The 124,485-nt window shown below is 43.4% G+C and overlaps 1 protein-coding gene and 1 long non-coding RNA gene across 2 annotated transcripts; one reads left to right on the forward strand and one right to left on the reverse strand.

The window, feature by feature from the left end:
* Positions 1–14,955: 14,955 nt before the first annotated feature.
* Aldh1a2 (aldehyde dehydrogenase 1 family member A2) lies at positions 14,956–94,474 on the reverse strand. The gene is made up of 14 exons (XM_028865615.1): positions 94,305–94,474; positions 57,920–58,024; positions 57,610–57,750; positions 55,480–55,609; positions 49,255–49,316; positions 47,129–47,257; positions 46,895–47,008; positions 29,326–29,428; positions 27,281–27,465; positions 25,885–26,049; positions 25,608–25,765; positions 24,645–24,719; positions 17,057–17,145; positions 14,956–15,612 (listed from the first exon to the last, which is right to left on the reverse strand). Exons 1-13 carry the CDS (start codon positions 94,419–94,421, stop codon positions 17,073–17,075), a joined length of 1,557 nt encoding a protein of 518 aa, XP_028721448.1. The 5' UTR covers positions 94,422–94,474; the 3' UTR covers positions 14,956–15,612; positions 17,057–17,072.
* Positions 94,475–94,821: 347 nt separating this feature from the next.
* LOC119088401 lies at positions 94,822–98,199 on the forward strand. The gene is made up of 3 exons (XR_005092072.1): positions 94,822–96,423; positions 96,827–96,966; positions 97,965–98,199. It is a non-coding gene; the product is annotated as an uncharacterized LOC119088401 (long non-coding RNA).
* Positions 98,200–124,485: the final 26,286 nt, after the last annotated feature.

A 124,485-nucleotide genomic window follows, 5' to 3' on the forward strand; every position in this document is an offset into this window, starting at 1 on the left:
ACAGGCCTGCCTGTGAGTCATCTACCTACCTGCCACTGGACCAAGAGAAAAAGCCCTGTACTCAGTGGACTGCATGGTAAATCAGTGTTCGCACTCTCTGACCTCTGACCTTCACCTATCCTTCCAAAATCCCCTTTGGGAGCAAGGAGGTATTAAATAACCCAAATGTCATCCTCCCCATAAAAATTCTCTCCAAAATGTCATCAGTTCTTTCTCCCTTATCAAAATTTATCACCGTCTTCCTCTGCCTCCCCAAGCTCTTCCCATTGCTAATGGAGGATTACCACGTAATGTTACAGAGATTTGCTATGCTTCTGGTGTCAGACCTGTGGTGTGGGGGTGTCTCAGGACTGGCACTTCTCTCATACAGCTCCCCACATCCAGCACAGGGCCAGACTCTGGGCACAGGGCATGCTATCTTTGCTGAAAGTATGGAAGAAGGCAGGAGCACAAGGAATGAGCAGCTGGACGTGGGCATGGATTGTATGGGAAGAAGTAGAGGCCATTGTGTGGAGTAGGAAGGATGCCACGTGAGTGAGGGTGGGTTGGAAGGGAGACCTCTGGAGACTGGAGAGGGGCCTGGAAGAGGTTGACGGTTAGGGCTCCATGATCTCTGCGGGTACCATGCAGGCAGGAAGAACTCTGATTTCTGGCTCCCACATCATTGTTCTGATATCCTCTCCACTCTCATTTGCTGTCAATAAAATGGGCTTACTCATAGCTCTCACCCCAGGGAGTGGTGAGATTTAGGCACAGCAATGTAATGAAGAACTCTGGTGCACCCAAGGGACATGTGGAGAAGAGAAGCAGCCCTGAGGCTACAGAGCAAGGCCAAGAGCGTGGAGTCAGCGCACAGCTGGGACCAGAACCCAGGTGCCTGGATCCTAGTAGGGGTCCCTCCCACAACATTGAGACCATTCCCGGGGCCCTCTAGATTTTCAACCATGCAAAGGGATTCTTCCTATACTCACACAGAAAGCCCGCACTCAGGCCCAGCTCTGAGGCAAGCCAACTGGCTGAGATACCGGAGGCAGCCCAGAGATGAAGTCAAGGGACCCAAGTGCTGAAAAGATAATTTGTCCAGAAACCAGACCCCTGGTGTGGCCTCACTGTGTTATTTATTGACTAAGAGCAGGAGAATGTGAAGACACAGAGTGCTAGGACCATTAACAGACAAGCCGTGAGCTGTTTCTGACGCTAGTCCCAGGAGTGAGGGGCTTTTACCCTCTAGCATCTGGGGTAGTTTTTCAGATACATAATCAGTCAGCTTTTGGAAATGATCTCTGCATTCCAATTTCCCATGTCACAAAGGACAGGAAGAGGGAAAGAGGCAGAGCTACAGAACTCCCATCTTCCCAGGGACCTGGGGAGGGCTACCTTCCGCCTTGACCAGCCGCGGTCTCAGGCAATACCTGGGGCTCTCCACAGTCATCCACCCGGACACTCCAACCCCCCTGTTGTCACTGAGGGTAGACGCCATTCCCAGCTTGGTTCCAGGTCAGAGGGAGAATTCTGCTCTCCTTTCTGAGAGGAGAGCGGCTCCGGCGGTACCCAAATGTCGCTCTCAGGTCCCTGAGCAGTGCTGACCTTCAGCAGGACATCAGCCAGTGTACACCGCACCTCCGGGGTGTGCCTGGCAGAGGACTAGGCAGAGTAGGCCCCGGGCTTGTCTCGAGAGCAGCTGCAGCGCGAATACATGGGGGTGTTTGAGACGTCAGAGAACATCTCTGGAGAGCTATCAAGAAACAAGATGGGGTTTGTCTGGGGAAAGATGGGCAGACAGGGAGGGTGTCCCATGTACCAAACATTCTTCCTTTTGAAGACTGAATCTGAAGTTTGGAATTAACTAGTAATAACAACTAAAATAATTCAAGTTTAAAATAAGACAAATACATTGCGCTCAGGACCTCCTCTCCCCGCCCCCAGTTCACTTGAGTGACTTTCTCCAGAGAGAAAATGGGGAGACATTTTTTTTTTTTTTTTTTTTTTTTTTTTTTTTTTTTTTGGTTTTTCGAGACAGGGTTTCTCTGTATAGCTTTGCGCCTTTTCCTGGAACTCACTTGGTAGCCCAGGCTGGCCTCGAACTCACAGAGATCCGCCTGGCTCTGCCTCCCGAGTGCTGGGATTAAAGGCGTGCGCCACCACCGCCCGGCTTGGGGAGACATTTTTGAGCCAGTTCACTGACAAGATTCTGCCTCTAGTTCAAGAGCCACCACCCTCAAGGACCACACTTCTCTCCCCAGCACAGGCCCCCTGTTTTTTTTTTCTTTCTTTTTTTTTTTTTTTTGGTTTTTTTCGAGACAGGGTTTCTCTGTGTAGCTTTGCGCCTTTCCTGGGACTCACTTGGTAGCCCAGGCTGGCCTCGAACTCACAGAGATCCACCTGGCTCTGCCTCCCGAGTGCTGGGATTAAAGGCGTGCGCCACCACCGCCCGGCCAGACCCCCTGTTTTTACGGATAACAAAGCTGAATTCTGAAAGGACATTGACTGGGCCATGGTGAAAAGGTGGGCCCTGATTTAAGGCCTCTCTCGGGTAGAGGACAGCAAGGAAAATCCAGGCTAGGTGATGGCTTAGTTGGTAAAAGATGAATGAGCCATTGTGCCTATCCTCAGTGCTGCACGGACTGAGACAGATGCGTCCCCGGGGCCCCCTGGACAGCTAGTCTCACTGAATGAGTGAGACTCAGATTCAATGGGAGACCCTGTCTCAAAAAAGAAGATGGAGCGTGATGAAGAAAGACGCATCGCCTGAAATCACCTGTTTCTGGCTTCTAGCCTATACGCCCATGTACATGTGCATAAACAAATGTACAAGAACCAACACACACACAGGCACACACTCCCATAAGAACATGTCCACACAACACACACACATGCATAGGTATGCACATATACAGATACACACACACACACACACACACACACGCACACGCACACGCACACGCACACGCACACGCACACGCACAAATACACATCTGTTTTTAATGCCTGGATTTTAAAAGTCACAATGGCCATCCTCTGCCCCTCACCATCTTTTTTTCTTTTTCTTTTTTTATAATTATTTTTTAATTGTAGATGTAACCAACCATCTTATTAAATAAGAAACACAGAACCAATGCAAAGAAGAAAGCCAAGAGATCAGTGCTAAGAGCCTTACCCCCCTGATGCAGCTAGCCTCTTAAGCCAAGAGACCTCTCCGAAAAAGAGCTACTTCCTGTCTGTTCATCTTTATATAGTTCTGCCTTCTCATTGGTTGTAAACCCAAACACATGACTGCCTCGTCACTGCCTGTATATACAGCCCTCCAGGTCTTCTATGGTATTGAGATTAAAGTCGTGTGCCTCCAATGTTGGCTGAATCCTTGACCACACAGAGATCTACCTAGCTTTGCCTACCAAGTGCTGGGATTAAAGGTGTGCACCACCACCACCACCACCACCACCACCACCACCACCACCACGCTCTTGCTATGGCTCTAATAGCTCTGATACCCGGACAACTTTATTTGTTAACATATAATTAGAATCACATTTCAGTACAAATAAAATACCACCATATTTAATAATTTACTTATTTGTATTTTTATGTGCGTTGGTGTTTTGCCTGTACGCATGTCTGTGTGAGGGTGTCGGATCCCCTGGGACAGGAGTTGGAGACAGTTGTGAGCTGCCACGTGGGTGCTGAGAGTTGAATGCGGGTCCTCTGGAAGAGCAGCCAATGCTCTTAACCACTGAGCTGTCTCTTCAGCCCCCATCTTCTTTTCTTGACGTTTCTTTCTGCACAAAAAGACTTTTGTTCCGGGTTTCATAGTCTGTAAAACTCTTGCTTTTTGCAAGCTAATCTTATAATCCAGGTGATCATGTATTTAAGAGCACACTAATGGGCTACAAAGATTCTTTATGGAACTTTCTGGCAGCATCTGCCATTAGCTACCTCGTCTTATTCTTCAGCAGGACACCAGCTTTTTCCAAAGGGCAGCCCAGGAGGTAGAAGAGGAAAGGCACCGTGCTGAGGCTCAGAACCCCAGACGTAAGGGTTGGTCCTGTGGGAGTCACTTCTTTTTTTGGCTGTATCTGAAAACTGAGGGCATTAGACTAAATATCCCCAATGTCTTCTTTACATCTTAAAATACCATCATATTGCTGCAATTCCTGCTGAAATTGACTTGATGTTTGAAACACAGTGAGACTTACTGTCCCTTAGGAAGCCAGCTCCTTGTACCCAACATGTCTGTATCTCTGAAAAAACGGGAGCACGAGCTGCGCCATTTCAAATCTGGGTGGGTGGCCAATTTCAGTCTCGGTCAGAAAAAAAGAAAGAGCAGCAGAAATGAGAAACAGCCTGTTGGAGTTGCAGAGGACCCAGTGTGGATAGCTGTTCTTTAGCTTGGACGTGCCTGGTCCTTCCTGGTCAGCCCTGCCTTGCAGAGAGGAAAGCAAGGTGTGTGTTGGAGAAAGGGCAAGGGCGGGGCAAGGGCGGGGCAAGGGCGGGGCAAGGGCGGGGCAAGGGCGGGGCAAGGGCGGGGCAAGGGCGGGGCAAGGGCGGGGCAAGGGCGGGGCAAGGGCGGGGCAAGGGCGGGGTGGAGCTCCAGTGTCCATTGCTTTGCAGATTCTGCGGTCCTAGTTAGGAGGAGGAGGAACCTTGATTTAAGGCCTCGTCCCTGCCAAAATACAGGTGTTATTGAGAAAGTTACACTTCCAGTCTTAACAGCCATATACCCTGAGTGTGTGTGTGTGTGTGTGTGTGTGTGCTTGGATGGACATATAAAACCTTATTATGGGCAGATTTTTAAAAAATGTATTGTAGTAACATATACAAAACATAAACTCCCCATTTTAACTACACTGACATTTAGAACATTTACCCTGTGGGCTGCCTCATCACTCTCTGTCTTGCCTACATGAAGCTCTGCACCCATGGAACACTCAGCCCGCATTCCTCGCTCCAAACCTGATGCCCACCATCTATTCATCCATCATCCATTCATCCATCCTTTGGCTGACTCCAGGAACCTCATCGAAGCAGAATGCTTTAGCATTTGTCTTATTTTACTTCATAAAATGTCTTAAAGATTTATTAAGACATTCATATTTTAGCTCATCTCAAGATTTCCTACCTCTCCAGGGCTAAGGTTAAGTAGTATATATAATAATGCATATATTGACACATCACATAATTTTTACATTGTCAGATACAATGCATAGAATAAATGTAAGCACCAAGAGCAGAGACTTAGTCACTTGGGGATGAGGTAGGCGGGGAAAACTTGCAGTACAAAAGTTTTCATTTTCAACAAGAAGAGCATGGCTGGGACTCACTATGGGGAAAGAAATATAAAAGAGAAATTCATAGCATGTTACTCATCACGTTTTGCTCATCCATCCCTCCACTCATGGATGTGGGCAGCTTTTGCCCTTAGCTCTCATAAATGCTACTGCTATGGACATGAGTGTACACACATCTACTCAAGTCTCTGTTATGTCAGGTTTTCACGGTCCTGAGAGGACCCTACCTATTTGGCACATTGTAGCCTTGAGGGCAAATGCCTCAACTCGAGGATTTTGCACAGCCTTCAGTGGAGCTGGTCCCCTGCCCTCATAGCTTTGAACTTGGTAACACCCTGGCCCTGACCCCATCAGGCTGAGTCCCGTCACCCTGTGAGGCCCCCTAGTGGGCAGCTGTAGCCACATCTACAGGTTCCCCTTTCTTTCCAGGACATCGTGGCGGCTCTATAGAGGGCTTTCTCTTTACAAGTGTCATGGCTTCCTGCCCCTCAGCTGAGGACACAGATGTGTGACTCAAACCCATGTAAACAAGCACATATCCTGGAGTCTTAATGACCTTCAAAATCAGAAAGAATTCACTTGGAGGGTATGGGAACCTCTGTCCTGGAGACAAACTTTAAAAGTTACCCAAACATCTCTAAACAATGTGTTGAATAGACAAGATTCAGACTGTGGCTTAATTTCCTGAAAAGAATTCCTGACAAGCTTATTTAGTACAAAGCTCTTCCTAAGCTGATATCTCTGAGGGCTAGAGGGGAAGAGAAAGATAAGTGCTTCCAATATGTATGTGGCTTTGGCACTCACTTCTTTGTTATCTTTGAGAAGGAAAAGAAGCCAGATCAGAATTCCTGGGTCATCACGCCCCGAGCTAAGCCTTCAAGATTGAGTGGGTTTCCCAGATGGGTTTATTTGTCCTAGGTTTATGAAGGTTATCAACCAGTCTTACAGGCGAGCCTTGATTTAGTTTGCAAGAATAACAGTTTCATGTGGGAATGAAACCACATAAGCAACAGAGGAACTGTTCTAGGCTCTTGGGAGCTTGCAATCTGTGGTCCTTCAGGCTTAGGTGATGGGGAGATGCTCCTGTCTGCAAGGACTACTTGGAGCTTCCCTAGTTGGGACCACCTCATGGCTTTGGGGAAGGAAGAGTCTACTTGTTATTTTAAAAAGGTGTGTGTGTGTGTGTGTGTGTGTGTGTGTGTGTGTGTGTGTGTGTGTATGTGCGCGCGCGCGCGCCATCTGTGTCTAGCTGTGACGGCCAGAAGAGGGTGTCAGAGCCCCTGGAGCTAGAGTTACAGTTGTTTGTGAACTGCCCAACATGGGTGCCGGGAACTGAACTCTGGTCCTCTGGAAGAGCAGCAAATGCTGTTCACTGTGAGTTATAACTCCAGCCTGGGAGAGTCTTTTTCAAAACTCTCCTCTGGGGAAGTCTGATCTCCTTCCTAACCAGGTTTATGATTTCTACCTCTAGGCTAAAAGATACTATGTTTCTCACATCAATGGGACAACATCAACAGCGTAATCTAAACAACACTAATAACCTCAATCCAGCCACCACTTACTCGGCACAGTGTGTCAAAGTCCTCTTCTAGGTTAACCACTCACCTTTGACTCCTGCTTGTTATCTGTCCTTTCAAACAGAAGGAAGCCAGAACAACTAGCTGACACTAACTTTCTAGGTGTCAGTGATTGACAGGTGGGAGGGAGCTCTGGGTGGGTTTCCAGGTTCTGGCTGTTACAAACAAAGCTGCTGTAAACATAGTTGAGCAAGCGTCTTTGTGGTATGATTGAGCATCTGTTGAGTATATGTCCAAGAGTGCTATAGCTGGGTTTTGAGGTAGATCAATTCCTAATTTTCTAAGAAACCACCATATTGATTTCCAAAGTGGCTGTGTAAGTTTGCATTCCCACCAGCAATGAAGGAGTGTTCCCCTTGCTCCACATCCTCACTAGCATGAGCTGACACTTGTGTTGTTGAACTTAGCCATTCTGACAGATGTAAGATGGAATCTCAGAGTCATTTTGATTTGCATTTCCTGGATGGCTAAGGATGTTGAGCATTTCTTTAAGTGTTTCTCAGCCATTTGAGATTCTTCTGTTGAGAATTCTCTGTTTGGGTCTGTAGCCCTTCTTTTTTTTAAACTGGATTATTTGGTATTTTGGTGTCTAGTTTCTTGAGTTCTTTATATATTTTGGAGGTCAGCCCTCCGCTGGATGTGAGGTTAGTGAAGATCTTTTCCCACTCTGTAGGCTGCTGTTTTGTCTTATTGACCTTGTCCTCTGCCCTACAAAAGCTTCTCGGTTTCAGGAGGTCCCATTTATTAATTGTCAATCTTAGTGTCTGTGCTACTGGTGTTATATTTAGGAAGTGGTCTCCTATGCCAATGCATTTAAGGCTCTTTCCCACTTCCTCTTCTATCAGGTTCAGTGTAACTGGATTTATGTTGAGGTCTTTGAACTGCTTGGACTTGAGTTTTGTGCAGGGTGATAGATATGGATCTATTTGCATTCTTCTCCATGCTGACATCCAGTTAGACCAGCACTATTTGTTGAAGATGCTTTTTTTCCATTGTATAATTTTGGCTTCTTTGGTGAAAAACAGGTGTCCATAGGTGTGTGGGTTTATGTCTGTGTCTTCAATTTGATTCAATTGATCCACCTGTCTCTTTATACCAATATCATATGGGTTTTATTACTAGGGCTCTGCAGTAAAGCTTAGAATCAGGGATGGTGATACCTCTGGAAGTTCTTTTATTGTACAGAATTGCTTTAGATATCCTGGGTTTTTTTTTTTTTTTTTTTTTTTTGCTTTTCCATATGGAGTTGAGTATTGTTCTTTCAAGGTCTATAAAGAATTGTGTTTGGATTTTAATGAGGATTACACTGAATCTGTAGATTGCTTTTGGTAAGATTGCCATTTTACTATGTTAATCCTATCAATCCATGAGCATAGGAGATCTTTCCATCTTCTGATATCTTCTCCAATTTCTTTCTTCAAAGACTTGAAGTTCTTATCATACAGGTCTTTCATTTGCTTGGTTAGAGTTACCCCAAAATATTTTATATTATTTGTGGCTGTTATGAAGAGTGTTGCTTCCCTGATTTCTCTCTCTGCTCATTTATCCTTTGTAAACACATGGTATTTATAAACAGCCATTAGCCTCTCAGCCCAGAGCTTTCCCTGTATCACTGAGCCCAAACTCACAGAGATGTCCTATTGCCTGGCTTCCACACAGCTTCACCCCAAGAAAATGTAAAATCAGCCACTTCCTCGGAACTACAGCCCCAAGGATGGAGACTTTTCATTGGTTTGTTTTTCTTGTTTGGGCACTTATGATGGGGCCAACCATTGTATGAGTGGTCTCAAACCATCACAGAGCAGTGGAACAGTGGGCCATTTCATCACCCCATTTTAGAGGTAAAGAAACTGAAGAGCTGGATGGCTAGTTTGTTGAGGGCACTTGACTAGATGCTGGTAGAAACCCTTTAGACTCATTTTCTTTTGTACATTGCTCTCCTCTGTGGAATCAGAGTGTCAAATCTGAACAACAACAAAAACTAAGCGGTGTGTGACGGCTCCGTCGCTCTTTTGCCTTCTTTAACTGACAAGCTGTCTGTCCATCATCACCTTCCCTGGACAGGCACCGGCAGCTCAGAACTAGGAGTGGACAGTGTTTCCAGTCTGAGTACAATGGACATCACACTTCCTTCAGAATCACTTGGGGACCTGAGCTAATTGTATTAGTACAACATCTGGGTTTTTATTTCATTTTATCCTGATTATCTGTTGTTCATGAGTAACCAGTGGAGACTGAGGTTTCTGATGTTCCACAAACAACTCCTCTCTCCTTCTGGCTTTTCCAAGGACTGGTTAGCTAAGCACTATGGGTTCCCACTTCTTGCTATTCACCCACCTCCAGGGAAATAATGAGAGCTGTCACTCTAAGTGACCAACACAAAGGAACTGGGGTAAATTCAGCATCTACCCAGAGGTTAGATTCCTCTGTCTGGAATCAGGGGGGGGGGTGTCTTCCAGGGGCCCCAGAAAGCTTGGCTTTGGTTGCAGGTGTGGCCATTTCTAGAGGACTCTCTGGTCCAACCAGGAGTGCTGGAGTTGGTATGTCTTTTACGGTGCTCAGAACATTGAATATGGGAGGGACCACAAGTGCTTCTCTAAACACAGAGGGAGACAGTGCTGAAAAGAAATCAGGCCATTTGGGAAGGGGAGGTCTCGGCTTAGTTGCTGAAGTGTTTGCTCTGTAAGCGTGGGGACCTGAGTTTGAGCCCGGCTCCTACGTAAAAAGCTATGAGACACATGGACCCACTGGCTAGGCAGCCTAGTGGAATCAGCGGGTTCCAGGCCAGTGCAAGAGCCTGTCTCAAAAAAGGGGCAGGCGACACCTAAGCAATGTACCAAATGCTGTCCTCTGGTCTCCACATGCACACACCCAGACACATGGGTACCTGCACACACATGAACACCCACATACACATGAACACGTGCACACACAAAAGGGAACATATAGGGTGAGATGTTCTCTTCCGGTTTCTTCAGCTACCACTTAGAAGGGGTGGGTCTTTCCATCTCCTCCCCTACGAGTTTTTGTGACCAATCCCACCCTGCCTGCTCCACAGAGGAACAAGAGGAAGAAACAACCTCAGTTGGCCCAAGACATGCAGCAGTACATGCCACTCTAAACAGCTACAGAAAGTCCAATCTGCCAGTCCATAGGACAGCAGACTCCACGGTACCTCAGCCAGCTGTGAGGACAATACCAATACCCTGGCTCTCCAAGGTCCTCTCCTCAGGGAAACCTTGGAGGAGAGAAGCTTCTGTCGGGAGGCCAGCCCTCTTCTGAGTACTTCGCCCAGGAAGAGGAAAGGGGGGGCGAGGGGGGGCGGGGGGGATGCTGGTTTGATTGTCGCACAGGTTGGAGTCCTGTGTGCTCCAAACATGGCACAGGCACGCTGGGGGGGGGGGTCATTGCAAGACCCGGAGGCCCTGACAGAGCTGTCTGCGCCCCTCTGAGTGTCCCGGATCCACTGCTCACCACTGGACAGGATGGAGGGGGACACGGGGAACACCCTGGAGTGGCACAAGGTCCCTTTCCTCCTGACCACCTCTCAGATGCTCACCTGCTTCTTGGCTAGATGGAAAGGGAGGTCAGCTCGCCCGGCAGCCTTTGATGTGAAACTGCCTGGATAAGGTTTCCTTTGCCATTTTGTGTGTGTGTGTGTGTGTGTGTGTGTGTGTGTGTGTGTGTGTGTATTAGGAATATATTAGGAATACACACACAGAAGCATACATATACATATGTGTGTATATACATGTATATGTATATGTGTATTTGTTCCTGTATATATGCACATGTGTATCATGGGTTTCTGCGTGTGTTCCAACCTGCTCAGTCTGCATAACATTACTTGTATGTATGTTTTCAGGGCCAACTACTTGGTATTTGGTAACCAATTAGCGTGCTCTTCCCTGGGAAAATCTATTTCTCCCATTCTCAGCATTCCTTAACTGCCTGATGTGTGTGTGTGTGTGTGTGTGTGTGTGTGTGTGTGTGTAAGGCTGAGGCCCTTGGACTTTCCCCATCATGTTAGCATGTCTATGGCTGTCATCCCTGCTCAGTTCTTTCAGACAGACAATTGGTGAGATTTTGTGGGTGTAGCTTCTAATACGCCTAGGAGACACAATCTTGCAGCAAACTACCTGTTCCTCTGGCTATCCCAAACTTTCAGACCCTTCTTCTGCAATGACCCCTGAGCCTTAAGGGAGGTACAGGCGTGGTGTTGTAGATGTATAGTTGGGACTGGACTCCACAACTGCCTTTCGAATGGTGGTGGTTGTCTGTAACAGTCTTTGTCTGTTGCAAAAACGTTTCCTAGAATGTAGTTAGGGATTGTGCTGGTTTTGAAAATTGATGGTTATAGGTTCTCCTCCAAGATCCATGACTTCACTATGGGCAGGACAGCTGAGGTTTTCTATGGCCTCTGCGCGTGTGTGTGTGTGTGCGCGCGCGCGCACACACACACACACACACACACACACACACACACACACTAAGCAGCTACAGCCCACTTGATAGCACCAGTGTCTTGAAGAAAGGAGGGTCAGGACTGAGTTTGAGACACAAGGGGTCCCAAAGGCCTGAGGCCGTACAGTACTCCCGCCCGGCAGCAGTGGCTCCGCCAGACCCCGCCACATAGAGAAATGGCAAAGGAAACCTTATCCAAGCAGTTTCACATCAAAGGCTGCTGGGCGAGCTGACCTCCCTCTCCATCTAGCCAAGAAGCAGGTGAGCATCTGAGAGGTGGTCAGGAGGAAAGGAGGAAAGGACCTTGGAGAGCCAGGATGTTGGTGTTGTCCTCACAGCTGGCTGAGGTACCGTGGAGTCTGCTGTCCTATGGACTGGCAGATTGGACTTTCTGTAGCTGTTTAGAGTGGCATGTACTGCTGCATGTCTTGGGCCAGCTGAAGTTGCTTCTTCTTCCTGTTCCTCTGTGGAGCAGGCAGGGTGGGCATGATCATGAAACTGGTGGGTATAGGTTCTCCTCTAAGATCCACGACCTCACTGGGATAGTTGGTTATTTTCTAGTGCCAGGCATGATTTCCCTTTTATTAGGAAGATCTTGAGTCAAATTAGAGATCTGTTTGTTATCACCACATGGCTTGATTTCTTTTCATCTTGGTCTGTTTAGTCTGTGTCTAGAGATGCACTTGTCATCTTAGATTCAGTGTTTGGAGCAGTATAAAGGGCAGACCAACCCCAGCACTCCTGGGTGGACAGTTCTCCAGACCCTGCCCCACCTGCAGCCAAAGGCAAGATTTCTGGGGCCCTGGGAGAGCACCTCCTGTGATTCTAGGGAGATGTGTCCAACTTGTGGGCTGATGATCAATTTATCCCCGTTCCTTCTTGTTGACCATTTAGTGTGGGCTACCTCTTCTGGGGCTACCTCTCTCCACACATGGCACATGCCACTGAAGAACTTGGAGCCTCGTGCTTGTAAGGCAGGCATTTCTTTTTCTTTTTGTTTTTCTTTTCTTTTCTTTCTTTCTTTTTTTTTTCTTCGAGACAGGGTTTCTCTGCATAGTTTTGCGCCTTTCCTGGAGCTCACTTGGTAGCCCAGGCTGGCCTCGAACTCACAGCGATCTGCCTGGCTCTGCCTCCCGAGTGCTGGGATTAAAGGCGTGCACCACCACCGCCCGGCTCCGAGGCCAGCGTTTCACTGAGCCACCTCTCTAGGTCCTTCTGACCCCTCTGACACAGTGCTGTCCCTACCGCCCTGGCACTCAGCTATTGCCCTGGGCAAAGCTGCGGAACTGGGATGGAGCGAAGTTAGAAGAGCTGCACCACCTTGGGAAGGGGCTCCTGAGAAGGTGAAGAAAGTCACTGCTGCCTGAGTTCCTTTATGCCATGGGATTTGCAAGGCAACAGTACCACTGGCTTCCCTGTATGCCCATGACATTTGCCAGTGTCTAGCATGGTGAAGGAGCATTTGTGGAGAGAATCACACAGAGGGGTGGGGATGCTTTCCTCACAGGCTGCTTCTCTGACTACAGCCTCAGCTGTGGCACTGGGTGCTTCCTCCCTGGCCCTTGTCTCCTTCTGTGTATACCTGGTGTCAGTCCTTCCATGTTGAGGCTATAGAAAGTCTGCCAAGCAAGTTCCAATCCCTTCTCTCCCATACCTGCTAGAAAGTTCTGTCTGGATATCTCCGGATCAACACGACATCCATGTCCAAAGCCCTAAGTCAAGATCTCACCCCACAACTTTGATCCATGCTTCAGTTTCTGGGGCAGTGGCCATCTGTCTCCCTTCTGACTTGACTTTAAACAAGTATTATTTTCTTCTTTCAGATTCATTCAAGTGCTGGAAGCTTCTTTTCTTTCCTTCCTCTCCATCCTTACGACCCATCCTAGTATTGTGTCAGACCTTTGCGACTGTCAGTTGTGGTGGTATTGTGTTCCCCAAAATATTGTGTACCTTAATAAACTTATCTGGGGTCAGAGAACAGAAAAGCCACTAGTTAGGCAGTGATAGCACACGCCTTTAATCCTAGCATTCCAGAGGCAGAAATCCATCTGGATCTCTGTGAGTTCAAGGCCACATTGGAAACAGCCAAGCATGGTGACACACGCCTTTAATCCCAGAAAGCCAGCCTTTAATCCCAGGGAGTGGTGGTAGAAAGCAGAAAGATATATAAGGCGTGAGGACCAGAAACTAGAAGCATTTGGCTGGTTAAGCTTTCAGGCTTTTGAGCAGCACAGTTGAGATTCATTCTGGATGAGGACTCAGAGGCTTCCAGTCTGAGGAAACAGGATCAGCTGAGGAACTGGTGAGGTGAGATAGCTGTGGTTTGTTCTGTCTCTCTGACCTTCCAGTATTCACCCCAATAACTGGCCTCGGGTTTGATTTTATTAATAAGAACTTTTAAGATTCCTGCTACAGTCACTCTCCAGCAAACCACTTCCAGGGCCTCTGCCTAGACCTGCCTGGCCAACCCATCTCTTAGTCTTTCTAGGCTTGCCTCACCTCTGTCTCACCAAGTCTGCTTTCTTATACTAACCTCACTCATAATATGTGTACACAACACACACACACACACACACACACACACACACACACACACACACACACACCGAGTATGATGCTCCAAAGGATTCACCACCCTAGGTCTTTCTCTTGCTTCATCTACTGGCTGTGAGGCCGTGAGGTGGATTCACAGGAGCATTGCCTTACATCTGATTCCAGCCCAAGGGGCTCCATTTTCCATATTCCATTTGTTCCTGTGAAGGACCCCAGAAAGGAATCCTACCCAGTCCAGAGCAGAGCACCTCTGCCCACTTGGGTTTGCTTCAGGCAAAGTCATTGGCTCACATTTTGTCTCCTTTGACCAGAACCTTGACAGAGATTCCAAGGGTCAGAAGTAAGGGGTGTGTAGATCCCGAGGGTGGGACCCGTTCCCTGAGAACTCCACTCTGAGGCTGAGGTAATGGCTGAGCAGGTAAAAGTGCTTGCCACATAAGCCTGACCCCGAGTTTGATCCCAGGAACTCACGGTGGAAGGGAAAAACCAACTCCAACGAGACCTCCACATGTACTCTGGCATGTGCATTCCTGCCCCCACACCCTACATCACACACACACACACGCACGCACGCACGCACGCACGCACGCACGCACGCACGCCAAATGAAATAAAAATTCGTGCCTAGTATAAGTAACAAAGTGGACTCCGGAGCACGGAGAATGTCAGTAAGCTGAGCAGTCCCGCTTACAGCCGCAGAAGTATCCCATCAGCTTGCCGCCTTTGATGATTTTATTTCCCTTTGCTAAGAGTGTAGCTACCGGGAAATGCCCCCGCAGCAGGAGCCCTGATGGTGAGCTCAGGGCTTGTGAGTTCCACGTCACAGATTCCTTTGAGCTCTGTTCCTGAAGCCTGAAGTTTACATATGCCTATATTTATGTGCCACAGAAAAACTGTAAACACACACGTTTTAAATAGTGTCAGAGCACAAGTTTGTTTGTTTAACCTTAAATGTATTCTATAAAATACCCTCCCAGACTTCTGCTCAGTCACGTAAGAGCACACCCCAGCCAAAACTCCCAGCTAAGAAGACAAAAATGAGCTCAGTGGGACAGACTCACAAACACAAACAGTCGCGAGGTGTACACAATATAAATGCTTTATTGCTAGCACAGAGGTTTCTTTTGAAGTAAATTAAAAGTCATAAATCTTCATTTTCACATTCTATACTGTGGTTTGAAGGGAACTAGCTGATTAATGTTGTGTTCACGTGGGCGTGCTGTGGGAGGAGCAGGGCGCCCACGGACGGACTCAAAGCGCATGTCGGGGCTCTGTCTGCTGAGCACGTTGTCGTTTGCCAGTAACAGGAAGGAGAGCTCGCTTGAAATTACCGTGGACAGGCAGGTTATAAATAGAAAACTGAAAACTGGTTTGGTTAGGAAGTGGAAAACCGTTAAATAGAGAAGACGATAGATAGATGTCCATATTCTACACCTAGGTTATATTTGGCATTTTTTAAATAAATGTTGTTCACCCAGGTCAGAGACTGGCTTCGATTTGGCAGCTGGGGAGGAGGGAAGGAGGGCAGAGCGGCCCACACCAGATGGGGCTCACTGGAGGCAGAGGGAGCGGTGGGGTTGGGAGGAAGGAGGGTCGGGCTTGCGTCACACCTCCCCCCTGCAGGCTGAAGCTCACTTGTTGGGAGGCAAGAGTAGTGTGTGGACGGACGAGCGGGCCACGGGGCATGACGAATGAGGCCTGGCGGGACGTGGCAGTCTTGGCACACTGGTGCTCTGCAAATAGAGAAGGGGATCGTCAAGCTGGGCCCCATTTTTCAACTGCACTGAGAGCAGATTCCAGGCAGAAGGCACAGACACAGTGGGGGCCAGGGCAGCCAGAGCATTAGAGGAGCCATAGAGGAGCCAGTGCTGGTACCGTGGGGATGGGGGTACAGAAAAGGCCGAGCTCCTGACTCCAGCAAGAACTCACTCCTCAAGACTTCAGCCAGCCTTGGAAACTCTGGCAGCTTCCTGAGTCTACCTGGACTGTCTCGGTTAGTCTTAAGATCAGCTTTGGAAAACATCTCATCCATCAGTGAAACAAGGGCTGTGGTCCGTGCTTTATGCTAGAATAACCAAGAATTTCACACACAGACACACACACACACACACACACACACACACACACACACACACACTGTCTATTTCCAAATAATGTAGTAAGCTCAGGAACCATGAACTACATGTGATGACCTGTGACCTCCATCACCATCCACAACAGTGGTTCTTAACTTTCCTAATGCTTCAAGCCTTTAACATGGTTCCTCGTGCTGTGATGACCCCTAACCATAGTTATTTTTATTGCTGCATCATATCTGTGATTTTGCTACTGTAATGAATCATAATGTAAATATCTGTACTTCCCCATGGTCTTGGGCAACCCGTGAAAGGGTCATTTGACTCCCCCCCAAGGGGTCATGACCCACAGGTTGAGAACTGCTTCTCTCTCTCTCTCTCTCTCTCTCTCTCTCTCTCTCTCTCTACACACACACACACACACACACACACACACACACACACACACAGCATTAAGCTCAGGAGCTGTGAACCATACATGATGACCTCTGACCTCATCTGCATCTTCTTTCCGCTGTGTTAATTATGGAAGTAGGAAAAGGACACACTGCATCCCTACCACCTAGAACATCTGCAGTGTACCAGCTCCTGGCATTTTCAGTCTGCCCTGGCTCTAACTAAAACCATTTCATGTTTTGCTTTGAAGAAATGGATAACATGAAATGGTAATTTGGCTGCAAAACCTTGGAAAATTGTTCCAGGCCCAAACATCTGCCCTAAATGAGCTCAGCCGAGGTCTCCTTGGAAGAGGAGGAGGAGTGAGGAGTGGGGAGGAGCTGGGAGAAGAAAATGAAGACCCCGCTGCCGAGCAGCCTTCCCTCTAGGAAAGCTCCCCGTGAGGACACACCAAATACTGCAGCTCCCTTATTCCACCCACGGTCCACACAACACCACTGTCCTCCACCTCTGCAGTCCTCCAAGTATTCGGTTTGATTAAGGTGGCTCCTTCCAGAGTGTCTGTAAACCCTGCCTTGCTGGCCTGTGTCAAAGGTGCAGTGACCTGGCTGCCATGTCATTCGGTATTTAAAGAAGGACTAGGCTCAACTCTGCACTCCTCAGAGCTGGGCTCCACAGAGAAAGTGGGGGATCAGAGGAGCTTCACCTTCCAGCTGGGCCTCTTAGGAGTTCTTCTGGGGGATCTTCACCGTCACCGTCTTCACCTCTGAGTATTCACGTAAGCCAAACTCTCCCCTGAAACACACAAATGGCAGATTCAGACACCAACGGCCCAAGGGATCATGTCTGAGCTCTGGTGGCGTCCTCAAGAAAGTGAAGCTACCATCTCTGAACAGCAGGTCACTGGGCTCTGCACACAAACTCCTAATGGACAAACAGCAAGCCTTCCTTGGCAGAGAGCTGCCCTCTCATGGGCAAACACCCTTTCTTAAGGGATCACTGGTTTTCAGAACACAGTATAGAAAGGAAGTGATTCCTTGGTACCCTGAGAGACCAGGCCTGGGCTTAGCCAAGTCAGGATGGCTCACAGCCGAGCACCATGGCCGCAGAAAGCCAGGCCCAAGGTCTGCCAATGCCTGGGCTGTGTTTCCACCGTCTGGGAGTACTGGTCCTTCAGGAATAAGTGTGCCACTCTACAGAACTCTACTCCAGCCTCTGCAGATTTCTGATGTCCCCATGACGACAGCCTACCTAGAGGGCTGCTCTCTACCTCTGAGAGGGAAGTCTTGGACTAGAATTCTTACCGAAATACACAATTCCTGTTTCTCACTCCTTACACTTCCTAAATGAAGATGGATAGGATAGGCAAAGGCCTACTGTGTGAAAACAAACTGCCGGCACCACCTTAAATATGGTCCCAACGAGTACTGCTCATGGCCCCACAAAGCTGGCGAGAAGATTGGAGAAATAATTGAGGGGACCATTAGGGAGCAGTCTCCACAAGAGTCTCCTTAGTTACGTCCCTTCTGGAATTGCGGCTGGTAACAGGTCCAGGGTTGTCAGGAAGCATTTACTGAGTTATCATTGATGGGCTCAGGGAAAGCCAAGCCAAGCAGCTGGGGGGAGCCCAAGCACCTTGCAGGTGAGTGTGGCTCAGAGCAGGGTCTGCCAGTGTTACTTCTGATAGAGCGCCTCTGCGCCCACGGAGCTCGGCTCATTCAGCTTGCTTTCTGACCTCCCTAAAACCGTGGGCTGGCTGCACTGCCCAGCACACTGAGGGCACAGAGGGAGAGTACTCAGGGGAGAGGGAGGAGGAAGGCTTCTGCTCTACAGCTGCTTCCTCAGTGCTCCCCTGTTGCCACACCATCTCCATCGGGAGATGGACCACTCAGAATTGTGTCTGCATGTGAAAAACCCGAGGAAACTGTCTTCTGCGCCAGTCAGCCCCACACAGCGCAGTTCCTACAGCTGGGCTGTACAAGCAAGACCTAGGGCAACGGCCCATCTTACTTCTTTTGGGATCCCATGGCCCTACACACAGCTCCAACAGCATTGCCAGTAGCTCCTCCGGGTACCACACCCAAGTTGACAAGGGCCCTGGGGTACTAACAGGAACCGAGAAAAGTCTGCACGTACATCACTGTCTGGACCATTCTACTTCAAGAAGAGTGAACCGGGTCTCCTCCTGACACCATACCCTCACTAACTCCATCCAGGCCCTGGGTGTCTATTACCAGCGTATTCTGGCTTTCTCTGGATGATTTTCCTGCCTTAGGGCAATTCTGAATGTGTCTCCTCATTAGGACATTATGTGCTCTCTGGTGGCAGTGAGTGACCTCACTGCCTTCTATTTCCTTAGGCATGCTCTTGGGCAGACCTTGAAGCATACTTACTTCCCACTCTGACCTCCAAGCTGTGAGAAGTATGAGGGGTATCTATGGAATCAGAAACATGTCACTATGGCTGCATTCAAGTGTCCTCATTGCTCCCGCCATGTTTGTGTGTGTGAAGCTGTGGGTGACCTTACTGGCTGGAGGGTCCCTGCCCAGTCCCAGGCATGGATGGATATACAGCCTGCTCGGAGGCAAAGGAGGTAATTCAAACCTACAGTTAAAAGGACTGCCTTGAGCCCAGAGTATCAAGAAGGCCAGTGAGATGCTGCCGAGTAGTGTATTAGAGGCACCATGGAAGAGAAACAGAGTCCCGGAGTCAGCGGACAGGGAAACCACTGAGTCTCCACTAGCTGAAGGGCTTGGGCGAGCTGCCCCTTTCCTCTTGGTGTCTAGCCACGGCCCCTGTGGCAGTTCTTGCACCCCAGCACACACAGTTATCATCCAAGGAGCATGACTGCACTGTGGGATTTTACCCTTCCCACACCCAAGTTTCCGCTTCAGTAGGTGTGAAGAGGGATAAGGGAGGGTAGAGTGGTCAATCTGCCCACTCCTTGAGGAGACTGTCCAAGGGACTCTAAAATCTTTGAAGTTTAGATTCTTCAATCTGTTGACTACAGTTAAAGTTTGTGGCACACCTAGACCCACAATTAGCAAGGAAGAATCTCAGGGCTGCTCAAGAGCCAGGCCTTTTCTTACTGAAGCACCTCCATCTCTGAGTGGATCTCCGCACACTGCCTCTCAGAGGCACAGAGACCCTGAGAAGCCCCCATGTCTGCTTCTCCGCAGACTGGGTTAAACTCTGAGAAGAAGCAAGGGGCACCCCCAGAGGTAAGGAAAACATGGTAGATTTTGGTGGAACCCAGCAAACCATCTTAGGAACCCTTGGATTTCTGTTTAGACTGTGTATTTCCCCTAGTTTCTATTTGGCTTGCTGCAGCAGTTTTCTGAATGAGGTCCCCACAGCACCTGCACCAGCACCATTCCAGAAGCTTATTACACCAGGAAGATCCTGGGCTGTAGCCCAGATCTACTCAACCAGAGTCTCTGAGGGTGGGTCCCCAGACAAGCATATTTAACAATCCCAGCCCCAAGACCACGGGTGACTTCTGTGCACACGCCTGCAATGCATTTGTGCATGCATGTATGCATGCATGGTTTGAGAAGCTGCACAGCATCCCACCACACTTCTCACTCTGGCAGTCCTGATGCTCATTGTCTGAGATGCCCACAGCTCTCTTTCCACGCCTTTGGTTGGGGTGATATTTAGCCTGTGTTTTCCCACCTTTTATCTCCGGGGACTGTGATAAGGCAGGGGCAAAGGGACAGAAAACGGATAGGACTTTATGGGCAGGCAGCACCTGACGAAGCCTCTGACGGGGGTGGGGCGCCCATCAGATAACTGGTAGAAAGCAGACCTCTTACAGCTTGGAGAAACTGAGGCTAGGTAACCAGCCTTCCTTACAGCTTGTTTATAAAAAGGGTCATTCCCCTTCTCTGCTCCACCTGGGGGTGGGCACGGAGACTGGGACGTGAGGCAAACAATTCTTCCCAGAGGGGAAGGTTAAGTGGATTTTCTGGAGCCTATCAGACTAGCTAGAAGGAAGAACAGGTTCTTTTATTTAAAGCGTTTCCTATCACTCTAGGTCATTCAGAGAGAGAACACATTTTGGGAGTAAGTGGAGACCAAGGACCAGGTAGGTCATTTACATCACAGCTTCTTAACTGTGGCCTGTAAGGGCTTGTGTCGTGAACAGGGTCATGATAAGGTGGCCAGCAGTAAGGGGTTTCTGAATACTCAATGGCCAAAACTTTAATTCAAATATAGCGTCTGAGGTTCTCCAGGCTGTGCTTGCCCCTCGCGTTCTGTGGCTTCATGTGTGCCTGCTTGGTTCAGAACACAGCACACACTTGGCACTGTGCATGCCCGCCCCGCCCCCTCCGCTCTCTACCAACCTCACCACCGCAGCTTAGACTCCACACGGCTGTTTGCTATGAGGCAGGGGATTCTGTTACAAATTACATGTTTATTGGGCATACAAAGCTTCTTCTAGAAACATAATTTTTATTATGGAAAATAAAGAAAAAGGAATAAATTTAGTATTTTCCTATCACCCTCCCTCAGCCTATAAATAGCAAATGAGTACATCTTTGGATTGTACTGTTAGAATGTTTGATTTTAAAAATTGCTAGCTGAGTTTGATAAAAGCTTGTTAAGTGAATTTTGGCTTTGGATTGGGATAGAATTTCCAACAAGTTTGGAAATGTCCCTAACATGCTTTTGCTACTCGGCAGTCCATGTTTATGTGAAGCAGTGTTCTCAGCTTTGGAAAGTGTGGAAGATGCTTTGTCCTACAGCATCAAGTAAGTATCCAGCAAATTCAGTTCTTTGTGAAAAATTAAACAAGTACATCCATCTCATAAATAGGCAAAGTTTCATTAATCCTTAACAAATAGTAAAGTGATATATATTCCAAATAATTGTTTTATAAGAAATTTCTTTATGATTATCAGGATGTTTGGGTTATATACCTATTTTGCATACCTACATACCCCGGGTCTCATAAAAATTTCTCAGACAATAAGGGGTCACAGATGGAAAAGGCTGAGAAACTCTGACTTAGGTAAGATGTAACTGGTCTCATCAAAGAGCACCATCCCCTGGCTATTTCTTAACTGGGGCAGGAAAGGCCACTTGGCCAACATGTCTGTAAGTAGACAGAGGCTGCTCTTCGGTTTTCTTGGCCATTGTTATATATGGTTTGACAAAGCCAAATTGTCCCCTGACGAGCTTTCTTGCAAAGGGACATTTCTTCTGGGAAGAGACCAGACCTACATAACATTAAAAGTCTGAATCCCTGCAGGGCCTGTCCCTGATGAGGGACAGGGGTAGCCTGGGAATTACCCAGAGGCCATTTATTACAAGTTTGTTTTATAATGGTGATTCACTACGTTAATGATCTGTAGCAAAACACTGAATGAGGACAGTGTTCCCAGGACCAGTGACTGTCCCAACACTTTAGAGAGATTAGTGAGGACAGTCACAGAGGCAGGAAATGACCGAGCAAGTGGAATGCAGTCTCAAGAGTGGGGGCAGAGAGTTAAGGCCATATGCGAGCTAAGAAGAGGTCCTGTGCACAGGAAGGTTTGGGGCAGCTGACAAAGAACAAGTCCCTGTGAGAACAGGATTCCAGGTGGGTTATAGTTCTGTGGGGAGACAAGTGTGGCCAGGAGGGGAGAAGGGCCGGTGCCACTGGCTGGAACGTAGGAAAACTGCTATACTTCAGAAGGAACACATTCCCCAAGGAAAAGAAGGACCACCATCCTAGCAGCCCGCCCTTGATCTCCACTGGCAGCTTCACTTTCTGAAGGCTTTCCAGGCACCACCTCATGTGTATCTACGTAATCCTAACACAGCCACACAGCAGCACTCCCCGGCAGCTAGCATAATTACGTTCATCTTATAGAGGACATCAAGGCTTAGGGAGATTGGAATTTTTTGCCTACAGTTACAGAGGTAGGAAACAGAAGTGCCAAGCTTTGCATCTAAGCAACATGACTTTCCAAACAGCCCTTAGCCTCAAAGCTGCTCCACCTGAACAGCCCAATGCTGAGAGGCTAGAGACTGCCAGCTCTAGTATAGGAAGTTCATAGATCCGCTCCTCATGTTTAATGGGGTCCCTGCACATCCCACGTACAGCATCCCTACCTTTCCCATAATACTTCTGCCCACACTCCTCTCTGCTTCGGCCTCCGAGCTCAAAAGAATATTCTCCATTTGCTCAACTACTCCCCTTCTTAAAAGGCCAGCTCAAACTCAAGTATAAGACCGTGCTAAAACCCTGTCCGGACGCTCTCCCTCATTTCTGAGCTTCTCTTTCACTCCCGGGTTTCTGCCCTGGGCCCTGTCGGATCCCTGCAATGTACATTTCGTTTATCCAACAACATTCTAAGTGCCTTAACTGCTGTAGTCCCTGCCCAGACCAAGTCCAGTGCTTTGCTGTCTCCATTCACTACTAGTTAGTAGATTGTGATCTAACCATTTGCTTTTAAAAGTCATTTGGTAATGGCAGAAGGAAGGGGCATGGATGATGTTCCTTCTTGTGAGCCACAGGGTTCAGAAAACAGATCAACTCCTTTCAAACTGAGAGCCAGGAGCTTTCTAAATGGGGGTGTCACACCAAAAAGTCTCTGGCCACCACTCATTCCATGAGAGCCACTAAAAGAAAAATCAATTATATTGTAGCCTGCACTGAGGAGTCTCTTGTCTACTTTACTTCTGCTATAGCCCTGTTTCCACAGGTCATCAGCATCTTTGGGCAACTGTGTTGGTTTTGAGCCCTGTTCCAGAAGAGTCCTTATGTTTGGCCCCCAAGCTTCCATGTCTGAATGTCATCAGACTATCTGAAGCCACTGAGACTTAGGTTAGAAGGTCAGACCTGACACTTACTGGTTCTGAGACTGGGACAAGCTGGTTGACCACTCTACTCCTTAGCTAGGTCTCCTGCATGTATCTACACAACTGCACAATCCAAATGGGATAATGTGAGGGAAGGAGTCAGCACAAAGCCAGACACACAACAGATACTCAGTTAAGGGCAGCTGCTGAGGTCCAGATGTTTGTGTCACCCCAAAATGTGTATGTTGGAACCTATTGCACAATGTGATAGTATTAACAAGTGGGGCCATTGGGAACTGATTAAGTCATGAGGGCTCCACCCTAACAAATGGGACCAGAGCCCTTCTAGGATAGGCTCCAGCCCACTTCCTTTCCTTGGAACTTCATGAGGACATGGTAAGTGCCAACTGTGAGAAATGAACCCCTCCCAGACACCATATCTACCAGCACCTTGACCTTGGACATAGTTCCCAGAACCATGAGCAGTAAGTTCGTAATGTTTACACTGCCAGAAGAAGGCTGTGTTGTAGTGGCCCCGGTAACTAAAATAACACCTGCTATTATTAATGCTACATTCTTCTTCTCATCTTCTCCACCAGGCTCTGCCAAGACATTCCTTATATGCCAGGCATCTTAGCCTTAAAAACTGATATCTCCCTAGTCCCCAAGCAATTTCCCTGAATTGTGTTCAATTTATATCTTCAGCAGGTCCCTTCCCCGACCCCATGTCTTAACCCCACATTCCCAACTTTAAAGGACTTATAGGGGCTGAGCAGGTGGTACAGGCAAATGACCTGGACGGGCACAAAGGAATGGAAACCAGCAGTTAGCCCCTTGAAGCTACAGGTGTCACGGGAAGGCATGAGCTGCGGAGCTCAGAGCTCTGGCGATTTTGTCGTGGACAGTGAAAGGGGACAAGCCATCCAGGCTTCACATAAAGCCTCGTGTTTTAGAGCAGCAGCTCAAGGTTTCTGCAGCTGAGAAGGCAGACTGCAATGTTCCTGTGGCAGGATGTGGTCCTTGGCTTGGCAGCTGGTGAATGCCAGGCCCGAAAACTGCAGTGGTGTGTTCTCTGTGGGGTCTTCTCTGCCTTCAGCAGACATTATGGAGCTTTTCCTCTACTGACAAGATGAAGCTGCAGAATGGATCCATGTTCTCTGTCAACTCTGAGTGTGAGGGAGCTGCATCTTGTTCACTTAGGACCATGCCATACTCAGCTTACATGCGTTTGTACTCAGTAAAATGTTGGATTAAGCTGGGTATGGTGGGTCACTCCTGTAATCTAACACTCAGGAGGCAGAGGCAGGAGGATTGCTGTAAGTTTGGGGTCAGCAGACACTACAAAGATCCAGGTAACTCTAGGCTGCAGAGTGAGACCCTATCTCCAACAACAGCACAACAAAGCTTGTGAATGGAGGCGTGCAAGTGAAGTGAGCCGTTTTGTGAGCCCCCCCTCTGTGCGGACACATTCCATCCATGTAGACACTGAAATCTTTGACACTTACATTTCTCTCCCATTTCCAGACATCTTGAACCCCCCAAAGGGGCTCTGAGCATTTAAGGCATTGTAACAGTTGATCCTGAAAGAAGAAAACAGCATTGTTAATACGAATCCCACCTCACAGAAATAATCCAATTGATGTACTTCTTTGGTGTATTTTTTTTCCAAAGTGAAAAATTCAAAAATTACTTTGATTTTCTGGTCTAGTTTATAAGAGTATTTTCTTGGGGCTGGAGAGATGGCTCAGCGGTTAAGAGCACTGACTGTTCTTTCAGAGGACCTGGGTTCAATTCCCAGCACCTACATGGTAGTTCACAACTGTCTGTAACTCCAGTTCCAGGGGATATGACACCTTCATACCAATGCACATGAAATACATTTAAATAAATAATTTAAAAAGAGTGTTTTCTAGGGTTGAGGTCTGGCTGCTTTTGTCTCTCCCATACCTCAGGGGACCTTTTTTTGTTACCCTGGCCCCTGAGAGCTACAATGCCCTGTCACAGTTTGGATGTTGTTTGTCCCTCAAGGGTTCACTTGTCAACAGCTTGGTCCCTGGGGTGTGATTTTGGAGGATGAGGAGGAACTGTTAAAGATGGAGCCTAGGGGCGGGGCTCCTTAGTCACTGGGGGAGCTACCCCAGAAGCAAGACACTAAGAGGTAGTTCCCACAAGAGCAAGCCACTCTAAGAGCAAGTCCCACCCCTGAATCTCGCTTTCTGTCTGGCCATGTGACCTCTTCATCCACCACCATCTGCCATGAGGTAACAGGCTAAAGGCCTGCAAGAATCTGACTGTGCTCACTGGACTTACAGCTAAAGGCCTGCAAGAATCTGACCGTGCTCACTGGACTTACAGCTTCCCCTGTGAGCTAAATAAAACTCTCTTTGAAATAAAGTTAGGATTTCACGATATCAATGAATGTGAACTAGCACAGGCCTCCTTATATCACTAGTGGATGTAAGCCTTACCAAACAGTCCCAGCTTGCATTGCAGAAGACACCATGAGAGCCTTGTTGATGTCATTAGTGAAGACAGCTGCTACAAGTCCAAAGTCTGAGTTATTGGCTCTTTCTATAACTTCATCCATAGTCTTAAACCTCAGAATTTCCTGAACAGGACCAAAGATCTGCAACAAAATAATGTACGTAAAGATGAAAAGTGTTAAAAGTTGATTATTGTCCAAATGCTCTGGAAATCCCAGGAAAGGTGTGGAAGGGGTGGCAATTGTAAGAATGCCCGAGATACCTCCTCCTTGGCAATCCGCATGTCATCAGTGACGTTGGAGAACACCGTGGGCTCAATGAAGAAGCCCTTCCTTCCCAGTCCTTTGCCTCCACACTCCAGCTTGGCGCCCTCAGCCACACCACTCTGGATGAGCTCCAGGATCTTGTTGTATTGCTTCTTATCAATCTGCAGGAGAAATCACTTGATGACTCTCAGAGGGCCTTCCATGAAAACAGAAACATGCACATTCTCATGAACCTCCCTCTGTATGATTTTCTTCCCCAAATGTCACTGCATTGAGTCAAATCACATGAAATTGATATTATCTACTAAATTTTGAATGATGAAAAAATGGAAATTTTTTTTTATGGTTGCACCTAACAGATAGAGGAATCCAAATAACCCTAATGACTGCCTAACCTGGAATACCAGGTCAAGATTTTTTTTAGAACTTATCAAAATGCTAGAGGCCTGTCTCAGTGATTATTCAGTTTCGATAAAGAATAGATACTTCTGCCCATATGAATAACTAAAATAATGGATTACACAGAGTCTTTTTCAATAGCGCCACCTTAAGATACTATTACTATCCTAGAGGAGTTATGTCTTTAGAGAAGGGAATTAAACTTCCCAAGAGAAAGATTCAGACTGAACACAGAAATCAACAATTAAGCTGTCATTCGGTCATTATGAATGACATAAGAAGCTGTATTCACCCAGGTTGTCTTAGCTAGAACATCAACCTTCTCACCAGAGGTTCCCAAACTGAGAGATGGTTTCCTTTACTAGAAAACCCATGCTTAGTGACACAGATGAGAACCAGTTCAGACAAACCCTTGCAAAGTTCTGACCCTGACTAGATTAAAACCACAGGGGTGGGAACCTATCATGGTAACAGCCAGGCCGAAGTGCTCAAAGTGCCCCGTGGCTGCTCAGGAGGTACATCTGTGAGGTCTCCATTGCACTACGGGTGTAACACAGAGTAAGAGACAACTCCACAGTCCAAGAGAAACTCGGCCGACCTCTCATTCCTACACGTTACAGACCATCGCAGGGAACAGAGAGCGGCTGGCAGTTGGGAAAGGGAAACTGAGTCTGAGAAGGAGATCTCCACCTTTCCTGACCTGAGCATCTGAGAAGTGGCCAGAGGCCTGGGGTGGAGCTACATTACCAAGATCCACCCTGCCATGCCCAGAAACTTCCTCACAGCTAATCACCCCGAAGTTCTTCAGTGATTCTATTTAGTAATGTAAAGAGAGGCAATACCTCAGCGCCTACATTTTCAGCTGTGAAGATAAGGTACAGGAATAAGGAGACAGCTCCAAGTGGAAGAGGTTGTTTTGTTAGGTCCCCTTAGCGCCGGTGTCTGGGCCAGTCCAGATTAATTTTCACAAGGGTAAAGCTTATGGTTTCTTACCTGAGGACCCTGTTCAGTGGTGGGGTCAAAGGGGCTCCCCACGATGCGCCTCTTGGCTCTTTCCACACTTCTCTTCACGAACTCCTCATAGATGGACTCTTCCACAAAGATTCGAGACCCTGCGGTGCAGCACTGGCCTTGGTTGAAGAACACCCCCTGGTGAGCCTGCTCCACAGCGTAGTCCACTACAAGAGGAAGAAGCATCCGGATTCTCAACACAGCCTTGCCTGTGGCCTGTCTGCGGAGACACCTTCCTTTCCACTTTCCAAAGGCCCAGGTATAATGCCCTGCTCATCACAGCCTATGCCAGTGAGGAGCTCTGGCCTGAGAACACAGACAATACTTGCTATGTGAACTTGGACAACCTTACCTCATTGAGCCTCTTTCTTTTTTTCTGCAAACAGAAGGGCCAGCCCTCATCACTCATAACAGGAGACTTAAATTTCACTATACAAAAGACCCAGGATAACTGTGACTCTTCCAGTTCAAGAAATGCAATGGAGACTAATAGAAGCCACCACAATTGACTGTTAGCATACATGAATGTAAGCCCAGAGCGTACCAAACCTTTCCAGTTTTAAGGAAAATCAGAAGTCAGAGTTTTAATGTGACTTTTTTTTTTTTTTTTTTTTGGTTTTTCGAGACAGGGTTTCTCTGTGTAGCTTTGCGCCTTTCCTGGAACTCGCTTTGGAGACCAGGCTGGCCTCGAACTCACAGAGATCCGCCTGGCTCTGCCTCCCGAGTGCTGGGATTAAAGGCGTGCGCCACCACCGCCCGGCTTAATGTGACTTTTTAAGATTAGTGTAATGGTTGGAAAAGTAAACATATATTCCATGCATTTGGCCTAAGTCCCGCCCACTTAGGACCACTGACCAACTGGATCTTGTATGTTTAATGACCATTTTGGTGATTAAACTGTAACAGGTGTGATCCTTTGCAGATACTCCATCTCTTGTTCAACGTCAGTGTGATAATTATTTCCCCCTCCTTTCTGATGGCTTACACTTCAAGGTACTATTGATAAATCTGTATGCTGGTTGCTAGATGACCGTGTCGGTGTGACAGTTGACTGCCTGGTCCTCAAGAGGAAGAGGATCAAGAGCTGACTTTTTTGAGATTGATTTTTATTATTTTTAATTCTGTGTAGGTGTTGCTGTCTACATGTAGGTGTGCGCACACAAGTGCACGTGCTCTGAAGCTTGGGTTACAGACAGCTGTAAACCACCTGTCTGTAAACCACGTGGATGCTAGGAATGGAACTCAGGTCCACTGAACAGCAGCAAGTTCTATCTCTCCAGCCCCACAGTCTCTAATCTTGACAAGGAAGCTAAAGGCACACTCTGCAAAGTCCAAGTGGTGTGGGGTTTCAGTCACTGCCTCTCTTTCCTGACTTCTCCAATGCAGAACTGAGAAAGAGTGCTGCCTGGAGGGTGTGGAGAAGAAAAGGAATGATTGAAGGGGGTTCCGGAATTTCATTCTGGAGAGTTTTTCAGGATAAGAGCACACAGACTAGGTGGTCTCTTCCTGGAAGGGTTGCCTAGGTTACCATCTATGCGTTTGGTAAGGTTTGTCCCACCCAAAGTCCTGGGAGCAAGGGGAAGGGGTCAGCATGAATAAGTAGAGAAGCTGGTATGGGTTTGGAAAAGGTAGCCAGTGCTCTGGAAGCAGCATTTCCTTTTTGATGATTGGCCATCCAGCTGAAAAGATGACAGACCCAGATAAAAAGTTTCAGATTTCTTAACTCTAAGCAGCAACTATATTTGAGGTATCAGAATCTTAGAATGTTGCTCTTTCTATTACATATTAATGACCAAACCTTCACCTTTTCTACCCTATCCTACAACACCAGAAAATCAAAATGGCCCTAGACTGGTCAATAGTTGGCTAGGTGTTCTTTCTCCTATGTGAAATGATCACCTCCTCAGAGAATTGTGATGACCTTTACTTCAGAGACCTGACCCTTGCTCTTCCATCAAGAGTAGATGTACAGCAGAGGAATGTGAAGAGTAGCATTCTGACACGTGAGAGATCTGCGGGCCACTTACAGTCAGCATCGGCAAAGATAATATTAGGGCTTTTCCCTCCGAGCTCCAGAGTCACTCTCTTCAAGTTACTTCTTCCGGCTGCTTCTTGAATCAGCTTGCCAACCTGGAAGGAAGGGAATGCAGAGGCTTGATGCACCTTGCACTGCTGCAGTCAGAGGTCGAGCCAGCTCCAGGCAACAACAGGCCATGGTAGTTAAATGATCCTAGAGGCAAAATAACCCCGAGGGACAACTTTTGTGGTCAACTTGGGAGGATGAAACAGGCAGCTGGGATGCAGTTGAACACGTATGTTGAAGAGGATGGAAATAATGACTTCCTTTCATCATGGAAGACACAGGCCAGAAGGTTTTGTTGGAGATAAATAGCAAGTAATATGTGATTAAAAGTTTCATGACCACATTATGGTCTTTCCTTGGGACTATAGCTTCTGGGGGAGGGGAGGCCAATTGACCCCACTTGAAAGTTACCATTATCAAGAAAAACAAAAACAAAAACAAAACCTGTTCATTTACCTCTAAAACTACCAAGTCTTATGCCTTTGCCTCTGCTTTGGGCTAAAGTATTCTAGATAGTTGAGAGTCTGTTTCTAACTAGTATGTTAGGGTAAATGCCTATTCATCTAGAATTCAAGTGAACAAGAGACTGTTTAAAGAGAAACCATTTGACACTAAGTGGATGTCAGTCATGAAATGGAATGTGTCCAATGGAAATAGAGATGTGCCACAGAGAGGCTCTGCTCAAGAAAGAACATGGTACCTCAGGGGCCAAGGATGATTTCAGAAGAAAGACTGAGGCAGCCAGACCCTTCAGGGTCTGCCTAAGCAGAGATGGACACTTTGGGGATGACCTGCATCCACTCATTGATGGCAGCAGGCTATAAAGGCCCTGTCCGCACAGGACCTCACTGCAGTACCATATATGGCCCGCCATGCCCAATGTGGTGGCTAATGCTGTCAGGCCTGCCTGTGATTGTCTTCCCTTTTGCAGAGGTTACTGATGGATGTCCTGTGCAAAAACTACACCTCAATGATGGCCTTAGAGGATCCACTTGCAACACGAGGCATCATACTGATGAACACAGGTCACTTCATGTAAATGCTGAGCTGTCATATGTAGCCTATACAGGAAGTTGGGTCCTGTGCCGAGGAAATGTTACTTGTATGGAATTCTACTGAGAAATAAAACATTTAAAAGTCTTGAGAAGAGAAAAGCTACATTTGTTTACGCCTGGTGTTTCAGCAACTTTACTGAGACTCTACATCAGGATAATGAGTTCTCAGACACTGGAGAGGTGTAGTTAAGAGAAAAGACCCCCACCTAGACTGCCTGGAGTTTTCACTGCCTTATACTCAACTGTGGGATCTTGAGAAACTGGGTCAGCTTTCTGAACTTTGGTCCCCTGCTCTGTAAATGGGGATGAAAAGAGTGTGTGCATTCGAGTTTAGAAGTGCCGTGCTACAGTGCCTTAATACGGACAGCTCTCAGAACCCAGCCCAGCACACTCTAAGTGTTCAGACATCCTAAACACATACAAGGGTGAGGAGCAAGGGGGGGCCTGTTCTTCATGCAGAGACATCCAGGCAGCTGTAAGAGTAGGTACCACCAGGCTCACCAATGTGTGTCTCCCCCAGATCTCTCCAACTATGTACATGCACGGTAATTGCTTCAGGAAAAGTCCCGGTTGCCAATATTGTGCACTAACTGGGTTGAATGTCTTTGTGTTGCACTGTAATTCAGCCTCATAATCATGTTTTTTTTTTCTTTTAAGAAAAAATGTCCTCATTCTGAGGAAACAACCTTTTTTTTGTCACAAAGTATTTTTGTCCAATGACAGTTTTCATGTCTATAGTAACTATACAGTCCATGATCATGAGAAAACAATAATTTGTTGTTTCAGAGAAGTCATATCTCTGAAAAACACAGAATTAGTTTCTTGTTTTGAACAAAAATGTTACTCATTAAGGTGTAGTAAATACTAAAATCTGATTCTGAATATTAATAGACTGATTTTGGTTCACCAGCCAAAGTTTTCCTTGGCTATCCTTCCAGCTAGGCCTCTTGTATCCCTAGGCGAAGTACCTAGGAATACCTGGGCTCATTAAAGGCTACGTTTCCAGAAAAGCAAATATGCTTTCTCTCTCTTCTGAGAAGAAAACACACAGATGCAAAGGCAGTCTCTGGCCCTTTGGTCTGGCAGACAACAGTGTAAAGTAGAAATTATGTCTAGCGCCTGAGACACTAGGAAGAGGGAGGAACCTGTCGATGGGCAGTTCAAGAACCAGCTGCTCTTTAACTCCACGCCATCACCTACGAGTAGTCCTTGAAGACTTGGCCATTGGTGACTGCTTGCTCTTGTGAGGAATTCCCATGTGCTTGGCTCTCTCTGCTCTTTGTAATTGATGTGGGTACATTCTAAAGTCTTGGGAGATAAATAAGTAAGTGATTTGTCAAAGAAGACAGTTACTGGAATTCATGAACATGTCATTCATAATGTGAGTCTAGGGCAGACATTTACATGTCCTGATTCATTTATGCTGCCCACAAGCCCCTGGGGGACATATTATCTCACTCTAGAGAACAACAGATTTAAGAGTCAGAAAGTAATAAACATTAATTAGCAGGTCACCTAGCTGCTCAGTAGCAGGCTGACTGTAAGGCCAAGCTTAGGGGCCTGCCCATCCCTCCCTGTTCTGTCCTCTGTTCTGCCTCCTTTTCTATGTCACTAAGGAGGCAGTGTGTGTCACAAACCACCAGATCTTATCACCACACTCCAAACTGATGGGAAAGGAGAACAGCAGCTCCTGTATTTAAGAAAGACGTTGCATGAAAGGGAAGCCATGGATTTTACACCGAGCAAGATGTTGACTAAATGCTTAGGGCCGGTAAAGAAAGTGCCAGCCTAGCTGGCCTGCTGTTCTCTGAGCCTCACTCCCTGACTCATCAGGGATGAATGGACCACCAGACTGTTCTGTGAGGGGTCAGGTTTCGCCACTAGGTATGTTGGCCAATGATTATTTTCATGGCTCCAGTAACTTTACAGTCTATGATCACCAGAGAATAATTTCTCCTATGCCAGCCTTTCCTTAGAAACCAAGATTATTTATGATAAATATTGCGGGACAAATATAGGGTAAATAATGCCTTTCTTCTTTGTTTCTGGACAAAGGTCAAGTTGTAGTTCAGCCTCCAGGAGAGATGGATTTGGTAGCAATGAGAGAGGCGCTTCCATCTGGGGTGGTCTGAGAACAGAACAATTCTAAAAATCCACCTGCTACAGAATGCCTTCATTCAGCGCATTCTCACAGTTCTACTCTGTGGCAGGTGCAAGGCTGACTTAGTCTCTCACCAACAGGGAATGTGCAGCCAGAGAGACTCTCATGTAAACCTAGAAGGTATCCAACAAGTGTGGCTCGCTCTGAAGTGCACTTTGAAAAACCTGGCTCTGATTTAATACTAGGCCCAAATAGATTAAGCCACAAAGGTACTTTTACATTAATGTGAGTCTTCACTACAACCCACTCAGTTAGGCCACTCTGATCCTTCCCTATGGAACAGGGCAAGGATGCAACAATCTTCATCAATTGCAGGGGCAGGCATCATAGGCCTACCCAAGGTGTTCTTAGTTTACAGATCAAATTCTCTGACAAATATACCGCCAACACGTGACTCTTCCATGGATTGGAGAGTGGGGAGAGGTTAAGTGACTCCAAACAGGAAGTATTCCTCACTACCATTACTACAAAGGGAAAACAGAACCAATGCAAGCCCAAAGCAGGGGAAAATGGTGTGCTTAAAATTAGAGACCAGGGCGAACCTGTGCTAACATGTCTGCAAGCCAGGAAAATCAAGCTAAGGTATTTCATACACAATTCCTCGGAAAGGTGTCAGGCTAAACCTATGGGATTCGAACGTCTAAGGAGCAGTGATTGTAAACAAGACAAATCCCTGGGGTTGACTTCCCTTCTTAGGTGGGAGGGTTGGAGTGTAGTTCCACAGGAGCATGCTCCACACCCTTTCCTACGTGTCCAGAAGGCGGGAAGTGCCTTGTGTATAAAGGAGGCTTAAGCGTCAAGATAATGGGCACACTGTATGAAAGCTAGGCCAATTTGAATGAAAGAGGCAATGTACAGATGAAAAGAGAGAGAAAAGTCATACAGTTTGGGAAACAATCTTGTAAAAGGCATAAATAGAGCATAAGGACCTGGTTTTCAGGCCGTCATCTTTTGCAATCTGAAAAGGTTTCACAGCACACTCTTATCACCCCTTCCCATCTCTGGGATGATGTGCCTGGTAAGCATAACCATATGTAGGTTTCTGGAGTAGTTTGGTCCCTAAGGATTCGAAATCCTAGGCTTGCCAGGCACGATGGCCTACACCTTTACAGCTAGCACCCAGGAAGCAGAGTCAGACAGATCTCTAGTCTGGTTTACTTAGCTAGTTCCAGGCCGGCTAGAGGTGCATGATGAGATTGCCTTAAAAGAGAAAAGGGAGGAGAGGGGAGGGGAGGGGAGGGGAGGGGAGAGGAGGGGAGGGGAGGGGAGGGGAGGGGAGGGGAGGGGAGAGGAGGGGAGGGGAGGGAAGGAGGGAAGGGAAGCCCTGGGTACTATGAAGTGGGCTTGCTCCTAGCAAACTTCAGTTTGGAATGGCCCCTTCACCTTCCCTGGCTTCAGCTTCTTCACCTGCAGAATGAAAGCTCAACCCAGCAGCAAATGCATCCCTTAGCACTCTGGTTAACTGGAGTTTAAAAGGACAGATGGGACTCCTGGGGCCTGTACTCACTCAGAAACTGTGTTTTTCTTGCCATAAGGAACAGAAGTAGCTTTTTCCCAAGAGCACCACAGCTGTTGAGGCCAGCAGAAAAGCTGGTCTGTTTTGAGTTTCCCCACACAACCCTCCTTATGAAAGAGTAAGCGATAGCGAGGCTATCATTGTTTCCTAAGGCGGTACTCCCTGCAGAGACTCCAGCTCGATCCGTGTTCCCCAAGCAGGCACGGTGGTGAGTGGGGGTTCCCACACACATGTGAAACTGGGCTAATTCTCAGCAGGAATGTTGGCACAGACCAACTCTGCCTCCCATACTTGTTTGAATAGACTTCAAGATTGATATTAGGAGTGTCCCTACAAGAGCCGCAGAACTCCAGAATCCTGTTCGCGGCAATGCGACAGTGAGGTGAAGGTAATTTGGTTCTTCACAAAGAAAATAATTTGTTATCCAGGACCAAATGGGGGGAAAAAAAAGAACACAAAAGGCTTTCTAAGGCCATGTTCATACAAGGTGTTTGCTCTCTACAGTTTCTGAAGTTGGTTACAAATTTTCACAAATTAATTACCTTAATTAAGGTGGGTCCCTTCTCAGAGCTAAGATGCCTTTTCAGAAACAGAAAACAGACCTGGACAAAAGATCTCAGTCCACTTTCTGAAGATGCCCGCTTTCTCTAGTATATGTTCATTTCTTACTATACCCCAAATACACTGACTGATTCTCTCCTCTTCCTTCTGGACTTCCAGTGCTGTACTTCCTGGTTCCATCTTAGATGGAAATGGCAAAAAAATACATGTAGCGTGCATTTCTTGTCCTTCTGAAATACCAAGAAACAAACCAAATTAATCTGTTCGATTTTCACCAGAAAGAATCAGAACCCAAGGCAACTTTTCTGTGGTAACAGCAATTTGAAAACACTATCTGTGAAATGCAGATTATGCAGATTATAGAAATCAATACAACCATGAATACACATCTGGCCTTTGTTCCCACAATTCTCTCCACTACCCATCTACCACTGGAAGCCCACGAAAACCACATGCGCTTCCTGGAACAGGCTCTGGGTCTTTGAACGAGAACCCCTTCATCTGCAGGCAAGGCTTTCGTCCCTCAGCTTACTGGATCAAGTCCTCACAGACCTCCTCGGGGCACCTCCTGAGCTGCTAGTTCCTTCTCCCACCTTCCCTTGGTCCCATCGCCTTCCATCCCACCGTGCCTTGCCCATAACGCTCACCCTGTACTAGCTTACCAGCTGTCTGTCTTCCTTCCAAGACTGTACTTGTCAGTGCAGGGGCTCTAGCTGATGTGTGTGTGTGTGTGTGTGTGTGTGTGTGTGTGTGTGTGTGTGTGTGTAGGGGGTGTGTGTAATTTTCAGTCACATTTGCTGAGTCAGTGAGCCCCAGCAAGGCTTGTGAAACCTCTGGTCATGCGGGTGACAGAGGTGAGACGCTGTAGAAGGCCCATTGCAGGCTGAGCTTGCAGCTAGCAGGGTCTTGGGCTCCCTCTTCCTCCTCTAGCTTCACATCTCAGGCAGGGGATGCTGTACAGCTGGAAAACTGGCTGTACCTAGGGAGCCCAGGCACTCACAGCCTTTTCTGAGTCTGGGCTCTACCTTCAGAGCGTACAGCCTGGGCTTCAGGGTTCATAGCTGTGGCTGTTTTTCCAAAGAACCCAAGAGTATTCAAATGTATCCTACCACTAAGAACCATGGGAGCAGGCTGGGGACATAGCTCAGAGGCAGGGTGCTCACCTAACATGTGTAAAGCCCAAGGTTCAATTCCCAGAACAGTAAAAGAACCTGGGGGAGGGGCGTCAAAAAACAAAACAAGCCGAAACCCCTCTTGGGGGACAGCTGTCCCCGCTCATCACAGCTCCATTCTAATGATACTGTTAACCGAGTGCCTCTTCTATGCTGTTCTTTTTTTTTTTTTTTTTTTGGTTTTTCGAGACAGGGTTTCTCTGTGTAGCTTTGTGCCTTTCCTGGAACTCACTTGGTAGCCCAGGCTGGCCTCAAACTCACAGAGATCTGCCTGGCTCTGCCTCCCGAGTGCTGGGGTTAAAGGCGTGCGCCACTACCACCCGGCCTATACTGTTCTTTTTCACACACATTATTTTCATCTTCACAGCAACTCTGAGAGGCAAGAGTTATCCCTCCATTTTATAGGTGGAAGAAATCAGGACTCCAAGAGGTTTAGGAATGACTTAGTGATGGGTCCCTGTGGAGTAACAGAGCCTGACTGGACCTAGAATGCCCACAGGGAGCTTCGAGCTTTTCCCACCACAGCCTCTCTCTGTGGTGGCTCCTCTTCTCTGGATGTGCTGTGACAGGGGGTGGAGGTGGGGTGGGGGGATCCTCTGCCATGCAGGAGTCTGACCATTATGCACAGGATCTTATGACCAACCTAGTCTAAGTCAGCTGTCTGCTCCACGTCATCCTTCTGTTCCATAACACTTCTTTATTTCAGATCAGTAAGAAGAAACTCAAGGTTTGATTTCTTACGTTGCTTTGATAGGAAGAAGTGCGATTTACTCAAGTCAGAAAGATGCATGTCCCACTAACTAGCTGAGCTACAGGGACAGGTTTCTTAGGACCTGACCATTCAGCCTCAGCCTGGAGAGAATTCCTGCTTCAGCAAATCAGCAAGGAAACCAGACTTCCTCAGTCAGAAGAGACAGAAGCACACATCCTCTTAGTCTTTGCTATTCGTGACTGAAGAATTTTAAAAAAGAAAAGAAAGTTCACAATTAAAAACCTATACAGTTGAACATTTTGTCACATCAAACTAGTATTTTTTCATTAAAAATCCTTTGATTCATTACCTTTGCTGTTTTGTTCTGTTTTAAGGAAAAAAAAAAAAAAAAAAAAAGGCCGAAACTGTTCCAGACCACAACCTGCCTATGAGGGATGAGGCCAGAGAGAGAAGAGAGCTGACCTAATTCATCACTCCAGCAGCGCAATGGGCTTGCATCATATAACAGGACAGTCACCCAGCTTGGGAAATGAAAGGGGAACCCCACTGCGTGAATTAGCATCAGTGGCAACACAGCTGTTAGCTACAAACATTGGCCTGGCACACATCAGTCAGACTCTCCTGTAGTCTGCTTTGATGGTCTCCCTACTATCTTGTTGACTAATGATGAAATCATGGTTTTGCTACTCTAACTGAATGAAAAAAATACATCATATCAAACAAAATGCAAACCGTCTTCCTGTACTTTGTTGAAGATGTTTATTGACTCTGTGTTTATAAGAGGACTTTCATAGTCACTTATTAAATATTTACACATACTGCTTATGTATTTAGCTACATAAGGAGGAGTTAATCCTGTCTTGAATCAGAGTACTGTTTGCTTTCTGAAGGTTTTTGCTAAAGTAAAATGGAAAGCAGCCACTTCAACTAAGCTTCTAGTTTCAGACTGTTGCAGATGTTTTGTGATGTGTCAACAGGTTCCCTATCCCTGGAGCGATCCTAACAGAAGCTATGATCAAATCTACTTTTAAGTGACATGTTCGATGTAGAAGAATCTATGTGATTTCCCAAGTAATCAACAAAGTCCAAAAAGAACAGATGAGTTACAACTTGATTTTCATGTTCTAGATAAGGTCCCGTGACATCTGCCACTGATGTCATTCAGGGAGAAAACAAGAAGATACCTCAAAAGCCACAGAACTGGTTCCCCTTTAAATGAACATAAACCTCCTTGAGAAATAGCAAATGTATATTCGATGGGAAAAAGTTAGCTGAAACAATGTGCACTGGAGTGTGGTTCTCAGTGTGGTACATGTTCCGACCAGCCAAGCACGTCACAGGTCTACTTCTACCTGATTCCCTTTCCCAAACCATCCTGGCTTCCTCCTTGTCTTATTCAGTGTTTTACTATGGTGAAGAGACACTACCCAAGGCAACTCTTCTAAAAGAATTTAATTGAGGAGAGCTTATTCCATTATCATCATGGTGGGGGGTATGGCAGCACACAGGGTACTGGAGCAGTAGCTGAAGCTACAGCTTGATCCACAAGCAGCAGGAAGAGAGAAAAAGAGACTGAGCCTAGTATGGGCTTTTGAAACCTCAAATCCTGTCCCCAGTGACACACCTCCTCCAAGGCTACACCCGAATCCTTCTAACCCTTTCAAACAATTCTACTCCCTAAGTGACTAAGCATTCAAAAAGATGAGCTGGTTTGGGTTATCTTATTCAAACCACAACACTCCCTCTACCTCTCTTTCCCACAGACTATCTCCACCTTTTAAGCATGAGTGCTCAGTTATTGAGTATTTTCTCCTGTTTTTATAAAGTTATTGCCATCAAAATCATGTGGTGTCGGTGAATGGAAACACAGACAAGTGCAATAGAACAGTCTAGAAAGAGCCAAACAAATATGGATACTCATGCTTGAGAAAGACACAGGGTAATGCAGTGGAGGAGAGCATCTTTTCAAGAAGTAGTGGCAGCTACAGCCATTCATATTAACAAGAAGGAATGCCAATCTCTACCTCATAACAAACACAAGAATTAACTCAAAAGTGCATATACCTAAATGTAAAGCAAAACCAAAAATCCTCACATGGAGAAATAGGAGGCAATCTTTGAGCTCTTAAGTCAGGTAAATGTTTCTTAGACATAGTGCCAAAACCCTGATCTATAAAAAAAATATTGCTGGACTAGAATTCATCAAGCCCAAGAGCAACTGGTCTCCTCCAAACTACTGTTAAGACGATTAGAGAGAGACCACAGACTGTAGGAAAGAGCTGCAAAATATAAACAACTTGTACCCAGAATTCAAAAGTAAGAAAACAATATTCCCCTTCCCACGGGGCAAAGATGAAAAGAAATCCCACCAAAGATAGTGCATAGTGACAAATATATAAAAGAAAAATGCTTAATTGTTGAGAATTCTAAATGAAACCACACTGATATTAATACCATCCAGCTATCTGAATGGCTTAAATTAAAAAGACTAACCATATCAAATGCTGGTGAAGATGTAGGGGAGTTGTAAGTGTTTCCATTGCATAGAAATATAAAATGGTATGAGAATCTGCCATGATATAGCCATTCTATCCCTAGATACATACACACACACACACACACACACACACACACACACACACACACACACAGGTTAGGGGAGGAAACAGGAAAGATTTGTCCATGAAAAGGTTTTTATTTGTACTAAACCCAATCTGGAAGCAACTCAAATGTCCATCAACAGTTGACAGGATAGTCAAGTTGTGATCTATACATAAAATGAAATATTGTTCAGCAGTAAGAATCAGTAGAAATATACAGCAACACAAGTGAATCTCAAATTAATTATTCTGAGAGAAACTAGCTATTGATACTGTCAGTGTCCATTCACATAAACTTGTAGAAAATGAAAGTAACTTAGTCAAAAAGTATAAAGTACCCAGAAGTGTAGGGACTGGGATGGAGGGAGATGGGAGAAGACTTCTAAGTGTGGTGACTGCATGCACTCTGAGTGAGTTTGTGCTCTCATAGGTGGATGGCTCCACATGCCTGCTGTACCATGCTCTACACTTTAAATACATGAGATCTACTGGACCTAGACTATGCCTCAATAAACCCATTAGCAACAATGTACTAAGCAAGTAAAATGTTATGGTATAGGTTAACTGTGCCATATAGCTCTTGGTTGTCCTTTGTGGACTACTAGCATGAAAATTACTTTGAACCTATGTGACTGACTAAGGTATGGCTTAATAGTTTTTAAAGTAAAATAGATGCACTGGGGATAAATAAATTAAAATTTAACATAATCAGAGCCTGGAAGGAATGATGAAAAGGAGTAGAAGAAGTTCAGGGGAAAACAGAAGCAAAACTAAGACTGTATCCGTGCTGAATAATCTGTGATTTCTGGAGCATAAGGAGGCAACACTTAAGGTTTTCACTCCAAACAAGTCAGGTGTCACAGCACGGGAGCTCATCAGAGCTTGCTGAGCAGCACTGGGTCATGTGGGAAGAGCCTGGAAGAAGGGCTGCGGTGAAACTGTGCTTCTAGAAGACGATGTGGGTGGCCTTCCATGTATACACATCTTGTTTCAGCACAATCAACACACTCAGCATTGTGAAGTTCTAAGTGGGGTGTGGAGTGTGACCCATCTAATCCAATCCTAGCAAACCACTGACTCTTGACCATGGGTGAAGAATTCCTAGAAAAGTTTATTAAAATGAGGATTCCTAGACTCACTGCCAATTTCAGCTTAGGCCAGAAACTCTGGGTGAAGTCCTGCAACCAGAATCTGAATGAGGCCTCACCAGCACCACAGCGAGGTGCTCCTGAACAACTGCTGAATGCAACAGTATCTACAGTACGTGTTTCTTCTTCCTAAGTCCCCCTTGCCACAGAATCTCATTTTGGCAAACCCTGCTTGAAAGAGTGGCCCCTACTCTAGACCACAGCAAGGAATCCTAACTGAATTTTTCAATGGGTACCAAACTCTCTTCCTGGGCTACATTCTAAGCAGTCCACTAATTAACCTAAAGGATTTAAAAAAAAAAAGCTTATTATGCAAGCTAGCACTTGGTCAATTTTCCAAAACATGAAACAGAAGAGAAACACACATACACTGCTTACTAGAAGCCAAAAATATCTGTAAACTATTTCTGCAAGCCACAAAACAAACAAAAGGGGAGTGAAGCAGCCAGAGGAGAGTGGGAATTAGCCTTCGACAGACATTCTTTGCAAATGGAAGTTTCATACTCAACTAGTGTTTACTAAAATCTTTCAACGTGCCAAGCAATAACGGTAGACCTTCCAAATGTATTGTCCCAACCCACAAATAAGCCTGTACAGAGTTACTACAAGCCTGCCAAACGTGAAAAATGAAGGACAGGAAGGAGGCCAAGATCATACCGTGAGAAAGCTGGGTCCTAACCCTTGTCTGGGAGAATCCATTGGCTCTTCTATTATACCAATGATTCTCAAACCGTGGGTCATGACCCCTTTTGGGGGGGTGTCAAAAGACCCTCTCATAGGGGTCATACATCAGATATCCTGCATACCAGATATTTATATGATGATTCATAACAGTAGCAAAATTACAGTTAAGAAGTAGGAACGTAATAACTTTATGGTTGGGGGTCACCACAACACAAGGAACTGTACTAAAGGCTCGCAGAATTAGGAATGTTGAGAACCACTGTTTTATACCGTACTTCCCCAAGCATAGATTGTCCTACAAATGTCACTCAGAAATAAATAGAAAGTTGGAGTGCTGGTACACACTATTAACTCCATCATTCAGGAAGTAGAGGAAAGCAGGCAGATCTCTGTGGATGTGAGGTCAGCCTGGTCTGCATAGCGAAATTCCAGGACAGCCAGGGCTACAAAGTAAGACCCAGTCTCAATCCCCCACCCCGTAAGATCCCCTCCCAAACAAACAAAACAGCAAACAGCTGGCTATGGCGGCACATGCTTTCTCCTTTATCCAAGCACTCAAGATGTGGATCTCTGTCAGCCTTCCTCCAACTACAGAGAGTTCTAGACCAGCCAGGGTTACACAGGGAAACCCTGTCTCAAACAAATAACAACAACAACAAAGCAAACAAACAAAAATCCCAAGTAACAATGGTGGCTCATCTTCACTGACACTTTGCTAAGAACCAGCGCCACACCAAACATTCCACTGCACTTTCTTTCACCCTTTCAAGGCACGAAGTAGGTAACAATCATTCCTAATCTGCAGACAGGAAATCTGAGGACTGCAAAGACTGCACAGTAACAAGTCCTGTGACGAAATTCGTACAACCATAATAGGCATCTAAATCAAGTTGAGGTTTCACATACAAATCTGGCATATGTAATCTTAATTGCTCTTCTTAGTGTAATTTGAACCCTATGTTTGAATTTCTTCCCGAAAAAGTACAACTTTATCTACTGCTTTCCAGAGCGAGGCAAAGTACAGTGCATCGATAGTGTTCTTGAGTAGTGCTTTATTTTCTAAGTAAAAGATCAAGGGATATTAACTCGAGCTGAAATAGATTAACTTCCTAAGTGAATATAGAATTCTAGGAGAGTTTTTGCTTACCACAATGCTAATTCAACTGATCATGAATTGTTCAACTCAGACATGATTTTTGCTTGTTATATCACTGCATAGTTTTGCTGATGGAAATTAATGTGGTCCAATGTGGCTGAGTACCATAAGCCGAGGACTAGGATGATGATTTGAGGGAAACAGTGACAGAGAAAAATCTCATCACTTATCTACTCTCACATACTTTATACTCTTTAAGGTGAAGTAACCCAGCAAGAACAAGGAGGTCCCATGTTCACCAGTCACTGGGTGATGAGATCTGGTGCAGGCTAGACCATCAACTGTGGATGACATTAGGAAATCAGACATATACTGACTCCTCAGGAGGTCCCACCAGGTGTGGTCAGTTTCAAGGTTGTGTTTGGCTCCCTTCCCCATCTTCCACATCATCTTGAAGAAACTTTGCAGAACGGGTACTGGATTGGTATGTAATCTGAAGTTTGGGAATTTTAAATGTCTGACAAAAGTAGAACTATTGGAAAGATAAAAAACAAAAAACAAAAACAAAAACAAAAATACCTGCATGTTCTTGCCAGGATGCATCAAAAGCTAACCTTTCATTGTGCATTGCAGAAAAGTATGCACTGACCTTTCAGAAGATCCTGGTCCTGGCATGTGGAATTGATCCTGAGACATGACTAACACCAGCGTCACTGATTGCACACTAATGTCAAGCAACACATTGCTCACAGGGGTCTCCACAGCTGGGGTCCTTTCCTCCATGGTCTCTTCACAATTTGGTTCCTATAACCTGCAGTTTCATTTTCTTCAGTGGTAAGATTAAAAGGAAAGTAGATCCAAATCCTTCCCAGCTGAGATAACCATAACAGAATTAAGAGGTAGAATTACCATTTCCTTAAACATTTGTTTTCCTTTTTGGAGAATGGCTCAACTCAATGACTATGAGCACTGGCTGCTCTTGCGGAGGACCTGAGTTTGGTTTCCAGCACCCATATAGTGACTCACAATCATCTATAACTCCAGTTCTTGGATTATGACGCCCTCTTTTGGCCTCTGTGAGCACTGCATGCATGTGATGCACATACATACATGCAGACAAATATTCATACATATAAAAAGAAATAAATATTTTTGAAAAAGAATCCATCTCAAAAAATAAGGGAGGGGAAATGATGTTATTTTCAAAAAGCACTTTTTATTTTTTAATGAAGTAACTTTTTATTCAAGTTTAAATATCTTGAAGAGTGAAATTTCTCTAGATGCCCAAGATACAAGGTAAATTCACAGGGAAATTTTGGGTTCTATTCTATTAGAATGCATCTTTAAAAGCAGGAAAATTTAAAGGAAACAGTCTGATGTCATCTCCTGCTGTGTGCTTCCACACCATTCTAAGAGCTGCTCAGAGACTGTCCTGTAGGCTACCTTGACATGCATGTTTCACTGGTGCATCCCCAAATCCCAACAGTATATGGTAACTTGGTCCTCAGTAAAGGTTAGTGAAATGACTTAAGATAGCTGGGGATCGAACTTTAATTGTTGTGTCAGAAAATGGTAGATAAATGACCTGTCCCAGATCAAACAACGGAGGTACTGAAGATGAATCCTAATTTGAGTTTTAGAAAAAAATGAATTGGAACACTGGTGAAAGTCTTTCAGAAATAAATACTTTTAAATGCTTCTTGAAATGAAATAGTTTTCCACTGAAGAATTTGCATCATCTAAAAACTGTGTTTTTTGAGAGCTGGGCCTCGTGGTTCACATCTGTATGCCTTGAATTTTCTAGCCTAGGGCTGCAGGATTGTCATAAGTTTGAGGCCAGCCTGGCCTGCAGAATGCAGAGGAAGACTATTTCAAACAACAACAAACAATAAATGAAGAAATAAATGCCCTCTGTGAGATGCTATCCCAGAGTTCAATGAAGCCTGCCTGCTACAGGCACGTACAAGCCTGCAGTCAGAAGCGGTGCAGCACTGTCTGCCGCAGGGACTCTGGGTATGGCCTACAGCCTTGTAATGTACGAGCATGTAGCAGGGCGAGTAACTTAACCTCCCAGCTGGGCTTAGCTTACCCCTGCACCTTCTTCAGCTGCTGAGGAGATGTGGTAGGATGACCAGTACTTGGCTGGCATTAAGAAGTATTTGCCCAACCAGTGTTGACTGTTAATTTCCAAGGTTCAAAGCCAACATCAGAATCATCCATTTTCTACAGCTTTATTGAGATTCTTTCATGCCCTCTAGGACATTCCTTTTGATGTATGTGATTCAGGCATTTTAGTTTATTAACAGAACTGTGCAACTCCCACAATGATTACAGTTATCTAAATAGAGGACATTATAACAAAGCCACAAGAAACTTCATATCCATTCACAGTCATTCATCTTAGCCCCTAAAAATCACTAATCTGCTTTGAGTCTGTACATTTACCCCTTCTAGACACTTCTCAATTAACTATGATCATAAAATACATAGCCCATCATTACCAAATTCTTTAAGTTCCATGCCTACACAGTTGACTCATGTTATATATATTTCTTTCCCTTTTTAAATTATTGAATGATACAACATCTGTGGCTTTATTACATTTTGTCAACTCATCATTTGATAGACATTTGGGTTGTCTCTACTTTAAGGAATAATGTTATAAACAGTTGTGTATAAATTTCTGTATTGGGCAGATTTTGTCAGGTGCTTTTTTATGTCTATTGAGATGATTGTGTAGCTTTAGTCTTTTATTCTACTAATACGGAGTATTAAATTGATTGTTTCTCTATATTAAACCAAACTTTCACTCCTGGATAAATTTCTTTTGGTTGTGGTATATAATCCTTTGTAGATACTGTTAATTCTGTTCGGAAGTAATTTATTCAAGATTTTTGTCAACCATAGTCATATGAGATAAAGATGTAGGTTTCTTGTGATTCTGTTTAAAGGTTGCCTGCATTTTTGCCTCAGTCTTTAATTCAGGATTCTTTCCAATGGCTTGCTTTATAGATGTTATTTTCTAGTCTGGTCCTAATGGGATGCAGGTGCTCTTTAGCATCTAGTCTTTAGCAAATACTTCTAAAGCAATAAACTCAGCGCATCCAGGAAGAACATTTCCCTTTACGTCCACACTTGGGTTCATATGTTTCATACACTGCGAAATTATGATAGCAAGTACAAGTCAAATTAAAGGTTGGAAACAGAGGATATAAACTCTCAACAAATATAATTCAATCATTTTAACTGTAAATTGTCATCGAAGTCTATTAATCTTATACAAAATCACTAAGAGTCCATTTAACTAAATTATCATTAACTTTGCATCACCTGACTTTAGGAAGCTTCTAGAGCTGCTGTCAGGTATGCGGGCCACCAACACATGTGGCTATGGACCACTTGCAACATGGATAATGGCACTAAGTTGGGCTAGAAGTGTAAATCATACACCACATCTCAAAGACTACATAGGAAAAAGAGAACGTCAAATATGGAGTTACCAATTCTACAGTGACAGGCTGAAATAATGTTTTATAAACATGGTGTTAAATATGTTACTAAACCCGATTACATTTGTTTCTTTTCCATCTCCTACTCTAGTTGACAGACACAGCTCTCATTCTTCCTACTAGGCTACACCGCCGCAGAGCTGAGGGTATCCTACATTCTGTGCTGCTGTCATCCGGGGGGCTCCAGCAAGGACCCCTGTAGCTCTGGAGCAGTGTGAGCTCACAGAAAGGGAATGAGAACAACATTTCCAGTTCCGTTATCCAATTTGATCCTAATCAGGTGCAGGCACTCTTCAGCATCTAGTCTCTAATGACATTTGAAAACTCTTATATCATCTGAACCTGAATCACAGACATGACGGAACAGCAGATTTGTGACGATCAGGAATCTGTAAACCGCCACTCATATTGGCCTTGCTGTTTTTGATAGGACTTTCTAGATAAAAACAGTCTTTACATTTTTCACTATGTGGAAAAAATAAGACTTTTTTGATGTACAAAAAATGACATAGAATTCAAATTTCAGCATCTATGAAAAAGTTTTACTTGCACACAGCCTCCTCACTCATTAGTATATATATCATGCATGCTTGGCACCAGTTGGGCATAGTGGAGTAATTCAATAGAGATCTTATTGCTTGCAGTCTCCAGCACTTAGTATCTGGCCTTTCCCAGAAAGCTTTGCACCCTATGGCTTAAGAGGCACTTGTACCCACAGAACCTGGGGAAATGGAGAGAAGGGGAAAGCAGACCCTGGAATCTCCACTACACACCAGTTCGGATTTCCAGCTTCTTTACTTGCTTCTGTCCTATATTCTTGACTAAAAGTGTCCAGAGCCCCAACCTCTGAGGTAGTTTTTACACAGACAGAATCACATAGAGTCAGCGTGCACCTCTGCTTTCACACTCAGTGCTATACAAACTGATGGGTGCCCCTTCAGGGGCCTGGGGACTCACGGTGGGTGTCGAGCCTATGGCTACTATTTGCAGCATTTATTTATGTATTTATTGTGTATATGTATGTGCATGTGCATGTGCACCAGAGGACTTCAACTGTCTGTCATCCCTCAGAAGCAATTGTCCTTTTTTTTTTTTTTTTTTTATTTGAGGCAGAGCCCCCTCCCGCTCCTTAAACTTGCCAAGTAGCTCAGGATGGCTGGCAAGCAGTCTCAGAGATCTGCCATCTCTGCCTCTCCGGTGCTGAGATTAAAAATGTGCACCCCTACACCTGCGTTTCCAGCAATCCCCTTTGCTCGTTCGTGGGACTGTCTCTCAGCCCGTGGTCTCTCAGGTACTTACCTCAGTAGAGCCTGTGAACGCAATCTTGTCTATGCCAATGTGAGAAGCTATTGCCGCCCCTGCTGTTGGTCCATACCCCGGCAGGATATTGACGACTCCGGGTGGAAAGCCAGCCTAAGAAACACACATTGGAGGATGGTGCGTGTGAACATCCCCTTTCAGGCTGCCTGGGCTCTGCTTCACAGGTTCCACATGAAGGAGGCGAGGCAGGCCCCTGCAGTCTGTTTTGCCTACCTCCTTGATGAGGGCTCCCATGTACAGGGCGCTGAGCGGTGTCTGCTCTGCCGGCTTGATCACCACTGTGTTACCACAGCACAGTGCGGGAGCGATTTTCCAGGTGAACATCAGCAGGGGGAAGTTCCACTGGAAGGGAAGAGCGAAGTTAGTAGACGGGGGAACTTTCTCCATGACTTTTTTTTCAAGCTGTGACTTGTCAGTTTGTCAGATTTTGAAAATTGTCCTGAACATAAATCTTCTCCACTGCCAAGTGTAGACCTTTGGGATTCTGATGGCATCATCACTCTGAAGAGGGTAACAGCACTGGCCTTGAAAATTTCTTTCTCTCTGGTCAACGCATTACACGTCCACTATCCACCTAAAGCAAGCTCCTGCTGAAAGGGGGTAGGGAGTCATTTTTTATTTTTGTTTAGCTCTACTTTTTATTTTGTTTACATATTTCTAAAATTGGGCTTTGTTCCAAGTTTCAATATGTGAGTTTTTCCCCCCTTAAATTTAGGATTTTTACACCAAGATTTTCACATTGGCATGAAAAATGTTTTATGTATATCAACAAGAAACTAAAATCCTAGCTATCAATTATCATTAAGGCCATGTGAATTTCAATGTGGCATGTTTGCATGTATTGTCATAAAACGTACAACTATAAATTGTATAAAAAAATGTACCTATCAATGAGTATACAAAAATTTTATCAGCCTCCTTCCTACTGCAAAAAACACCATGGAAACCAAACTAAAGCATCTTTATGAATATATGAACGTGGGGATTAACACTGTTTAAATGACTTTAGTAGAATAGTAGGCTTGTATGGTCATAAGCTCAGGCATGGACTCCTTACTATCAAGTGTCATTGATAATTTCAGTAAGGAAGGAAACAGCACCCCTGGTCCCCGGCCCCAGCCCCTGGCCACACTGTGTCTGTGCCTGAGGCACCTCAGCTGCCACCCTTGAAGGATTCTCACTGGCTCTTGCAAGCTGCAAAAATATACAAGTGTCTTGCCTTCACCAAACACCCAATTTCTTTCCCCCTTAGTTGTTTATAAACTTAGGAGTCCTTGGTGATGTTTTAATTCCATCTACAGTGTGTAAATCTTGGAGGCAGTAATTGAGGGAGGGGTTGACAAGCGCTCTTGCCTTGTGAGGAAAGCTGTGGTTCTGAGGATCTGGGGAGCACAAGAGGAGCAGGTTTGATGCTTACAGAAAAGGTAGCAACCACGGCAAGGGACGGGGGTCCTGAGGGGAGGAGAGGAAGAACTTCAAACCTTTCTCTTTCCTTTCTTCATTCTCTAATGAAGGTCACAAATAAACCAGAGCTGACTAATTGAACTAATATTAATAAGCCCCTAAGAATCTTTGGTCCCAAACTCAAAGATTATTCTTGAGTCATTTCTCTCTGTTTTGCAAGAGAAAACTTCTTGTCTTATCTATACTGGAGTTTGATGTCAGCACCCCGCCCCCCTCCCTGCTGAAATCCCAGCCAGAACTATGAGATAGTACTGTTAGAAGCTTGAGTGACTCTTTGTATTGTGCCAAGGGTGTGTATGGGAGAGAGCGAAGAACAGTGTTTAATGTTCCAATCCAAACACTAGTCACTACATCTATTTTTCTTTACAAGATAGGAAACAGCAGGGGACGGTTTCAACTTTGACTGTGATGTTAACTGTACTGCTGTGTCTTCTGAAGCATCTTCTCTCTAGAGTCTTGTGAAAACAGACAGTGGGAAGAAAGGGATTAAGAGACCATATAAAACAATATGCTGGAAAGATGAGTTGCCAATCTAAAACACAAACAAGCAAATACAACCACATATTAGTTTCCCACAAGCAGACAGACATTCATAACCAAGGGTGGGTTATTCATACACTGTACTTTGCTTTGCTTATTTTTATCAGGAGAATTCCGTGACTTGAGAACTCAACTCATGGTAATAGGCCCAAAACTCTATTCACCTGTTCAAATAAGCATTTACTGGGAGGCTGTTAGAGATATGTCAACAACATGAGCTCAAGTTTTTCTTCCCAGTAATGGAAAACACACATCACCAAGGACCGTGTTTTATGTGTCTTGAAGAGAACTGGGTCAAATGAAAATAAATACGAAGTGTGAGAAGATACACTCACGGGGATGATCTGTCCGCACACGCCAATGGGTTCGTGTCTTGTGAAAGTAAAATAGTCGCCATCTGGAAAACAAGAAGCGCCATCACTCCACAAAGCGGGTTAGGTCAGGGGGAATTCAGAGGGAGGACTCAGGTGGCCGCGAACCAGAAATAAAGTTGAAGCACATCCTAGTCACCACGCACCAAAGCTGGCACCTGGCATGTGTTCATGTGGGGGTGGCTACAGACAAACCTACCACGTGGACAGGATGCCAGAGGAGAGGACATCTACGACAAGATGAAGGACAAGCTTATGATACGCAAAGCAGGATTAAAAGAGGAAACTTAAAACTGGAACACATTAAAAACTCAATTTTATGTTCAATATTAACTCAAATAGAATAGTTAGCTGATTTAAATGCTCAAGTACCTCAAGTTTTTAAACAGCTCACTGGGTATTTTTCAAAATTAAAAGCCACTAATAGTGAAATGCTAGTGAGCACATTTTTTTATGCTGGGCAGCTGGAAAACGTGAGGAAGAAAAGTAAGACATATTCCCTCACTCAATGCAGTTGTCACAGGCACAACCTGGGTCTTGGGGACGTGGGCAGGTCCAAAGTTCCACCTCAGTGAGGTATGACAAGAGGGTGCCCTTGAATCCCTAGGGGCTTGGAGGAAAAACTCGAGAAACATTGACCAGCCTTGAGTATCTTGTAGGAATAGTAGGGACTTCCAACAATGGTCTAGGAAGCCCAAATCAAATTCTTTAGAAAAATGCTGTTGCTTTTTCTCTGGGTACTTTAAAAAGCTCGTTGGACCAAGTCTTTGTTTCCTTCTGCTGATGGACTCTGGTTACTTGACTAAAAGCAGCACCCCTAAGCCCCAAGGAAAGTGAGGCTCCAGCTAATACTCAGAGAAGCCTCACCATTGGCACTGAGGGTGAAGGTGGGGACCGGAGGGCGTGGGGGAGACAGAGATAAATGACTCATTAAGCTGTTAATCTTTGTCTCTCAACACATCTTAACTACTGACGTTTATCACCCAGGGTTGTTTCGTCTAAGTTCAAAATTATGGTTTTGAAATAAAGTCTCTCTGCTCCCCCGTCCCCCCCCTTCTCACTCCCCGCCCCCATCTCTAGTCCTTCTCTAAATTAGCTGCCATCTATTGCCTTTGTTTCCCCAAGGCTTTCTCTGCAGGAGTTGATGTGGAAGGTTCTCACCACAGGTGTGATCAAGCTCCACCCCTCCCGGCATTCTCATGGAAAGCTAACTGGACTCAGTCCCGTGCTCAGTAACAGTACTAGGTGACCTCTGCTCATACTGCTGCAGACAATGCAAAGATAACACTTTGTGTACCTTAGTATATCTTTGGGACTTGTTGATTAAAGTGTATGTGTCTTTAATGTTTTCACAAATGTTTGCCAACTCATCTTGTATAAAAAAATTATAAAAAGTTCTAACAACATGCTACGGTTTCTACTCTTTAATCAGTTTTCTGAATATCTGAATTTTAGCCAATATGAAAGCTGGGAAATGGCAACTTGTTTTGCATTTGATTTTAAATCGTGTTTAATGATATTTAAGGATGAACGTACTAGCCATTTTCAATTTTTCCTTCTGATTTAAAACCTTTGCCCCTTTTCTATTGGGTCCTTCGTTATTTTAGTTGTTTGAGGAACACTATGACGATCAAGGGGATTAGGTCACTGCCATGTTATTGCCAAACTTTCCCCAATCTTTGCCTTGTGTCTCGGCCTTGTCTAACAGATAACTGGCTTAAACGGAGGAAAGAAGGAAAGCAGGCTTTGAGCAGGTGGGACAGGGAACTGATATGCAGGAACTACCCATAGGACGACAATATTTAGTCCAAGTGGTACTAATCAACCAAGATCAACTAATCTGCTGGGCAGCGGTGGCGCACGCCTTCAATCCCAGCACTCGGGAGGCAGAGGCAAACTGATCTCTGTGAGTTCAAGGCCAGCCTGGTCTACAGAGCTAGTTCCAAGGACAGCCAGGGCTGTTACACAGAGAAAGCCTGTCTCAGAAAAACAAAGAACAACAAACAAAACAAAACAAAAAACCAACTAAACTACACCGATTCTGTATGGAGACACCTTACAAATCTTCAGAATAGATACCATCAGCTGCGCCAGCAGAAGTCACTGCTGTCCATCAGTTCATCACTCTATGGCAAGGGCTTCCACCAGGAGCAGCAACACTGATGGATACTCTATAGAATTCCATTGGCAAGAAAAGCTCCCACACTAAGCTCTGATTTAGCTAAGGTGACACACTCAAGTGGCCCAATTCAAAGCACTGAGTTGGAGGTGGGTCAGTCATTGAGATGAGGACAGATGGATGCAAGAAGTAAAGGGAAGATGAATTGAAGAACACAGTGTTTACTTTAGCACAACTGGAGGAAATGGACGGTTCAGAGCAAATTCTCTAGTCACCCACATAAGCACAACACAGTGATTCATAGGTCCCCCATCTCTGTCCTACATATGCAAGATTGTAAGGGTATCATGTAATGTTGAAAGCTACTGAAAAATGAAAGCAAGGAAAGACAAATGTAGACAATAGCTTTAGAGGCTGATCTTATGGGGAGTAAACCTGACTTGATAATTGTGTCCTAAGAGACTGAGTTATGGAGAATAAAATGTACTTGACAATCTGTTCACAGATTTGATACACACAGAGCTAAAGGCTGGCACAGAGAGGGTACTGAGTCTTCCAGTCCTCACAGCTGGTTTCACGAAGTGCTAAGCAAAGAAGCACAGGGTATCTTGGCTCTTGAACTTTTCTCAAGAGAACACTGAGTGGAAAGAATAAAGAAAAGGCCCTGGGTTCTGTGAACTCAATGGGTGCTCCTATATGTCCAAGGGACACCCCCAGTTGGGTGATTTCTGGAAAACATGAGAGATGAACCTTCTATCGGGTCCCTTGGGGGGGACTAATGACTAGAGCCCCTTCATAGCTCTCAGGACCGTGCTACGAGTCCCCCAGCTTCTATATCCTGTCACCAGGGCCAGTCCTCTGAGAGCCACCGTCCTAATCTTTTCCAGTGTCACTGGCTCTATCACTTGTTTCATCTGCCAGGTCGGCTCACTCCTTAACAATGCACACAGAGCTACTTGCTGGCCTCATTTCAAGGAAAATTACCAAGGACACGTTCCAATGATTTGTAACATTTTTCTTCTCATATTCGTTAAATCTAAGAATTAAAATAAAATACGTCTACTCACTTACTACTGTATAGAACTAGTTTTTCAGGCTACCCATGCTCTCTAGATGCTACCTGGTGCCTCTCACACTTCAGTGCTCAAACGAAGCACCCAATGATCTTGGTGAATACATTCTGAACCCTTGGGTCACGAAGAATGTGAGAGTCTTACAATTGGATATCCTATTGTGCTCTGAACTTGGTTGAACAGTGCATTCATGTCTGCTGGGTTTGTACACACAGTAGGTACATTAGGAAAGGCCTCTGTCCTAGAGGAGAGTACAGAATAAATCGATTTGATACTTGTGAAAAACTGAGCCACTCCCTATGTCCTTTGTTGGGGATTTAATAAAGTTACACAGGCAGAGATGGGGGAGACAGACAGACAGAGAGATGGAGACACAGAGAGATATTAATATTCAGATAATTAAAAGTTTAAATATTTGGGTAATTACTTCAAGGCAAACATTACTTTTAAAGGCAGAGACTAGAAAAGCTTTAAAAATTTTTAATGTAGCTTTGATTCTCATATTCTGGCACATCCTGGACATAAAGTCTAATGATGTAATTATAGTAAAAAAAAAATCTTAACGTGTCAGAAATCGAGATATGTGATATGAACCTCAAGCTCATGGTGATAACAACCATGGGCATTTCAATAGCTGTAGCAAGTCTTCTATACCCAGTAACAATAAAATGAGCTCTTTCATAACGTGAGAATTTATGCACAATTGAGTGAATGGACACCATCTTCCCATCTCTAACGTTCACACAGAACTACTCTGGGTTTGGGGTATAGCTCAAGGCTAGGGCATTTGACTGCATTAGAATTATTAACAGCAACCCTTTAAATAAGCCGAGTATTAAACATTTAGATCCAAAACTGTATAGAACGTTTCCATTCTGTATTCTAGCAGATTCCAGTGTATGTAGACACCATGCAGACCTGTCTGAGTACTTCGCAATAGTAACAAATTCTGTGGGTGCTTATTCAAACAACAAAACTTTACATTAGCATGAAGTGGCACTAACACTTTTCCTCCCAGGGATCTACAGGTAGATTCTAAGAAGTGACATTACATGCTCTTGAGTCTTGTATTAACAGGTCTCAGCTCTATCACCATTTCAGTACACAGCCTTGAAAAAAAGTTAGTTTACTCTTCTGTAATTGGTTCCTGTATCTATAAAATGAGATCAGACTTACAGATCCCTTGGGTTCTCTGCAATGTCTTCAAGAGGTTCCTTGTGAAGGGCTGACTTCACTGCTTCCTGTCACCATCCATTCAGCTACCCCCTTTTTTATCAAGTGACTACAGCAAACAGCCCTCACTCTCATTATGATTAACCAGAATTTCAGATTTCACCCATGCATTCACTATCGACAGTACCAGAACGAGCTGACTGAAGGCAAAAACTCAAGGTCTGATCATTATCTGCATTTTTGGCTCATTCTTCAGTTTAGCAGGTAAAACTGGAGTAAAGATGAAACATAAATAACTATATGACCCAGGCAGTTTTTAAACGTTCGCTGTATGGGCTGTATGTTGACACATCATAAAGCCATTTTATAACAAAATTCAGCTTAAAGTATGGATCCCATTTTCCTATTTACTATGAAATCAATAAAATCAACACTCATTTCGAGGAAATTAGGGTACCACAGCTCCTCTTTCACTCTTAGCAAACTGTAAATAAGTCTGATTAGTCTTCCATCACAGGGAAGTACGGGCAGGAAAGGAACAGAGACTCTTGATTTGAGTGAAAAAGATCAAAAAGGAGGAAATTATACTTCTCGGGGCTGCTACAATAGAAGAGATAAAAAATGAGCAAGGAAAAGTATCCAATAAATCGAAGTAATGATTATTATTAATCATCCTAAGTAGGAGTTGCCACAGGAGGGTTAAAGCACAGGATTTATGGTCAGAGAGAATGGCTCCACTGAGTGCTAGGCCAGGAAATAATGGATAGTGTTATAAAGAAAATAGCATCAGAGCCCTTTGGAATCAAACTGATATTGCATAATTCTGCAATAGCAGCTAAGAGTGGGTCTTGAGTGAGATGACTAGAGGGTGGTGGGCACAACTCCCAAGTCAGAGGAATGGCACCTGGTTGAAATAAGATCTCTTCTCCCCTTCCCAAAGCCTTCAAGCAAAAGGCTGTTCTTCAAGAAGACAAACAAGGTAGATATTTGTTCTCTATACCCGATGGCCCATCTACAGTCAATATACACAAAACAAAGCCATAATTCCTAACACATTTACTAGTCAAGTAACCTTGTTGAGACACTAAGTTCTTAGTATCTCATTAGGCATACACTCTTTAATTCCAGTTTGTTTTACAGGACTGCATAGTTATTATAGTCTAAATGTAAAAGAATTTATTTCTTGTGTTATAAAGCCAAACAAAAACTGGGGATGTTTTGCAGATAAAATCAGGTAACACATAAAGACCACATGACCTTCCTAAATTCTGGACTTTACTATGTAAAAATCAACAATGAAATCAAACTGATATTGAATTATGGTGCTGCAAAGGACAAATGTGAATGGGCTGAACCAATCTGAGAATAAATATCTAAGTAATGAATGACCTCTCTTACCCAATCTCCCCTCAGGAGTCCCCTGGTATCAGACTGACAACCATGAGCTGGCTCCTCATGTTATTTGGTCTCTTTCCTATAAAATTTCTTCCATTCAGTAGCTAAAATAGATCCCCTTCTGCGGAATCCCCTTCTGCTCCAAACGCTTCCATTCTGAGGGTCTAAGCTAGCTCTTAGCAGCTAACCCTGCATAGCTATCCCCTAGCTGACTGATAAACTGATTTAAGTGGCCCTCCACACTTATATCTATACACAAAAAGAGGGACATTGTTAGAGTTAGTGACATAATCTGTTTGGCCCTATGCTCAGTTCAAGCTGCCCCAAGTGTCTCATATCTGCATTGTGGATGGCTGCTCTTTGTGTTTGGTGAAGTATTTCCGGCAGAGCTCCACATTACCCTCTTTGACATACTCATGTTTCACGCACCTACAGGAATGGTCATTCCATGAATTTTATCAGCCCAGCCTGCATAATACCGCAGGGTTTTGATGACTCCCTGCAAATCGATGTAAAAAGCTTGCAGGAATGGCTTGCCACCATTTAGGGATTCCATGGTCTGTAGGAAAAGAAATAGAGAAGCGTTAAGTCCTCAGAACTTTGTAGTGATACACTGCAGTGAGTCTAATTCTACAGAAGAAGAAACAAGGAATAGAGGGAACCTGGCTGTGTATGACTGGTGATGCCCACTTGTTCAACTCCGCTTTCCCAAACAGGAAGGTGTCCAGTCCTAACAGACTTGCTTTAGTTACTAGTAAAAGACCACAATGGACATACACGTGCTCTTCTTGTGCCTGTGTGTTTTCCTTATCCACTGTCCAGACATATAAACACAACGCTTCTTTAACTGATGATAAAGAAATGCTCTGCTTGTCAAACCACCTTCTGTTATATTAATGATCAGAGCGGAACAGGGATCTTTCTGAGAGTGCACTAGTAATTCGAATCCACAAAGAGAAGCAGGGATGTCGGTTTTGTGTGCATTCAATGTGGATATAAAATGTTCTGCACAGCTGCCAAGACCCCTGCTGAGAAGTGAAATATTCATGGTGCATAGCAAGCTTATTTATTACCACCAAATAAACAAGATCTCCTCTGGGGAAGCCCAGACTTTAACAATTTAAAGACTGGTTTTTGTAAACATTTATGTTAACAACCATTATGTATTAAGAGTAAAGTATCTGGTCCATTTATAAAAATAGCAATAATAAACAGCTTTACATTATAAACATTATTTTAATGACATGTTCCTAAATTGATGAAGTCTGTTACAAAAACAATGGCCACTGAAACAATGAAGTAAGACTATTTGCACTTGAGGCATACTAGGCTGTTAGAAGTTTAACAAAAGGAATAAACAAAAATGGATATTTATAATTTCATGTTTCTCTGTAATAGGGCATTATATAACACATACGGGTATAAAATTGTTTAATTACTGAAAAAGTTAAAGCTGAAATATTTTCCATTCAATGAAGTTAAATAATACTATTACTGACAGCACAATTTACCTACTTAATCCACAAAACAAAGCTCATTTTAAAGTGCTACTTGTCACTCTACATCGGCTCACTTTTACAAAAGAAGAGCCAGTAATTTCCTAGTCCTTCTAAGAACACTTACATGTCCAAATTAGACAATACGTTTTCTAATGTAGTTAGCTAACAAAGAACCAAGGTCTATAAAACAGAAAAAGTGGCGCCCATAACCAGTTGAAGACCATCCAAGGATGGATCCCTGACTTACACTGCCTACATTCCTAATGGTCCTTAGCTTCAGAAAGTCTTCATTCTCAAAGAAACTAGCTATTTGGAAAAGTATTTCTTTGTATTATTTAGAGTGTATGTGAGGGGGCATGAGCACATGAATACAGATGCCCGTGGAGGCCAAAGGTCTAATTCCCTAGAACTGGAATTTCAGGAAGTTATGAGCCACCCTATGTGGGTGCTGAGAACCAAACCCAGGTCCTCTGGAAGAGCAGTATTTACTATTAACTGCTAAGCCAACATTCCAGTCCTCAAGGTAACTTTTATTTTAAAAACAACAGCAAAAACAGCCAAAACCACCAGATCAGAAGAAATTCCTGTGTGTGTTGGGAGTGTGTGTAATAGTTCTAGTGAAAAGAACTGGCAAACTCTCTCATAATTCTGAAAAAAAAAACAAAAAAAAAAACAAAAAAAAAAAAAAAAACCCAAAATGCTAGAACAAATGGAGTAGAATGTATGAGGGTCCACATCCTTCTTTTCCTATTAGATTTTTAAAAAAGCCACTTGGCATTTGTCTTTTACAAACAGCCTGGAGGTCCTGTTTCTTGACGCTTTTGTTTTGCTTGTCAAGTGGATGTGTTCTGCTTTGCTTATGGGAGAAAATGAGAAAGGAAGATCCTTAGTAGTGATGCAATGCTATGGCTTTTTTTCCCTTCAAAATGCCACCAAGAGCTTCCCCAAAGATCTCTCATATTTCATATATGTACTATTCATTTCCCCAGCTCCACAGAATACGTTCCAGTTGAGTGGTCACTTTGGAGTAGAAACGTAACTGCTTTCTTAGTTTACTTACTGCAAGAACTGCCCTGTCCCGCTCCACCAAGTCTGCAAGCTTGTCCAGCAGACGTCCTCTCTCAGAAGCGTCCATCCTTCTCCACACTGAACCAAGAGAGAAGGCCAGGCGGGCTGCCTGCACTGCCTTGTCTATATCCACCTGTTAAAGAGGAAGAGGCTCAACTGAAGAGAGACACTCAGTACACAAGAACTACCTGCTGTCATCGAAGAAGGGATGCTTGAACCTAAGTGTGGCATCTAGAACACACAGGCATTGTTTTGCTGTTATCGGTGGTTATTCCACAGGGAATCTTCTAAGCAGCACATACCTTGTCTGCTTCTTGAACTTCACACACTTGCTCTCCTGTGGCTGGATTGCAGACAGGGAACACTTTCCCACTCTCTGAGTTCTGCCATTCATTGTTAATAAAGATCTACAGAAGGACACAACAAAATCGGATATGAGATATGGGAAATCAGAAGCCTGTCAGTGGCTCAGCAGTATGGAGGAATCATGGTAATACCAGTTCCATGCACTTATTGGTACAGACGTGTAGAATCTGAAGTGTTGAAAGACATTCAAAAGAGTATCAAGTCCAGCCTCACTCCTAATGCAGGAGAATCTTCTCATGACAGTTGCTTCTTCCAAATACAAAGTAGGGATCTTAACTTCAGTGAACATGCCAAACAATTAGAGTGTCCTTCCACCAGTAAACACAGAAAGATAGAGCATCTTGTGTACAATCCTACACCAAGGCTAACAGTATTGACATTCCAATTTCTGGCCATTATAGAGGTAGCACCCTGGGTTAAAGTGATGGTCATTAAGACTTTCATATCAGTTTCTCTGTTGGAAGCCTCGGAGAATCTTCAAAGAACCTGGATGGCTCTGGAATAAGCATTTCCCTAATTACAGTCAGCTCCTGAATTAAGATTTAACTGTGCCAACTAGTCTGCTACTGAGTTAAGCAAGTCATAAGCCACACGTGTTAGCAAAATCAAAGAGCTTCTAGAACTTTGAAACTGGGCTAAGATTTTACTAGAGGCATGTTTTTCTTACGTTTGAAAAGGATTTTAAAGAGTTCTTCCAAGTGTCCCATTCCTTAGCCTGTCAAATAACACCGCTGTCTGCTGGATTCAAGCTTAGTTTTTAAGTTTTCCTATGGAGTACATTTCTAAGGATTGCATGAGTATTTCTTGGAAGTTTTCTAAAGATCAAATAGAAAACTACTTTAAAAAATTCTTTTTTACATTTGTTTATTTTTGTGCCTATGTGTATGTATACATGGGTGTCCACTGTGGTACATGTGTGGGGATCAGAGGACAACTTGTAGGGGTCTGTTGTCTCTTTCCACTATGTAAGTTCTAGGGATCAAACTCAGGTAAACAGGCTTGGCAGCTAGAGCCTTTACCCACCAGCAAAAAAAATTACTTATATTTCAATAGGAATATTTAATATTATTTAATAAATATTTAAATATTTCTTTGAAAATAGAAGACAAACTGGAGGAATTTAAAGTCATCTCACTTTCCCTGGATCTTGAAACACTGTGCTAACTCATTATCTTAGGATTGATTCCATCATCCTCACTCACCAAAGAGTTCCAGTTAATGCTTAAATACTAAAAATAAGGAAACAATGAAATCATGGGGTAAGTAAGTCACCACAATCATACTGTCCTTCAGTTTTCTAGTTACACTGACTACAGTCAGACATTTCAAGAAGCTAAAAAACAGTTCGGAGGCATCACCTTAGTCTTTTTTTTTTTTTTTTTTTTTTTTTAGCTTTTACTGAACACAGTTGAGAATTCAGAATTAAGTTTCTTTATCAAGGGACAGGGGGAAATTAACAGAGAAAGACGCTTCACAATCGTTAGATTGGAAGGTAGAGGCAGAGACAGGGTACACTTTGTACATTTCAGGGAGGACGGAAGGGGCTATCCAGTGAAATTTTTGGCTAGGAGTCTCTAAGATAAATTTTCTCAAACTCTAATCAAAGAATCAGCCTATGGGTGTAACTCAATGATAGAATGTTTGCCTCATGTGCATTGATCCCCAACACTGAAAAAAGGTTACTTGCAATCGACAGTGCTCCCCCCAAAGAGAAATAAAAATCACTCAATAGGAAAGATTTAATCATTTGATATTGTGTAAGCAGTCTACCAAGGCACTGGTCTATCTTGTTTTAATAGAAAGATAACTGATAATTCTTTTATCTTTATGAGTAAAAGTTTGATAATTATGAGTAAAATTTTGCTGAATACAACAGTTATAAAACTAAAAATGAAAAGTCTTTTAATTATAATATTAAAAAGGTGCCATCTCTTCTACAAAACAATGAGCCTTGGCACTTCTCAGGAAGATTGCACTGTGAGGACACAGGGACAAGGAGAAACAGAAACACTGACCAAGTGCAACCCGGCAGAGCTGGCTTTCAAAATCTGAATCAGTGTTTCAGAGGACCGAGACGTCCCACTCACATATGCTGGCTGCTCTGCAGGTGACTGTGCTCACAGGCAGGGTTTACCTCTGTTACCTGTATGACACCCGGGTCAGTACGGAAGAGCAGTTTCATTCACCAGGGCTCAGTTATTACCCTGTTCTCATTATCTCTTTATTCTCACTCCAGTTTTCGAAAAGGAATTGAAAATGTACAAACTTGCTAAACTGTTAGAAAGGGTTCATTGGAATCAGAAGGTAATGGTGCCTAGGTTCTCGGTATACAAAGGGTTGATTCTCTGAAGGGCTCCCAGAGGCCGGCACTGGGCCCTGACCCTCCTAGAGCTCCAGCGCTCCCCTTTGTAGGCCTGGCTCAGTGTCGGCAGCCCTCCTACTTCTCTGTGCTACAACTGTCCCTTCCTCCAACTCATCAGGTTTACTGGGACCTAAGCTGCTAGTGTCAGTGGTTCTATTTTTAGTTCTAAAACTTCTTTGTCATTCAAAATCAATAATGGCAGTAACAGATTATTCCCCCATGGAGTGGCAAGGGAACCTGATGATATTTATGATACAGTTTAGTGAATACACAAATAACAGGTAAAGTCCCTCACAGTCAAATTCCAGGTAGCAGGTGTGAAGAAACAATGGCATTAGATGCTCAGCATCTGTTAAATATTGCAATATTTCTACTGCAGGGAACGAAATCAGTGGATGGGGAAACTAGTAGGGCAATTTTCAATGAAAAATTGGATATTCCTTTATTTATGTCTTAAGAATCTCCCTCCCATACTTATCTCTTGCAAAGAGAACACCACTAACTTTACCTTGTATAAACTTGGCAAACATCACCTCGATCCTGCGATCAACTTGATGATTAATCCTGAGACCAGAAGTGACAAGACAAACTGGCATTGGTCTGCTCCTGATGTGAAGCCCGAGAGACATGAGATCTCCTTGCGGTGTTTTATCCCAGAGACTCATCTTGAGTTTAATCAGGACAAATCCCTAGCTAATCTAAGTTAAACGGCAGCCAACAAGAGAGCTGGCCCATGCTTTTCTAAAGTGTCGATGTCATAAAGGAGGGGAGGACTAATAAGGCACAAAAAATGACCGCATCCTGTCACTGTAGACTGGCTCCTGGACCAGAGGGGGAAAAGAAGAGAGAGTGAGACAATTGCTCAAGCATGATCAAAGCTGTAGAGTTAGACACTCACATTATGCCAATGTCAATTTCCTGGGTTTTTATATATGCTGTGGAATATGAGAGCGTCTAGAGAATCTGGGTGAAGGTTTGACAGTAGTTTTTCCAATTTTTTTTAATCTGAAATAATTTTAAAAAGAAAAATCTTGAAAGTTATGAGTCCTCTTTTTGTGCCTCTCTTTTTTTAACTATAAAATGTCAAAACCAATATTCTGAATGAAGAAATAAAGGGCTCAACACCTTCCTTTTTCCAAAGCATCCTTTAAATGTGAGTTTGTGGAAAATACAAACCTCAAAGTCTAACTTAAAATATGGACCTGTGTTGTCAAAAAAAAATGCTTAATTTAGGACTTTTCATGTTATTTTAACTCAAAGTCCTGTTAGTGAAAAGTAAGAAATTCTGCTTTATGGTGTGATGGATGTAAGGAAAACTGGGTCAAAATAGAAAAGACATCTGACTCCCTATCTGACTACTGCTTAACTTGTTTGGAAATGTACAAGCATTCATTTTGTTTTGTTTTGTTTTTTTGAGACAGGGTTTCTCTGTGTAGCCCTAGCTGTCCTGGAACTCACTCTGTAGCTCAGGCTGGCCTCAAACTTGGAGACCTGCCTGCCTCTGCCTCCTGAATGCTGGGATTAGAAGTGTGTGCCACCACTGCCCAGCTAAGCATTCACTTTTAACATAATTCTATGATGTAAGTGAAGGCAAAAGAAACAGATGATCCACAAAAGAAGGAACCTGCCCTTTTCAGGTTCCTAAGAAGATGGGACAAAGTAGCTCATGAACATTAATTTTCTTTTCATGTTTGTGAAAAGCTGTCTCACTGGTGTTTTAGGGGTTGCTGTTGGTATTAAAAGACATACTGGATGTGGTAGCCTCTTATTTAATGTTACTGGAATGGAACATCTGTTGGAAGGGGACATGAATCACTGCCTAACATTTTTACAGATAAGATTAGAAATACCTCTACACCAAGATAAAATCCCACACATACTGAAAAATAAAGACTTTATTTGGGCAACAGATTTTTATTACACTGTTGTACTTTATACAAAAGGATATGTGTAACAAGAACACAAGTTAAGATCTATCCTATTGGAACATACCATGAACATTCCATTCAAGTACTAGACTGTTAGCAGTATCACCAAAACTACCTGAGTGCTTCTTTCTGAACCTGCCTCCAGCTGGACCTGCCCAGCTGCTAGAGGCAACCACTAGTTGGACTCTTCATCCATCCATTCTCATGCAGCTGCTTTCTGCTTCTTGTCCTGGTATACTAATAGTATAGTGGTAGTACTGTTTATTTTTTATTTTTTTATTATTGAGAAATTTTCTATTCATTTTACATACCAACCACAGATCCCCCTCTTCTCCCTCCTCCCACTCCCCAACCTTCCCCCGCCAAACCCACCCACAATTGCCACTTCCTCCAAGGCAAGGCATCCCATGGGGATTCAGCAGAACCTGGTACATTCCACTGAGGCAGGCCCAAGCCCTTCCTCCTGAACCAAGGTGTCCCACCATAGGCACTGGGCTCCAAAAAGCCCACTAATGCACTAGGGACAGATCCCGATCCCACTGCTAGGGGGCCCCCTAAATAGTTCAAGGTACACAACTGTCTCACCTATGCAGAGGGCCTAGTCCAGTCCTATGGGGGCTCCACAGCTATTGGCCCACAGTTCATGAGTTCCCACTAGGAGTTTTTAATGTTAAATCCCGGTGGCTTGTTTCTGGTATGAAGGTTGTTCCTGCAACCTTCTAGTAGCTCTTACTGCTCTTAGGAAGCTTCATGTTTGGTGTGAGCAGAGTCCTAGAGAGTCTACAACAATTATTTCATTGATAAACAAATGAAGGCAGTTTTGTCTCTTCCTTCCCAGTCCGTACACTTTTGATTTCTTTTTCTTAGCCACTGACTAACCAGGAATTCATTACTTATTAGAGATGATGACACAGTACGGGCCATCTTGCCTTTCCCCAGTGTTAAGAATGAAAGTATCTGGTTTTTCACCATTAACTATACTGATGGTTCTATATTTTATAGAAATATTCCTGATTAAGTTGAGGACATGCTTTTTCTGCCTGATTTGTTGAGAGGTGTATTGTCTTGAGTAGGTGTTAAGATTTTGCCAAATGTGTTTTTTTTCTGTAAAGAAATGATGATACAACTTATTTTCTTTATCAGTTCATTGATGAGATGGATTACATTAATCATATTTTGAATGGTCTTGTATACTTGAAATATGGTCAGAAATCACACTGGTGTCTAATTATTCTTATATGCTGTTGGATTAAATTTGCTAACATTTTGTTGAATGTTTTGCAACTATGCTCATGAGAATCTGCTTTATAGTTCTCTTTTCTTATAAAGTCTTTATATAGTTTTGGTATTTGGATAATGATAGCCCCATAAAATAAATTAATGTTCTCCTCATTATACTTTATGGAATAGAATGTGAAGAATTTATATGTTTGATACAAGTCACCAGTGGTAACATCTGGATTTGATGCTTTTAAGTTTATTAATTACCAGCTCAATTTCTTGAATACAATTAGGCTTATTTAATTTATTTTTCCTTGTTTAAATTTTGGCTGAATGTGTGTTTAAAAGAATTTGTTCATTTCACTTAAATTATCAAATTTGTGGATCCGTGGTTGTTCATAATACTTTAAAGTTATCTTTTCACTGTCCATGGGAACAGTAGCAATGCCGCTTTTTTCATTCCTAATGTAGTGATTTGGATTTTATCATTTTAGCTAGCTAGGCTAGCAGTTCGGTACATTTATTTATTTATTTATTTATTTATTTATTTATTTATTTATTTATTTTTGAGGAAACAGCCTGTGATTTTATCATTTTTTAAAAATTTTTAGTTCATTTCTGCTGTCATTTTAAAAAATTATTGTCTTCTGTTCATCCTAGACTCACAGTTCTTCATTCTGTTTCTCTAAAACAGAATCTTAGATTTTTTTTAATGTATACCTTCAATATTACTTGATGTTTTATTTTTATTTAGTTCAAAATACTTCCAATTTCCCTTGAGATTGTTTTCATTGGCACTGGTATAGTTTAGAAGTATGCTGTTTAACCTCCAAGTAGTGGAGGGGGGTGGAACGATCCAGCTATCTTTCTGTTCTAGTTCAATCCCCCTGTGGTCTGAAAGTATATTTGTCTTATTTCTACTGTTTGGAATTTGTTAAATGGTATCTACAGTCCTGGATGTGGTCCATCTTGCTGGCTGTCCTCTGAGCATCCTGCTGTGCTAAGGGGAGTGGGAGGCTGGGGGGGGTATTTTACTGTTTAAGAACTAGCGCCAGCATTTGCCACTGTCGAAAACCTAACTTTTGCATTTCCCTTTAGTTCTCTATTCCTTTTCAGAGCATTGCTCTTTTTCATTATTAAAAGTAACAGCTGTATGGAAATCTGCTCTTAATATTTCTCTTCCATACTGCAGTATTTCATATTATAATGTACAATAAGGTGGAGGCTGGAGAATGCCTTTAGAAATGACATGATTATTGTCTAGAAACTCCTAAGAAATCTAAAAAAAAAAAAAAGATTATAAATTTAGCAAAGTAAGATCAATATATGATCAGCATACTATGAAAAACTCACTGGAAACTGAAACTTAAATATATACACCTGTAATGTGCACATGTGCACATATACATATTTGTCCACGATCTAGTTGCATTGTGACAGAATTTTAAAAAATATCATTTCCTTCATTGATGAAATAAAAATCTGTGTAACTCTTTCCAGCAACAACTACTAACCTCTTAAAATGCAGAAATATAAAAATGTTTGCTTAAAGAAACATCTAAAAAAGAAGAGCTATGGATCGTGCTTGCAAGCAATACCTCCTAAGATGAGGGACCTGCACAACTCTCTCTAACATCCTTCCTTCTCTGTGAAATACAACGACAAGACATAAATAGCAGAATTTGGAACTAAATGGGGGGAAATAATTAAGCAGAAACTTATTTTATAGAAAAAGAAAAACCTGTGCAATATTTATTAAAGGGCTATTTTAAACCTGAAATTGTTCGTAAGTACTACTGAAAACTCACAGAAGATGTGTCCTCTGCTGTTCTGGGACTTATGATAATATTTCACAGACGAGATTACTTTCAGGAAAGTTAAATGATGTAAGGCAGTCTGTGATTTAGTGCCAAGATGGACAGCAGAGATAAGAATTGCAAATGTTCTCTACAGAGACGGGAGGAATGGTGTGACAGTATGGCTGAAACGTTAGAAGAATCCTCCAGGAAACAAGGACTAATGAGGAGGATGACCTGGGGTAGGGCAGGGAAGGTGGAAGACAGAAACTCTACCCCTAATAAAATGATTCTGCTGGCCTGGCGGTCCCTCTCTCTGACTGCAGTCCCTTTCTGGGGACCATCCGATATCCTGGTTTAAATGTGACAGAGAAGAAAGACAGGTGAGTTTAGACCTCCTCCTCCCCATTGCCAAGACCCTGGCCATACAGAGAACTCCCAGGACTGAGCCTCCTCTGGCTCCTTAACACCTGCCCCTACCTCCACATCATCCTCAGAGTGGGAAGTGAACATTCAGGGAAGCCAGGCCCAGGATTCATGGAAATCCATAGAAACAATAGTGAGTAGATCCAAAAACATATAAAAAGCAGCCAGAGAAAGTAGGAAGCCAGGCCAAAAGAGAAACAACTTTCAATGTTATCAACTAATCCCCACATTTACAAAGAACAAAGATAAAACTGCAAAAAAAAAAAAATAATAAAAAAATAAAAAAAAAATAAAAAATAAAATAAAAAAAGCCATGGGAGTAAAAAGAAGTTTCCAATGACACATAAAATTGCTAAAATAGTGCTAGAAAATTATTTTTAAAATATAGTTCTGTTAAAGTATAAGAGGCCCTAAAGCAATTGCAGAGATTTGATGTAAATAAATGGAGAGGAAATTCATGGATTAAAGATGAAGAAACGGAGGGAAGGAGGAGGCACATCAGGGCCATAAATGACTAGAGAAGACATTCAAAGACGAGAGGTGAGGGAACAGAGGGAAAGAGGGAGCGGGAAGACAAAGAGAACCCTCCACCTCCCAGGAGAAGTCACAACGTAACTACCAACATTCTGAATTGTTCTGGCTTACTAACTAGCTTTTTCTTTTCTTAACATGAAAATATGCTAGAAAAAGCCAGACCATTCAGCAAACAGAAAGCCTGGAACGTGAAAACAAGCAAACAAAAGTTGACAGCCATATATACTGATTATGCTGTGAGAACTCTTCATTCGCTGTAGGCTTGAGTCATGCTCCTGGCTAGGGCAGCCTTTGCCTTTTGCTACTCCTCTCTGCAGTGGAGGAGGACCTGCAGGAGTGTGCTGGTGCCTGGGCTAGTGTCACACTGATGTTCAGGAGTCTGCCCTTGGTCCAGAAGAGTCTGAGAAGCCATGCAAAGAAATAGAAAAATAAAGACCAGGAGTCAGACCCTGGAGATCAGGAGTCTTAGGATGCATGCAAGCAATGTACCCAAAGGACTGGGAGTCAACGGGGCTCAGGATATGCTTTCTTCTTTATAATACCTAACAAATCTCTATTGGCATTGATATCAATGCCTTCCTGTCCGTGTTTGCTTGTCTGTTAACCTCAGAATTTCCCAACATGGCTTCTCCTCTCCTTTCTTTGCCAAACATCTGAACAGAGCTTAACTCAGGAGGCTGTGCCTCTTAGACACGAGCTTCCATAGTCTCTTTTTATTAACGCCCCCCTGCTCTCCCTCCTTCTCTTGGTTTCTTATCTCTCTCACCAATATTTGTTGAGTGTCTATGCTCTTCTAGACACTGTGGTCACTGGGTCTCCTAGATTTGTTTTCCTTCTTCTCTAGGCCAAGTGCATTATGTCTCTCAGTCTAAACACATCTGTCTATCTCGGGCATATGATCCCATCAGTAAGAGGACCAAAGAGGGTCCTGACTCACCATTCCAACAGACAAAGACCAGGGCTTCCATATCCATATCACATCATATGCAAATAATTCTTAAGAGGAAATAAATGACTCCTGAGACCAAATCACTTGTAGAAAGCAGGCTTGGCTAAAACAACCCCAATTACGTACAATCTACTGTCCCATAATTCCTAACTATGCTACTGGCATCTGTTTTAGCAAAAATAGTAAGAACAAGTCAAGTGGGTGGCTTTGATAGAAGCATGTTGAATGAGAGCCTCTGGGACTCTGTTGGCACAACATGGCATCGAAGCCAAGCACACACCAGTGTCAGTTGTGACACAGTCTCACACTGGAAGAAACTAGACTTGCCATCCGTGTTGCAGGAGAAGGCAATGGGAACTGCTACTGGTCCTGGTTAATGTTCATTTCTTCCTGTTCCACTTTCTATAAACAAGGTAATGCCTATACAAGCTCATTACTGTAAACTGAGCACATTTAAATTGGTAGTAAAACCAGAGTATTTACTCTAGTGCATGTATAAAGTGCCTCGTCCAAGGTTTTGGAAATGTTTCAAGTTTTGAAACCAAGCAGCTGGCAGCTTTACAAGCCAAACCTTCCACTGAAATCCCTCACTCTGGAAAGTCTTTTGGTGTCCCGTGTCAGGTAGTACCATTCAGCAGACATTCATCTCCTCCCGCCCCTTGGATTCTTTCGCCATAAATTTGCATTCACAGGGCTCTTATAACTCTTCCAGCACTATGGGCTCCAATGGCTGTTGATTAAATGTATGTATCCTGTGCATTCAATCTGACTTTCATTATGGTCACTTCGTAAAACCGCCATGGGCCGGACAAGCGATGACACATAGCAAGAACCTGGAATCCCTGCAAAGGCTCAGATGAGTTTTTTTTTCCTCGCTCTCTCTCCCTCTTTATTAATAGTGACCATTTTGTGGCCTAGCTCTAAATCAGCCAATGTATTTGACAGCAAATGTTCCTATCTATGGATTATATATAACCCGTCCTAAACACCAGATGAAAAAGGGATAACCCCAAGAAAGGAAGGGCTTGCTTCCATGTAAATCATGTTACAAATTGGACAACACCCAGAGAGTTCATTGTTCGCCCTCAATTGTGAAGGCCATTCCCATTTACTATTCCCCTGGAATGGATGTTAATTAAGGCCGACTGAGACCATAAATCACCCTGAGAGTTTTACAATGTAATTCAGCATTAAGCATATGTATTTAAATAAAAAGTAACTTATTAACCACTAGTGCTTTTCCAGAAGTTGCTGAGGCCATTTCTTTATAATAGAGGCATGCCACTTTTCATTTTTGTGGAGAGAAAATGAAAGAAGTATTATCTTCTTAGAAAGGTAATGGATAGTTAAGGGATTCATGACACTGTTTATTAGGAAGAAGGGAGGAAATGAAAAGAATGAAGGAAAAGGAGAAAACAAAAAGGTCAGAGGAGACAGTTGGCACCTCTTTCTAATCGACTTTATCATTACTTCTTCATTTGGTCTCAAGCACTTACTATGCATCTACTCTACGTTAGCACCATGTGAGGCACTGGTAGGTAAGACCAGCCCCGCTCTTAACATTAAGTGCTCAGTGCTGTGGCTTTAGTAACACAATGTCTAGCAACACTTAGAAGTATTCACTGAGTATCCCCTATGCATCTGGGCACATACTTACAAAATGACATATCTCTGTGTGTGTTCATGTATGCGGGTGTATGTGTATGCACAAGTGTCTATGTGAATGTGGACGCCAGAGGGCTCCTTTCTCAGGCATGCTCTACAGGTTTTAGAGTCAGGGTCTTTTACTATACCAGAGCTCACCAAGAAGTGATGGCTGGCTGGCCAGCAAGCTCCAGGGATCCACCTGTTCCTGCATCCCCAGTGCTGGGATTACCAGTTCACATCACCATGCTTATCTTTATTTTATATGGGTTCTGGAGAGCAAACTAGCATCCCTATGCTTGCAAATCAAATATTTTATTGGCTGAACTATTTCCTCAACCCCAACCAAACTGATATGTTTTATATTCAAATTGTATATAATAATATCAGAGAGGTAATTTGTGTGCTTCACTGAAATCTGACCACAGCAACCACACCTGCCTGACAGAAGGCAACAGGCCACTCTTCTGAAGAGAGGATTTGGGTTTCATCAAAGAAAACCCATCTCTCTGAGCACACACTTTTAAAGGCAGGGCTTCCAAGGCCTATGTTCTTCAAGAACTGTGCTAAGAATCTAGATGCACGGTTCTGATGACTTTGCAGAGTAAGACAACCTGCAGAGAGACAAATAATAATCTAGAAAAGTACTTTGTTTTAACCCAAAGTACATGGATAATAGAAATCCAGAAAAATAATCCAGAACAGTCAGTACGATTAGTTACCCACAATGTACTGAGAACTTTCATTATTTCCTTTAATTTATATAACTAATCTGTGATGTAGGCACTATCCCTGTAGCATACACTATGGTTGGGTTACAAGCCCAAACTCATGCCACAGATAATTCACATAGCAAAAACTTGAATGTAGTTCTACTGAACAAAGCTCTTTCCATCCTACTCAGCATTCCTGGCTTTCCTCCTTTCCTTTGCCAAGCTGACAGTTTAAAAAGATTATATTCTGTCCAGCCAAAGGCAGTAGGAAAAATAATATAACTAGGGAATTCACTGTAAAGTCAAACGTGAAAACTGGTTATCAAGGGAATAATGAAATCTAATATTTGCACACGTATGTGGTCCGGGCACGGTTCGAGACACTTCAGACAGGTTGACAGTTCAACACTCAGGACTGCCACATGAAATGGGTTCTTACTGTTTTACAGATGAGGAGGCTGAGGCCCAGGAATATAAAGAACCTGCAAGCAGCCAGGAATGCAATAGATCTGAAGTTTAAAAACTCGGCAACCAGCCACCTTCTCTCAGTGTGAATGTGGTACTGGAAACAGGGCAGTACCCAGTGCGGTCTCTTCCGTGGTACGTAATCTGTGAGTGGCATCTGTACTACCCTAAGCAAGTCAACCTCTGTTTTTCTTCCTCTCTGATCTGGCCTAGCCAATCCTTCCAGGCTTCACCGATGCCTAACCCAGAGCAATGATGTAGAATACCACCATTTCACTAGGGACTCCAAAGCATCACATTTTCTATCAAATATGTGTCCATACTTAAATACAGCTAGGAATGGGTGCCTCTGGGGAGAACCAGCAATTGTGCTAATGGCACATGTGCTAATGCCCTAAATTCTGTAGCTCCTCCCTAATTCTGTAGCTCCTCCCTAATTCTGCAGCTCCTCCCTAAATTCACCCAACTGCTACTACAAAACAACATGAATCAGGTGGCTTACAAATACCAAAGGCTCAGTTCTCACGGTCTGACAGCTAGATCAGGGTTGAGTCTCTAGTGAGGACTCACGTTCTGGATCACAGATGACGTCTTTCCCATCTGGACTCTCATCGCAGAATAGATGGGCTAGGTCTCTTTTGTAAGGACATATTCCACTCATGGGAAACTCTTGTCTAATCATTTTCCAGAGATTTCACCTCTAATACTATTGTCTTGGTATTAGGAATGCAACATACAAAACTGGGGAGAGATATAGACATTCAGACAATACAGCACTCTCGGTCCTCCCAAATTCCATATTAAAACTACAGCAATTCTTAAACAAAGCACAAACCTCTATAAGCCCAGGGTATTTTAACATGTTGTTCCCTTTCTTTACTTGCTAAAATATTAAAATAATGGTGATCTTTCAAAACACAGTTCAAATACAATCTCTTGAAAGACTTCTCAAGTTCCTCAGCCATCTGCTACCTGCCTATAATATTTTCCTGTAATACTTCTATCGATGTTCCTACTATTCTGTTTGTTCCTTAAGGACAACTACGCCATCCTTATTTTTATAGCTATCTGAAAACAGAACTGTGGCCTTAGTAGTTGCTCAATAAATATTTGCTCTGTGTTGATACTACATTAAGTAGCAAGAACTTCTTCCAGTAGGAACTAGACTAATAAGTACTTCAAATTCAAGGTTCTTAGAATCCCAGAGACATTTCCATCTCACCTTTGAGACAAGCTGTCCCTTTATTCAACCCTGAACACCATCTCACTTATATTGCTTATTTTCTCCTTTTACCTTGCCTAAATCCAAACTCCTATTTTATGGCACACTATAGACTATTGGTCTGTATGGTTCTTGTCTAAACCAAGACAAACAGTTTTTAACCAGAATATGATTTTAAATTGATCCTGTGACCACCAAAACAATATAATTAGTGTCCTAAAAGCAATGTCGGTATCTTGTTAAAGCCCTTAGGAACAAAAGTGATTTGCGGTCTCTCTTGGGTGATACACAGCCTGGAAGGCCAGTGAGAACTGCATTTTCCACAGCTGCCCCCCACCAAGTGTGTAGTGCAGTCAGTCTCCAGCCGCTTTGCGACAGACTGGGTCTTGAGGGTTCATTATAAGGAGCTAGTACTTTAAAAGCATATTTTTTTGATAGCATTGGGAGTTGGGGGTTGGGGGCGCAGGACAAGGAGGAGAAGCAGAAGGAACAGGGAGATGGTAAATGCCTGACAAGTGATTCTGCTTTTCCAGCTTTCAGTGTCTTCCTGAGAGGCTCGGCCTTGGTAACCAAAGAAAGGCTAATGTATGGATGGTATCAGCGACAAAAATCCTCCCCACCCCTTGACAGACACTTCCCAGGTGATGTTCTGGATAAGTTTTGAAATTACACTTTAGGAATTTACTATCAACTAACCGGGGAACGTTACTTGTGATCAAACCTGTTGCCGTTTCTACTGGCCTCAGCATTCTCATTCCCCTTACATCTGAGGTCCCAAAGAGAAAAGGCAGCCACCAGTGGGCGCTTGCTAAGGTGGCTTATCAGAAGCTGTGATAAGGCACAACATTCTATTCCCTAAGCACGCCTGCTTTCACAGCCATTCAGACAGCAGCTGCTGAATTCATCTTCTGCCTTCCGTAGCTCGTACCATTTCCCGTTCTATCTAGGTTTTAACATGTAATGGATGACTACAGAGACATCATAAAGCATAATGAAATTTAGGTAGAAGAGTCCTAAAACACAAGCCAGCTGAGACCCTGTCCCATACTTTTCCCAGGAAAACTGCCTTTAGTTTCCGGTGTATAACCATCTGTACGGCAAGCTAGTACTCTGACAGCCAAGCCTACTAAAGCTCTATTTTAATATCCACTGATGAATGTCTTTGGCTGGTTTAAATATTAACAGAGGCTAGGTTTGGCTAGGAAAAGACAATCACAGGGCTGGAAGGGGCTTTAGGCAACCTGCACATATATGTAAGCACATCAGATCCGATCATTTGCCCATGGCTGTGTACTCCCAGTGAGTGGCAGAAGCCAAACCACCATGCCCCAACTCCCATACCAGTGCTTCTCCTCCATTTCATTCTTGCTGATGTCCAGTTGAGAAGCAGGCTGGATAGCCAATAAAGTCCAGTCCTCTTTGCTTCTCCCACAAGGTTTGTAAGAAACCTTGATACAGTCTCTTGGAAATTAGTCAACACCAGGAATTTTATTCCCATCTAAGCACCTTTTTCTTCCAGCACAACCAGTACAGGCAGACAGTAACTTCACATTTCCTTTTTAAAGCACCATATGTTAGGGAAACCTTGGCTTACCTCAGGAAATGTGACATAATTTTAAAATGAGGTGCTGGGACATTTCCATCAGTGTCCCCAGGTGTAGGAGAACTGCTGCCAGGGACAGATAGCAGCCAGCCTATGATGAGCCTCTCCTAGGAAATTCTTTCTCTGGGCTTCCTAAAGAATAGTTGTGCGCTCTTAAAACCACGGCCCTCTGCACAGGAGCCAGAGGGGAGACTTCAAAAGCAATCTTGTTCTGAGGACTTGGTCCAGGACGGCTGGCTTGGGACGAGCAGAAGAAAAGGGAATGGCCAGCCTGGACTGCTTTTAGGAGCTGCCTACATCTGAGTGGGTGAGTGTCTTTCCCACTCCCTTCCTCTGCAGAACCTGGGCATCCAAAGCTGAGCGAGAGAAATGCCATCGACTGCCCAAGTGTTTATGAGCCAGTCACAGCTGTTTGGCGACAGTTTCCCTTCCTGGTTAAGGGAATGAAAATAAAAATTCACACTGGCACTTTACTAGAGACACTCCACGAAGAGCATCTGAAAAACTCGGTACTGAAGGACAATTCCCTTCTGTAAATATTTTACAGCATCCTAGATGCTCGGCACCTGAGAAGGAAAGGGCACATAAAATACTTTCCTCTCAGAAACACTACCTTCCCAGAGGTATGCGTTCAGGAAGCCTAGTAAGGACAATGCACCATGGCGATGGCTTTCGCCAATAGGAAGTGCCCGTTCCCAGATCACAGAGGAATACACAACTCAGAGTCTCTGGGAGAGATGCTCAGATATGCAAGTGGAGAATACGGCTGTGCTACCAGGCTAACACGGGAAGACCATAAATAAGTGTGTGTTAGAGTCAGCTCAAGGCCACTGTGCTGCTCTATACACTTTTATTCCTAAGAGACCACTGGGGTGAGAAGTTAGGGAGACACCTCCTACAGTAAAATGGCTGCTGCACAGCATGAGGAGCTGAGTTGGGATCCCAAGCACTCATGTAAAAGCCAGATGCACAACGTGCATGTAACCTCGGTGTGCGGGTAGGTAGGGCAGAGCCAGGTGGACGTTTGGAACACACTGGTCAGTTGGTGCGGTCAGTCTGTGAGCTCCAGGTTCACTAAGAGACTGTCTGAAAAACTAGAGTGCTGAGTAACTGAGGAAGACATCCAAAGTGTCCCTCCATACATGAGCACATATACACACACACACAATCACACACACACACACACACACACACACACACACACACACACCATTTGTTCTCCTCCCACCCCGAGGTAAATATGGAGTTGCTTTACTTATGCTTGATGACTGTTAGGAGAGTTGTATCTACGTATGTAAAACAAAGTAAAGTAGAAGATTCTCCAAGGACAGAAGTGAATACCCTTGCAAGTATTTTTTTTTTCATCTTTCTTGTAGAACACCCTGGGAAGGGAGTACCAGAGCTAAAGTCTCCATATAACTATCAGTCTGCCTGTCCCCACAAATCCCAGAGCAAGTCAGCAAGTTACCTCTTTAAGCTTTGCATCCTTTTCTATAAAAAGGGGAAGGAAGACCTATCTGCCTTACAAAGCTGGTATGGCATTAATGAGATACAGTGTCTGTGCACCTAAGGCTTAAAATGAAAGGGTCCCCTCTCTGAGTTCCTTGATGTAAGGTCTCTGAGCTTCATTTCATTTCTCCTACATCCTAAGATAGCACACAACATGAGAAAATACCCCAAAGATACAGTAAACCATGTTCCTGGGGGAGGGGGGGGCAGAATAAGGTATTCAGATGGGCTATCAACATGACAGATTTTCCTAATGGTTGCATTACCTTGTTTTATAATCTCATCAGTTACTGGGAAGAATACCCACCAGTGCGCTTTAGCCACTCAGGCTACCTCATTTAACCAGTTCTGGAGCAGCTCTGGAGGGTGAATCAGGCTTAGCACCCTTTGCAGCTTACAGCACAGTTGCCATGACTACAGTATAGACAGAGGTGGTCAAGATTTTTCTAACTGGGAAATCTGAACTCTGAGGAATTCTCCAAATAGTAGGTATGGATAGGGTTTAGGTGGAAATCATTTCCTACCCTCAATCAGTCCCTGACACAAGCTGCTGTGTTATATGTAATAGAAAGCTTTGCTGTTTTTATAGTAAATGCTTTAAATTATGTACATTCAACCCTTCAGTGTGCAGTGCTGCGGGGAGTTAAATATTACTTAGTTTGCCACTGAAGTGCATTGAACCATCACTGGAGAGTACCAGTTAGTGAATCAGTAGGCAGATCGATCCATTGGTACACATAGATAGGCTCACCACGTTCTCGTTAAAGACACAGTGCAGTTAGTTGTTTGAGGGAGGACTTACCGCACGTAGACATCTCCCTTGCAGGTCGACCAGCTGTCTCTGTGGATTGGAGTTTTATGAACGAGAGACAAGCCCTGGTGGCCCATCTCAGTACAGAGCTCTGTGAAGCTAGTACCCTGAGGGCATTACAAAGGCAGCAAAGGTCTCTCTGAACTTTTAGAGAAAGTATCTCAGCTTACTTTACAGACAGCTGAGAGTCTAAAAATACAAAGTAAAAATATAGCTGATCATGAAGCCGAGATCTCTGCTAGTGAAGATCAAACCTCCTCTTGAGCTGCCTACCTACATAACTGGAACGGAAGGGAAGACTTCCATTCTGCACTTTGCTTTGTGCTAAAACATCTGGCTGAGAAGTGAGAAGTGTTAAAACACGCTCTCTTCTCCCCCTTCCCAGTGGCATCTTATAGAAAGAAACACCTAGATGACGGATGGCATTTTTCACTTTAAAGTCTATGTTTTGGTATTACGGAGGCATGGCCTTTGTTCAATAAATGTGATCTTTTACTGACAAAAACGTGTTTTTCTAACCAAGCTTGCTTTGCTATGACCTAATTCATCAATTATAATTCAAAATCAATTAAAAATTTTAAATAATGGACCCAATAGTGTGTGACCTAAATGCTACTTATGCTCTGTCCTAAATCAAAAGGCAGAAAAGAGAATTGGCTTTCCAGAAGAATGCAACTAGACTCTTAAAAGTATTCGAGACACACAAGGTCGAAAGAAATTAAAAACCAAAGGAAATAGTTTAAGACAATTCTTTTTCTGAGCTGATTGTAAGTTTGTACTTGAAATCAAGCACTGACTGCCTAACATAAGACACCACAGGCATGGCTGACCTAAGCTGTAATGACGAAGGGAGGGAGAAGGAGGACACGGCAGTTTGAGATGGCCATCTCAGCCCCAGGTCTCTCTGAAAGTGAAAGGCCACTGATGAAGGCAGAGACAAAAGGAGAGTCATCGGTCCTATTCTCCAGAGGACGGTTCGTGTTGGCCTGCCTGAGGTGGACAAAGCTAGCTCCAAATTAGCTGGGAAGGAGTTAGACATTCCTGGCCTCTGTCAGGGCTACTTGAAATGCTCGGGGCTACCTCAAGTCATTTACAATAAAAGGTCCCAGGAAACTTCTGAAAGGCTGTGATCCAGGTCAGACCTAGTGTTCCCTTGGATCATAATTCCGAGCACTATAAAAGGCATTCCTACGTCAGTTGTGACCATCCTGCTCTCCCAACTTCTCTCAGGCACAGATCATGTCTTACAATTGGTTTGGTCCCCTGGAGGCCTTTCTAGTTTTTTTTAGAATCTCAATCTCCCACCTCCTTCCTCTATGTCTCTCTCCCAGTGTGTCTGTCTCTCCCCCTCTCTTGAACACAGACACAGACACACACAGAGACATATACACAGACACAGGACACAGACACACACACACACACAGACACACACACACACACACACACACACACACACACACACTCCCTCCATGCTTCCCATAGTTCCTCAATGGGTCAAATTTTCCCACATGCATAACAGTTACTAGAGAGCATAACTTAGGTGAGTCATGTAAGCATTCTAGGGCTCAGTTTTCTCATACACAGTGGAAGACGAAAACACTTTGCCAAGAAGTAATACTGATTGAATAAAGTACTGAATTACAGAAAAGCTTGGCCCAGTGTGCACTGAAATGTTTTACTGATTTTGATTCAAGATGTAAACAATCAATTCAAGGGGCTGAAGAGATGACTCGGTGGTTAAGAGCATTTGTTTCTCTTTCAGAGGATCTGAATTCTGTTTCTAGCATCCATAAGGAGGCTAACTCCAGTTACACTGTAACTCCAGTTCCAGGGGATCTGACACCCTCTTCTGGCCTCTGAGGGTACTAGGCATGCATATGGTATACATACATACATACATGCAGGCAAAAAACATCTATATCCATAAAATAAAAATAGATCTTTCTTAAACATGATCAACTCAAAGCAACCTGTGAATATTCTAATCACCCATATTCTCTATATTTGTTCATTCATTCATTCATTCATTTATTCACTCCCCATTGTTACTTGAGGTTCTGTTGCCAAACCATCAGAGGGAGAGAGAGCTGGAAAGGTAGAAGAGGCCGTCCCACGTATGAACTGAGCTCCCCAGATGTCCTTCCTATAGCTGCAGGAAGGCAGGCTAAGAAAGGTGCTTCAAACAGTTCTGGCCCGGAAAGGCACTGCTCAGTGGCCTGGGAAATGGGCTTGGAGAAGAAAAGCTTGGGGAAAGGCTGCCCTGCCCACTGGTAGTCTTGAGTAAGCCCAACGTAACATGATTTCTTTTTGTCTTCTGCCTGGAAACAAATGTTCTTTGCCTATCTTCCCTGGGTTTAATTAGTCTTCTGTCTTTCTCAGGATTGACCGTTCATTTGCAAATAGAGGACATCAGAAAGACTGGTGGGTGTGGGTGTTGGAGTGGAAAGAGGTTGGAGTGTTTATTTTCAAAGCCACAGGGGTCCCCATTTGAAAAGCACCCAGCTTATCTCAATGTTTTTGTTTGTATGATTTTGAATTGGAAGGTTGGAGCAATTCATTTAGGAGATTAAGCTGTCTTTACAATGGATCTGGTTGGCCAACCCTAGTATTGCTAGGGTTAAGAGAAAGAAGTCTTTGCAGGGCACTCAGTGGTCCCAGTACAATTAGAAAGGATTCTTTGAATCTTCCTTCATTTCAATGCCAATTACATTTACATAAACGGGTGTCTATTTGCTGCTCACAAGTGAGAATCATATGTCTTCTGTCCAACACTTTAGGGTAGCCAGTTTCAACAAGATACAGGACGCCCAGTTAAATGGGAATTTAGTAAGAAGAGAAAAATGAGTAAAATTTCAGTCTAAGTATGTTCCAAATCACTGAGAAATCCTGGGGTACACTTACACCAGAGTTACTTAATAACCCCAATTCAAATTTTACTAGATATAGTTTATCCGGCAAACTTAATCAGATTTTCTTGGGCCGCTGTATGTGTTTCGAGAATGCCAAGTGACAAACAGAGCAGATATCATTTCATTATTGTCCTTAAAACTTAACTTTTGGCAGAGCTGAAGAGTTTCGTCAGACAGAATAACCCTGATGTATGAATAAAGTGACATCTTAGAAATCAAGTGAGTTTTGACTCTCAGGAAAAACCTTATTCTAGCCATGAAAGCCTGGCCACTTATGGGAACTGTTCTCATCATAGAGAAGCTTAAGGCCAAAGAGGCAACCGCACCTTCAGTTGAATGAGAAATTAATTTACAAGTTTACAAGTGAATAGTACTCTTCACTTATGTTGCAAAGTGAACGTCCTGTGCTAGAAGGGCTGACTATCCTAAGATTGAAAAGGTCTTTTGAACCAATAAATAAAGGGATTCTCATTTCCTCGTGACAATAAATAAAAAGCAATCATTTTCATATACTGTTGGTAAAGAGAGGAATTCGTGAATTTTTGCCTGAAAATAAAATAATTTCCAACATAATTATGTCTATTTTATACTTAAATGATTCTTTTTTCCTCTCTCTTTGGCTTTAACAAATGCACAAAAGGATCTATGAAATGCCTCCTCCTACCTCAGAAATTAGATTGTAATATTATTTACAATGATTCATTCCAAACATCCTTGACTTAAAAGGATGATGAACTAATAAATGCCAGGCTTCATAGTTTATAGATTCTTGTTGCCTTAAACCCCCATCTAATACTTTGGAAAACTTAAAATTGTTGAGATCTCAACACTCCTTCCTTCCTTCATTCATTCATTTACTCCTTTCTTTTCCCATTCCCCTTTCCTTTTTTTAAAGGGTATCTTCCAAAGAGAAAGAAAACAAGGAAAAGGAGAGAAGAAAGGGAGGGAGGGAGGAGGAAGGAAAGAAACTATCAAATGTTTATTTTGCCAAGAAATCTCTACTTACAATTTAAATGTTAGGAAAAAAAATTAGTGTACTTGATTGTGAAATAAACCCCATGTCGGCTATAAGTCTTTCTAAGAAATACCACTGAAAGCTGCCACTTGACATGGAATTCCTCTTCAGAAAAACTAGTCATAACTACATGATGGTCCTATATGAGAAGCTGCTGGAATGTCAGCTTCACTCCCAGCGGCCCCATCTGGCCTGAGCACTCTCCCTGGCATGATAAATCACTGACAGGGTCCTTACCTTCTCGCGTTTGATCTCAGCTCAGCAAGATGTGGTTTTGATGTGAAGAACTCCAGAACTCTTAGGTCAGAGACAAATCGCAGTGGCACTGACCTGCCAAGTGCTAAGTCTCTATTAGACTGTGTGAAAAGCGGTGAGCTTCTGACAAGGTTTCTCACCTCAGAGTTTCGGGACCCTCTGTGGCTTTCAGGAACTGAGCTGGGCAGAAAAGCTGCTGCAACAGCTTACAGAAGAGGCTGCAAACCTTCCCTGGCTATCTTACGGAATTATCACAGCAGCCACTGCTCTACTTTCTAGGGCTGTAAATCTAGCCGAAATGTGAAACATAGGATTTCTGTCGGGCATATTTTTATAGAGATCTCTTTTTTATTTAGCAAAATATTGTCTTTTGATATACTAAAAAACAAACAACAACAACAACAAAAAAAAACCATGAGAATCTCAAACTGATTCTTACTCAATGAACTTTTACTGCACTGCAAACCACTCATGTATAGAAGGAGAATCATTAACAGAGGGTTTTGTGGGCCACTCTTTGGTAATTACCACTATATCTTTGGGAAAGTATTCTTAACAAAAGCATCCCAAAATTGGCCCCAGAAAGACAATTAAGTGTGAACAAGTTCAGTATTGTCCTTCCTGTTCTCTTAACCCCAGGTTCTGGGTCTTGGAGCGTGGAGAGTTTTAAAACATCAGGACAGGAGGGAAAAACAGTCCTCCTAGTTCTTTATATAAGTACATAAATAAACCTGCATCTCATTCTCTCCCCTTATTTTATAAGTAATAAAATGGTTTCTTGGAAATTGTCATCCAGTACCATAAACCATCTTCCTATTCCCAGGCCCAAATGTACTGGGACACTCAATAAGCAATCAAATGATGTTGTTTATTCATTAGTCGAATAACTATGTTACATGAGGAATCACTAAATGCACACACATCAGAGGCACATCACAATCCTTGAATATCCTGTGTACTGCCTTGTTCGCTCCTGTATGTGAACCCTCAGTGACAGGCTCCATTTCAAGGATCTGTGCAAGTGGGTGGCACTAGAAGTTTCCCATCCTGAGATGCGTATGTTTTCTTGAGAAGAAATACATAAAGATGGTTATTTCAAAATGATATCGTAGCACTCACTTCCTGGCTGACATTTTACCAATTAGTGACCCCACAAATGAGTGAAGCAACTTTATTTTCTATTGTGTGCTCATTGATTCATTCATTCAAATACCAAAAAATTGGGGGAGGGTTATACAATGTATCAAAGCAATCATGACATGTGCCCTTATGAAAATCAGTTTTCTCCTATGGAGTGTTACTAGGTATATAAACACTCAACATCGGATCCCATGACAAGGATCAGCGGGCCAACACAAAATGGACTCATGTTTTGGGGGCACTTTGTGCTTTGTTTTGGCATTTTTTTGTCTTACTAGTTCTTGTCTTTGCTTTTGTTGGTTTGCTTTGATTTTTATTTTCTTTTTTTCTTTCTTTTTAGAGAGAGAACATGAAATTGGGTCGGTAGGGAGGATCTGGGAGGAACTGGGAGAGGGGAAAGAATGTTTTGTGTGGAAAAAAAAAAACATTTTAAATAAAAAACTAATCAATTTCAAAACAAGAAAGTTCAAGTCCAGAAAGAAAACTAGTGTAAGCATTAAGCAATAATTATGCTCCTTGGTGTAATATCATCAAGTATATACATCATTTAATAGTAGAAGAGATAAATATTAGAATAAAATCTCAACTACTACCTTTTGGGAGGCTTCTTGTAAGAGATTGGGTATGCTCAGAAGCCATGTGTAGTTGTTACTGAGAAAATGACAGTCAAAACTCCCAAAGTTGTAAAGCTAAAATTGGTAGGAAAGTTTAGCTGACTGAAATGATAACAAGTAAGGAAACAGCATGCCCTGTGCCTAAGGACAGATTATTTCACAGGTCTTTCTCTTTAAGCCATTCACAATAAGAAACACAAATCAGACCCACACTATCAACCTGGAAAACTACGTTAGTGACTTTGTAAGCTTATTAAGGGCAAAACATTTATTTCTCTTGCCCATATTTGTGTAGAGACAGCTAGAGCAAATTCTGAGCAATGATCCTCCCTGCTTAAAGCAGATCATCAAGGGTCCCCCAAATCCCTGCCCTGTGCATTTCTTTTCTAAGTCTTCTCTTTTTCTCTGTTGGAATTCCTGGTAATGACACCCGAATGTGGGCAAGCCTCATTAGTCTCCCTGCTGTTTACAAGACGAGATTTCTGCTCAGTGTGCCGAACACAATGCCACACATCACTAAATGGCTGAAACTACCACCCAGGTTCTAAGCTGAGAAAAATTTTGCGCAGTACAAATACCTATCAGCGTAGAGGAACACAGAAGAGCAATTACTGCCAACACATGTAGTCCTTTAAGAGTACACCAATAAATACCCGTTTGCAAAGGTTAATTTAATGCAACCCAGGCTGTTATCTGTAAGAGTATATGTCACCAATTCAATCCATTAAGTAATTACTAAATTCTCAAGAGGGCTCATAGAAGTCAAACGTGGCTATTCCAGGTTCACTGCTTCTGGTTTCCCTGAAGACCATTTAGGCCAACAGCTGGAAGAGAGAGAGCCACAAAGGTTGCCCAGCCCAATCAGCCATTTATGAAAACAGGTAAATGAGTCTATCCAGGGTTGCCCATCACCAAGGTCTGTCGTGAGAGAAACTCCTTGACACACAGAGACTGCTCTGTGTGTCAAGAATAAATAAGAATAAAAGGAAGTGAACTCCTTGACACACAGAGCAGTCTCTGTGTGTCAAGAATAAAAGGAGGTGAAAAGAGTGAGCAGGGGTAGACCTATGGAGATGTAAAGACAGAAATATAATGCTCTAAGATCCCACCAAAGGAGACACCTAACAAACAGTATTTCTTTGCATAGGATTTTTGAGTAATTTCCAATGAAAAGGCAGTCATGCTCCCAGTCACCTCCTCCTTCTACCACTGACTCTATTAAAAAGCTTTGGATGCCTGGATTGCTCTGTTCTGTGTTCATGCTCAGGTCCATGTAGTAACCATGGAACAAGACAGGAATCAACTCTCCTAGCCAGCCAGAGGGAATATCTCCACCCGACTCTTTCCGGAAAGTAATTCTCCACAGAGGTAAGAATAAAATTATACAAAATCATTGGCTGGGAGCAGGGCAGGGCGGGGGGTGGGGGGTTGTCAAAAAAGGAATGCAAAATACATGTGAGCATTCAACAGCCTCACAGCATATATCCTCATTGCCAAGGAAATCATCACAGCCATGACAAAGAAGAGCACCTTTTAAATGAAAAAGAAGCAGGCGAACAGGTGTTGTTCAGGGCAGTGTGTGAGTCCCCAGCCTGTGAAAATCCCAAACACCTCTGTCTTTACCATCACCTGCAGAATCACACCTACCCAGGTGGTTCATAGCCAGTGTGTCAGAGTGTCTCAGTTTACTCCCTTGGTCTTTTCTTTTTAACCATTCCAACTGTTGCTGCTGGTGGCTCCAGAAAATACTGATCAACTGGAAGTTTGGTGTTTATAGTCAAAGAGCTGGGTTTGAAATGTACTGTTAAAAGTCAGCTGAACTGATGGTCCAAATTGTATTGCTTCTTAGAGTTCTTGTGCATTTCTTGCTGTTACCAACAGCAGAGAAGAGGACAGCATGCTGGCATTGTTACCCACTGTAGCTGTTGAGCCATGAAAAAGGTATTTAATTTAAATATGCTCGATATTCTCACTTGTGAAAGGGAGAGATTACTACAATACTCATATAATAGGATTACCATAAGAATTAAATATACTCATATGTACAGCAGTGCCTATTTAGCAGCTATTAGTAATAAATTATACAGTAGGCATTCATTCAGCAAACATTTTTAAAGCATTCACACTGCTACACATGGAGCTCAATGCTTTTGATATATCCTGATATGTAAGAGTTTGCAATTTAGTAATAGAATTACACAGAAAAAGTATAATCTCTAACACAAAAACTGTACAATTTCAAAGAAATACAAATAAGTAATGTGGGCACATAGACAATACAGGTTCATTATTGAAAAATAAATCGTGCAGCCAACTTTGTTAGGTGTTCCATGGCACTACACCCAGAGGGGATGGACTCTATGTCATGGTCAGAGAATCTGACAGCAGTCTTTGCAACCATAGGCACAGCTGCAGGAATCATATTGCCTGCAGAATCCAAACACAGAGGTAAATGTGTAATACCAGCTTTGGCTTTTAAAACGAGTTAAAGTATATTAAAATGGGAAGTACTATGATATATATTCAACTCTGATGGTAAGAAATAATTCAAATTTTCTACACGGGCAGGATAAAACACTGTACCAAATTAGTTGGGTTTGTTTGTTTTTGAGATTTTACTTATATTTATTTACGTATATGATTGTTTGTCTGAATATATGTCTGTGTACCACATGTACGAGTGCCCAAGCTGGCCAGAAGAGGGTATCAGATCTCCTGGGACTGTAGTTACAGATGGTTGTGAGCTGCCATGTGGGTGCTGGGAATTGAACTCATGTCCTCTGAAAGAGCAACTAGTATTCTTAATCACAGAGCCATCCCTCTGGCCCCTGATTAGTTTTTTTGTTTGTTTTGTTTTTTTAAAAAGAACTCTGAATTAGACATTATTTTTCAAATTGTCACCTATACACGCTTTCTCCATAACCTATAAATAAGCAGCTTATAATTAAGGACTTGTCTATTTACCATGGCCTCTCAAAAATGAGTGGTGTGTGTGTGTGTGTGTGTGTGTGTGTGTGTGTGTGTGTGTGTGTGTGTGTACACTTACAGAAGAGAGAGACAAAGTGCATGACAGTAAAAGCAAGCAGGTCCTATAGAGAGGTCAACACTAGCCGGCATGTAAGCACTTACAGTTACAGGTAATGTCAGAACGTGAGGAGAATTAAGGTTTGAGATGAGGGAATTGTAATAATCACTAGCTCGGTGTTTTACAGTAAGTTCACTTAGAAGCAGGTTCTTAGTTTAAGGAAATCAATGTTATTAAAATTACCCATCAACTTCTTACAGTCTCCCATAATAGAGAAGACCAGGCTTGGAGACCACACATGACTTCCTAATTATATTTATAAGATTACACAAAACAGAATTAAAAGACAAAACAAAATAATGTACCCATTAATATATCTAACTTTCCATATATTACATCATTTTTCCTTCATATTTATGTGTCCTTGCACATAAACATATACTAATTCCAAGGAGATTAATACACAAATATAAAAATCAAAATTTTCAATTTAATAAAAACAAAACTTTTATAACAATATAAAAACACCTCAAAACACTTGAAATTACAATGTATTCCTTAGTCAAGATACAAAATTTCTTTATTTGCATTTAAAACTTTATGACAGACAAAAAAGGATAAATGACAGAGAAAGAATATAATCAGCAAGAAAATATTTGCATATTATATATCTGACAAAGGATTGCAATCCTGAATATGAAAAATTACTATAAAACACTAACACATATACACAGAAAAATGAGCAGAAAAACCTCGCCAGTTTACATAGAAGACAAGCCAAATGGCATGTGAGCACATAAGCAGCTTCATCTCACAAGAAATCAAGAAAGCACCAATGACAAGATGATACTCCAGCCTTCCGAGATTGCCAAGTCTGGCAAGTATCAGAACCCAGGTCCAGGTGAGGCTATAGACACAGTATGAAACAATATACAATTGTGACAATGAGTAAGTCTGCAGGTATACCTGACAATACCTGACAACACAGGTGAACCTTGAAAATACGATGCAAAGCAAAGCAAATATATCACAAGATATATACAGCATGGTGCCACGTATACAAAAATACTGTATCATGCTTTAAAACACCACCACACTGTTTATGGATATGTCTATGTGTATGGACAAGATAAAGATTAATGCCTCTGAGGAAAACAGGGATGGAAGGACCTGGCAGAAGGGTCTAGTGCAACTCTTTAAGACTGAGTAATTACAGAAGGTCTCCAACTTGTGAGGGCGTCACTTTAAATTTTCAATTTTATGTGTAAAAGCAATATGCATTCAGCAGAAACTACACTGCAAATCTTGCTCTTTTCCCAGGCAGGGAAGACGTCAAGCGATACCTGCAGGTGACTATGGATGGCGGCAGCAGCTCTAGAAGCCACCTGTTGGAGTGCGCAAACCTTCGTTTACAACACACTGTTGCTAAGCTATGATGTCAGATACGTCAGGAGTGCTAAATGAATTTCCTATTAGAGGCAGCTTCAACTTGAGATGGGGAAGAAATCGCCTATGTTGTGAACTGTTACCATATTCATATACATACACACACACTTATGTTACCATCTATACTTTTCTGTATAATTGACTCCTTTTGAATATATCTAACACTACACTGACTGTTCAGCAAGCCTGAAAATTCTCCTTATTTCTGACTCCTCAAGCACTTGACCCAATTTTATCCTGTGATCATGCATGAAAGTCACTAATGTGCATCCTCACTCAGCAGCTGAGTGGGAATTCTCTTCAGGTTCTTCCCGGTGATGACCACATCTATGTATCTTTTTGTGCCAGACACTAACTACCAATGCTTTGTACAAAAGCTAAATTAATAAACAAACGAGCAACTTTAGGTAAGCAAAAGGATAACTCTGGCTACAGTTAAAAATAAAATTGGCCCTAGGCAATAAAATTAGATAGCTTTCTCTGGAGCTAGAAGATGGCTCAGCAGTTACGAGCATGTTTTCTTGCAGAGGACTTGTGTTCAATTTTCATCGACCACAACCATGTATAACTCTAATTGTAGAGAATTCTACCACCCTTGTTTGACCTTCTTGGGCACTAGGCATGCACATGGTACAAAGACATACATCCAAGCAAAACATTTACACACATAAAATAAGCAAATCTAAAAAAAAAAAAAAAATGAATAGCCTCTCCACTAAGTGACATTGTTAGAGTAGACATCAGACTCTAAAGTGCAGATGAGACAGAATTGCTCAGTTCAGGTTTGGTTGAGAATGAAACCAAAGTTTCTTATTTGATTCTTGATCTCCCCTCAACAAAGGACTTGGCGAGGAAGTCCAAATTTTACACCTATGGAAAGAAGACCTCCAGTTGTCCCCATAAATCCACACAGGCATTTCCTAATATCATTTCCCAGCCAAAGTCTTGTTATTGCATCTTCTCACCCTGACCTTTTCCATCAGCAGACCCAGTCTAGAGATTTGGTATAAGCTAGAGAAAAAGAAAACGAAGTTGTTTTTGTCTATTAGTGAGTTTGTTAAATTCATATTATCTTGCCAGACTTACTTCCTGGAGGTAGTTCTATTTTAGGAAGGGACTTGTGACCTGCAATACTTGGTTTCGGTTTAACCTTCAGGAAATCTTAGAAATCGATGAAGCAAAGTGCTTGAAGTCTCAGACTTGAAATAAGCAGACTTAGGCTGGATGAATGAAAATTATGGTTACATATATAAATATAATCTTTTAACTATTTTGAAATGCTTTCTCATCTTTAATGATCAGTATCAGAAAGAATTTTCATACTCATATTCACCTAAATTCTTATAAATAAGAGGAAAATGCTTGCTGTTTCATCTGGATAACAAACTGTATTTTTCTGAGGATCTAGGGAGGGAAACACTTCTACTTTGGTTCAGAGAGTGAACAGGTAAGGAAGCTGCACAGATAACTGCAAAAGGTATTAACGCCCAACTGCTGTAACAGGAAGGCTTCTTTCTAGAATAAAAATGAGAATGCATACCCCAGGCTATTCTAATTTTGACCACACTGCAAGGAGGGCAATTAACTCCCAGGTGTAGTCCCAGGGAAGCAAGCGTAAAGGGCCCAGCAGAAGTCAGGGTGCTGCAACCACCCAATTATTATTCCTATAGGTATTTCCAAAGCCTGAAAATATTTTCAAATCATATGATACATACTTACTGTAAATACATTAGTAAGAGTTAAGATTCTAGTAGTTTACTGGCAGAGAGCTCCTACTAGGAATGTTAATATTTTAAAGGGAAACAATTAAAATATAATTCAATATTAAAGCAAGACAAGTAATAAATACCAGAGATAAGAAATTCCCAATTTGGAAACTTTAGTGTATTTGAAAGGTTACATTGAGTTGTAGTTGAAAGTTTTCTCTGGTCCCACCTGGCCCCGCGGTCCTGCAGCCGCTTATAAAATAATCACTCAGAGGCTTAATATTATTTACAAACTATATGGCCTATGGCAGGCCTCTTGCTAGCTAGCTCCTATATCATTGCAGTCTGGTGTCTCCCCCTGCCCCCCCCCCACTCTGCCTTTCTTCTTCCTGTCTCTCTTTTGGATTTCCTGCCTGGCTGTAACCTGACTTGCCATACACCAGAGCAGCTTCTTTCTTAACCAATCATAGCAACACATATTCACAGCATACAGAAAGACATCCCCCAGCATAGAGTAGTGTTTTGAGAATGTCTGAAAGGCAATTAAAACTTAGCCAAGATGACAAAACAGCAATCCATTGGCATTAGATTTCTGTTTGACAGGAAATGAAGGGTCTCAAATGACCTGTCACCATAAGTAAAGAAATTAAAAAGAGGCTAAGAAGGCTGTCAATTAGTCACTGGCAGATGCTTTTACTTTCTGGAAGGTGACTGTCCTTCACTCCCAAATTTAGGCATTATCTTAGATAGTCAAAGCCAATGAATGTTTCTTCAGTTTCAGGTTACATAAATCAAAGACACTTTTCCATTGCCAAAAGATAACTGCCTTCTGAGACCTGGCTACATCTTTGCTCAAACTATTTTAAAAGTATTCATAACTTGGCATTTAGGTTCAGCCAATTGAGCATGTTGCATGCAGCATATTAATATGAAATCTTGGCTCACATATCAGATAAGAATGTGCTATTGAAACACTAGCTGGGAAATCGATTTAGTGAGTGTTTGATAAATATAAGATTGTGGTGAAGAAACATCCAGGGAGTCTCTCTTGGTAAAAATATATTGCAAATATATAAGGATTCAATTCTGATCTTTCTTAAAATTGGCAACCTTCAATTTGGAACTACAAATATAATTATGACCCAAATGAAATCATTATGTCTGAAAAGACACACAGAATTTGCACTGGATTATTGTCAGGATATGTACTTTCCTGTTTAGTCCTGATAGAGCCCTGAGAAGCAGGTACTGCTATTTCAGTTTTGATCAGTGTAGAAATTGAAACTCAGTAAAGAAACTCCTTGAGAGAAGCACTATACATACTCTTGACTACTGGCCCTACACTTGACACCACATGTTTAATATATGTTAGCTGTCCATGCAGTCAATAAAGGCATGCCTGACCAAGATTTGATCAAAGGCCTATTTTAACTCAAAGTCTTTCTTTTTCGATGTCAAGGACTTGTGAACTTTTTCCAAAAATGTGGGCCATATGGTCTCTGCTACAAGGACTCCACTCTGACACTGCAAATCCCAATGAAACCATAGACAACATGCTACTGAACAGACAGGGTTGTGTTGGAATGAAACTTTATTTACAAAACCAGGTGGGTGTATATAGTCTGTTGACCACAGTAAACTGTTAGTAAAGTATCAAAAAACACAAAAACAGGTATGAGTATATGCATCTCATTATTCCACTGAGAAAGACTCAGAACTGGGAATCATGTGCTAAGCCTTGAAATGCTTATTGGCTTGATCACAGTTGGGTCATCCAGCTTCACTAATGGAAAAGAGAAAGAACCAACTCTACTTGTCTGGCTTTTCTTAACTGTGGCTATAGTGAAGTCAGACCTCACAGAGCAGGCTCCTAAGTCTATACTGAAATAGAAAACTATTCATCATTCTACAAAACAGAAGTGCCTCAGCACATGATGGTTCCATAACCCCAGTTCCTCTAGTAGAAAGTACTGGGGCAGGGCCTCAGGAGAGTTATCTAATCCAAGTTCCATAACAACAATGTTTAGCTACTCTTTGTTAGATATGATAAACATCAAAAAGCTGTACAGTTATTTGTAAACAGTATTATTTTACTATGTGTTTGGGTATGGAAGGGGTGTGGAGGTCATAGGTCAGTGTCAAGTATCCTCTTTGACTACTTTCCACCTTTTTTGTTTTTTGTTTTTCGAGACAGGGTTTCTCTGTGTAGTTTTGCGCCTTTCCTGGAACTAGCTCTGTAGACCAGGCTGACCTCGAACTCACAGAGATCTGCCTGCCTCTGTCTCCCAAATGCTGGGATTAAAGGTGTGCGTCACCACCGCCCTGCTTCCACCTTATTTTTCAAGGCAGAGCCTCTCGCTGAACCTGGAGCTCACCAATTCAGCCATATTAGCATGCTAGCAAGCCCCGGATTCCAGTCTCCATATTGCCGGCTGTCAAACCCAGCTTATATTTGAGTGCTGAGGACAGGATCTCAGGTCCTCAGGCTTGCAGGCTAACTACTATACTGACTGAGTCATCTCCCCAGACTCTGAAAAGGTAAAACAAACTAAACTAAAAGTCCTCTATATACAGGGAGCTAGATGGCTAATTTACCATCAAAACCATTGTGAGTAAAGACTTGTAATGAAAACTTAGAATGAGATCCACAATGGCAAGATCCAAAATCCAGAATAGGAAGGAATCATGGCCACTAACAACAAAAATAACAAATAGTAAATTAAAGTCATTGAATTAAAAATTATAAAGGTGGTGCTGGAGATACAGCTTGCGGGTTTTAAAAACACTTGCTATTCTTGCAGAGGATCTGGGTTTGGTTGCCAGCACCCACATCAAGTGGCTCCCAACCAACAGCTTCAGAAGATCTGACACCCTTATCTGGCCTCTTTGAACACCTCTACACATGTAGTACACATACAGATACTCGAGGATACCTAAATACATTTAAAATAAAAATGTATCTTGAGAAAAATTATAAAGGTGACTCTTTTAAGTGGAGTAGATCAATTTCATAGTCTCCTCATGTTTCCATTAGAAGCAACAAAAATAAATAATCTTTCTACATTTTTAAAGAAGTGTAATAAATAAGAAAAATAAAGAGTATGACAAGGAATGCACTCCCAGTTTTTCAAAATTCAAGGCCAAGTTCTTCCTTATCAATTAATTCTATTTTTACCCTCCTTCAAAAGATTTCACAGAACTAAAATGTGTGTATGTACATGTATGAAAGTGCTAGGTAAGCCCTACTATGTCCCATGAAAATGCAAGTGGCACTGCAAACATAATCATTACATTGGCCAACTTCTCTACTGCTATGCTGAGAAGAAAATTTTGGCACTCAATCTTTCTAATAAGACTTCAAGTTCCTAGAAGGCAGATGTTCCATAATCCAATTTGCACTCCCGTAAGGAACATGGTCCCTCAAAAACCCTTTGTACTGAGCTGGAATTGACCTCAGCAAAAAGAATGCACTTATTAAAAGGGTATTTAATGAACAAATAATAGAATAAACAGTAGGTATCCAAGTGCACATTTGTTCTAATTTTTTCCCAGTGAACTGCCCTTTGTGTTTTCTCTGCTAGTGTAGCATACCAGTGCTCAACAAATGTCCTCTTTCTGGATCCTCATGCCTCTCCACAGCATCAAATGCTGGGAGAACACAGGACCTTGTATGTTGCTGTCAGTTATGGACAGTTTTCAGTTGCTCACTAAAAGTGGAGCTAGAATGAAAGATGGAGCCAGCAGAGAAACCAGAAAAGTAGCAGTGGGACAAAGAGAAATAAATGTTTTAAAGACCTGGGAATCTGGGAAAGGATAGAGAAAGAAAGGAGGGAGAGGAAGAGAGACCCCACCCCTCCCCAAAGCAGGAGCGGTTCCTAGGAGAATGCTGAGCCTTGGTTTTATTTGTATGCTCCCAGAGTGTGGCCAGCAATACAAAAATCAGACAGATGAAACAGAAATAACTCAGAAAAACCGAGAAAAGCACAGCTAAGAGCAATCCTCAAAAAATACAGGGAGCATACATTCTCTCAGCTCCACACTGGTGCCCTCCATGCTTTAGACAAGTATTGCTTTCTTGACTATTAGTCTAGAAAAACAAACAAACAAATAAATAAATAAATAAAAGCCATCTACCTTAGTAAGAATCACTTTTAAAACGTGGGGTCTAGGTTCCTGTATAGGAGAAAAAGGAAATAGACATATCCAAAGGTATTATTGTCATTTAGCCTCAGTCTAAAATAGATCCTAGAACTTGGAGCAGGCGACTTATTTTTTTAGGGAACACAGTTGCTTAAAAGTCAATACAAACCCACACTTAGATCTTTCAGAATGCTTCTAGACTGAACTTCACTTTCATAGCGTTTTTTACAAAACCTTTGACAGACAATGCATTAACATAATATTGACCATTTCCCCCATTCCTTATTAAAAAGTGCAAAATTCTTTTGGAAGAAGAAATACAATGATGAAAACTGCAGGAAAATACAGGATCACAAATGCAAATTATTCTAAGAACGTATTTTTCAATTCTCATAATCTGATCAGTTATGTTGGTCACTAATTAGTTTATGTTGATTGTCAAATCACATAGAAAAATCATATTGTAGTATTATTCAATAAGGACATGTTTAACAGGACAAAATGGTGAATGATAAATCTACTCGCCTTCTAGTACCTTTATTTCATGCAAATGTTTTGTTTCCTGTTTTTCAATAGAGCCTAAGGCATAATAAAATTTACATTACTCTTTAAAATTCTCCTAACAAATATAATAGCACAAAAGGAGTTCCCCATCTACCATGTTCATATTCTTTTGAAATTTCTAATATTATTTCCCTCACTTTTGATCATGAATGAATTTTTAACAAGACCTCCCAATTCTTTCTTTTGAAGAAAAAAATCGTAGGCTACCAAAAGAGCAGTCACTATTCTTTCTGTTAAAATAAAATAAATCAAAACTGCTTGTTCGTAATTCCTGTCTCAGAAAATTTAGAAGTCTCACTAAAGAGCAGAGGGCAGAAGCTGCTGGGAATGTTCACAGATACCTGATTTTACAAGTTTTTGTGAAAGAGCTCGCCTGTAGATTAGTGTTGCTCCGAGTTTACGAGGGTTGTTTGTCAAGGCAAAAATAAGGTGCCTCCTCCCCACAAATTAAAGAATCACGTTACAATCCATTATTTCATTTCTGATTGTTTTTCTTGGTAATAAGTGGGAAAGTGGATACTGGATAAAAGTCTTCACGGAGCTAAAAAGACTCCGACATTAAAGGCTCCAATTAGCTATAAATCAGTTGTCTTTCCTACTGGGGGAGAACAAGAGAGAGAAGAGAGGGGCGGCTAGAGAAAAGGAGAATTGGAGGAGCTTCCAAATGAAATTCTGAAAAAGATATCTACTGCAGACTTTCAGGAGCTGTTAGGATAATCTGATCAAAAGTGCGTCTAAAACAAACCCTCCGCAATCACGTGTGGACCTTGCCTCTTAAGATCTCCAAAGCGCATCAGAAGAGGTTAGGGACCCTCATAAAACAAAAGTTTTATGTGAATGCTTCCCTGGCTTGTTCCTAAACCGGGAGATGTGCCACACACTAGCACTATTGTTATGCAAACAATGCCTAAAGGGCTATAACCAGTAACGACCCTCATTAAAATGGCTTTCAAAAATTTGTCACACCATCTAAAAGCTAACAGGTATATTAAATCCACCTAAATCCACATTCAAAAATACGAATCCTACTGGTCCTGGTTCTGAAACTCAATGCAACAAATTTTCAGAAGCGATGTTTTTGCATTTCTGTTTCAACCACCACAGTGTCAGAGAACAACGTTAAGTTCTCTACAACATTTTGTGTATCTTCTAATGCCCGCGGTGGAGCACGAATTAGTTGTATCGTGTGTGCACGCGGCATTTAAGTTAATTGGCAGAAGTTAGAAGTAGGGATGGGAATCCAGTAAGAGAATTCTAAAATGAACTCCCAAGAAATGTGGCTTTAAATGCTATGCCCGCCTCTTTGCTATAACATTCAATCCCTTTGTGTATGTATTTCACAAATTTCACCTCATGGTTAAAATAGATTTTTTTCCCCCTGAGAACGTGGTAGTGGGAGGATTTACATCGGGTAGCAGGCGCGTGTTGCTTTTTAATGCGGTTTAACAACAATAATTCCTGCTTGGCAAACCTAAGACGTCAGAATTCGTTAGGGGAAAAAAAGGGGAAAAAAATTAGGTTTTTCAGTGCAGACGTGAGCTCGCTAATTGGTGCGAATTCAGTTGTTTTCCCTTTACAAAAAAGTGCATTGCCTACAAAATCCTGAAGAAATCCTGGCATCGATCTACCGCGTCTCGGCCAGGTTCCCGCGAAATCTGTAGGACCCCGGTCCTGACAACCCCTTCAGTGCCTCGGCTCCGAGGGAAGCTGGTCCCGCGCGGCCGCGCAGCCCGGACCCGGAGGACGGCGGGGCGACACCGGGCTGCAACGCCACCCTGGCAGGGAACCCCAGTCCGCTCTGAGACGGACCCCTGTGTGCGCTGAGGAGACCCAACGGAACCACCTCCCAAGCCAGACCCTGGCCTGCTGAGGAGACCTGGGGGACCCCCAAACCGGAACTCCATCTGCTCTGCGAAAACTTGGGGGGATCGCAGAACCGGGCTCCAGTCTGCTCTGAGATCCGAGGGATCGCAGAACCAAGCCTAGTTCTGCCCCGGGGATATCTAAGGAACCCCAGAATCGGACCCCGGCTCGCCCTACGGAGACCCAGGGGACCCCAGAACCCGACCCAAGTCTGCTTTGAGGAACCCCACGTCCCCAACCGGCCCCCGACGGGGTCGTCACCACCGTCCGGCCGCAGACGGCGACCCCCGCGCTGCCTTCTGGTCGGGACCGGTTCGGCTCCCCGAAGCCGCGGCGGGACTTCGGAAGCCCGCATCGTAGTTCTCCCCGCCGAGGCGCGGGGATGACAGGCGACCCCCGGGCCCCGGCCTCGGAAGCCATCCCAGAGGAAGCTTCCAGCAAGCGTCCGCGGACGGCTTTACCTTGGTGTACTTGATCTCGAGGTTGGGCGTGGGCGACGGCAGGAGCTGCAGCGAGGCCATGAGCGCGGCGGGGTCGGCCTTCACCTCGCCGGGCATGGCGATCTCGCTGGAAGTCATGGGCAGCCGCGGGTGGGTGTGCGCGGGGCGCTGCGCGGCCGGGGCGCGCTCGCTGTATATAGGCAGGTGTCAAGCGGCGACGCTTCTTATTGGACGTGCGGGCCCAGAGGCGCGGGGGGCCGGCCCATGAGGACGCCCCGCCGCGGCCCGCATTTGCATACGGCCGCGTGGCGCCGCTCGCGCCCCGCACGGTCAAGGCCGCGCGGCCCACGCTCCCGCGCCCGCCCCCCGGGGGACCTCGACGGCCGGGGCACCGCCTCGCGCGGGACCGGGCTCGGAGAGAGCGGCCCTACGAGCCTTAGTGCCCGGCCGCCCCCCCCCCCCCGAGATCAGGTCCCGCGGAACCCCGCGACACCCCTGCTCCGCCCTCCCGCTCCCGTCCCCCCCTCTCCCCCGCCGGGTCCCCAGCAGCCCGAGAGACCCTTCGCCCAGCCCTCCGCGTGGCGCGAAAAGGCGCGTGGCCACGGGTGGGGTGAGAGATGCTCCCCGCACTCCCAAGGAGAACCTTCTGGAGCCGACGCCCATGCCGACGCCGCGCTGGCCCCCGCCGGGCTTCGCCGCCCAACTGCTGCCCTCTGCCGGCCCTGCGGCCTAGCTGTGCCGGAGGGCGCGGGCCTCCTCTGTATGGTTCCTGGTCCTCCTGTTCTCCTTCCAGCCCTTTCCTCTCCTCCATTCCAACCGCACCCGGAAACACTTGGGGGTTTCGGTTGCTCTTCTGTTAACAACTGCCATCCTGTCCGACCTCCAGGTTGAGCTTCCGTCTCCATTCCTTCTCGTCCAACAAGCGGCCTTCTAGTTAGCCAAGATGGGCAGAAAGATGGGTGCCAATCAAGAAGCTGGACAGCTCACTCCAGATAGGCTTGCGGGGAATCACTGGGTTAAAATTAGCCCCCCCACCCCCCCACACACACACCCATGGGAAGATCTTTATAGGGCTTTCCGCCTTGTGCCTGTGAAAACCTCACAGCCTTCTCCAGGCTGTTTCCTCCAGTCTTTCCATGGAAGATTCTGGACTCCCGACCAACTGCTTCTTTCTCGAGTGTCATTTTCAGAACCCCTTGACCCAGAACCATTTCCTTGCAGGTTGCTCACCAGAAAACACTGACTTTAAATGTGTTAACTAAAACCGCCTAATGATTGGTGCTTAGATGCTATGTAGACTGAAAGAATGCTGTCTGTGGTCTCACTCAGTTTGTGAGACAAGATTCAGGCTCTGGGAATTCAGATCATCTGCCTAAAGGGACCTGAGTGGAGTGTTTTGGAGAGCAACAGTATGCCTTGATTTGGGCAGTTGAGAGATTTCCATTCATGGAGAACATTTGTGGCCAAAGATTGTGTCTTTCTAACAGAATATGCTCGTGATACTTAAATACTTTCTATTTAAGCTGTAGAAGACCAGGTACTGAGGAAGAACAAGAACTCAGTGGAGGGGTAGCTCCTTTGGTAGAGTGCTTGCCTAGAACCCTGGGCTCCCTTGCCAGCACCACATAGAACTGGGGTAACGGTGCATACCTGTAATTGTCAGGTCCCCAGCACTCTCTTGGGAAGTGGAGGAAAGAGGATCGGAAGTTCATCCTCCCTTACACGAGGAGAGACCAGAGACCATGGGGGGGGGTTGATTTCAGGATTTGGTGAAAAAAGAGAAAAAGCACCAGCAAATAAATAGTTGTTTTTTGTTGTGCCCCGTGTCCTGCCCACCCGCACCCCAAAGGTGTTTTCCCCATCTTCTAGTGCTGGAGGTCACTTTGTTCCCAGTAAACCCACAACCCTTCCTGTGGATAGGTAGACCACGGACTCTAAGAAGTACTGCTCTCAAAAGTGCATCAAGGACGAGTCCTGGGTGCTCACCTAGGCCGAGCCTGAGCTCGGGGAAGCTGACCTTTGAGCTACTCGAAACTAAGAAGTGAAACCACAGGGGCAGACAGTGTGCGAGGCACCCGAACAGAGCTGTTCCACGGTGTTCTGCTGTGCATCAGATGCAGCCGGAGGAGCCACAAACAAGGTGATTGTGGGGACCTTAATGCTGAGGTACTGAGAAGCCAGCAGAAGCTTCTGAGGAAGAAAGAAAACAGGGAAACCTGTGTTAGGCCTGCCGGCTGAATATGGTCTGGGAGGGTGGATAAGCCAGAGTTTTCGCTCCTGACCCATATCTTATGTGCTAGCTCCAATTTGAAAAAACCGTATCCACGGATCATAGGATTATCAACATTTGTTACAGGTAGATTGACTTCTATCTTGGAAGGTAGGGTGGGTGTCTTGACAACATCTCCGGACAACTCCCAGGTCACATGCCCAGTGACAGCTGGTTTGAATTGCTCCCTCATGGCTCCTTTCTCATGACACTTTGGACAGTGAGGTGGTCAACACTGGACCTGAGTCTTCTCTTTCCCATCTGCCTTCCTCAGTTCCTAAAACGACGTGGGTCACTGTCCCTAAAGCATTTCTGTTGGCGCTCTGAGCAGAAGGACCATAGCTGACCACTCCCCCGAGCGGAGGCAACTTCGCCGCCGCCTTCTCGGAGCACAGGGCACTTGTTTTGGTGGTGGTAAGCGTGGTGATTTGTCCTATCGTTACTATGCATGTTTACAGTCAAGGATTTCTGCAAATGGTTTCCTTCATGATTAAGGTGGGACAACCCTCCCCATCTTAAACTCAAGATTCTAGCTACGTTTTGACCAACTTCTTTACTTCAAAGTGGGAAAAAAATTTAGCAGGAAACAATATTATAGCCATACTAGTTCTTTAGTCTATTCTCTCCTATCTGTCTCTGTCTCTCTCTCGTTTTTTTTTTTTTTTTTTTTTTTTTTTTTTTTTTTTTTTTTTTTTTTTTTTTTTTTTGAGACAGGATTTCTCTGTGTAGCCCTAACTATCCTGGATCTTGCTCTGTAGACCAAGCTGGCCTCGAACTCACAGAGATCTGCCTGCTTCTGCCTCCTAAATGCTGGGATTAAAGGTGTGCACCACCACTGCCTGGTCTACATTTTTTAGACCCTCTGGACTTAAATTCCTCGGTGTTAAAGACCCTCTCCATACCTCTCCTCCATGTTTTCACTCTTTCCTCCTCTTCCTTTGTTATCTTCTTTTCCATCTCATTGCCTCCATAGCTTCTAGAATTATGGAAACAGTCTTTATATTTCTAAGTTTTGGCCTTCTCCCCTGATTTAGTTACAGCATATTTTTTCCCCACTGGTACAACATTTCTCCTCTCAACCTCTCCAATCCGTAATTATTTATTGTTTAGGATACATCTCATTCGAAACCCCCTGCACCAGGAAACCTAAGCTACAGCATGCTCTGTTTCCTTGTGAAAACAATTTATTAGGCCTAGTGGAGCCAATACCCTGGAGTTGTAGAGGAGAAAAATAAATTCTTGCCTCAAATTTCCTCACCTGAAAAATAGAATGCAACCTTGTAATTTCAAGGCATGGGTTTTATGTGAAGGTCGACTTTAAGGCATAAAACCATAACCATTTGGGCTGCATTTTAGACGCTTTTAAGAGTATGCAAGTATTTATTAAGAACCATGCTTTCTAAATCAACAAGGAACCCGAATGAGACATAAAGATCCCTCTCCAGGAAGGAACCTTTGTTTCAATGAGAGGTGCACATTCAGCGTGGAAGTCAGGCCTCTACATTCTGGAACAGTCTCGGTGTCAGATGGTCTGCTTAATGGCCTTCCTGTTTCCATCACTAACGTGCCGACAGCCTACCTTTTCTAACTGATATGCTCACATTGTAATTTATCTTCAAAAAAATAAATCACATGTTATAGCATTTCTATCATCCGGGTTAATCGAATCAGTTCCTTAAATGTCTCTAAGTCTAATGATTTGAAGAGGCACATTGTTTGAAATATTAAAAAAAGTGCTTGGGGGGGGGGTTGGGAGGGATAGGGTTGTATGCAGAATGATCTCAGCACTTGTCTCAGATCTAAGTGTCGCCTAATGGTCTCATCCATCTCCAATGGGATGTGCCTGGCCACTTTATTTAAAATGTTTCCTGAAAACTCTAACAGACAAGCTTAACACAGAGTATATTTAGAGTGAAATACATCATTTAATTCATTAACAAAAGCTTACATAAAGAGCTTTACCTATTTTTACCCAAAAATGTTTAATGAAGTATTTTGGACCCATTATGAAAATTCTATAAAATAAATGCACTTATTTAACATCAATATTAACTTTTTTATTGGCCATCTAAACACCCATTTAATTAGCTCTTCCTCCTAGTGCCCAGAAGAGGCTGAGATTGGGGCATTTATTAGCTATAAAAATTCTCTAGATATTAACTCCCTCATTTCTTAATGTGGCCTCTGGTCACTGTATTCCATGGAAAGGGATAGCCGTGGCTACAGGAAGTGGGTTACTGACTGATTATGACTCCAAAACTCTGCTTCAATGCAGAACACAATACTTTTCTTTTGAAAGGGATCCTCCATGTTTGGGGGACCCCAGGAGCTGATTTTAAAAGTGGGGACTAGATTCATGTTTGTTGTAATGCCTATTTTTACTTCATATACATGCTACAGTGGGCGATCCAGGCATACAGTTGAGGGCCATGCTTTATCAGTAACCACACTTTAAATGAGGGAGCGACGACGGAGATCCCACTGGCGATCCTTTCTGCCAGGGCTGAGGAAAAAGGCATCAGCGCCCTCTGCAGCTGACGACGTGTGTGTGCAGGTGAATCCGTGTGAGTTTAATGTTCTGTGTGTGTGCTTTGTCTGATACTAAGACACCTTACGAACATTTAATTTGAATTCGTTTGCAGGGAAACATCTTGGAGATGCAGACAAATTTTAGATAAGCTGGTTGAGAAGAAAGACTTATTAAAAGATCTTAAAACAGTTAAACTTGCCATAGGAAATGTTACACTTAGAGCCTGCTCACATAGAGTTTGGAGGTAGCGTGGGCCACAGATTAGGCATAACTATTACTACTATGTCAGGTTAGGAGACTTTACGGTTATTGTGTTGGAGGGATTGTGGGTGTGTATTCCGTGGTGTGCATGTGAAGGTCAGAGAACAACTAAAGTTGTTTCTGTTCCCTCTCCCACCATGTGGAGCCACCGGACCAAACTCAGGAGGTCGGGCTTGGCAGCAGGCGCCTTTACCTACCGAGAGCCTTACCAGCCCAGGTCAGGGGGTTCTGATGGGCCTTTCCCAACTGTTTAAGTGCTTGGCATATAGTGCAGGAATCTTAAAAGTCCTTATTAATAAAATCAAACCTGAAGCCAGGTATTGGGGTGAATGCTGGAAGATCAGAGAAGCAGAACAAGCCACAGCCAGTTCCTCAGCTGATCCTGTTTCCTCAGACTGGAAGCCTCTCAGTCCTCATCCAGAATGGGTCTCAGCTGAACTGTTGCTCAGAGCCTAAAAGCTTAACCAGGCCAAAAGCTTCTAGTTTCTGGTCCTCAAGCCTTATATACCTTTCTGCTATCTGCCATTACTCCCTGGGATTAAAGGCTCACTTCTTGGGATTAAAGGCGAGTGTCACCATGCCTGGCTGTTTCCAATGTGGCCTTGAACTCACAGAGATCCAGGGGGATTTCTGCCTCTGGAATGCTAGGATTAAAGGTGTGTGAGCCACCATTTTCTAGCCTCTGTATCTAGTGGCTGTTCTGTGCCCTCACCCCAGATAAGTTTATTAGGGTGCACAATATTTTGGGGAACACAATACCACCACAGGCATATAATGCAGATTTTTTTTCTCTTTCGTATTTCTGAGTTTACATTTGTCTTTTGACTTTTAAAATCCTCCACCCATATAGATGTCTTTGCTCTTAGAACTTTGGCTCCACAGAACTCTTCCATCCCTCAGCAAGCACTCCCTCCCAAAATGCTGGGCTTATCCATTCGATTCTGAGGATCTTCGGTGTAGGTGATTCTCATGCAAACATTAGTAATGTTTGGGGTAGAGACCCATGTCCATAGCCCTGCAAAACAAAGCTGAATGCGCGATCCTTGCTGTCTTCTGTTGCATTCTGGGAGGGGCCACTGAAAAGATGAGGGACGCTACCTATCTTTGCAGCAATGGAGGAAAGTTAACCACTTCTCAACCATAAACTCCATGTGGAAAGCTCAGGGCAAAGACAGGAGGCATTCAAGGCCAAGACGTGAGCATCCAGTTTGGACACCCAGAACCAACTAGCAAGGAATCTCACTTCAGGCATGAACTGTGACTCCTTAGCTAATGTTGATAAACCTGGAAATACTAGTTTATGAAGAACACACAGACACACACACACACACACACACACACACACACACACACACACACATGATATCTCTAGTCACGTGTTTGCAATGAGTTTGAATGACAGTAACTAAATATGCAAAGTACCGGATAGCCACAGGAGAGATGCAGAATGACCGTGAAAGAAGATATCAGGAAAGACGAAAGTCCCTCATTTATTTCTGCAGGACCATCCCTGGGTTTCCTCATATTTCTGATTACTCTAGGAACAGACAGGAAACCCAAACAATAAAGACAGGATTTTCCAACATGAGGTCCAACAGAAAACTTCCTTGTGACATTTTCCGTGTGTGTGTGTGTGTGTGTGTGTGTGTGTGTGTGTACACGCGCGCACTCTTGTGTAGCGACCAGAAGACAACTATGGATATTAATCCTTAAGAAGCTATCTACTTTAACGTGTTTTTAAAGGTAGAGTCACTCATTAGGAACTCATTGATCAGGCAAGGCAGACTGGTGAGTGGGGGAACCCTACTTTCTTGTCTCTGCTCCCCCAGTTTTGGATTACAGGCATGCACCACCACACCTAGCTTTTCACGTGGGTTCTGAGGCCTGAACTCAGGGCCACAAAGCACTGTACCATACCAGCTGAACCAACTGTCTCCACAGCCGCATCTTGTGACATTTCTTAGTGTAAAGGTAACACAAATGTAACCCCGCACATTATAAACTAGGATTTCCAGAAGCAATGCTGGGAACTGACACTGCTTTCAGTTTCCTGGATCCAGATGATGTGACCTCAAGTATGTGACACTTTGCTGAATAGAGGAGAAACCAGTGCATTTTCCCCACAGCAGAAAAGCAGCCATTACTCAAATATTGTCAGTTTACTTATGTGTATATACTTGGCCATCTTACTCTTGCTTAGCTAGGAGCAGGGGCCAGACCTTCATGGGACAGTTTAATGTTTTTTAATAATTATATATATTTATATATTAATATATATATTCCATTTATAATCATTTAGAGAGTTAGAAAAAATGTCTGAATGCCTGGCTTCACTCCAGACTCCAGTTACTCTGTCCAGCCAGCCTTGACCGTCAACTTGACACAGCCTAGAGTCACCTGAGAAGGGATTCTCGACTGAGGGATGGCTCAGATCAGGTTGGCCTATAGGCATGTCTGTGGGAGATTGTCATGATTGTTAAATGATGGAGGAGGGCTCAGCCCACTATGGGCAGCCCCATTCCTGAGCACGGGATCCTGGACTGTGGGAGAGCGCTAGTTAAGCATGATTCTGGGTGTGAGCCTGAAAGCAGTGTTCTCCCACGGTTTCTGCCCAGACTTCCTTCAGTGACGGACTGTGAGCTGGAAGTGTAAGCCAAATGGACTCTTTTACCTCTTCTCTTTGGTTAGAGTGTTTTGTCACAGCAGTGAGGAAACTAAAACACATTCAGAAGGGGGGTCCCAAGGTATTGGTAGATATGCAGATGGGGGTCTGGGTGGTGATATTCGTCACAGAGGTCCCACTCTTCAGCCTCTGGGTCAGCGCGTGGGTTCTGTACCTTCTCATTTCATAGCGCTCTCGCTTTGCTATTTTAAATTTAATATCTGAAAAACAGATCGAGCCTCAAATGGACTGACCTTTCCACTAATGTATTTCACCTAAATTAACAGAGATGATTAACTAATTCCTATTGGAATGGTGCACTTTCCAGTTCACATTTATCAACTCTTAAATGCTTGCTTTGGTGTTGCAATTTAAATTTTTTATTATTACCCTTTAAATCTGAAGAAATGTCTTCCGTCTAATGAGTCAAACTTACATATTCAATTAATAGATTCATTATAGGCTAATGAATATGGAGGCAGCCCAGGAGCAACATCTGCTTGCCACGTGAAGCTCAAACTTCAGCTACAAAAAGGGAAGCAATCTATTATGTAACTGAAACAGCATGAACTTTCCATTTGAGAAAGCTCAGAGATAGCTCCCTTTTGGGGAGAATAGGAGAGTTAGGAACGAAAGAGAAACGCATCTGAAGACATATTTTGACCCTAAAATATAGTCTATGCTGTTATTCTAAACAATCATATTTTTTCTAATGCAAATTTTTAAAATAATATGTGCTTAGGAAAATATATATATAAGGGTACCATTAGTATTATAAATTAAACATTTTAAATACTTTATTTTATGTGTGTGTGGGTGTCCTTGGGTGTATATGTAAGCACATGTCCTGCTGTGGGAGCCTGCGGAGGTCAGAAGAGGGTGTCACATCTCTTGGAACTGGAGCCTCAGGCTGCTGTGAGCTAGCCTGTGGCTGCTGGAAATTGAACCCTGGTACTCTGGAAGAGCAGTCAGTGCTCTTAGCCACAGAGCCCTTTCTCTAGCCTTCGAATTAAACATCTTTAACTGTGGTGTATACGAGGCTCATTCAAAATCATACGAAAGCAGGTGTCCTGGCATCATTTAGGAAACTAGACACTCCTGATTCAGTTGTATTTGGAGTGCAGACAATTTAGAGAACAAAAATGAACTTCCGCAAACAGTGTTCAGTTGTTAGACTCCCGGCTTCTTATTTCTCTGGCTCTGAAGAGGTCATCACTTGCAGTAATTTCGCAAAAACTCACCAATTTCAGGAAGAGCAGACGAGGGCTGGGATTTACTTGAAAAAACTGCCTTTGAGGGTGTCAGGATCGCCAGGTGTGGAAAGCCACCGACAAAATCTGTGCTGTCCTCCATGTCAAGCTAGGACCGATGTCCACAGCGAATCAACAGGGATATTTCAGGGGCTGAGGAGATCGTTTAGCTACCAAAAAGACAGGATGTGATGGCATGCAACCATGGTTCCAGTGCTGGGAAGGTAGAGATGGAGGATCCCCGGGGCTCCCTGTAGCCAGACTAGCCTACTAGGTAAGCTCCAGGTTCATGTTAACCTCTGACCTTCATACACAGCCACAGCCACACACACAGACACACAGACACACACACACACATGCACAAATACACACATATAAGCACACAAAAAATAAAATTCATCTCTAAAGTATTTCAGAACAGCCGCATAGGACTCTGCTGAGTAACAAAACACATTTTTATAGTTCTTACATTTATATATATACTTGTGTTATTAAAACATGACATTTCTTTTTTTAATATTTTTTTAAGTTTTAAAAATTAAAATATACTTATGCCGGGCGGTGGTGGCGCCACGCCTTTAATCCCAGCACTTGGGAGGCAGAGCCAGGCGGATCTCTGTGAGTTCGAGGTCAGCCTGGTCTACAGAGTGAGATCCAGGACAGGCACCAAAACTACACACATTTTCCCCTTCCTTGCCCTTCTTCCAATCCTTTCCATGTAACTCCCTCTTAAATCGCGACCTCTTTTCCTTTGCTATTGTTACATATGTGTGTAAACACATAAATCTATAAATACAACTTGTTGAGTCCATTTAGTGTTGCTTTTATGTATGACTTCAGGGCTGAACACTTGGAAGTGGATAACCCACCAGGGGCCTCATCCGGAGGGCCAGTTAATTCTCCCTCTCTCTCGAGTCCTTAGTGCCTGTGGTTCTTCATGTAGGAAGGGCGCCACGAGATTTCCCCGTCCACAACGGCATGCCTACTGCTATTGTCATTGCTCAGGTTCTGTTTAGGCAGCCATGTTGTTGAGACTTGATGGTGTTTGGCTTCGCTGTAATTTCTAGGAGACATGATTTCAGAGCAGACTTCTGGTCCCCTGACACACTTTTTCCACCCTCTCTTCCAAAATGTTCCCTGGGCCTTGGATCTAGGAGTTGGCTTGTAAATGTATCTATTGGGCCTGGACACTCTATAATCAGTTCTTCTCTGTATGTTGACCAGTTTTGGTTTCCTTTAATGGTCTCTGTCTGCTGCAAAGAGACAATTCTTTGATGAAGGGTGAGAGTTACACTTACCTGTAAACATCTCCTTTCCTAAGTGCAAAGTCCCAATGTCCTTGCTAGAATATCTAAGTACCTAAAAATGAATTAGTGCAACAAACATGTGTCTATGACTGAAGGCCTTCTATATGCTTAGCACCACTGGCTAAACCCATGCATGGGTAGGTGAAATGGCTAAGTGGACAAGGGAGCTTGCCGCACAAGCGTGATGAGCCGAGTTTGAATTCCAGAATTCGAATAAAGGCTTAAGAAGAGAACCAACTCTATAAAGCAGCTCTTGACTTCCATTTGCTATGGCGCGCGCACACACACACACACACACACACACACACACACACACACACACACACCACACACATGCATGCACACATGATTATAAATAAAGTTTTTAAAAAGAACAGCAGACTCCTAAAAGTAAGTTTTTTTAACTAGAAAAGGAAAGTAACTCTTTATCCAGGTGGCCATGGGGCATCTAAACTTAAAATTGTGAAATAAGCAATTCAGGCACCCTTGAACCATGAAAGCTGTACTGTGAGCTGGGTTCAGGGGTGCATGCCATTAATCCCAGCCCTGGAGAGGCAGAGACAAATAGATCTTGTGGGTTTGGGGCCTGGTCTACATAGCAAGTTCCAGGCCAGCCAGGGGTACACAGTGAGACCCTGTCTCCAAACAAAAAGTTGTGCCGTAAGTGAGATATGATCATTGCATTGCATCTTCCCAGCCTTCTAAGAAAAGCAGGCACAGCACTGTAGAAACTGGGGAGCAGAAAGAGCCACTGCCCCATGTTAGGGGTGCCATGTTCAGGCCTCAGAAGACATTAAGATGGCATTGTGCTCTGCATCGTGTGTTGTGATATGCACAGCCCAAAGAGAAAAGTGCTGTCCACCTGGGAATCCTAAGGATGGGATTTGAACTGGACCTAGGCGCTAAGGAGTGTGGGCTAGGTAGAGAAGCCTAGTGGGGTGGTAGAAAGACCTGGGCAAAATTTGGAAAGCTTTCATTACAACAAAACTGTGGAGGAAAGCCTAGGACAGAGCTTGTCTGAACAGGAAGCTAAGTGTTGGTTTAGAAGGGGAGGGGACAACAAATCAGTGCTGTCTTTCACACACCCAGGAATCTGCTTACACTATCATATTACATGGGGTAGCCAGGAACAAATCCCAGGAAAGTGTCCTGTGTCATTACCATCCAATCTTATAGGTGGGTAGGCAAATGCAGAAAAAAGGAATAGAATCGAAGCGTCTTTAAGGTGGGAGGGATTTCTGGGGTCCACAGAAAAAAGAAAAAGGAGGAGGAGAAGGGGAGGAGGAGGCAGAGTGATGAAAGGACTGTGAAAGACTTCCGCTTCTTTCTTTTCTCTCACAACACGATGTGTAATCATTAAAATAAGACAATGCACTGTTGTGGAGTATTACTTTAACTAGGCAAAGATGTGTTACATTTGTTTATGCTGCAGAATATTACTTTAACTGTGTAAAGGTGTGTTGTAGATGGAATTTTTCCTATGTTCCACAGCTGCTCGGTCCCAAATAAACACACAGAGGCTTATTATTAATTACATACTGTTTGGTCTATGGCTCAGGCTTAATGCTAGCTAGCTTTTATCTTAAATTAACCCATTTCTACCTTGGGCAGCAGGCTGGCATCTCTCTGGCTTTGCCTTTCTTCTCTCTGTATCTTTGCCTGGATTTCCCACCTGGCTATAACCTGTCTTGCCATAGGCCAAAGCTGCTTCTTTATTAACCAATGGTAGCAACACATATTCACAGCATACAGAAAGACCATCCCACAGCATTGTGTTACTTTTGTTTATGTTGCATTTGCTTAACAGTGTGAGGATGTGTGTTTAATTATGTAAAGAGATGTGTTGCATCTGTTTCACCTTGCCTGCCTAAGGTATCTGATTGGTCTAATAAAAAGCTAAATGACCAATAGCTAGGCAGAGAAAGGATAAGCAGGGTTGGTGGTCAGAGAGAATAAATAGGAGAACTCTAGGGTCAGAAAAAGAAGAGGAAGGAGAGAAGGAGGAGGAGAGAATGAGGGAGACACTTGGAACAAGAAGCCAGGCAGACGCCAGCCAGACATAGAGAAGCAGTCAAAATAAGATATACAGAAAGAAAAGTAGGAACAAAAGGTAGATAAAGAGAAACAGGTTAATTTAAATTAAAAGAGCTAGCAAGAAATGAGCCTAAGCTAGGCCAAGCATTCAAAACTAAAAATAAGTCTCTGTGTCATGATTTGGGAGCTGGTTGATGACCCAAAAGAAAAAGCCTGGTACAACACACAGTGGGTTTCAAAGTCAAAACAAAAAAGATATTCAAGATGAATGAGATAGCATGATTAGCAACAGCTGAAAGACAACAATCACTCAAGTGACTGTTGAATGATGAATGGATAAGACAATGCGGGATATCCACGCAATGGGATGTCACTCAGTAACTAGAAAGATTGCAAACTACAATATAGATGAACTTTGAAGCCATCCTAAAACAGAAGTTCTCAACCTGTGGTTCACAACCCATTCAGGGGTCAATTGACCCTTTCACAGGGGTAGTATACAAAATATCCTGCATATTGATATTTGCACTATAATTCATAACAATGGCAAAATTACAGTTATGAAGTAGCAACAAAAATAATTTTATGGTTGGGGGTCACCACAATGTAAGGAACTGTATTAAAGGCTTGAAGCATTAGGAAGGTTGAGAACAACTTTTAGGACCTAAAAAAGAGAAAAGTCACAGAAGACCATGCATTACATGGGTCCATTTATTTAAAATGTCCAAATTAGACAAATGTATAAAGACAGAAAAAAAATTAGGCTAGAGCTAAAGGGGGAATGGGACAACTGAGGGCCAACAGCAAGGGAAAAGAGGTTTTATTTGGGGGTTAGTGGTGTGTTTTAGAATCAGCTGAGGTGATAAACACACATCTCTGGACATACTGAGAGACTCTGAGCTGGGCGTGGCCCTTGGGTGATCCATGTGATGTGTGACTTGATTTCAAATGACTATCTATAAAAATAGGATGAACTTATTACAGGAAGACTAAGGGTGGCTAGCAAGACAAAGCTCTAGAATTGATGATTAAAAGGTTGTTGGTAACTAAAAGGGAACTTTCTGCAGTGTGGAAGAGCCCAAGTGAGTGGGTGAGGGGGAAGTGGGGAGGACTGTCTTTGAAGAAGTTTGGCTATGAAGAGTGAGGTCAAAGGACAACGAAATCTCCAACCGCCCTCTAATATTCTCATTTACAGCTCTTATTACAGCTCTTATTTCTGAAGGGAGATAACCCTTTGAACTAACGTGCGGCTCTCTGAGCCCACCTTCCACCGTCAACCCTGATCTCACACCATTTGTCATGTTCTCTTCTGAGTTGCAACACGAGGAACACGCAACACACACACACACACACACACACACACACACACACACACACACACAAATGGGGCTATTCTAGAAATTCAGCAGTGGGGGATTGCTTTTTATTTTTATTCCTGATATCAGATTTTCTTTTTCATTCTTTCTTTTATTGATTAAATTTACCAATAGTCTTGTGATTCTAATTAGTGTTTTCAAAGCATCAACTTTTAGTTTTGTTAACTTTTCTAATGTATGCTTATTTTCTATTCAAATAAGTTTCAGGTTTCTTCCATTTTATTTGGGTTTAGTTTGTGAATATTTTAAGTTCCTTTAGAAAGATGGTTCCTGGACAGCCTAGAGTTTCTTGAACTCTTTTTAAAATTATTATTACAATTATTTATTTTGTGTTTGGGGGGTGGCATGAGTACCACAGTGTATGTGTGTGTGTGTGTGTGTGTGTGTGTGTGTGTGTGTGTGTGTGTGTAGGTTAGAGGACATCTACTTCTAGCTCGTGGGTTGTAGGGATCAAACTTGGTCATCAGTCTTCATCGTGAGTATTTTCCCCCAGGGCCGTAGAGATGGCTCAGTCGTTAAGAGCTCTTGCTAGTCTTGCAGGAGAGGAGCCAGGATTTGCAAAGGCTCCAGGTTTGGTTCCCAGCGCCCACGTGGAGGCTCACAACCACCTTTGACTGTGGTTCCAGAGGAGAGTCCTCTTCCAGCCTCCTCAGGCGCTGCACACATTCAGCCACTCCTGGTGGTTCATAGACACACACGCATACACACAAACACCCACAAATATAAAACAAAAATAAAATCTCTTTAAAAAGTTGTGTCCCTTCAGTTGATGTAGGTTTTAAAGAAGAGAGAATATTGTGGATAACTTTACTGTAACACATTTGAGAACTAAGGCAAAGCAGTACCTATGCAGAAACTATAACTTTACCCAAACTGATCCAAGAAGAAATAGAAATAGAAATTTGCTGGCCTGTGATTAGTTCCATCCAACATTCAAAGCAGATACTCTTTCTGGAAAACAGATAACTCATGTTCTGAACTTGTCCTAATCTTGATACCAAAACCAAACTATAAAAGAGGAAGGTTTAGGTCAACTTCATTAGTGAATACTGTTTAGGAGGAAAATGACACATACAATATTAACATGCCCCAGAGAGCAAATCCAGAGAATCATGAATAAGATGAGCTCTTCCAGAAAAGCAAGGCCCACTTAAAATTAGGAAATCGCATTATGAGGGACACACTATGAGCAGATCAAAGAAAAAAAACTATATGACCTTCTTAGGAAGTACACAAGAAGAACTTAATAAATGTCAACACCCATTCATAATAAGAAAAATAAGCAAATAACTAAGAAAAGGGAAGTTCCTTAATCTTAAAAAGGTTGTATAACAAGAAGCCCACAGAATCTGCTTAAAGGGCAAAGGCATTTATTAAGAAAGGAAAACTCACAAGACAGAACAGAGAAATTGTCAGAATTCTGGAAAATGTGAAGCAAGGTCCCGCACTGTTCTTCTGCACCTCAGACTGTCCTAGCATCCAGTCTGTCCCATGAGGGAGCGAAGAGAGAGTGCCTGTGTGTATCTCAGTCTTAAGGGTCACCAAGTGAGGCCACGCTCCAGGGGCATGGACTTCAAGGTCATAGGCAGGTGGAGCAGTCACCTGCTGCCTCTCTAGGGGTGGTGTTTCAAGGTCATAGACAGAACAGCTACCCACTACAAGGTTGTTGTTTTTTTCTTTAAAAGTACATAGAGTAAATATGACACTTAAGGTAAACCTATGCTTTGTATGATTCAGAGAATGATCATTCTTTTGGTTTTGGATAAGTAAGTTTATTAAATATATAGCAAACCAAAAGTAAAAGAATAAATAGCAAATATCGGGTAGGTAGGTAGGTAGACAGACAAAGATAGGCAACAGACAGCAAAACAACATCAAATTGCATGCTCAAGACACCCAGCAGAAATTAACCGAGAAAGCCCGGCTGAGGCAGTCGGGGTATCTGACAAAGCAAGAGTGTCCCTCAAGGTGAGGCTTCCACGAAAAAGAATAAATAACAGAAAGATAACACCAGCAAAATCAGGCAAGGGCTTACAAATATCCAGTAGAAATTGACTGGGGAAGTTGAAGCAATGGGCTGAAATTCCCGATTTACAGCTCCCTTTTAACCCCACAGGGATGCGCTTCCCGCGGCTGAATGTCCGACATTTTTTCTCTCTGTAGCCCCTGTATGCCAGAGATCAGCAATAGTCCCCTAGGTTGGAAATGGCTCACCTTCCAGCTGCTCTCAAGGTCAGAATGTTTCCATTCTTGCACTAGTTTGCTATTCTTTCCCCTCCCTATCACTGAGTTAGGGGGATCCAGGCCATCCCTAGACAGGGGGTCTTGAAGGACACTTGAGACAAACATGCTTGATATGTTTGTTCAGGTAAACATGCGTAAGTTAATAAGGGCAATAATAAATATGAATGAAATAGCCAAGCTTGAGGTTCATACCTGTAATTCCAGTACTCAGGAGGTGGAGGAAAGAGGATCACAAATTTGAGGCCAATATGTATCAAGAACTTGCCTCAGAAAAAGTAATTTAAAATGTATGTGTGCAGCCATGCATGATTGTGCGTGTTTTTAATCTCAGCACTCAGGGGGCAGAGGCAGGTGGACCTTTGTGAGTTCAAGGTCAGCCTGGTCTGCATAGTGAGTTCCATAGTGAGACCCTGTCTCAAATAAATCAATAGGTAGATAGATAGATGATAGATAGATAGATAGATAGATAGATAGATAGATAGATAGATAGATAAAAATGTACATGTACCTGAATATATATAGAAAATATAATAGCAATTTATATAAATTGCATGTTCATTTACATGGGTTACATAAGCATGCTTACATAATTTGTGACATAAATTAATGTCATATACAGATAAGTAATTAAGCACTTGTATTATAGATGCTAATGTCACCAGGTTTCTTTTGGTTTGCTTGAGTGATTCTTCCACTAACTGCAACTGCCCCCTTGTCTTGTCGTTTTATTTTATTGGTGTATTGTTTATCATTTCAGTGTGAAGGTTCAGCTTCCCACTGACTTCGGAGACTTTTTAAAACTTTATCCCCGAATTTTCCTTTCTGTTTCATGTCTTGGGCTTTCTACCACCCGGACAGAAAGCAGACTTCTTTGGGGTTGTCCTTTCAATTTCCTTCTCATTGTCTTGGTGCCTGTTCTCCGCTCTGATAAACACACATTTGACTCACCAGGACTTTTATCCACGCAACCAGTTACAAGTTAAAATAGGTCAGACCTATTTGTTTCTTGTCATTTCTAATTCACTGGATGACATTGTTCCGCTCTCGATTTGTGAATTCTTTTACAATTCATTAACTTATTCATGTATATGCATGTGTGTACCACGTATGTGTAGGACCCCTCAGAGGCCAGAAGAGGGCACCAGAGTGTCTGGAAATGGTGTCACAGGCGGCTGTGAGCTACTGCGTGTGTGTTGGACCCTGAACCCTGGTCCTCCGCAAGAGCATTACGCACTCTCAGCGGCTGAGCACCTGTTCTGGAGTGGTTGACCGTCTCTTTTGAACCTCTGCCATTTTCAAAAGCCATTTCTTCTCCGAATGCTTGTTTTTATTGAACTCATAATTTTACCAAGTTTTTAAATTGTTTCTTTCTTTTATTTATTTGTTGACAATTCCACACATATGCATGTTGATCACACTCACCCCTATTTGCTAAGTTCTACCCGAAGCGATCACAGATTTGCTTCTCTGATTGACTGCATTTTCTTCTGAAAAGGTTTGCCCTCAGATTCTTGACCTCTAGGGTGTAAAAGTGACGTCAGAGTTGAACCGTAGACTTCTTTGTTTTTGTTTTGTTTTGTTGTTGTTTTTATGCACATTTTCCCCCAGCCTTAGGACCTCAGTGCAAGAAATTGCATTTAACCCACTTTAAAGTTTGCAAGACAGTCCACATGGGGGCGCAAGAGAGCTTGCCTGCGGTCGGTCGAATGCAGCTTTGCAGAGACCAGCTCGCTCTCTCCTCAGAAATCTCATTACATTTTGTTGCAGATAGAATAATGGTCCTCAAAGATGTCCCTGTCGGGCTGGAGAGATGGCTCAGCCGTTAAAGGCTAGGCTCACAACCAAAAATATAAGAGTTCGGTTCCCAGCACCCACGGCTGTCTCTCCAGTCACAATTAAAAAAAAAAAAAAAAAAAAAAAAAAGTCCCTGTCTAATTCTTAAACTTGTAAGTATTTCACCTTATATAGTAAATGGGCTTTGCTGATGCGATTAAGATCTTGAGATGGAGAAGGTGTCCTCAAGTACCCAGTGCAGCTCGTAGAAAGTCCTCATGAGGGGGAGTCAGAGGAAAAAGGGGCTAATGATCACAGCAGATGTTGGAGCCATGTGCTTTGAAGATGGAGGAAGGGAACAAGAGTCGAAGAAGTCAGGTGGCTTCCAGAAGCTGGAAGAGGCACAGGAATCCATTGTTTCTTGGGTCCTCCAAAGGGAGTAAGGTTCTGTAGAAACCTTGATTTTTTGTCTTTGAAAGATATGTTTTAGACCATTTAGCTCAAAACTGTAAAAAACAAAAAACAAATTATATTGTTTTTAAACCACCAAGCTTGTGAAAGCAACAAGAACTGTCCATGTATAGCTGCTGGTCTGCGTCTTACACACAGAATGGTGTTGGTGAGACTCTTTAGACTTGGATTCCCTTGTTCTATGGAGTGAGCCCCTAAAGCAGGGCAGGGCTGGGTGCCATTCTAGAATGCCCCAGACTCAGTTTTTCTGTGTGTTTTCTTCCTTACCAATTAAAAAGGTGTGTGTGGGGGGGGGTAAGTTAAAGTGTGAGGTTATGCATGCAGACAAATACTCATGCACATAAAAAAGAAATTAATATTGAAATTTTCTACATTGCTCCTCTTTTTAGTCTCCTATAAAGGAAAATATCTTTGTTGCTTTAAAGCGGTTGAAACAAAAGTAATTTTTCATTGAGTAAATGAACTATTCTCCTCTAAATCTTTCTTCTGTAAATGTCACAATAGGACGTATTCCAAAACAGCTATTGTTGGATGGCAGACAAAATACTCCAATGAAGGTCTCAGGGCCTTTAAAGGGTACAGAATTGTTTTCTGGGGAACGATGCAAGAGAGAATGATCCATTGAGGAGCTCTTCCAAACACTCGGAGGTGTGTTTAAGAAACTTTGTCCCAGGAATGTTTACTCCTCTCCTGCCAAAGGATGAATGGAAATAATACATGATTCCACTCTAGATCAAAGTGACTCAGGTCTTCTTAAAGGAAAACACTCTGGATGGTAAATGATGGGGAAAACGATCTTCTTCAACACTAGGGAGAGACTCTAGCAGTAGAGAGGGGTGAGGTGAGATGAGAGGATACTCTTGGCAGAGCAGCAGTATGAATGGCCTAGAGTTAGGAAGTGCAATGTATCAGAGCAGTGTATTAGTGACTTACGGTAAACCAGCAGGGAGAGGCTAGAGGCGAGATCGGAGATGAACCAAGGGATTTGGGCTGAACGTCTTCAGATCTGGGTACAGATACGAACTGATCTGATAAGCAAGAGTAAGTCCTTATAAATTTAGCAGATTGACCAAGTAAGAGTGCTGATAGATAAATAATTGCCTGGATTAATAATTGACAGTTAAGACAGAGAATCTTCACAAATTTGGGCCATGGGTTGTCATGGCACATTGAACAATGACCCCCTCAAAGATCCCACCCAGGTCCTAGTTTACAGAGCCCGTGATGCTATTTGATACCAAAACAAAGGTAGTGGCGCAAATATGGTTAAGTTAAAGAAGTTGGAATTGGGAGAGTGTCCTGAGTCACCTGAGGGGGGCCAGTGATCTCAGGGATTCCTGAGTATTGAGTATTAAGTAATGGAAGATGTGACACCAGAGGACTCCAGACCTGTAGGGAACAGGCCACAAGCCAATGAATGCAGCTGGCCTCTGGAGGCTGAAAAAGATCAGGAACTGGGATAATTCAAAGGCGTGCAGCCTTCTAAAGATCATGGTTTCAGAATACTTGAAGATACTGATGAAAACTATTAGTTTGCAAAGAAAAATGTACGTATTGTGCAAATGCATAATGTCTTTAAAATAATAGTAGAAGTTTCATAAATCCATTAGCAGTCATCTATGAACCTTTAGAAGATATTTGGATCCCATGTTTAAAACACTTGGGAGTTGATAGATTATTTTAATTTATACTTAATGCACATAACAAAAAAGTCTAAATTGCATTGATAATGTAAGAAAAATGGTGTAAATCTGAATTATTATAGCAGAAGTTCAATACCCACCATGAGAACAAAGTTCTATCAGTATTTAACTCCGAGATTTTAAACCTGGGAGAAGAAGAGACCAGGATGTCAGCAAGAAGGTGAAGGATGAGGAGAATGTTGTGGAATATTAGTTTAAAATGTGTTACATTTGTTTATGCTGTGGAATATTTGTTTAATGATGCAAAGATGTGTTGCATTCTTTTATGTTGCATTTGTTTAACTCTGTAGAGTTGTGTTACTTTGCCTGTAAAACACCTGATTGGTCTAATAAAGAACTGCACAGCCAATAGCTAGGCAGGAGAGAGAAATAGGCAGGGCTGCCCAGCAGAGAGAATTAGAGAAAAGAAAGATGAGAAGGAGAAAGAAAAAGGATAAGGAGAGGAGGGTGCCAGGGGCCAGCCACACAGCCAGCTATGGAGTAAGAAGGAAAGAAAGGAATATAGAATGGATAAAGGAAAAAGCTCAGAGGCAAAAGGTAGATGGGATAATTTAAGAAAAGCTGGCTAGAAACAAGCCAAGCTAAGGCCAGGCATTCATAAGTGAGAATAAAGTCTCTGTGTATTTATTTGGGATCTGGGTGGTGGGTCCCCAAAGAGCAAAGAGTTAAAACAACAACTACAGGAGAAGGCTCAGTAAAGATAAACACAATGACTTGAGTTCAGACCCCCAGAATTCACACACACAAACCACAAAGCTAGACATGGTAGAGTGTGCTTATAGCCCAGCGCTAGGAAGGCAGAGACAGGTTCTGGGGTTCACTGGCCAGCTTAGCCTAGCTGACAAGTTCTATGGTAGTGAGAGACCTGTCTATAAACAAATGAATAAATGGAAGATGATGGCCAGCTTCTTGGGAACAACACTTGAGGAACAACACTTGACCTCCACATGCATGCACACACATGTGAATGTGTACTTTCACACAAATGCACAACTTCATGTACTTGCACTCATACTCACAAGGACCACCCTGCAGGGAACTAGCCCCCACCTTTTCCAGGGTTCCTATGAGGAGCAAAGAGGAATAAGGCTTTTGTAGATAGAATGATAGGCCTAGCCAACTGTGGGAGCCCACAACTGACTCAGTTTCCCAGTTTGAATCTGAAGCCTATTCTGAGTCAATAAAGTAGAGGCTTGCTTGCCCCAGAGCCATGAGAACGTCCTGATTAGTCCATAGAGTCTCCTTGAAGGGCTGTGAGAAAGTCCTGATCAGCCTATGGGAAGAAACATACTATCTAGTTAGACGTAGGCTGCTGATGCCAGCTGAAGGTACACTGAGATAGAAAATGAAACTGCCTGCTCCTTGACTCAAGGACAGGATAGATAGTGGTCGAACGCCTGTGCTGTGCATTGTTCTACCTCTGTCCTTCAAGGCTGTATATAAGCTGGCTGTGAAATAACTCAGGCACTGACTGGTAGTCGTCTTGACTCTTTCTGTCTTCTTCATTGTCTCTACAATCTGCACACCTCCACCCAGATACCCAGTCGACACCTCGGCAGGCTCTGACAGCCAAGGAGAGGAAGAAAGACAGAAACACAGGATAGCTTTGGGAGGGCCTGGGTCAATACCCAACAGCCCAGAACTTAATTCAAAAGGGCTTTTCATAACAATGCCAAGGAGAGGAGCAAAAGATCTCCCCTTTGCTAGAAACAACCAGGTGTAGACCCTTCCAAACACCTGGTACCCAGGCCTGTGGTCCAATCATCCTCTTATGCAGTCCTGCTGGGTAAAGCAAGCTCAGATTTCACTAGGGAACCTCTATGGATTTCCCTCCTCCGCCCCGCACCCCCCCCCACACACACACACGCGCAAATGGAGAAGATAGAAAGACAGACTGGCAAGTTTGCAGGAAAAAGATATAGGTGAGAATCCATGGTATGGCAGCTGCTTTGTGAGATCAGAATCAAATTCCAGGACTTCCTAGGCCTCAAGATCTTGGGGGTGGGGGATAGAATATGAGGAAACCCAGAGACCAGAGATGAGGGTCAAAGACAATCTTGAGAGGACGACTGTGAGTGTGGCCAACAGCACTGTTTGTCGCGAGCTATTTTGCCAGCAAGGAATAGAGTGGAGCCAGACAAAGGACTTGAAGTTGCACATCACTGAGCCATCAGAAGAGGGTGTAGCAAATGTTCTGGAGGAAAGCGTGGATTCAGGACCCGGAAATACCTTGTGCAGATCAGGATTCATCCAGTGCTGTTTATTCCGGGTATATACCAGGAAGCCCATTTCCAAGTTTTTTTTTTTTAATTTTTTTAAAAAATATTTTTATTTTACAATTAATTTAATTTTACCTATCAGCCAAGGATTCCCCTGTCCTCCCTCCTCCCATCCCCCAGCCTTTCTTCCCAATCCATCCCCCATTCCCACCTCCTCCAAGGCAAGGTCTCCCCTGGGGAGTCAGCCCAGCCTGGTAGATTCAGTTGAGGCAGGTCCAGTCCCCTCCTCCCTACACCAAGACTGAACAAAATGTCTCAGCATAGGCCCTAGATTCCAAAAAGCCAGCTCATGCACCAAGGACAGGTCTCAGTCCCATGGCCGGGGGGGTCCAATCAGTGAGGGGAGGGGAGGGAGGGAGGGAGGGAGGGAGGGGGGGGAGGAAGGATTATATGAGCAAGAGATATTGATTGGAAAAAGCACAGGGACAAATAGCCAACCTAGTGGAAACACATAAACTGTGAACCGATAGCTGAGGAGCCCCCATGGAACTGGACCAGGCCCTCTGTGTAAGTGAGACAGTTGGTTAGCATTTCCAAGTTTTTAAACGCAGGGACAAGGCTGGAGAGAGGACTCAGCTGGTAAGAACCCTTGCCGTTCCTCCGGAGGACCTAAGTTTGGATGTAGACCTTTTTGTGGTAGCATGGCATGCCATGTCTCCAGTGTCTAGGACCTGGGAATGTAATACACTTGGTCCTTTTTCTGAGACCCCTTTATGTCTCCTTGCATGTTGTCATCTGCCTGACGATCGTATAGGAGAACCCAGAATGATATTTATGAAATGATTTCTGTGGTGCCTCTTCGCGCTGCGTGGTGCCTGCCTGGGGCCAATGGAAAACAAGCTTATTCTATCTGATCTCATCTGCCCTGTATCACACGCCGAGAGGGTGTTACTCTGAAACTATAACCACTCACCTGTGTTGTGAAACTGAGGTCATGATGTTGTCATAAAGGAAAGGGCTGTTTGGAATCTAGAAAAAGTATTGACAGAGAGGAACACTATCGCGTGGCAGTTACTAAGTGTCCTACAAATGGTGACATATAATTCATTTGCTACTCAGAGCTGGCCTGTGAGGTTTGCATGATGAAAGTTTCTTTTGTGCAAATGGGGAGACTGAGAGGCAAAGATGGGATTCCCAACTGAAAGTTCCATACCTACTAAATGGTAGAAGAGAAATAGAAACCCAAGGTCCTTGACTCTGGGGTTTTCAAGCTCAACCCTGACCTCTAATCTCTCTCAGGAATAAGAAACAGGTTTCCATCACTGCTTGCCTCGAGTGCCAAGTCATGACCAGGGAACTGGTTCCTTCTGTGGGTAGGTCCCGGAAGTCAACACAGGTACCTCAATCAAGCCAATGTCTGCATTTCCCCCAAAAACAAGGTGATGAGGGGGAGGATATTGGGCTTTGAGTACAAAAAGTTTCTTGGTTACATATGGAAAGGCATAGGAACTGCCAAGATTGACCTGAAAGACAAGTGTGAGGACCAGGACCATCTAAAGCAAGAGCAGACACATGGGGTGAAAACCTGATTGAGGAAAGGGGAGTAGGAAATGGAGTCCCAAGATGGAAGGCATCAACTTTGGGAAGATGTATCTAGAACCAGGAAGGAGAAGCCACGGTATAGAGTATGAAGTAATTCATTTTTGAAGGGAGTAGCCTTTAGGTAGAAGGAGAAGTTTGGTTATGGGGTTTTGAGGAACTGATAAAGGCACCAGTTCTCGGTTCCAGACTGTGTTTTCTAAGATTCTAAGATTCCTCCGCTGTAGGATTCCCTGCCCAGGAGGCATGCACACGTGCCAGCAGGAGTGAAACAGCCCCCCCTTCACTGTAAACTAAAGAGGAAGCATTTGCTTAGAAGCCAGAGTGAACTTGGAATGTGAGTCATCTTCCAGGACCTTTGTTTTCTTCCTCCCTTCTTCCTCCTCCTCTTCTCTTCTCTCCTCTCCTCTCTCTTTCCTTCAGTTCCCTCCCTTCCCTCCCCTTCCCCCTTTTCCTATTTTTACTTTGAGTCAGGGTCTCACTATGGTCCCCAAGCTGTCTTGGAACTTAATCTGTAACCTGAGTTGGCCTTGACTTTTCATTACCTTCTTTAGATGGGCCTGTCTCAGACTTTTGAGAGTCAGAATTACTGATGTGCCCTCTTCTCAAGCATGAAGACAACCTATTGAGTCTCAACCAATTCTCCTTGATCACAAACTTACTTTCAGAGAAGAGTCATTTTTAGTATACAATATTTCTTTCTTTTCTTTTTTATTTTCTTTTGAAAAATCTTTTTATTTATTTTTTTTTCGAGACAAGGTTTCTCTGTGTAGCTTTGCGCCTTTCCTGGAACTCACTTTGTAGCCCAGGCTGGCCTCGAACTGACAGAGATCCACCTGCCTCTGCCTCCCAAGTGCTGGGATTAAAGGTGTGTGCCACCACTGCCTGGCATATACAATAGTTCTATTTATTCTTTGATGTCAGTTTAATTTTGTTTGATGTAAATGTAAATTCCATATATTTTGATCACATCCAACCTTTCCCATCCTTCCCCCAAGCCCTCCCCTACCAATTCCCTCAACTTCATCTCTCCACACACACCCCTCCTTTTTCACCCACTGAATCTGGGTAGTGCGGCTTGTATGTGAATAGTTGAGGGGCCATCCACTGGAACTTGGGCAACCTACTAGTGGCCACACCCCGACTCTCCCTTCCCCAGGAGCCATCAACTAGCACTAGGTCCTCAGGTGGGGTTGGGACCTTCTGAGCCCCTCTCCATCCATGCTGGAATACTGACTGGCTTGATTGTGCTCAGGTAACCACAGCTGTTGTGAGTTAATGGTGCAATGGCCACGTCATGTGCAGAAGTCCGCATTTCATGCAATACTCCTCTCCATCCTTCGTCTCTTACATTCTTTCTGCCCCCTCTTTCCTGAGGTTTCCTTAGCCTTGAGTATATGTGATGACATAGATGTCCTACTCAGGGCTGAGAGCTGATTGTCACTTCTTCCATAAGAGGGGTTTTTAGACTTTCATTACCATCTTTATATGAGCCCAAAGTTGCAGGACTTCTGTATACTAAGACTTACTTTACTCACTCATAACTTAATGATATTATATTCCTTAACATTCTAGAAATCTTCTAATCTTCACTTTCTTCAAGTCTCCCCAAGTTTCACTACTATTTTTGATGTAAGATATCCTGACAAAACACTTTGTTCTATTTTTCTCTATCATATGTACAAATACAAAAGCAACCTTCCAGCTCTTCTTTCAACTAGACCTTTGGCCCTGACCTGCCTACTGTACTTGAATGAAACCAACAGACAAGCACATCCAAGAGGGGAGAGATAGAGCAGGGATTTGTGTTCAGACCTTGACCTCACCACAAGATGACTGGGAGGCACTGGGGCTTTCATGCCTTATTATGGCCAAGCAGGTAAGTTTTATATATATATATATATATATATATACACACACACACACACACACACAGAGAACCACCACCTTTCCCACACCCAATCCTGTGACCCTATTTATCTATAAGAAAATGGGAGTGTTACTAAGTTAATTTCTTTGACAACAGCTTGCCAAATGAAGCGATTGGTACTTAGCTAGTCCTCAGCTCTGCTTCAATTTCACCCTAAGCTACTTGATAATACAGAACTTGTGTGCATTCACCAAATTTGCCAAGACTATGTTCAGGAAAATGCTAAGTGGTAGAAGAGAAATATGTGTCTTGGGTTCCAGGGCTGTTTTTCTTTAATCTTCCTGTGTCCAGGACCCAGTGCTAAGTACATAGTCACTCAAAAATGTTTTAGTAAGTCCAATGTGGTGGCACACATCTGTAATCTTAGTACTAGGGAAGCTGAGACAGAAGGATTTTTAAATTTAAGACCATGTAATTAAACCGTACTTTGAAATGTTTATCAAATGTTAGCTGAACTGAACAAAATCAATGGAAAAAAAACAAAAAGAATAAATCACACTCTATAAGCAACATAGGCAATATATCCAGTCAATATGTTTCAAGAAAGCAGGTCAGACCACTTTCAAGGTATTCTTTACAATTTTCCATGTACCAAATATAAAACATATTTAAAGTTACAGAAAAATGCTCATATGAGGGTATTTTGGTTACCATTTTGAAGCAAATCAATTATGTTTTTCTTATTGTCCTTCAAAAACATGCCAAATGTCAACAGTCAAGAAGGCTTTGATATCATGGAACAAACAAGCACTGGAGAGCCTTGCTTCATTTGGTCAACACTCTTTCCCTTAAACAAATTCTCTCTGAGCAAATGTTTATCATCTTTGGACCCACAAGATCAATGACTAAAGCTTGGGGGAGGACATGAAAGGCCTGGGTCCAAGGATGCCCTGTCAGTACATACACAGTAGCTCTGACTGTGTTCCATTCAGATGCCTCCGTCAAAGTGAGCTGACCAAATAACTTCCTACCTGCTTATGTGATCATTGATTGATGACTTTACTTTTCACCATTCCGGCTAGAAAAGCTACTTAGCTAAGTGAGGGTTTGATTAATCATTTAGAAATAAATCTATCTGGGGTCAGCAGATTAAAAATTCCAGCAGCTGAAATCCTCAAGCCTGAGATCTGAGTCCAATCCCCAAGACCCACATGGAAAGAACTGATGCTTGAAAGTTGTCCTCTGGGGCTGGAGAGGTGGCTCAGTGGTTAAGAGCACTGGCTGTTCTTCCAGAGGACCCAGGTTCAATTCCCAGCACCCACATGACAACTCACAACTGTCTGTAACTCCTGTTCCAAGGGATCTGATTCCCACATACAGACATACTTGCAGCCAAAACACCAGTTTATAAAAAGTAAAAAATAAATAAATTATTTAAAAAAAAAAAAAGGAAGAAAGGTGTCCTCTGACCTCCACATGAGCATCATGGCACATGCACATGTACTCACGTGCACATGCACACCAAACAAATAAAATGTTTAAAGAAAAGAAAGAATGAAAAAAAAAAAACTGTATGAGCAGACAGAGCTGGAATCTCCAGAGTCTGTGGACGAAATGGGAAGACATGCAGAGGTGCTTTACATGACGTGTCCATCAGAAATACAGCGTTTAAAGACACACCTTTGGCTCAGAGACAAAGGTTTTGCTGTGGTGTGCTGTGCACTGACTTTCTGTGTCATGGTCCATTCAAAACTACATTTTGTTTTAGGTTTCTAGAGGCCATTGAACTGTATTTTCCACTCACTAGTTAAGTTAATGTTTTGATTTGTCAAATCACCCTCTGGAATTTCAGAAGATGAGTAACACTTACCTGCATTTGTATCTCAGTGTCTTCTGGAAGGCAATGGAGAGCCTCAGAATGGTCCTTAGGAGAAAGGATGCCAGGTCTTCTCTGAGGACAAAGTAAGGAGTCATCTACTTGAGAAATAAGTGGGTGATCTCTACTGCTTGCTTCTGTCCATGATTTCACAACAAATAAGCCATTAGGAGAAGAGCTCTAAACACTGGTCCTCTGTGTGTAATGGCCCCACAAGAATTATGATTTGTGTAGAAACTTCTAGAAGAAATGTATTCCACTGTGGCACTTTTATTGGCCTGATTGGTGATATATATGATTGATGGAAGGACTGGAAAGATAGCCCAGGGGTTAAAACCACCTCCTGCTCTTGCAGAAGACCTGGATTCAGTTTCCAGCACCCATATGGTGGCTCACAACTACCCATAACTTCAAGTCTAGGAGATCTGATGCCCTTTTCTGGCCTCTGAGAGTGCTGCATGCATGTGTACATACACTCAACACACTCAAATATACACATAAAGACATAAATAAAAATAATAAAGAATTTAAAAAATGATTGGCCAGGTGACAGTTACTTACTAGAACAAGGAGTTCCCAGGCTCTTGCGCTTGGATAGAAGGTAACTAACACACAACAGCCAGCAGAGATTGAGGGGGGATCTCCCCATTGGCAGAGCTCAGAAAGCAAGCAATGAACTCATGTTCCATTTGCTGAGCAATCAGGAATGCTGTGTTCAGCTTCCTTGCTAGTGAGAGGCATTGGGCTGGGAGATACATGGAAATACTGGGGAACAAAAGTCTTACTCAGATCCTTTCTAGTTCACTGTTAAAATGTGGGGCACGTGCACTCTATCTTGACTCTCCAACCTAGTAAATAATTTGGGCTCCTATCATAATAACATTGCAATCACAGCACTAACTGCCTTGCCACTAACATTGACTGCTGTCGGCAGGGCACCATGGTCCAGCCATGTGCCTTTGTTATTTTGGAGATGGGATCAATGGTTCACTCCTGGCCTGTGCGATCAGCTGCATGCCATGTGGAGAAGCACGTGATTGGGACTGTGGAATCAATCCAGGTCTGGTGGCATGTACGGGACAAGTCTGTGACCACAGTCTTACTCTCACAGTAACTTCAACTCTACTCATGGACTCTTTCCCTGATTGTGCACATTTATTCTACAAATAGCATATTTATAAAGAAACTCTGAAAGCCTGAGCTAAACTCCATTTATAATCCCAAATTTCCTTTCAGGTTTTGCTAAGTGGGATTTCCTCATGTGCTTGAGCAACAAATAGTAGTAAGTTATTGGAACCCGGGGTCCGAAGGTTGACATTGGAATCCTCACTTATTCATTTGCCTATAGCAAATGTCCTTGGGCAGGCCACTGTTCATGCCTGATGGTCAGTTTCCTCACCCTTGAATAGAGGGGTCTCTTCTCTAACTCAGCACATACTTGTGGAACTCCTGTGTAGCATGGGTATACTCGATCCCAATGCAGATTCTAACCTTCAGACACTCCAGTAGAGCAGCAGACGTGAACAAATAAGTCACTGCCACTTTTGCATGCCTTTTGTACTTTAGGGTTGTTTTGGAGTCTTAACAAGATACTTCTTGCAAGTGTATGAACTATTTTGTGTGTGCATGCATATGTATGTGTGCCTGTGTGTGCATACTTATGTGAGTGCATGAGTGTGGTGGAGTATGTGAGGCCAGAGAACAACTTCTGATGCCTAACGTGTGTGTGTGTGTGTGTGTGTGTGTGTGTGTGTGTGTGTGTGTGTTTGAGGCAAGGACTCTGACTGGCCTAGAGCTCACCAATTAGTCTAGACTGACTGGACAGTGAGCCTGAGGGATTCACTCCATGTCTCCCTCCCCAAGGCTGATTAAAAGCTTATACTACTGGGGCTGGGGATTTAGCTCAGTCGTAGAGCACTTGCCTAGCAAGCACAAGGCCCTGGGTTTAGTCCTCAGCTCTGGAAAAAAAAAAAAAAAAAAAGCTTATACTACCATATGTGACTTATTTTTTTAGATGTAGGTTTGGGGAATTGAATTCATATTTTCATGCTTGTGTGTCAAGTACTTTATCCATGGAGCTGTTACCCCACTGATGAAGAGCTATTTTTAGAAAAATACTTTCAAATTCATCTTCTATGAGATAATTTCCTTGTGAGATGGCCTGTGTCTTTCCTATAGAGAAAAGATCTGTAGTTCTTTTTTTTAGTGTATAGTTTATGGACTTACAGTAAAGTGAGGTAGTATTCCTGATGCAGAATATTTGGCATAGCTCTGTAGAAATGTTCAGTGTTCTGTCTTTTGCCTCTTCTCAAAGGCATGCCCATCTCTCATCTGTGGTGAAATTTTGTATATGCTCTTGTTGTGCCCAGATCGTGACCCCCAGAGAGACCACCAAAGACGAGCATGCCGGAATGCAAAAGCAAGGTTTAATTCTGGATATCCAAAAGCAATACAAGCCTAGGCAGGGACTTCGTCCAATACATCCAATGCAGTGGAGGCTGGAGGAAGTGCTCACCTGTCTGCAAGCTCAGTTTCTAAAGGGAAAAGTCACAAGGTTACATCATTTAGGGGTGCTAGTACAGGTACAATTCTGATTGGCTTGTGTCTAGGAATTCCAGAAATCACAATTCAGTTTTCCTTCTAAGGAAGTAGTTGCCCACCACCATTTTTCATTGGCTGCCCCCAGATGGGGGCATCTGGTGATTACACAGTCACTATGGAAACTAGGGTTGGGACATTCTATGGCCAAGCAGTTGCC

This window comes from Peromyscus leucopus, chromosome 7 (assembly GCF_004664715.2).
Source record: "Peromyscus leucopus breed LL Stock chromosome 7, UCI_PerLeu_2.1, whole genome shotgun sequence".
NCBI classification, from domain to species: domain Eukaryota; kingdom Metazoa; phylum Chordata; class Mammalia; order Rodentia; family Cricetidae; genus Peromyscus; species Peromyscus leucopus.

Bases quoted from the DNA above. Each gene is read 5' to 3' on its own strand.
- Aldh1a2 (XM_028865615.1), bottom strand. From the start codon at position 94,421: ATGACTTCCAGCGAGATCGCCATGCCCGGCGAGGTGAAGGCCGACCCC. The intron at 49,317-55,479 runs GTGCGTGAAACA...CTTGTTTTCCAG, and splicing joins TGGAATGACCATTCCTGTAG to ATGGCGACTATTTTACTTTC. The intron at 27,466-29,325 runs GTAAGTGGCCCG...TTCCTCTTGTAG, and splicing joins TATCTTTGCCGATGCTGACT to TGGACTACGCTGTGGAGCAG.